Genomic DNA, 122,955 nt, shown 5'->3' with positions numbered 1-122,955 from the left:
GGTTCCTGTGGTCTCTGGTGCACATCCTTCGGTGTCAGGTCAGACGTCTCCTCCTCTCCTCACCTCTTGGCCCCAGCACTCTGCCTTTCAGCACCCGCTCTTTGGCTGTCCTGTGTCCTTATTCACATGTATACCATGGATCCTCTGTAAGCATCTCCTCTCTCCTTCCACCCATGTCCGGCATAAACTAGATGCTCAGGACACATCCGAAAGAACAAATCCTTGTTAAGAGTCTGCGTGTGTGTCTTCCACATCTCTGCCTTCAGTGTTTTGACATAAAGAGCAGCAGGTTGCCTACCCTGTGAGCATCTTCTGGTGCTGCTTTTCCCCTCGGTCACAAGGGGTCCTGAAGGCTGGCTTCCTTCTGATCCTCTTTCACACACACTGATGGGACGTGGCTGCCTGGTTGGCTCACTGCTCCCTGTGCCTGGCATACAGTGGAGGCTTACCCAGCATCTGGAGTGGATGGAAGGCCCTGACTCTGATTTGGAGCCCTTCCTGACGGTCTCAGCACTTGGTGAGTTTTCCCCTCAGAGCTGTGTGATCTTTACCATTGCTACTTGCTTAGGGCTTGGCACCATCTAACTTTTATCAAGGTGCCTCGTGTCTACACTACGAGGATGTAATTGAAACACATCGGTGCCTGCTACAAGCTCATCCTCTGTATGTCTGCAAATCTGGGTGCCCTGCATGACGGACATCCGGTGCTGGCCAAGACTTGTGCGGAGTTTCAGGGAAGCGTGCGTAAGTTTTGCTAACAGCATACGGCACACACTCCAAACACCATGAATACCTTTATCACGGTGAAACTTCTGGAAGCCAGTAGAGGGGTCATGCCCTGAATGTGTGCACTAAAGCACAAGGAAGGCAACAACACACTCCACGGCCACTGTCATCAGCGATTTGGAAACACTCGTTATACTTGACCGTACGCTCGTTCTTCCGTTCGACTCTATTTTGTTACTTACTTTTTACCAGACTTTAAGTAATCTACACCGACTGTGGGGCTCGAACTTACAACCGGGAGGTCAAGAGTCGCGTGCTCTACCAACCAGCCAGCCAGGCACCTTTGCATTTTGCTTTTTAAATACGAGGGGCTCTCCCACTTAGCATTCCCATACCTGTCTCAAGACCACCAGTGCATAAACACTTAACGCGACGTGCTTCTCGGTCTAGGACATTCTGCCAGACTCATGGCTCAAAAAATTCTGTACTAAACCGCGAGCACAGACCGCAAATAAAGCAAGTCAGAGTTCCGTCGTGGTGCGTGGGGTGCCCCGAGGCCTCCCGGGGGCGCTCCGAGCGCCTTCTCGTGCCCAGGTGAGATACGCCCCGCAGCTCCCCGCCCCGGCCTCCCGCGCCCCTCCAGCCCCCGGAACCCCCCGCCTCCCGCAATCCCGGGCTCCGCGTCCCCGGCCTCCGGCGCCCCAGCCCCCGCGTCCCAGCACCGCGGAGCTGACTCGGCCGTCGGCGCTCTCCCGCGGACCTCCCGCAGGGGAAGCAGTTTCCAGCTCTGCCCAAGGCCGTACGGATGCCCGCGCAGCCCACGAGCGCTCCACCCGCCCCCTGGCCCGAGCCGCGGCTCCTCGGGGCAGACGTCACGCGCCCCCCCCGCCCCGCCCGCGACGACCTCGACCCGCCACCGAGTTGCCCCGAAGCTCCGCGCCAGCCACGCTCTACCCCGGGTTTTCCAGGCCGCTGGAAGCCGCGCCTGCGCCGGGCGCCGCGGCCGGACGTGCGGGCGCTCGGCCGCCGTGCCTCGCCATTGGCCGGCCGCCGGTAGCCCCACTGCTGTGCGCCGCCGCCATTGGCCAGGACGGCCGTCAGTCAGCGGCGCCCGCCGGCTCGCAGCGCGCCGCGCGTGTCCCGCCCCTCGCCGCCGCTCGTCGCTCGCCGGCCGGCGGCCTCGCGCGGCCCTCAGCTCCGTGGCGGCGGCGGCGGCGGCGGCGGAAGGCGGCCCGGGCCCTCGCAGGCCCATGGCGGCGGCCGCGGCGCTCTCGGGCGCGGGCGGGCCTCCCGCGGGCGGCGGGGCCGGGGGCGGCGGGGGCGCGGGCGGCGGGTCCCCGCCGGGCGGCTGGGCCGTGGCGCGCCTCGAGGGCCGCGAGTTCGAGTACCTGATGAAGAAGCGCTCGGTGACCATCGGGCGCAACTCGTCGCAGGGCTCGGTGGACGTGAGCATGGGCCACTCGAGCTTCATCTCGCGGCGCCACCTCGAGATCTTCACGCCCCCGGGCGGCGGCGGCCATGGCGGGGCGGCCCCGGAGCCGTCCGCGCAGCCCGGGCCCGACGCCGGCGGCGACTTCTACCTGCGCTGCTTGGGCAAGAACGGCGTGTTCGTGGACGGCGTGTTCCAGAGGCGCGGCGCGCCGCCGCTGCAGCTGCCGCGCGTGTGAGTGGGGTCGGGGGCGCGCGGGCGCGGGCGCGGGCGGGGGCGGCGGCGGCGGCGGCCTGGCCGGCGGGGCCGCCGACCCGCGCGGGCCGCGCGGCCGGGGCCCGGGTCCGGACGCGGAGCCGCAGCCCGGCCCTTGGCCCGGGCCCGGACCCAGCGGCGCACGCCCCGGGCGCGCTCCGGCCTCTGCTGCCCGTCGCCGCAGGCCCGGGCGGCCGTGCACGTGGGCCGCTGCCCCCTCGGGGGCCTCGCGTGCCGCGGTCGCGAGCAGCGCGGGGGTGGTGCTGGAGACGCGCGGCGCAGGCGAGCGGGGCAGCGGGCCGCGCTGAAATCGCTGTTTTCTTGGCTTCGAGGGCGAGCCTCCGCAGGGGTGGGCTGCTCCGTACTTCCCTTTTGTGCTGCGGGTTTTCGGGACTGAAATGCTCCAGGCGCATGCTTTGAGCTGCAGGGACTGCTTTTCCCCGTCGCATTTTTAGTAACCCTAAAAACTACAGACTCTTCAAGCACGATTCGTTTCTAAGTCCGCGCTCTGCACCTTAAAATTGGGGGAAAGCTGGGTACGTCTAAAGGGACCCTGCTTTTCGGTCCGTCGATTGTTTGGGGGCTGTTGCAAGGTCACGTAGGGTGTTCGGTGAGCTTCCCGGGGAGTGGTCAGCCTCCCTGCGGAACGACTCAGCTGGGTTCTCTGGCTTTACGAAGTTACCCTTTACTTTGGAAAACAGACTTGCTGCCTAGGCACTAGTAAGTATTCCTCAGGGACTCCTTTCTAGATCATTGCAAATAAAGCCTTTGTCCACAAACTGAAATTTTTTAACGGCTTTTAGTTGCTGGAAATGCTGATACGAGCTGTTACTTTCCTTGACTCCTTGACTTCTGTGCGTGCGTGCTGTCTTGTTGCGTCGATGGTCTGGAAAGTTGCACCAGCCAGTGTCTGAGTCTTTGATGGGCGTGTTCCGGAGAAGGCTGTTCGTGTGTGCGCGCCGCAGGCTGGGTAGACTCTGTTGCATCCAACAGTTCGCTGTTTACAAACAACCGGGTGTCGCAGCAAGGGAGTTTTTATATCTTTATTCTGAGGGTTTTGAGGTTTTTAAGGAAAACTGTCCTCTTGTCATCAGCCAGAACCGTTTATATTGACATGCTAAACAGAATGAGTTGACCTTTTGGTGAGGGAGCCGAAATCAGACTTTTTGAGGGGTCCAGTGCCACCCAAAGAAGGGCCGAGTGAGAGAGGCGGTGCGGTGGAGGCAGAGCCTCTGACCTTCACCGCCGGCTTGTGCAGGCGGAAGAGTCTCTAGGGCCGCCAAGGCTTCCATGAGCCCTGCGCTTCTTAGGGGCCCAGGGATTTTTTTTCACAGAAGGGTGTTGACATTTTTACAGCGTGAAATAAGTAGATAACTGGTAGGACTTTGTAGCGCCTCTCTTTTTGTAAGGCATCACTCCTACGTGGTTGGTGTAGAGTGGTAACGTATTATTGATGGAATAAACGGTGTAAAGACAGTTGGTACTAGCTCAGTGTAGATAAATTGTTTTAAAAAATCTTTTTCTTGAAATTAAACGTTTTACGAGTTCTTTTTAAGTCAGAAAGTCAGGTTGTGTAAGTTTAGTACATGTGCTGCCGAAGCGAGCACTCAAGTTGTGTAAGTTTAAAAGCATGTGTAATTTAGAGCAGTTATGCAGATTTGTCCACTGAATTGAAAAATCACTGTGCAAGTTGAAAAAACACGACAATCCACGGTTGGTCTCTTATTTGAATGGCAGTGATTTTAGTCTAATTCCAATTTTTGAGTGAATTTGTATTTTGTAGTTAGTGTTAAAAATTTACATACAGAGAACTTGAGAGTACATAAGTAATTTAGGCTGAAAGTATGATTTGTCATTTTATTAAAATAGCAAATAATGTATGTATTTAGGGGGAATAGAGAAAGATGAGGTCCACGATCCTGTGTGTTGGCTGTTGTATTTTAAACAGTTTGGGTAAGATCTGTTACAGATAGTTTCTCCATGATGGTTGGTGAGCAAAACCGGGATCCTCAAGTGTGTGGGGGGGGGGTTGCTGAACATGCCCATGAGTGCCAGGGCATGTGGTTTTCCAGAAAACAGGTGATTTCCACAAATCCTTGATTTTCAGCCAAGTATGTGACGCTGTGTGTATAGATGCATAAACTTCTTCCTCTCCAGGAGCATCTAAGTCACTGGAGGTGCAGGTGTTATTGGTCCTGGGGAGTTCTCTGGGGTGGGCTCAGTGGAAGAACCCTGGGCCACCTGTGTGTGGGGGGGGGGGAGGGTGCTCCTGGAAGTGAGCGGGTGGACGTGGCTTTATCGGTGTCCCTGGGCCAGTAGCCTGGTGCCAAAGAACTTAGAATTTAGGCTGGAAGGGACCTTGGGCCTGGTTGTGGAGTATGAGGTTTGCCCGGGCCTGGTGGGAGCATTTTCAATATGGTCAGTGACAGAATGAAGAATGTCCTCTTTGAGGACAGGGTTCTTATTTGTCTAGGGACCTAGTCTGGTGCCTGAGTGGGCAATAAAGTGTTTTGGGAAGATCTGCTGGGCAGGAATGTCTGGGTGTGTTGTTGCTCTTGCTGTTGCCATGGTAGCAAACTAAGTATAATTTATAAATAAAAATAAGCAACTCTTTAACAGTTGTTCAAGTACTTTGAAATGTCAAGTGAATTTGACATATTTTTGATCAGAAAGGTCCTAGAATATCTAATAGCCAAACATAAATAGAATAGGTTGAATTTGTTGTTGCCCCAAACTTTTTAACATGTGAAACTACAATTGCGTTTATTTAGAAAAGTGACCCTGTTCCTACGCTAAATTAACTGCCCATCAGTTCATGATACAGCACTACTTTCTTGTATGGCATGTTTTAACTTGCAGATTAAGTTTGGTAATGTCACATTTGAAGACTTTCTCATTAAATCAGGGATAGCATCCTCAAAGGTTGGGACTGGAGAGAGGTGAGCAGAGAGTGGCTTCTGGAGCTTTCCAGGCAAAGACTCCAAGAAAAGAACTGAAGGAACTCACAATGACGGGGTCGTGCTTAGAAGTGGGGGTGGGGCCGAACCGGGGTTCCTAGAGAATATACCAGTAACAGAAAGAGGAGAATAAGCAGAGTGCCAGGCGCGGAGATGGCCTCGAAAAGTGACTCAGATGTCACCACTGTCATGTTCCACGGATATCCATGGGCTTGGTGATCAGGACCTCTTGGAGGATGAGGAAGGAGGCTGGGTGTGGGGCTCGAGAGTGAGGGGAGGTGAGGGTGTAAGAAGTTTGTGGGGCAGGGGGCTGTTGTAAGGAGGGTGGAGGTAAGAGTAGGCTTAGGAGGAGTGGAGACCCTGTGGGTCACCAGGGCTCAGTGGGTGAAGGAACCCCCGAGAGATGCGGCCGAGGCCTGGTTGGCCCACAGAGCAGACACAGATGAGGTGTGAAGAACAGGGTTCCTGGTAGGAGAAGATCCAGTGGGGCTGTCTTTGAAGACCAGAGCAGACCCACTAGTGAGGTCTGTTGTGTTTTCTTGTTCCAGGGCTTTGGGGTTGGCTGAGATGCCTTCATTTTATGACCTAAGACTGACCAACTTGTATACAAAGCTGAGAGCAGGGAACCAAGATGGCTGGACTCCGGGACCCAGGAGTGGGTGATGCGTAGTGGCATATACATAGCAGAGGGACAGAGGTGCTTTGCACTTTCAGTGCTCAGCGTATACAAATTAATTGCTCTTTAATAACCACTGTGTGTGCTTTTCTTTAAAAGCTATAATATGCTTTCATTATATTTTATCACTGATATTGGGAACATAGGGCAGCTATTTTTATGTAATTGTTAATTTACTAAGTTAAAAATAACCCAACAAACTGGGTTAATTTCTACTTCACCTAGTATGTAGTAATTCTTCCAGTGGTAAAACTCAGTTTATTTTATTTTATTTTTATTTATTTTTTTTAACTCAGTTTATTTTAATGTTTAATGAGTGGTTTGAGACAGTTTAGATTTAAAATAACTTGAATTCATAACGCATTTTGAGAAACAAGCCTATATGACAGGACCTGTAACCTGCAGTGCTCCTATGTGTCTGACTGCATCAGGAGATGGTGAGGATGGGCTCTGGAGCTGGACACTCTGGGGCTAGATTTCACCCCTGCCACTTAACCTGTTTGAATTTTCATTCTCTCTTGTGTAATATGGGATAACTGTCTGACATTGCATGACACAATTAGCTCTGTGTCTGTGTCCTTCCTCCACCAGGGGCTGCGTGTGTTTTGTCCATCACAGTGTCCTGGTGTGAAGGGGCCCATGAGGACTTAATGTGCCAGAAATGTGACACAAGGGCAGCAGTGTTCCTGAGGGCCAGCATTCTTCATCTTGCTCATAGCTCTATACACATGCACACATGCCTGCAGTAAATTGATCTAGGGCCTCTTGGAGTAGTGAGTGAAGTTTGAAGTTCCTTCAGCTGGGAGAGGTTGCCCCCTCCTTCCTAGCACCAAAGCATAAGAACAGGCGGTGGGATGTGGTCGGTGTTATCCAGCAGGCTGGGCCAGGAGAGGTCCATTGGGGGTACCCTTCCTCTTGAAACTTCTGTTCTGGTTCTGTTCCGATCCAAACTGTAAGCATCACCATAAAACTTCCTGATTCAGGAGAAAAGGAAAAATTCCTTTGCCTTGGGTACAAAGTCAGGGAAGGGAACTGATTGAAAGTTGTGTCCTGTTTGTGGTCTGATTTGAAGGATACTTGTTCATTAATGCCATTGGCTAAACTGTTATTTTGGAAATTAAGGATGGCTTCTCTCCTCAGTTGAAGAACTTTGTAATTTACAATGTACTGTTTTTCTTTTTCTTTTTTTAAAGATTTTATTTATTTATTTGACAGAGAGACAAAGCGAGAGAGGGAACACAAGCAGGGGGAGTGGGAGAGGGAGAAGCAGGCTTCCTGCGGGGGGGGGCTCGATCTCAGGACCCTGGGATATGACCTGAGCTGAAGGCAGACGCTTAACGACTGAGCCACCTGGGCGCCCCTGTTTTTCTTTTTAAAACTGCTTTTTTATTGAAGTGTAAGGAACCATATATACTTTTGAAACTTGGGCTATGGTTTCTTCCTGGGAGTCAGTACAGACCCGAAGCTGGGCTCCTCTGCAGGCCTGTCATGTCACCTGAGTGCTTTCCAGGCTGACAGTGGTGCTCAGGACCCTTAGTAGTAGTAGGTCATGGAGCCTGTTCTCAGGACTAGCAGCCCCCCGCCCCGCCCCTTTGTGCTGTCAGGCTACAGGAGGCAGAGATGTTCCCTCCTCATCATCTTGTGCTGTAACTCACCTTGCTCAAGTTTCTTTCTGCTGGTCTTCCATGGTGTGGGGACCGGGTCCTGTATGTGTTTGTATCCCTCTGGAAACGGCACAGAGCTATCATCACTTGGTTTATATCCAAAATATGTGTACCCACGGAGTGCTGATTTAGGATGTTACTGTTACGTGAACATTCTCAAGGGCTGGTCATCTATCTAGTGATGGGATTCCAGTCAGACCTGATTCCCCCAATTACCAGTTCCTCCCATCTAGATCCACAGTTGGAGAAGCTCAGCAAAGCTTCATGCATAATTGGTGGAAATATTCCAGAAGATGAGGCTATTATAGTAACAACAGATTTTCCATTGTGAAAATGCAACAATTCTTGTTTTGCTGAGGAGAAAGGTGTTTTTGTTTTTTTGTTTTTTTTAAATGAAGAAAAGATGGTTTCTAAAATGAGGACTCTTAATGAAAGCATCAACATCTTGGGTAGTAGTCTTAGCTGTTTAACTTAATTTCTGCATAGCTCATGTTTTCTTTTATGTTTGGGTTTTGGAGCAGTTTACAGTATCTTTAATAATGATAATATAGTTAAGTCAGCTCCCACACTTCTGGTCCCAGTTTTTGATGAGGATTTTTTGAATATGCTAATGAAACAATACACCAGGGCTTAAGGCACACATCACCAATTCTGTGATTTGAAGCAGTTTGAGCACCACGACAAGGTGCTAACTGCTGTCATCCCAGGAAGTGCCCGCATGGGGAGATTAGGAAGCACTTTTTAGAAACCTGCCTTTCCTGGGGTGCCTGGGTGGCTCAGTCAGTTAAGTGTCCCAACTCTTGATTTCAGTTTAGGTCATGATCTTGGGGTCATGAGATCTAGCCCCAGGTCAGGCTCTGTGGTCATCATGGAGTCTGGTTGAGATTCTCTTTCTCCCTCTGTTCCTTCCCTCCCCCAACCCCTTGCGTGCATACTTTCTCTCAAAGAAAGAAAGAAAGAAAGAAAGCTGCCTTTCCTATATGCATCAGTTTCTAGAGTGTATGTGTGGTGCTCTGCTGAGAATTCCATAGGGATTTTAGACATTATTTGGGTTTTTTGTCATTTGGGACAGAATGCTTGTGTGTCTTACCCAGTGAAAGGTATCAGAAGTACAACAGTGGTTCTTACCAGGGCCCCCTCCCCTCCGTGGGACATCTGGCAATATCTGGAGACATGCCAGGTTGGCACAACTGAGAGTGGGGTGCTGTTTCTGGCATCTAGTGGGCCAGGCCAGGGACGTTGCTAAAAATATTATAATGCACAGGATAGTCCCTCCCCCACAACAGATAATGATCCAACCCCAAATGTCAGTAGTGGGAAGACACACTCCCCCCACCCCCAGCACAGTCTTAGGGTAGTTGATAACAGCAGTTGGATATCATTCTTAGCACTATTGTGAGTGAATCTTAGTAATTTTTTACAGATCATACCTACTTAAAACCTTGAAGCTAACCACGCATTTGTTTCAAAATTCAGTGGCAGGCACCTTTCTAAAATGAAGCCTGATGTGGAATCACTCCCTTTGCAGTTTTGGAAGGACACGCACAGAAGAACACCTTCTGTAAATCTTAGCTAGGTTTTAAGATTGGTCTTAGTATTTTAAGGAGTAGCCCAGTGTTCTCCCTCTTGGAATATGTACTCTCAGGCATATCTTATTGGTAAAATTATTCTGAAAACATTTACAGTTAATGGGGGAAAAGAGACACATTGAATTGTTCTGGTGGGTGGGGTTTTTGTGTGTGTGTGTGTTGGTTTTCCTGAAAAATGAACTGATGATATGAGGGAGTATGACATTAGTGTCATACCAAAGACTACTGTCAGATGCCATTTTCTCATGGTATTTTGTTATAATAATTGGCAGTTTGAAATTCATCTTTTGACTTTTACTTGAACAGATGGGATACAAAAAACCCTAAACAAATAAGTTGGACACTTACTGTTATATTTTTTTGGTCTTTTTCAGTATATAGTAGCATTTTGAGTGTGTAGGTGATGTTGAGTGTGTAGGTGGTGCAAAAATACTGCATTTTTCCTGTGTCCTGTATTTTCTCTGCAAACATTTTTGCTACATAACTAATTGACTGTAGGGCAATCTTGCTGTAAAAGATAAAATCGTGAAAAATAAAAAGGACATTTATTAAAAAGGACTCAAAGAAACATGAATAATGAATAACAAAATTAAAAAGACATTATTGCTGAGAAGACCGGTTGAGTGCATGTATCTCAGTGCCTGGTGACCAGTAGGTGCTAGGTCAGTCTTAGGTCCTCTCTCTGTTCTGTGGAGGCAGCTTTCCAGGGTCTTCGCTTAAGAGCCACATCTCCGAGGTTGCTTGTTCTTTCCTCTGTCTTTCCACAAACCTCTCCACATAGGAAAGATTGAGGGTGAGGTAAGAATGAGTAATGCAGGCATTCATTAGTGAACAGTTGCATAGCACTGCTTGGACAAGAGAGGTGAGAGCCTCCTCCCCATGTGATCAGGCTATTTAATCTCTCAGCCTCAGGGTCCTCTTCTGTAAACATGGATATTACTGAATCAACTTCATGGGGTTGTGGTGTGGATTGCCTTTGCCTGATACAGGAGAATAGGCTGAGTAAGCATTAATATTTCTTTAAAGAAAAAAATTTAAATTTCTTGTCTCAAGTATTTTGATTGGAGAGTTTAACCCATTTATGTTTAAAGTAATTACTGTAAGGGAAGACTTCTGCTGTTTTGCTGTTCTTTATGTCTTACAGCTTTGTTGCCCTTCATTTTCTTCCTAACTGCTTGATTCTATGTTTAATTGGCCTGCCTTCCTTCCTTCCTTTTTTCTTTCTCTCTTTGTTTTTCTTTCTTTCTTTTTCTTTCTGTAGTAAACTGTTGTGATTCTCTTCTCATATCCTTTTGTGTATATTTTAAAGATTTTCTTTGTGGTTACCATGGGGATTATATTTAACATCCTAAATTTATTTATTTTATTTTATTTTTTAAGATTTTATTTAGTTATTTGACAGAGAGAGAGACAGCGAGAGAGGGAACACAAGCAGGGAGCCCGATGTGGGACTCGATCCCAGGACCCCGGGATCATGACCTGAGCCGAAGGCAGACGCTCAGCAACTGAGCCTCCCAGGCGCCCTAACGACCTAAATTTAAAGCCATCTATTTTGAAATGATACCAACCTCAAAAACTCTCCTCCTGTATATCTCCTTCCTCCTCCCTTTTATGTTGTCACAGATTACGTCTTTATACATTGTATGCCAAATAACATATTTGTAATTTTTTATGCATTTGTATTTTGAGTCCTGTAGGAAATCAAAAGTGGTATTACAAACCAAAATGACAATAATATTCACTTTTATACTTTCTTATGTATTTACCTTCACTGGAGCTTTTTATTTCTTCATATGGTTTTGAGTAACTGTTTAGTGATCTTTTATTTCCACCTGAGGACTCCCTTTAGCTTTTCTTGTAGGGCAGGTCTAGTGTTAATGAACTCCCTCAATTTTTTTTTTTTTAATTGAGGAATGTCTTAATTTCTCTCTCGTTTTTGAAGGACGGGTTTGCCAGATATAATTCTCAGCTGACAGTTTTAATGTTTTAATTAATTTATTTTTTTTTTAGCACTTTAAATGTCATCTCACTGTCTTCCAGCCTTCATGGCTTCTGATGAGAAACCAGCCATTAACCTTATTGAGAGTCCTTGTATGTGACAGGTTACTTCTCTCTCACTGCTTTCAAGATTCTCTGTCTTTTGGTGGTTAATTATAATGTCTTGATATGGGTCCTTTGAGTTTATCCTACTTGGAGTTTATGGAGTTTCTTGGGTTTGTAGGTTTTTATGTCTTTCATCAGATTTGGGATGTTTTCGGCCTTTATTTTTTCAAATATTTTCCTTCTACCTCTTTTTCTTTTCTTCTTTTGGGACTCCCATAATGTGTATGTTGGTCTACTTATTGATGTCCCATGAGTCCTTTAAGGCTCTTTTCAGTCTTTTTTTTTTCCTTACTGCTCCTCAGACTTGATAATTTCAGTTATCCTATCTTTATGTTTGTGGATTCTTTGTTCTGCCTTCTCAAACGTGCTGCTGGACCACTATGGTAAATTTTTCATTTCATTTACAGTACTTTTCAACTTCAAGATTGCTGTTTTGTCCCTTCTTAATAATTTGTTTTTTTCGTTTCTTTGTAATTTTCCTGACTTCCTTTAGTTCTTTGTGTTTTTGTTTAGTTATTTGAGCACATAACATGATGTGGTTGTTTTTTTGAAACTTTTTTTTTTTTTTTTTTTTTTAGAGTAATCTCTACACCCAACGTGGGGCCCTAATTTACAACCCTGAGATCAGGAGTCGTATGCTCTACCAGCTGATTCAGCCAGGTGCCGGTGACATGGTTGTTTTAAAGTCTTTGTCTAGCAAGGCCTATGTCTCACCTTCTTCAGAGATGGTTTCTGTTCATTTATTTTGTTCTTTTGACTGAGTCATGCTTTCCTGTTCTTTGTGTGCCTTTTGATTTTGTTGTCTTTGAAAACTGGACATTTGGTTATTAGAATGTAATGACTCTGGAAATCAGATTCTCATTCCCTAAGATTTGTTGTTTTTTATCTGTTGAAGGCTGTAGGAGTTCTCTTTGCCTAGTGACTTATCCAGACTGTTATTCCAAAGACTATTTTCCTTGACAGGGTAGTCCCTGAAGTCCTGTTTCATATCTTGTGTTTAACTGGTGTTTCGACAGAGATTTCCTGAACATAAGCAGCTCTCCTATCTCCCATTCTTTGCATATTGGCTCTGTGCCTGGGCCCTCCTTCAGCTCTTGATCAGGCTTGCACTGTGCATAGGGATCAGCCCAAGGTGAAAACCCGGGGTCTTCTCAGGTCTTGTATAAGCATGCATCTTGCCCTGGACATGTGTGCAGTATTCTGAACTTCCTAGTATGACCTGTTACTTTTGAATGTCCTGATTTCCCCGAGAAACTCTCCCTAGGTTTTGCCTTAACAGTGTATTGTATGTTTAGACTGATCTTTTGCCACAGGTTCTGAGGGTTGTTATTCAACTTGCAGTGTTTTCAAGCTTTTTCAGCCTGAGTTTTGATGTAAATGATACACCAGAAGAGTGCCTGTGTCTTTCCTTCAGGTAGTCTGTGACAGGTTAGAATAGACATACACAATAAATAGTGAACAAAGTCTGTTCTGTTCCCTAGAACCAGGAAAACAGCCCCATATTGGCAACCCTGTTACCACTTTAAGACCGTGTTTACTTTAAGACCATTACTTTAAGACCTTTTAGGCTTTAAGGCCATTTGTGCTTCAAGATCAAGGCCTGCTGCTTCCCTGCCAGAGAGAGAGGCAGGGGCAGCAAAATCTAAAACCTGCCTGCCGTTCCGTGGTACCTCTTTCCTGATTCAGCACTTGGTGGTTGCAGACTTCTGACTGCCTTGCAGAGTTTTCACAAATTGGTTCTGACAGTTGCTGCATGTTTTCCAGTGTTTGTGTGTGTGTTTATGTGTGGGGTGAGGGTGAATGAGAACTTGGAGCTTCTTAATGGGCTGTTCCGCTGATGTCATTCCTGATGGTCAGCTGTTTTTTGTTTTTTTTTTTTAAGATTTATTTATTTATTTATTTGACAGACAGAGACATAGCAAGAGAGGGAACACAAGCAGGGGGAGTGAGAGAGGGAGAAGCAGGCTTCCCGCCGAGCAGGGAGCCCGATGCGGGGCTTGATCCCAGGACCCTGGGATCATGACCCGAGCGGAAGGCAGACGCTTAACGACTGAGCCACCCAGGCGCCCCCTGATGGTCAGTTTTTTTGAGTGAAAATTTTAATTCTTTTAATTCTCATTTTTTGTCATTTTGCACTGAGTGTGAAATAGTAGCAGTTCTTTTTCTTGGATTTAGTGATGTGACATTTTAATAAAATCAAATTTATTATCCCATTTTTATTTTTATTTTTTAAAGATTTTATTTATTTATTAGAGAAAGAGAGAGAGCATGAGGGGGGGAGGGTCAGAGGGAGAAGCAGACTCCCCGCTGAGCAGGGAGCCCGATGCGGGACTCGATCCCAGGACTCCAGGATCATGACCTGAGCCTGAGCCGAAGGCAGTCGCTTAACCAACTGAGCCACCCAGGCACCCTATCTCATTTTTAAAAAGTGAAATAGAGTTTGAAAAAATGTCTTAATTACCTCGAGTGCAAAATAACATGAAAGTCAGACTGTCATTCTTAATAAGTCAGTCTTGGCGGGGCGCCTGGGTGGCTCAGTCAGTGAAGCATCTGCCTTCGGCTCAGGTCATGATCTCAGGGTCCTGGGCTCGAGCCCCACATCAGGCTCCTTGCTCAGCAGAGTCTGCTTCTCCCTTTCCCTCTGACCCTCCTTCCCCCTTGGACACCTTCACTCTCTTTCTCTGTGTCTCAGTTAAAATAAATAAAATCTCCTGGGTGGCTCAGTCAGTTAAGCGACTGCCTTTGGCTCAGGTCATGATCCCAGGATCCTGGGATCGAGCCCCGCATCGGGCTCCCTGCTCAGCAGAAAGCCTGCTTCTCCCTTTCCCTCTGCCTGCCCCTCTGCCGACCTTTGCTCTCTGCCTCTCTGTCAAATAAATAAATAAAAAATATCTTTAAAACAAAAATTAAGTCTATCTTGGCTGTTAGTAATTTGAATCAGGAAATATGAAATTCTTCATTGGTCTTATACTGTGGATATGTTGATTTCATTTTCTTTGAAATTGCTCCCCTTCAAGCCAAGACCATAATAGTGATTTTTGTTAAAGAAATGTTTCCAAATACCCGAGTCCTAGGAAGAACATTTTGCTTTAACATAAAGGAAGAAATAATTTTGCATTTAAGTTGTTGTAATGTTTTAAAATGTTACCATGTATGTAGCACGCCAGTGGGGAGGATGGAATTCTTACCTATGCTTGGTGATGAAGATGGGAGAGCAGCTGCCCATGAGGGCACACTGGCTTTCCCAGCACCTGCTCTCAGTTGCTCTATGGATTCTGTTGAATTGACTTTTTTTTTTTTTAAGATTTTATTTATTAGAGAGAGAACGCCCAAGTGTGTGGGGGGGGCGGGGAGGAGCAGAGGGAGAGAGAGAATCCTGAGCAGACTCCAAGCTGAGCGTGGAGCCTGACACAGGGCTGGATCCCATGACCCTGAGACCATGACCTGACCTGAAATCAAGAGTCAGCCGCTCACCTGACAGCCATCCAGGCGCCCCCTCTGTTGAATTGATTCTTGTCCCTATTTTAGGAGAGAATTGAGACTTGGAGGGTGTTAATCCAAAGATGCAAGGCTTAGAAGTGCTGGATTCAAACCCACATCCAGTTTTTTTGCCATTGTTTTTAATTACTAAGCTCTGTTCAAAGCCAAAAAACAGCCATTAATTAGAAGATTGGAAAATCTACAAGACAAACTAAAATAGGTTTTTAAATTGCACTAATTTATCTAATGTTTTTTTGGCATTTAGATTATGTAAGCTACACTATGCTCAAGGAAATACCATATAGCTATTAAAGTGTATTTATCCACATAGAAAGAAGTTCCCATATTTAGCCACAAAACTTCGGGAACAGTATGTGTGGAGTAATTGCATTGGTGGAATTGTATGTAAGTGTTTGTGTGTGGTATACCCAATGCATACCTGGATTTAAAACACCATTAAGGGGTGCCTGGGTGGCTCAGTCAATTAAGCGTCTGCCTTCGGCTCAGGTCATGATCCCAAAGTCCCGGGATTGAGCCCACATCGGGGCTCCCTGCGCTGCAGGGAGTCTGCTTCTCCCTCTGCCCCTCCCCCTGCTCATACTCTTTCTCTCTCTCTCTCAGATAAATAAATAAAATCTTTTATTTTTAAAAAGATTTAATTAATTAATTAATTAATTAATTTATTTATTTATTTGACAGAGAGGGAGAGAACAAGCAGGGGCAGCGTCCTGGGATTGAGCCCCACGTCAGGCTCCCTGCCCAGCCCAGGAGTCTGCTTCTCCCCGTCCCCCTGCTCATGCTCTCTTTCTCACTCACTCTCTTTCAATTAAATATGTAAAATCTTTAAAAATAATCACCAGTTCTCAAAAATCTGAGGTTTGCCCTTCTGCTCTGAAGGAGGAATAAGAAGTAATGTGGAATCAGTTATTGATGTAAATGCTATATGGCCCCCACATGTTGAGGTTTCTGTGTTTTGTTTGAGTTGCTGTCATAGGGCAGTATAATAGGAATTTTAGTCCTTCTCTGGCTTTCTGATTAGCAAAGAAAATCAGATTCATGAAAAGTAAGTTGTTGAGGGGCACCTGGGTGGCTCAGCCATGTCTGCCTTCAGCTCAGGTCATGATCCCAGGGTCCTGGGATCGAGCCCTGCACCGGGATCCCTGCTCAACAGAAGGCCTGCTTCTCCCTTTCCCACTACCCCCTGCTTGCGTTCCCTCTCTTGCTGTCTCTCTCTGTCTGTCAAAAAATAAAAACAAATCTTAAAAAAATAAGTTGTTATTGGGGCTTGTGCTAAAGATTTTTTTTTCTAAGATTTTATTTGACAGAGAGATAGCGAGAGCAGGAACGCGAGCAGGGGGAGTGGGAGAGAGAGAAGCCGGCTTCGCACCAAGCAGGGAGCCCGATGCGGGGCTCGATCCCAGGACCCTGGGATCATGACCTGAGCTGAAGGCACACGCTTAATGGCTGAGCCCACCCAGGCGCTCCCTGCTAAAGATTTTATCTATGGACACAAAGATTTTTCCTTTTCATTTTTGAAAAGGAGGGATTGCTTCTCCTGATTATGTGCCAGACCTTCCTGTCTGTTGTTGGCATCTATTTCTGAGTCACTCTTCTCCTACCCTGTAGTAATGTGTCTTTTTTTTTTTTGGATGTCTGGGCACCTGTCCTTGCTCTGGTTGGGGTGAGCCCAGGGGTCTTGGGTGGCGATTGAGGCAGCACAGGGGCTGCAGGGCACCTCTCTTGTTTAGAGGTAAATACTTTAAACTATAGTACAAACATTGTTCCATTTTGATCTCAGATCTCTCCTTCATAGTGAGCTAGAGTCCATGAGGAAACTGCTTTTTTTGAGTGGAGTGCATAGTTGTTCAGCTCCTTCATGCGGAGCTGTGATGTGAGGGCCAAGGAGACATGGCCCTGCCTTGGCAGAAGGCAGAAATGTTGTTGTAGTCACCGTGGGGGGCAGGGAGGCCCAGGGCAGTTGGCATAAGACAGTCTAGAAAGCTGTGTATATTGACAGATGGGCCGGGGGCCTGGGGCTGGGTAGCACCTTGCCTGTCTGGGATTTTGTCCTTCACCATCCAGGGACCTCTGGTGGTGAGCAGAAGGGCGATCCCATGACCACATAGTGGGCCTGTGCCTGAGGAGAGGGGGCCTGGATGGCAGAGCCAGGCCTGAGTCTGGCCACTGGTGACCAGACACAGAAGCTAGCAGGGGTTTAAACAGGAGGCTGGTCTGCAGAACCTTGGGCAGACCATGGGACAGAGATCTTTTGGGATTCTAGAAGGGTGACCCCGTGGTTATCACTCAGTTCCTGGCGTCCCCCACAAAGGCTGGGCATTGTTGCCCCTCCACACGGATCCTGTTTCTGCAGAGAAACATGCACATTTCTTGCTTTCAGATCAGGTTTTGCAGCCAAACAAATAACACCAAAAGCAGGCTTTGGGGATTTCAGAATTGTAGATGAGTGATTGTGAACCTATAGAGTGTATTTCTCTTTTGTTCTAAAAATGCAAACTCACTGTGGCTCTTGTCTTCATGGTTTCTGATGGCCAGCAGAACCCTAGCCATCACCTCTGCATTCCAGGCAGCAGGATGGGCACTTTCCAAAGTCCCAGGTACTTCTGTGCATTTTCTTGCCTCATGCTGGGATTTATGGCCGTACTTGGCTGCCTGGGAGTAGGGAAGCAGGCACCGGTAGGTGCTCTTGCAATGAGGGAGGAGCAGGGGTGTTGGGCAGCTTGCAGAGGTGAGGGAATTGTGGGTGCCAGGCATACTTCCGGGCTTCAGTTGATGGTTCTTGTTGATGCTGTTGATGGAGTCTGAACACCCGAGGCAGAGCAAGTACTAAGCTCTACTGGGGAGTATAACATGGAGTCTCCTGGCTGGCTTCTGTGCATTTGGGCATTAAGATTCTAATTCTTTGGGTTGGTTTTTGTTTATTTGTTTTTTTCTGGTTTTGCCCTTCATTTTGTGTTTCTTGTCTTGGGCCCCTTATGATCTGTGGAGTGCTAGAATCCAAGCTGGGTGAAGTAGCAGCTCCACCATGGAGATGTATGGGCTGAGGTGGTCTCAGGTGCTTCTCGACTGTGATGTCTCTCTTCCCCTCTGTGGTATTTCTCGGTGGTGGTACCCTTAGTCTCCGCAGACATGAGTTATGAATTCACTCCTGGCTGGAGGGAGAGCAGCCGAGGGAGGGGAAGGACCTACGCTTGTGTTCCCCGGAGTCACCTGTTCGACAGGTGAGAAGTGAGAAGAGGTGGAAGCACACCGCTTGGTTCTGCGTGGGCCTTGAGCCGCAGTGGACGGGGTGTGGAGACCAGCAGCCTCATCAGGACCACGTGGGTGTGGAGTGGCACCAGGTCCTTGTCAGAGGGCAGTGTGTGCCCCATGAGGAGGTCCTGGGAGTAAACCCACACCTCATAGCCACCCTAACCCATGGGAAGTGGTTGGATTTCGTTTGGACCTGTTAAATTGGAGGTGATGAGAAATCCCTCAGGGTTGTACTAAGGCACAGATTACTTTGGCTTTTGCAATTTTGACAGCTGAAAGCACAGCATCTTATGTGGTAAACCCAGTAGGATGTGCTCTCAGACTTGTGGGGCCTGTTGTCGAAGTGTCCCTGCCCAAATTCAGGATTCTTATCCCTTCGTGCCCCATTCTCCCTTTGCTCCCTCCCTCCAGGAAGCATGGAAGGTACAGGATTGTGTCTTGTCTCACACCCCCTTGCTGGCTTCATTACCGTCATCGTGGTGACATGTTGGCCCTGCTTCTTGCTGGTAGAATTAAAAAATATCCATGCTTGACCTCCCTCCCCCTTCAGAGACTGGTTAACTAGGGAAGCGGGGGCCATGGGGTGTGTGTGTGTATTTTGAAAAAAATCTCCAGCAGCTTCTGGCAGGCACTCAAGGTTAGAAAGCACCGTTTAGGAGAAAGAATTTAGAACTTAGCAGTTGGTTGCAGGTTTTTTGTGCTGGAGTGCATCAAGCTAATCTGGCACTTGGTTGAGGGCCAACCACCAGCCTACTGATTGGGACTGTGGGCTAGAGTTTTGGGTACCCATTTAGGAGAGTAAGGTCCAAGGAATTCATATACTTGTTGAATTGATATGATGCTGGTGGTCTTTAAAATGTTCAAGTAAAGTTTATTTTAGAATATTAAAAAGTTTGGGGCACCTGGGTGGCTCAGTTGGTTAAGCGACTGCCTTCGGCTCAGGTCATGATCCTGGAGTCCCGCGATCGAGTCCCGCATCGGGCTCCCTGCTCAGCAGGGCGTCTGCTTCTCCCTCTAACCCTCCCTCCTCTCATGTGCTCTCTCTCTCTCTCTCATTCTCTCTCTCAAATAAATAAATCTTTTTAAAAAATATTAAGTTCTAAGTAATATAAAATAATGCTTGTGATAGAACATTTTGAACTGTAAAAATGGTTAAGAAAAATCACTTATAATCCCCCCACCCAGAGTAGCCATTGTTAATACAAAATGTATGCATTACTCTATGAATAGGTTTGAATTTTTTATTTTTTGAATTTGCTTTTAAATGGTAGCTTTAAATCCTATTATAGGTAGGATTTTTGTCTCCTCTTTTTATTCAGCATGAGTTTTTTCCTATGGTGTTAACTCTTTAAACATCCATTGTAATTGGCTGCAAGAGCTTCTGTATATTTGATACGTATGATTTACTTTACCATCCTCCATTATTCAGCATTTAGATTAATTATTTTTGCTATTGCAAACAATATTGCAACTGAATTTTAAAGTACTAGATTCTTGGTAATGATGTTCCTGTGTTGAATGCATGTTTCCATTTTAAATGTTCCCTGCTTTCTTTTTATTAAAAATATTAAACACGTAGTACCATTAAATTCATTTTGCAAAAGGAAAGATCACCCCGAGTCTACCATTCCCACACTCACCTTCATTATCCAGAATCCTTTTGTTTATCCAGTTTCCTTTTGTTGTCCGTTCTCTGCATGTGGATGCAGTTCGTGGGATGGGTGAAAGGTGGCAAGCTGTTCTGGACTGCTGTGTGGGGGCTCCTCTCTGTAGCATTGGGGTATAAAATGAACAAAGTGTTCTGCACCATGTTTTGTATGGAATAAAAACCCCACCAAATTTAGGGTATTTCTTCCAGCCGGGCCCTCCTGAGCCAGGCTCTGCCATGGACACAGTGAGGATGGGCTCCCGGCCCAACAGTCAGGCTCAGTCCTGGAGAGTCTTCATGTTCTCTGTTTCTTGGTTTATTTTCTGGCGGAGAGAGAAAACCCTTGGGAATTTTTTTAAACTAGGAGGCAGTGAGGTTTCTTTTTGAAGTGGAAAACTTGACATGGGGATAGGAGGAAGAAATGGGGGAGGGTTGAGGCTTTTACAGTTACGAAGCTGGCTTCTGGGTCGGATATTTCTATTTAAATTTGGCTTATTTGAAGTCACTGGTATTTTAAATTTGCAACTGCGGCTTGAATGCTGAATTTTATTTATTTAAAAAAGATTTTAATTTTTATTAAAAATTTTTTTTTTATTTTTAAGTAATCTCTGTGCCCAACATGGGGCTTGAACTCACAACCTTGAGATCAGAAGTTGCATGCTCTACTGACAGAGCCAGCCAGGTGCCCCTAAATGCAAAATTTTACTTATTTGTATTTATTTTTCTTTTAAAGGCGGTGGGGAGTGCACTAAAGAGAGGGAGTGCGTGCATGCGCTTAGGGAGGTGGGGGGAGGCGCAGAGGGAGAGAGAACCTTAGGCAGGCTCCACACCCAGTGTGGTGCCCACCCGGGGCTTGATCTCCCGACCCTGAGATCATGACCTGAGCCAAAATCAAGAGTTGGATCCTTAACTGACTGAGCTACCCAGGTGCCCCAAATGCTAATTTTTTTTTTTTTTTTAAGATTTTATTTATTTATTTGACAGAGAGAGACACAGCGAGAGAGGGAACACAAGCAGGGGAGTGGGAGAGGGAGAAGCAGGCTCCCCACGGAGCATGGAGCCCGATGCGGGGCTCGATCCCAGGACCCCGGCATCACGACCTGAGCCGAAGGCAGACGCTCAACCAGCTGAGCCACCCAGGCGCCCCCCCAAATGCTAAATTTTAAAACTTACTTATGTTGAGATGAACTGCAAAGAATAATGTGTTAAACCTTTTTTTTTTTTGCTTATATGTAGAACCGAAGAAAAGAATAAAATTTCAGTAAAATTATTAATTGTGGACCTAGTGACATTTGCTTCATTGTGTGTGTCATTTGTCATAGTAAGAGGAGGCTTAGAGAAGGAGCAGCACAGATCTCATTGAGTACACCTATAAACACTACTTCTTCAAATCTCATTCCTAGCAGCATTCTTTCTTTTAGTTGTACCTTCTTTTTAACGTAGTCATGGACTGCTAAAAGCTAACTGCTTCAGAGTGAGACATTTTAAAAGTTATCAATAATATCAGATACAGTCCTTCCTCTTCCTTTCCCCCTCTCAGAGAAGAATTAGAAAAAATCAGTGGGAAGGTGAAGACTGTAGAAGAAAGTGCTTGACAGAATCCCCTTCTGGGCCAAACCTCTGAAATGTTTTATACTGTATAATTGTAGAGTAGTTTATCAGTTTCAAATGTAAAAGAAACTAATGTTCATTATAGAAAATTTACAAGGGGCAGAAGAAAAAACTGTACTTTCTAAAACGTAACATTTTATAAGTATTTTTTCAGTATTAAAATTTATTTTAAAATAATTTCAAACTTCTACAAAATTTCAAGAATAATGTAGAGATTTCCTGTATACCCTTCATCCATACGGACCAGTTTTTAATATTACGGTTTTCTGAACCATTTGAGAGTAGGTAGCCTACATGAGGCACTTTTACCACCCTTAATAATACTGAGTGTATTTTCTAAACAAAGAATATTCTCTTACGTAACTACAGTCCAATTACAAAATTCAGGAAGAATGATACTGATATGACATTTGTATTTAGTCCACACTCCATGTCCACTGTTTTCATTTGCCCCAGTACTGCCCCTCCTGGTCCCGAGGCCCTCCATGACAAGACAGTCTGCTTTCACACCCCTTAATCCTTGGGCTCCTTAGACCTCTTAATCAGCTTTTATTTGTCTCTGATGACATTGATAGTTTTGAGAGGTACAGGAGTTGTTTTGGAGACTCTGCTTCCATTTGGGTTTGTGTGAGGTTTCTCTGATCTCTTGACGACAGTGTGGCCTGTGCAGGCCCTTCTCGGGGCCTCAAGTCCCCAGGGGCATGCAGCCCTCAATGTGGTGTTTGGCTGGCTGGTCAGGGAGGTGCCATTCCACCGTGTGATTCCACTTACCCCTGCAGCTGCTCAGCTCTCCCTGCCTCTCCTAGCGAGGCCAGCTGCCATCATGTGGAGATGTGGTTGCCATGAGATATTTCCCTAAGAGTCGTGGGTCCAGAAGGTTCACAGCATCCTCACTAGGCCAAAGGCACAAGGTGTTGGTCCTGAACAGTCTCTTTTGTATGAATAACCCACCATGATATTACTGATTTGACAGGGTGCGGGTCGCATGCCCAGGCTCTAACGCCGGCGGTCTGCAGGACAGAGCATTTGCACCCCTTTGCCTCGGATGTGGGAGATGGGCCCTGACACTACTTATCCTGGGGTATTCCCTCAAATAGGAAAGATGTTTGGATGGTGGGTAGCCCAGGTGACAGGTGTTTACCATATGGAAGCATGAGTGAAGATTCTTTAGAATCTGTTCAGGAACACTAAAGGCGGCACACAGCGGGGAAGGTTGAATCTTGGATCATGACCAACGAAATAATGTTATCTAGTGAATGGTAAAATACAGAACTGAAAGCTGTTGCCTTTTGGAATGGGCTAGAGGGGTTTTGAGAATTGGAAGTAAGATTTCAGTGTGATTGTTTTAACCTCTGTGTCTTCTCTCCATTCCTTCCTCCTATTCATGTTGTTCTGTTGCAGGTGTGTATCCCTCTGCAGCTAATTGAGTTGAAGCCTTCTCGCCCTCACCAGCTTGTCCATACCGGAGGAGTATGGTTATTCCTCTGAGTCCTGTGCCTCTCCCCTGGGGTGGTGTTCTCCAGGCCCAGACCCTCCCCAAGGACCTTAGCTGACTGTATCCTCTCCTCCTTCCTGTGTGCCCAGCCATGCTGTGAGGGCTGCCTCCTCTCAATTGGCATAATCTTTCCTTTGTCTGTTTCTTCATGGCACCATGGCAGGGAGGGAATCCACATTTTCACAAATAATTATCAAGTTGGCACTTCACTCTGTCTTATTTTCTCTTGTTGTTTATGCTCACTAACAAGATTGACAGCAGAAGGCACATAGCAGTAGGTAAGCAGTGAGTGGCTTTGCTGGCACTTGGCCCCTGGGTTTGCAGAGTGGAAAAGCATTCTGTTTGTTAATACTGTGTTGGCTGGAGTACAGTGGCCCCCTGGGATCGTCCAAGGTGGTAGGTGCACACTGGTGTGCCTGTGCAGCTCTGCAGCACCTCTGGCTTCGCTCTCAGTGAAGGTGTGCGGCCAGCCAGCCTGTGGTAGGGAAAGGGCTAGGCGTGTTCTGAAGAGATTGTCAAAGAAAGTACTCCTGAAATAAGCAACTCTATAAAGTTAGGATTTTAAAAAGTAGTAGCAGATTCTAAACATCTAACAGTTAAAAATTTTTGTTTATTAAATTAAATCTAGGGGCGCCTGGGTGGCTCAGTCGGTTAAGCATCTTCCTTTGGTTCAGGTCATGATCCTGGAGTCCTGGAGTCGGGTCCCGCTTCGGGCTTCCCCCCTTGCTGGGGAGTCTGCTCCTTCTGCCCAAACTCGGGCTCTCTCTCTCTCAAATAAATAAATAAAACTTTTTTAAAAAAACTAAACCTGTATGTTACAACTTGACAATTTTGTGACAACCAGATGTGGCACTCGAAGGAAAACTTCTGATAAATGTCTGAAAAGGGCTTTACTGTGCTTAGTGTACTGTCTAAACTGCATTGTATCTTTAAAGCTCATGTTGGCTTGCCGGAGATTAGAAGGGAGAAAAATAGAAAAGGAACCTGCAGGCGGGGGAGGTAAGGGGGCAGAGTGTGGCCAGAGCTGCACTGGCCAGGAGTTGGTCCCCCACTGTGCAGGTTGTGCTTTGCTGTGTTGTTTGTGTTTTTTCTGTTTACTCCTTTTAAAACTGTCTCTGGCTACTCTTAAGGTTGTTTACCTTAGGAAGGAGATGTGAATGAAGTCAGTTAAACTTCTTGAGTGTATTTAAAGACATAATGTTGCCAGTGTGGACACACACCCCCATCATAAGTCAGAGGTCACTTCCCATGTGGGGGTTTCTAAATCTGTTTCCTCCAACTCTTTGGAAATACCAGCTGAATGAAACTGGACATGCTTATTAGAATGATACTTTGAAATGTCTTTTTTGTGGTTTTGGTAATAGACTTTAAAGTAGTTTTAAGTTCATAGCAAAATTGAGCAGGAGATAACAGATTTCCCATGCACGCCCGCTCCACACAGCCTCCACCGCTATCAACATCCTCATCAAAGCAGTGTATTCGTTGCAGGTCATCATCCCCCAGAGTCCATAGGGTACCTTATGGCTCGCTCTCACTGCTGTGTGTTCTACAGGTTTGCACAAATGTATGATGACGCTTGTCCACCCTCGTGTCTCATACAGAGCAGTTTCACTGTCCTAAAATTCCTCTGTGCTCTGTTCATCCTTTCCTGTTTCCAGTTCTATCCTTGGTACCAGCTGATCTTCTTACTGCCTCCACAGTTCTGCCATTTCCAGAATGTCATCGAGTTGGAATCATACATTATGTAGCCTTTTTCAGATTGGCTTCTTTCTCTTGGTAATATGCATTTACGTTTCCTCCACGCCTTTTCATGGTTTGAAAGCTCACTTTTTTTTTTAGTGCTGGATAATATTTGATTGTCTGAATGTCCCACAGTTTATTTATCCATTCACCTACTGAAGGACATCTTGGTTACTCAAGTTTTGGCAGTTATGAATAAAGCTGCTATAAACATCCATGTGCAGGTTTTTGTGTAGACTCGTAGCTCCTTTGGGTAAGTACCAAAGAGCACCGTTGCTGGATCATATGGTAAGAGTATATTTAGTTTTGTAAGAAACTGAGAGACTGTCTTCCGAAGTGGCTGGACTGTTTTTGCATTCCCACCAGCAGTGATAGTTTCTGTGGCTCTGCATCTTTGCCAGCATTTGGTGTTGTCAGTGGTCGAGATTTTAGTCACTCTAATAGGTGTGTGGTGGTTTTTCATTGTTTTTTTTTTTCTTTAAATCAAATTCATTAGGGCATAACTTGTATACAATAAAATACACCAATAGTATACAATTCAATGAGTTTTGACGTATGATATACTTGCATAACCACCACTGTGATCAAATTATAGAACATTTCCATTACCTAAAAAAGTTTTTTTGTCTCCTGACGACCTCTAGCCCCAGGCAGTCACTGATCTGCTTCTGTTACTATAGATTAATTTTGCTTGTTTTAGAATTTCACATAAGTGGAATCAGAGTATATAGTATTTTGTGTCTGACTTCTTTCACTGTGCATAATATGAGATTCATCCATTTTGTTGTATATATTTCAGTTTTAATTTGACTTTCCTTGATGACATATGATGTGAAGCATCTTTTCATATGTTTGTTTGCCATCTGTATATTTTCATTGGCAAGGTATCTGTTCAGATCTTTTGCTCATTTTTAAATTGAGTTGTTTTCTTGTTGAGTTTTAAGAGTTCTTTGTTTTAGGTAACAGCCCTTTATCAGCTATGTCTTTTGCAAGTATTTCCTCTAGTTTGGCTTCCCTTTTCATTCTCCTGATGAAATGTCTTAAAAAAAAAAAAAGGAAAGAAATAATACCTATGAGTTGCTTACTATGTTCCAGACATAATCGTAAGTGCTCATTACAAATTTTTTTAAAATTTGCAGTAAATGGGGCGCCCGGGTGGCTCAGTCGTAAAGCGTCTGCCTTCGGCTCTCGTCATGGTCCCAGGGTCCTGGAATCGAGCCCCGCATCGGGCTCCCTGCTTGGCGGGAAGCCTGCTTCTCCCTCTCCCACTCCCCCTGCTTGTGTTCCCTCTCTCGCTGTGTCTCTCTCTGTCAGATAAATAAATAAAATCTTTAAAAAAATAAAATAAAATAAAATTTGCAGTAAAATACACATTACATAAAATTTACTGTCTTGGGGTGCCTCGGTGGCTTAGTCAGGTAAGTGTGCAACTCTTGATCTCAGCTCAGGTCTCGATCTTGGGGTGGTGAGTTCAAGCCCCATGTTGGTTTCGGCACTAGGCGTGGAGCCTAATTAAAAAAAAAAATTACCATCGTAACCACTTTTCACATGTACAGCTCAGTGGCATTAAGCGCTTTCTCGTTGTGTAACTGTCATCACTATCCGTCTCCAAACTTCTATCTTGTAAAACTGAAACTCTGTCCCTATTAAACAATAAGGCCCATTCCCCTTCTTCCGCCCCCCTCTCCCAGCGCCATCAAACTTCTTTTGTCTGTATGAATTTGACTGCTCTAGGGACCTTGTATGAAATCATACAGTATTCGTCCTTTCGTATCTGGCTTATTTCACATAGCATAATGTCCTGAAGATGCATCTGTGTCGTAGCATGTGTCAGGATTTCCTGATGAAATGTCTTTTTTTTTTTTTTAAGATTTTATTTATTTGTCAGAGCGCACAAGCAGGGAGAGCGGCAGGTAGAGGGAGAAGCAGGGAGCCCAAGGCAGGGCTCAATCACAAGACCCTGGGATCATGACCTGAGCCAAAGGCAGACACTTAACCAACTGAGCCACCCAGGTATCCTGAAATGTCTTTTTTAAAAAAGAGAGGCTGATCAAATTATTGAGGGTCAGATGTGACCCAAAAGTGGGATTCTAGTTGCCAGTGAGGCAGTAGGTGAAAAAGAGCTTGTTGCATATAGACAAACCCTTCTTAAAAGAGGGCTTCATGGGTGCCTCCTCTGGGGGTTCCATGTTGGGGAGGTAGAGAAGTGGTTGAGCAGAGAGGCAGGCACCATTTGTCTGCTTGGAGCCCAGGGCTTGCTTATTTACTTGTTTATTTGAATAGTTTAATAGTTCTGGGGTCTACTTTTGAGAGCTGGCATTAGAAACCAGAGCAGTGGGAATGCTGTAGGAAGGAGGGAATCTTGCTGTTTTTAGTTTCCACTCTTGGGTAGCTTTCAGATTTTATGTATGTGAATTCATTGCCTGTTAATGACAACAGAAATACTAATTGATATTCTGCTCTGGACAATAGCGTAATGGAGTTATTCTTTTTGAAGCAAGCCATCTGATTTCCCCTTAATCGGAATATTTCTGGAAAAGTTTTTAGGAAAATGGCACAATGCCTAGCCAACAGGCAGTATATATATGTGTATATATATATACAGATCCCACCCTCAACCCATGGAGCCAGAGGTGTTTTGAAATCAGAATAGTTTGAATCTTAGAAAAGTAGTACAATGTGTGTACTGTACATTATTTCATACTCCCAGCACCCTGTAACTCAACACATTAGAATTTTTGTCATGAAATACATGAATATTCTAAGCAGGATAATTAAAGGCTATAATTAGCTCCTTCTCAGTTTGGGTCAGAATTGGCTACCAGACGATTTCAGGTCAGGGTTTTTGGAGCTGTTTGTCTCTTGGAATTTGTGAACAAGGGGTTGTGGACTTCTTTAGGGTGTAGGGCTGCTTGACGGCAAGTCACTGTAGTAGGGTTATAAGGAGCAAGATGCTGACAGGTGGCTGTCCTCATTCAGTAGCTTTAAAGCCTCCAGCTGTAAGTCTGCAGTCCTCTTTCTGTCTATTTCAGGTGCCCTCCTTTCCTCCTGTGAGTCGGTGTGGTCCCTCCAGGGTGGTGGACTCACCCTGTCCTTGGTCTGTTCTGCTTCTCTGCATTGGTGGAATTATGTCTCTGTCTCAGTCATTTCACTTGGACATTTCTCACACCTGTCCCTTACCCTTCCTTCTTCTACATAGCTCTTGACTTAGTCATTTCTCACCTGGACCTTGAGAGTAATTTCTTGATTGCCCCCTTCCATAACAGAATTGTTGTTGTTTTAGTGCAATGCACACACAAAAAAGTGCACAGGTCCTAAGTGTAAGGCTTAATGACAACCCGCCATGTAATCTGCCCCCAGTTAAGAAACATGGCATGCATCATCAGCACCCCACAGGGCCCCTCCCAACCCCAGAACCATTGTCCTGAACTCTAAACTAGAGATTGTTTTGTTTGCTTTTGAACTTCATATACATGGACTTAAGAGTACTGTTGGCTTTTCACTGAATAAATGATTGTGAGATTAGCCCATATATTTGTACTTAGCTGTCAATCACTCATTCTCATGGCTGTAAAGTATTCAGTAATGTGAACATACCACAATTTGATGTTCTGCTACAATGAGGTAGTTTTATTTTGGTCTATTTTAATGGACAGTGCTGCCATATTTTCTAGATACTTTTTAAGTTGGAAGACTTTCTGTAATTGAAAGTCTGTGACTCCTGTCGCTGTGTTTGATGAGTACGCACACTTCTCTGGCTCCGTGGCTTGCTGGCTCACAGGATGTGCATATGTTCAGCTTTCGTAGGTGTAACCGCTTTCCATTCTCTGGAAAATGCTTTGTACAGTTTACACCCCGTTGACACTGTGTAAGGGAGCATTCAGGTGGCTTCACAGCCTCATCAGCGTTGGCATTCTTTTCCATTTTAGGTTTTCTACTGGGTGTGTAGTGGTGTTCTGTGGTTGTAATTTGCATTTCTCCTGATGATGAATAATGTTGAGGATCATTTCATGTGCTTATTGGCCATTCAACATAGTATTTTCAGAATGCTTTCCTGCAGGTTCCGCGGATGTACATCTCTTGTGTGCAGCTCACCTGACAAGTGAGAAGTATAAATGTATGTGCACGGGCTCACCATCAAAACACCTCAGTGTGGTGGAGGGTGGCGCCATGTCAGAGCTGCCTGTTCAGAAAGCAAACCTTGCCATTCCCTTCTGGGTTATGTTTTTCTGTTCCTATAAAGTGGAAATTAATCTTTTAATAAAGTGCCCAAAGGATGAAATGCCTTACCCCAATGTCAAACATATGTAAAAACTTACCATTTGATAAGGAACTCAATACAGTGATCTCTCTTACTACTATGTAATTGGCAGCCTTATTAATGATCTGGAAAATAGAATCCTAGGGTGGGAAAGATGGTTGAAGGGGGTCAAAGGGTATGGACTTCCAGTTATAAGATAAGTAAATCCTGAAGACATAATGTACTGCACAGTATCTGTAGTTAATATTCAGTTGTATTTGAAAGTTGCTAGGTGAGTTGATCTTAAACGTTCTCACCACATGCAAACAAAATCGTAACTGTGAAGTTATAGATGTTAACTAATCTTATTTGTGATAATCATTTTGTAATACATACATATCAAATATATACCATATCAGATCATTACATTGTACACTTTAAACTTATTACCATTTTATATTGCAATTATATTTCAGTAAAATTGCGGAAAAACCTCCCACAATCCTAGACACTGTATTCCTTGTGCATGGAACTTCACAGGTAAAACAAAAGTGACATTGTTTCTAGGATATTAGTCTCCAGAGTCGATGTGTTTACCCCAGAAAGAGATCGAGGTGATCTTTTAGAGTTTAGGAAGAAAATATACTTGTTATTTCTTTCATCCTGTTTGCTATTTTCTCTGTTTTAAAGATTTTATTTATTTATTTGAGAGAGAGAGAGAGAAAAACAGCATGAGAGAGGAGAGGGCCAGGGGGAGAAGCAGGCTCCCCGCCGAGCCGGGAGCCCGATGCAGGACTCGATCCCAGGACTCCAGGATCACGACCTGAGCTGAAGGCAGTCGCTTAACCAACTGAGCCACCCAGGCGCCCCTATTTTTTCTGTTTTATAGTGTATAATACGATAGTATAACTTACACACATATGAATGTATTGTTGCCAGATTATCATTTTTTTAGATGACAGTTTTTTGAGGTATATTTTACGTAGGATAAGACAAAGCTATTTTAAGGGTACCTTTCAAAGAGTTTTGACAAATGTATGTACCTATGTAACCAAAACTCCAGTCAAAATAATAGAATGTTTCTTCCCCAAGATCTTTCTCCTGCCTCCTTGCAGTCTTGCCTCCTCATCCCACTGCCAGTGACAAGCCCCAGGCAGTCACTCATATGCCTCCATCACTGTAGACTAGTCAGATCTTTTCTAGGATTTCTATTAATTGAATCATGCAGTGTATACTCTTCAGTTTATCTTTTTCTGATTAACCTTTCTGAGATTGGTCCATGTTGCTTGTTTGGGCAGTTTTTCCTTTGTCATTGTTGAGTGGTATTTGAGAAATATTTTCTTGTATGGACATACCACCATTGGGTGATCCATTCACCAGTTGCTGGTTACCTGGGAAGTCTCCAGTTTGGAGTGTTTTGGATCATGCTTCTGTGAACATTCATGAACAAGTCTTTGTATGGACAGATGCGCTCTCATTTCTCTTGGCCAAATAAGCTGACAAACTTTTCCAAAGCTGTCCCACCATTTTGTACTCCACCACCAGTGTGGGAAAATTCTAGTTGCTCTGTATCCTTGTCAGTGCTTCGTTTTGTCTGTCTTTATATCAGCCATTTGATGTGTAGTTCACATACTTGTTAGCATGATCATCATTATCTTTTTTTTTTTTAAGTAAACTCTAGGCCCACTGTGGGGCTTGAAGTCATGACCCCAAGATCAAGAGTGGCATGCTCTGCTGACTGGGCCAGCCACGCGCCCCTGTATCTTCTTTATTAGAAGTCTGTTTGACCATTTTTAATGGGTTTTTTATGTTCTTATTGTTGAATCTTATATATCCTGAACACAAATCATTTGTGAGATATGTGTATTACAAATATTCCTCTTATTTTGTTCCTTGCTCTTTCATTTTTTTTTAAGAGTGGGAGGGGAGGGGCAAAGGGGGGTGGGAATCTCAAGCAGTCTCCCTGCTGAGCACAGAGCCCAACGCGGGGCTCCATCTCAGGACTCTGAGATCATGACCTGAGCCAAAATCAAGAGTTGGACACTTTCCTCTTAAAGATGGCAGAAGTCTCATGTGTTCCAGAAGAGCAGAGGTTAAGGGCTTAGGAGGGTCGGCCAACTCCCCTTGTTCCCACAGCTCACAGGTTATCATTTAGAAAGCCAATGTCTACCAGTACCCACGAACACCTCAACCTCTTTCAGGTTTCCACCCTTAGTCTCAGAAACACTTGCTCTCTCTATAAGAATTCAAAATGTATGAGTGTTGAACCTAGGCCATTGTTATAAACACATTACAATATAATCAACATCTCAAACTGCTGATTTTTCTTATAAAATCAGAATCAGGGGCACCTGGGTGGCTCAGTCGGTTAAGCATCTGCCTTCAGCTCAGGTCATGATCCCAGGGTCCTGGGATCGAGCCCTGCATCGGGCTCCTTGCTCATCAGGAAGCCTGCTTCTCCCTCTCCCTCTGCCTGCCATTCCCCCGGCTTGTGTGCGCTCTCCCTCTCTCTCAAATAAATAAATAAAATCTTAAAAAAAAAAGTCGGATGCTTCACTGACTGAGCCACCCCACCACCCCCGCCTTTTCATTTCTTGATGGCTTATTACTCATATATTGTACATAATCATTTGTTGACTCCACTTTTCACTTAAAGGTGTACAGTCAAAGCTCTTTGGAGGTTCCTGGTTTTCTCCATGAGCTGAAGGAAGTGCTATAAACTGAGTACAGGGAAGAAGCCCAGGCACTGCACCAGGGTTCTCTTACGAGTGAAATCTGGGCAAGATGTGTGTGTGTTGGAGAACCTGCTCTGGTCTCAACATGAGTGTTTGGGCAAGTTTGGGATAGAGTAATCTCAAGAGCAGTCCCACCTCAGAGGAATATTTCTTCTCATTGAGCACCTACTGTATGCTCCGTGCACTTGTCTGCTGCTGCTGTCAGTGAGACAGAGTCCACCCAACCGTCTGCACCAAGAGCCATGGATGTGGCCTTTCACACGAAAGAGGGCTGATGGGGTTATTTCTCACAACTAATGGAAGTCCTCATTAGTCTGGAGTGAGGCACTTAGAAACTACATAGCTTATGAAATAAAGCTCTTACATGTGGCAAGGGCCGGCTGTGGGGGCACGGCACGTGCCAGATCTTAGGCAGAGGGATACTCTTAAGGGCAAGTGCAGACCCTCTCAGATACCCACGGTGTCCCTTCCAAGCCCTGTCTGGGACAGAGGAGGTTGTTGGTGCAGGAGGGCAAGATGTAGGTGAGCCGGGGCTCCAAGCCCCAGGCCTGTGCTCCATCACGTCACTGGGCTTCACTTACAAAATGTAAATTCAAAAATGAAATTATTGAGGATTTCAAGATGGTGGCAGTAGAGCATTAAACCTCATTTGTGGGCCCTTCTGAGCTTAGCACCTGTGTGACTGAACTGGCACGTGCCCCCACAGCCAGCCCTCTCCATACGTAAGAACTTTATTTCATAAGCTATGTTGTTTCTAAGTCATTTTGAAGCAAAGCGTGGCAGTAAAGTGCCTCGCTCAAAAGAGCAGGCTCAGCAGGTGGTTCCTGAGCCCCAGTTCCAGGTGTCTCATTGAGGCAACAGGCTTTGAGTCTCTGATTAGAAGATTCATGCTGAACCTCATAAAGACTAAAACAGCCTGGCCTGCTTTAATGCACACCATCGCATCACATTTCACAGGTTTTCATAGAAAACTAGTGTTTTAGCAGTTTGCAAGGTAAGAAGTTCAAGCTGAGGTGATAGGTGAGTTGCTTGAATTTCATTGCTGAGGTGTGACAAAAGTAACACTGCTTGGGGTTTCTGATTTTTTTCCCCCGGTATATTTTTCATTGTCCTAAATTGTCTCAAACTTGGTCAAGCACTCTACTTAGAACTTGTGCCCTTTAAATAGCCACTGCTTCCTCTGAGGGGCAACACAGCCCTTCCCTGGGCTGACATTGCTGTCCCTTTGCAACCCCCTTCTGGGGCAGAGGAGTGCTTGCCAGACTCCGGGGCCATCTCGGACTGATGGTGGTGGCAGCTTTGGGCTCCTGACTCAGGGTGGTCTGTCGGCAGGACTGATCATGGGGTGGGTGTATTGTTCCTTAGCTCGTGGCAGAGGCAGCGTGGGGTAGGGGGTGACTGATGAGTCACTGGTGAGTTTGATCAGTTAGGGGCAACAATTCGGGAAAGGTGGCATTATAAGTTTCAGTGTTTCTTTCACACAATGAGGAAACTAGTGAAAGAGAATGGTGCACAGAAGTGTCTCTTTGGCTTCAGTCTTCCTCAGGGCTCAGGATGAGGAATTTTCTTCCATTTTTGCAGAAAAAAAAAGCATGGCTTGCTGTCAGGGCTCAGTTGGGACTGGAACCCGTTTTAAACTCCCATGGTAATGATCCTTCTTGAAAGGAATGCTTGTTTGAGTCCCTAAGGTCGTTCTCTGTCTCGATACCTGCTGGCTGTTTCTCAGGCTCCTTGTCTTCTGTGTCGTGGCACACGTGCCCTCTCTGTGCTGAGGACACCGAGGCGGGTCTCCAGCTGGGCTTCACTAAGGGCTGGGGGGCGTCTCCCTAGGGTGGTGGCTAAGGGACACCTCACACGTCACGTGTCCACATAACCTGTTCCTCGTCCACCCGATCCACCAGCATCTTAGTAATTGGTGCCGATGTCCCCTGAGCCATCCTGCGGTCTTCTTCCCTCGGCCCACACTTAGCCGTGTATCCCCAGGCTGCTTCTTTCTGTCTCTGAACCCAGTCCCCTCTCTGTCCTCCCTGCCGCCGAGGTGCACATGCCGCACACCCTGGGCTCCTCGGGAGCCTCCTCACTGGTTTCCTCATTCCTACTCTTACCTCCCAGTCTGCTCTTCAGCGTAACGGTCTACACGTTTCCTCAAATGTGGAGGATTCTGCTGCCCTCCACCTTCTTGGTGATCATTGCTGCCCACACCAAGTCTTTGATGGCTTCGGAGCACTGTCCACCCCGTATAACACATTTTTATCAACACAGCCTTTTCCTTTGCCAGTTGTGAGATTAAATTACGAGATTTTCTCCCCCTTCACATTAGATTATCTTTGTCACTTGTTAAAGCTGAATGACTTAGAGTAACTGGTCTCTCATTTCTTCCCCTGGAAAACAGGTCAGCAACTCAGCTTAGTGTCTCTGCCTAGTTGCATAGGCAAAAGGATTTGAAACGATTTTCCAGACGCCCCTTTGGTATTGCTGTCGTGGGGGAGGTGATGTTTTATTGGGGAGGTCCTTCCTGTGGGCCCCTTCTGCACAAGTGTGGCTATGGGACTCGGCTCCTACCTTCTGTTTTTCCTCTCTGTCTTGGGACCAGCGGTGTCTTAAATGGGGCCACCACAGTAGCCTGGGTCCCAGAGTGAGGGAAATGTGGAGCAGACCAGCTGCTAGGTAGTGTGCAAATGATAGATGCTAGATCCAAACCTTTGCTGTGAGCCACAGAGATCTGGGGGCCATTTGTTACCACAGCAGGATTCAGCTTTGCTGGCTGGTAGATGTTGTGTGTCAGGACACTCACTGCTGTGCTGAAGGAACATGGCTTGGGAGATACTGCTCTGTGAGACTATTGCTGCATTTAAGATGGGAGACATGTTCTTCCAAGGGGAGAAGAAATCCAGAGTATGGAATGTGGTATCACCACAGACCACACAGCTTCTTAGGTCAAATTTGAAGCCCAGTGATGGGATGGTGTGTATATGTAACAGATGTCACCTGTGCTGGATGAATGAGAGTATGCAGGTGTCAGGGTCACTGTGTGAATGTGGCTGTGGTATTGTCCTGTGTACCCCCAAACTGGGGTTGTAGTGCTTAGCCTGAGGCCCAGGACGGGGATCAGGAGTCAGTGAAAATTACAGTGAGGTGACTTTTTTTTTTTAAGATTTTATTTATTTATTTGAGAGAGAGAGAACAAGCAGGCAGAGGGAGAGGGAGAAGCACGCTCCCTGCTGAGCAAGGAGCCCGATGCGGGACTCGATCCCAGGACCCTGGGATCATGACCTGAGCTGAAGGCAGACACTCAGACTGGGCCACCCAGGCGCCTCAAGGTGACATTTCATTAACTGTGTTAGGTGTCCTACAAAATTGGGCTTGAAAATTGATGGGATTCTACAATATCATAGACTCCCACAGAAGAGAGATGATGATGAGGGTTATGTCCCAGAGCAGGCCTTCAGGTTGTCAGTGGCAAAGGCCAGTCAGGTGTGGACTGGTACTTCTGTGAAACACAAGCAGGTAGCAGCTGGGAGAGTCAGATGGTTTCTGAACATTCTGTGTGTTTGTGTGTGTGTGTGTGTGTGTGTGTGCGCGTGCGCGCGCTCACCTTGTCACAGATGTCAAAGACGTTCTGGACATCGTGCACAGGACGTTTTTAAAGTTTCCAAAATCATTTTCTTTTTGTTTGAAATCACTTCAGGCTTCTAGAAAAGCTGTAAAAATAAAAATAGAACAGAAAATTCCCATTTTCCCAGATTCCCCAAATATTAACGTTTACCACACCTGCTTTATCTCTCTCGTTTTTTTTCTGAAATTTTTTGAGAGTAAGCTGCATGCATGATGGATTTTTACTTCTAAAGTATTTCCACGTGTTTCCTAAAAACATTCTCTTCCATAACCACAGCCCAGGCACGAATGCCAATTAGCGTTGGTACAGTACTGTGGTCTAGCCCACTGACCTTGCTTAGACTTCAGCTGTCATTGTCCCTTCATTGGAAGAGGAAAACCAGACCTGTTTCCGGAATGGGGTCACAGTTGCATTGACCTCTCTTCTCATTTATCACCACCCTTCAGCCTTTCTTTGACTCCTGTAGCATTGACGTTTTTGAAGAGGACAGGCCAGTTCTTATGTAGGATGCCCCTCGATTTGGATTTGTTTGATGTTTTTCCTCCTGGTGAGATCGTGTTAGTTATTTTTAGCAAGAAGCCCAGAGGTGAGGTTGTGTGCACTCCACAGTGGGGACACTGCTGCCACTTTGAGCCATGGCGGGAGGGGGGGGCATCTGCAGGTCTCTGCCCTGCACCACTGCACTTACTCTGGTTCCTTCCAGAGTGGTCTCCTCATCTGCGAGGCACCAGACCGGGTTGGTGCTGTGTGGGTAGATCACTGAATTAGGTAAAATAACAAATTGTGAAGAGTTTTTAAAATTTCTGAAATACTCTTAAAAAACTTGAGTGATTCCAGAGTTAACCTAATAATGACTGATTTGCATCCAGATGTGTGTTTTGAGTAGGCAGAAATGGAGCACACTCGTGAGATTTTTCCAACTCAGGGACTGTGTCTGTCTCAGTGATCTGTGCCACAGCAGAGAAGGATGTCAAGAGGCTCTCTGCAAGTCTCATTATTTAGAGCTCTAGACTGAGGCCACTGGTGTGCAGATCTCACTTGTAAGAGTTCCCATTTCAGTCACCAAGTATAGGAGAGTGAGTACAGGGAGGGAGGGGTACGTGCAAGTCTGAATCCATGTTAAAATGGTTAACATTTGTTCAAGTAAAAGAAACTTAATTTTTTTAAGATTTTAATTATTTATTAGAGAGCACATGAGAGTGGGGAGGGTCAGAGGGAGAAGCAGACTCCCCGCCGAGCAGGGAGCCCGATGCGGGACTCGATCAGGGACTCCAGGATCATGACCTGAGCCGAAGGCAGTCGCTTAACCAACTGAGCCACCCAGGCGCCCAAGGAACTTAATTTTTTGTCGGGGTCCTTTGCATATGTTTGGAACCATCAACTGTTGTGTTGCTGTCAGTTTTGATTTGTGGTTCAAGATGTGAAACTTCTCAGTTCTCAGAGGTGCTCAGTACCCCCAGGCTGCTGTCCTGTGAGCCACACTTTTGGTCATTTTCACTGAGGGATTTGTGATTCTGCTATCTGACTAGCTCGTCTTACTATTCATTTTTTCATCTTTCCCTTTCCTCTATTATTTTGTCATAATTGTCAGGGTCTTATGAACAGATTCATATTCTTATATTGAGCTTCATTACAAAGCTTTCAGGATCAATTATATATAATTTTGTTTTTAAGAGAGTGAGTGTGCAAGCCAAGTGTGCGTGCATGAGGCAGGGGAGAGGGACAGAGAGCATCTTAAGCAGGCTGCACGCCCAGCCCAGCACAGAGCCTGATGCAGGACTTGATCCCGGGACCCTGAGATTATGACCTGAGCCAAAATCAAGAATCAGACGCTTAACCGACTGAGCCACCGAGGAGCCCCTCAATTAAAGTATTTTTAAAGAACACCTCATGTTAGGTATTGTGACAGTAGGTGTGAGACATGGGCGCTCACACCATTGCCACTGCAGGGAAGTGGATCAGGGTGCACAGACAGGATGGGCCTTCCAGCCCTGAAATTTGGGCCGCTTGGTGGTGGTATTGGGAAGGCAGAGGTCTGAGGGGGATCCCCTCACCTGGGTTTATCTTCGCTTTCATGCTACTGTAATGTTTGCCGCTCTTTTTGGTTTTGTGAGGCAACTAATCAAAATTATTCTGCTGTTTTTTAATTCTAGCTTAGGAAAGTCTAGTGGTGGTCATTCACCTACCCTGAAGGGGAGTGAGGATTTCATAGCTAATTGAACTCCATAGAGAACCTGAAAACAGTTGTAGTGTATTTTGCTTTGAACATAGCCTACATAGAAAAATCATTTATACCTGTAATGTGGGTACCAGTGTAATCACAACCCAGGTAAAGAAATAGGCCATTGTTAGCACAGAAGTATGGGAAACAGCCCTTGTCACATTATCAGCATTTTGCTAATTTTTTTTGTTTGTTTTTAAGATTTATCTATTCATTTGAGAGAAAGCGCATGTGAGCAGGGTGGGGGGCAGAGGGAGAGAGAATCTCAAGCAGACTCTGCTGGCACAGGGCACAGTGTGGGGCTCTATCCCATGAACCTGAGATCATGACCTGAGTGAAATTGAGGGTTGGACGCATAACTGGCTGAGCCACCCAGGTGCCCCCCCCCCCCGTTTTTTGTGTTTTTTTTTTTAAGATTTTATTTATTTGAGAGAGAGTGAGTGGGAGGGAGGAGGAGAGAGAATCTGAAGGAGACTCCACGCTGAGCGCAGAGCCCTGTGTGGGGCTCAGTCCCACGACCCCAAAGATCATGAGCTGAGTCGATATCTAAAGTCAGATGCTCAACTGACTGTACCACCTGGCGCCCCGCAGATGGTTTTTTCAAATAATAACTCCTCTCTCTTGAAGTGTACTATTTGTACAGAAAAGCATATGTATCATATAACATGTGTAACTTGATGAATTTTCACAAAAACTCACCCATGTAATCAGAACCCAGATTTAAAAATAAAAAGTTACCAGGATGTCTAGGTGGTTTTTAAGTATGTTTCATGGCTCATACACGTATGAGAAGAAGTTTCCTCTTAGATGAAAGCAGAAAGATTTCATCATTTTCACCTGTCAAGGGGGTGGGGTTGGTGGCAACAGTGCCCAGTGGTGGCCAGGACGGAAGTCTCACATGCTGTTGGTCAAAGGCTATCAGCAGGTGGCCTGACAGCGCCTTGCCTCAATTTAGACGCCCTGTGTGCACTTGGAGTTTGAGGTTCCTGACAGCAGCTGCGCCATGGAGACGGTCAGGACAGTGTCGATCACTACCTTTAATTGGAAGCCTTGGGACTCAGATACAAAGGAAGGAGGTCCTTGATGGGGCAGTATCCCGTCCCTAAGGCAGCACTCAGCTGTTTCTGTGTGCACGGATGCTGTGGGTGACACTCTGGGAGAAGTACAAGCTGAGGACCAGAGTGGAGGGTGTGGTCTTATTTTGTGTAAAGCAGAAATAAAGGCTGGGAGACATGTATGTGCCCCATGGGGGAGGGAAGAGCTCACTTTTCTGGAGTTCCCCTGTTGGAGCTGTGCACAGTGCTCTGTTGCTTCTGCACCACTCGGGGGGCGGCAGGTGTGTGTGCTGTTGCTCTGCGTGAGGCTGGCCTCCTGTAAGTTCTCAGGGTGGCAGTGGGACAGACAGCAGGGTGGACGATACTGTCTGTAGGAGAAGTAAGTGTTGACATCTTGAAGTGGGGCTGAAGGTAGTTTGTTTTTTCATCTTAACAAACATCTGAGCTTTTGCTAAATATTATCTGAATTAATCACCAGGACACTTTAAGAGGAGATGCTGCCATCTCTGTTTTATGGGTGAGAAAGCCACAGAGAGGTAACTGCTCTACCAGATGGAGGCCTGCGTGCTGGATGACGGAGCTTGTTCTAACAGCCTGGCCTTCATGGTGACGTGGGGGGGGAGGGGGTGATTTGTCTGAGGACAGGGGCTCAGGTACTATATATGGGAGAAAAAGGAAGAAAACTTACCTTCCATAGCTGTCATATATATTGTGCTAAAAGTTTAGTGGCCAGTGGGCTCCTAGTCACCTTCTCTAAGCCTAGAGTTGATTCAGATCTCATACCAGCAGTAAAGAGGCAGTTGCAAGGTGTTTAACTCTGGTCTTCTCGTTTGTTTTAGTCATGTGATCTTGTTTTAATATATGAAGCTGGGCATTTTTTAATTCCACAAGTGTAGACTGAGGGTCCGCTTCATATATACCAGGGATTCTTCTAAGCTCTGGGTTATAGCAGTGAACCCAGCAGGGAAGGGCTTTGCTCTCATGGAGATTGCATCCTACCGAGGATGACAAGCGATTGTGGCCATAGTGAAGGGCAGGTCGGTTAGGGAAGGCTCTTGGATAGGGGGGTGAGGTGTAGGAGGGCGCCTCCTGCAGCAAGTGAGAGCAGGAGGGGATGAGAGGCAGGGGACGTGGGGTCTGACTCAGTTGGGTAGGAGCCTCTGGGGAGTTGGAAGTGGAGGAAGGACAAGGGAGGGAAGGGGTAGTACCCAATGGCAGGAGGGAGGAGGCTGACTTTCCCTCTGGCCTTTTTTGTGTCTTTGAACACTGTAAGCAGATTTTTAGAAACTCAGCTGTAGCCACTGGGTGCAGACAGGCTAAGGCAGGAACCTTTGAGAAGGACTGGGCAGGGGAGACCAGTAGCAGGTGAGGGGCATGCCCAAGGCATCTATTCTGTGTGGTGGGACTGTCCATGCACTGCCCAGTGTCCCTGGGAGCTGAGAATCACCACACAGGAGCAGACTGGGGGTGGAGGGGGTGGTATGGTAACTAGTGGTTGAGGCTGTAAAGATATGGGTTTTCCCACTAATGTTTGCATGCATTGATGTTCTGGGGTGTCTTTGTGATTCTGTGACATGTTGTCACCTGTATAGGTTTGTCTTAATGGTATTATGATTGAGATGCAGATGACAGATCCAGCACACAGAGGACCCCTCCTTCCCCCAGCCCCTAGCCACCACTTATCTGTTCTCCAAGTCTGTGATTTTGTCATTTTGAAAGTGTTAGACCTAGGGGCATCTGTGTGGCTCCGTCAGTTAAGCATCTGCCTTGGTCTCAGGTCATGATCCAAGGGTCTTGGGATCAAGCCCCGTGTCGGGCTCTCTGCTCAGTGGAGAGCCTGCTTCTCCCTTTCCCTCTGCCCCCTCCCCCATTGTGTGCACTTGCTCTCGCTCTGTCTCAAATAAATAAATGAAATCTTAAGAAAGAAAAAGAAAGGCAGGAGGGAGGGAGGAAGGGAGGGAGGGAGGGAAGGAAAGGAAGGGAGGGTTACCTAAAAGGGATTAGGGAGGATAAAACTTCTGGGGGCTGGCTCTTTCACTCGGCACTGCACCCTGCGCAGTGGTTGCTGCACCAGTAGCTCATTCCGTTTTGTTGCTGAGTGGTGTTCCATGATGTGATGAACCACAGTTTTTACTTCCATTGGAGGACCTTGGAGTAGTTTCCCGTCTTTGACTGTTCCAAAGAAAGCTGCTGTGAGCATTCCTGTACAGGTTTCTGTGTGAATGTAAGTGTTTGTTTCTCCTGGCCCAGCTTGGTTCTCATCCTCTGATACACATGTGTGACTTCAGGAGAAACTGCCAGGCTGATTTCTCAGAAGGCTGCACTTTTTTACCTTCCTGCCAGCAGTGTAGGTCATCTTCACCGTTACTTGGTGTTGTCAGTCTGGTAAGTTTTACCTATTCCAGTATTGAGTGATATCTCGTGGCAGTTTTAATCTGCCTTGCCCTAATGGCTAGTAAGCTTGAACATCTCTTCATGCTTATTTGCCACCTATATATCTTTGGTGAAGTGTTTTTTGTTTTTGTGTTTGTTTTTTTACTTTTTGCCCATTTTCTAACTGGATTGTTTGTTTTCTTACTGTTACCTTTAGATAGACCTTTATAGTCTGGATATGAGTTCTTTGTTGATATGTGATTTGTAAAAATTTTCTCCTGGAAGGTGAACAAGGCAAAAAGATGGCCTGTCTTTTTAGTGTCTTAACAGGGCTTCTGGTAGAGCAGATGTTTTCAGTTCTAATGATGGGTATGTTCTGAGATGAGAGCTGATGGCTTAGCAGATAGGCTGGGTGAATCCTGTGTTTCTGGCCTGAGCAACTGGGTGATGCCATTCACTGCCAAGGGGAGCTCTGGGAAGGAGCTGGTGTGAGGTCTTATTAGAGATGCCCAGTGTGGGTACAGAGGGCAGCATCAGGAAGGTGGTGAGAGATTAGGTCCAGAGTGTAGGAAATGTGGATTTTGGAGTCGTTCGGGAGTGTGTAGAGGTGAAGGTCACAGGCCTGGCTGAGCTTGCCCAGGCAGTAAATGTGGACAGAGAAGCACAGACGCTGGAGTCTTGGTCTGGGGCATTAGACATGGAGATGTAAAGGAGAGTCCAGTATGGATTCAAAAGGAGCCCCAAGAGGTAGGAACAGGGAAGGGTGTGGGTGCTGGGTGCCAGGAAGGAGGCAGTCACTCAGGTTCTGCTCTGTCTAGTGAGACTGCAGGACTGACTGGTGTGCCTCATGAGGGAAGTAAAGAGGCAGGGAACCTGATGTCAGTGCATTCGAAGGAGGGAGTGTAGGGGGAGCAGACCAGGCAGCAAGTGTCAAAACCTTGCCAGATGGCATCCTTTCTAGCCTTTAACTAGAGCATTGGGAAGAATTACGTTGAAAATATCACCAGAAGTGGGAGGGACCTCTGCTCTCCATGCTGGATCTTTCCGTGGCAGGCGGAGCTGACCACCAAGACGGTGCCCTGCGATGGACATGTAGAGGTCAGCTGGTTGTTTGGCCATTTATATACACACAGATCAGGCGCTGTTTAACTGGATGTGTGATCAGGGAGAGACCAGGAGTCTGTGGAGCTATTTTTAAATTTAATTCTTTAAAGATGTTTGGGTTGCATTACTTTTTTTTTTTAAATAAATATACTTCAGTTATGTCAAGGAAGCTATATTAAAGGTAAACCAGAGTACTGAACTGTAAACCTTTTCCTCTGAAATTTAATATCTCTGGCTCTTGTTTGCTCAGTAAAAAAGGTGATAGGATTCTTCAAAAGGAATGATTTTTCTTTCTTAATTAAGAAACAGCCACAAAATTACATTGCTTTAATGACCCAGATAGACCTGTGTATTTATTTGCAAAGGAATAATGCAGATTAAGTCATGTTTGAGTCTTTTTTCTCCTTATATTTGGCTCGTCTAAAGAACGTATTTATTTACTAGTGTTTTAAAGTCATGAAATGCCTTTTTGTGGTTTCATTCATTAAGCGAATCGTAACACATGCAGGGAGCTTGAAGTGGGCTTCTCGGTGGCTTCTCCACACAAGATGAAGCTCCAGTGGCATTTGGGGACACTTGGGCTCTGTGTCCTGCTGCGGATGGGACGGGACACCCCATCCTCCAGTTTGGCAGACAGGTACTGACAGTTGGCTTTTCTCTTTCAGGTGCACGTTCAGGTTCCCAAGCACAAACATCAAGATCACGTTCACTGCCCTGTCCAGTGAGAAGAGAGAGAAGCAGGAGGCCCCCGAATCCCCGGTGAAACCTGTGCAGGCCCACATCTCGCCCCTGACCATCAACATTCCAGACACCATGGCCCACCTCATCAGTCCCCTTCCCTCCCCCACAGGAACCATCAGGTACAGCAGCTTGTGTGGTGGGTGGGCGTCACCATAGGGTCGGGTTGCGGGGGCGTGCCTGCTCAGCAGTCCATGACCACATCCCAGTTTCGTTCCTCACCTCCTGCCTTGGGACTTGCAGTAGCCGTCATAAGTCACAGTAACGGGCAGGAGCGCATAGCCGTGCCGCTCCCTTCCCAGGGTGGACACAGCGCAGAGAGGGAGGTGTGAGGGCGCTGCACATGCCATTCAGTTTTCAGACACCCTTTGCTCCCAGTTTCCTGCGTGTGAAACACAGTTCCCAAATGTTCTTGGCCTTCACTTATGGACTCTCTGTATTTGAGTGTAAGTTGAAGGGGCAGGTGATTACCATTTTGGTCTAAACTCTGAGATATGTTTTCATTTGTATGTTGAGTTTTTTTAGTTTGGTGCAATTTCCTTTTTTTTTTTTAAGATTTTATTTATTTATTGGACAGAAAGAGTGAGAGCACACAAGCAGGGGAAGCAGTAGAGGGAGAGGGAGAAGCAGGCTCCCCACTGAGCAGGGAGCTCGATGTGGGCCTCGATCCCAGGACCCTGAGATCATGACCTGAGCTGAAGGCAGGCGCTTAACCATCTGAGCCACCCAGGTGCCCCGAGTTGGCTGCAATTTCATGTAAATTCTGATGACTTGTACTTTGGATTGATGAGTTTGATCACAGTGAAGCGACAAACTTGTGTTTGTCATGTCTTAAGAGAGACTGGGTGCTTTACGGAGCAGAGGTGAGCGGCTTCGGGGCACGCTGTCGGTGCAGAAGCCAGAGTACAATGGTCAGGTTGTGCTGAGCTCTCAGAGGACAGTAGCTGAGGGTCAGGTCAAGAACAGCCACGGGATCGTGCTGACGTGTGTGCTTGGAGCAGGTGAGATTGCCGCGTGTGGTTGACGTGGAACTCTGCTGTGAGGCATCAGTCCGCTAGGTTCTCTTGGCTCTCACAGGAGGGGAGGAGTGACCTTGGCTGTGAGCGATGGAGATGGAGGTGCAGAGTGAACACCGTGCTGCTCTCTTGATCAGGCCCCTGCCGTCCAGCTCTGTTCAGGGCACGGCTGGGCAGCAGGGTGGGGTTTGTCTCGTCTGCCCAGGCTGACGCTGCGTGTGGCAGAGGCAGGGAGGGCACACGGAGAACTGGTGGCTCTGGCTTACGCCTTTCAGCTGAACACTTCTATTTCCTGTCTTAAAAACGAGCATCAGCAGTAGGCCTCCTGGGAGGCTGTGTGTGTTGGTTTATTTGTAAGTGGAGGGAGTGGTGAGTGGACTGGCTGTGCTCCTGCGGCCGCGGGCCTGCTGTCTTGCGTGGCAGCGGCCGGCGGCCCCTCCCTCCCCTGCCTCCTCCTGCGGCTCTCTGCTGGCTGCCCCACTTAGCTGCCTGTGTCTGCATGTGACTGGGGACCAAACAGCCACTGTGTCCGTGCAGAGGCAGCCGGCGGCAGCCGTGTGGCCAGATTATTGCTCAGCGCTGTGTGAAAGTACGCTGGTCACAGTGGAAGAGGAGCAAGCCCTGTGTCCCCCAGTGGGAGAGCGGCCCACAGTGGGTGCTGCAGCCATGGAGGCAGCACCCCAACTCACTAGACAAGTGGGCGTGGACACTCGGGGGGCGGGAGGGCGGGAGGGGAAACAGCTCCTGACCCACAGCCTCTCCTCACCTTCTGCTCTGTCTTCCTCTTACTTTCCTTGTCCGTCATCCGTCCTCACGCCCCGGTCCCTCACACTGTGGCCAGCGTTGAGTCATGTAGTGCCCTCACTGGGCAAGACAGCCATGTGGGAGCCTGGCTGTGGACAGCCTATGGTGGAGCCGACTTGACTTTTCCAGACCCGGCGTCCAGCCCCGTAGGGCCACTCACCTCCCCACGTCAGCACTTCTCACACATTAGCTCGTCTTCAAAACGGTGAAGTATAGGTTCCGCTCGGTCCTGCCGCTCCTCTCCCGGTACTTTGAGAGTGGTTCCTGGCCTGAAGTAAACACCCATCCAGTGAGTGCGTGCTCCTGGGGGAGCGGCTGGTACTGCTGTGGAGGGTGCCGGGCCAGGAGCGTGTCGCCCCCTCCCCTTGCCTCTTCTGCTCCACTCTCAGCTCAGATTTTTGGAGGTAACTCCTGTTTCTGAGGTATTTTTTCCAGAAATTTTCTATATATTTGCAACACTTGTCTTCCCCTCCCCCCCAAATACAGCTCCGATCTAACCGCACACACTGTTGTGTAACTTGATGGATTTCTTAAACTGTCTTGTCTCGGTGTCCTTCCGCTTCCGTGGCTCATTCTCTTTTTAAAATCTGGTCCTGGGGCACCTGGGTGGCTCAGTCGTTAAGCGTCTGCCTTCGGCTCAGGTCGTGATCCCAGGGTCCTGGGATCGAGCCCCGCATCGGGCTCCCTGCTCGGTGGGAAGCCTGCTTCTCCCTCTCCCACTCCCCCTGCTGGTGTTCCCTCTCACTGTCTCTCTCTGTCAAATAAATAAATAAAATCTTTAAAAAAAAAAAAAAAAGTCTGGTCCTGCATAGAAAAGGGAACAGGAGCTCAAATGTGCGGTTTGGGGAATTACCACAGATGAGTATTGGATGGCCTTCCGTTATCACCGAGATCAAGAAGCAGCACCCCAGCCCTGCCTGGTGAAAAAAAAGCACATGTGTTTAAAAATGGGTTTCTTGGGTGCTCGGCTGGCTCAGCCGATAGAATGCGCAACTCTTGATCTTGGGAATCGTGTGCTCTAGCCACATGTTGGCGGTAGAGTTTGCTTTAAAAATAAATAAATAAATAAATAAATAATCGGGAAAAGATAGGTTCCTGTTTCTGTGTTTGGGATGTCTTGTGTCCAACTGACCTGACACATCTGCTCCAGGGCCTGATGCCGCCTGGGTCCATGTCCACGGCCTCATCCCCTCTTTGTGTTGCCTGGGCTTGGCCTGGCCGCCTTCCTCTCTCTCCAGACTGTCCCTGACCTTTCTGGTGTAGCTGGAGGCCATGTCCCTTGGTGGGAAGGGAGTCGGCGGAGCGTGTGCTCTGTGTCCCTCTGCCAGGTTGGAGCCCTGGGGCCATCACTTTTGGTTCTGTGTCCTTGGTAAGTTCCAGAAGCATTCTGAGCCTTAGCTTCCTCACTGGTGAAACAGGTGGACCACCTCCCCCTTTGAGAGTTTGTTTTCTGATTATATAAAATAACACGTGGGAAGCAGATACCTGATTTCCATGTGTTTCCTGGAGTGATCCTAACCTTCACAGAGAACTGGTGAGGCCATGTTCCATAGGAAATTCTGATATGCTCCGATTTTGTACTTGAAATCAGAACGGGTCATGGAAGCACAGTGTGACATATGTTCTGTAACAGACTGATAGCAGTGACCTTTTCCCGTCCACAGTGCTGCAAACTCCTGCCCATCCAGCCCCCGGGGAGCAGGGTCTTCGGGGTACAAAATGGGCCGTGTGATACCAGCTGACCTCAATTTAATGGCCGACAACTCACAGCCAGAAAATGAAAAGGAAGCTTCTGGTGGAGACAGCCCAAAGGTAAATGTTTTATAGCCTTGAAACAGAACCCAGGGGCCATCACACAGCCAGCTATCCTCACTTCATTGTCTGCAGGTCTATGAACACCCCCACCAGGGCCTTTGAGAAGTGCACGTCAGAGTAGATGCATGGCTGGTTGTGGGGCCCCTCCCTATTGAGCATGTTCTTGGGGCGGGGGGGGTCTTGAATTCTTTTGGTCATTTAGCACTGGGTGCTCCCCATTGGCAGCTGTGGACCCAGGTGTTGAGAGCTGAGCCGGTGAAAGACAAGAGAAGCCTGTGGTCCTCACAAGGTGATGTGCACTGTGGCCCAGGAAACTGTTCCTGGGGTTTCGTCCTGCTGTCACAGATGCGGAAGGTTGTGTGTGCACTTTGTCTGAATGCACGTGTGCACAGAACACACATTTTTGAGATGGTTCACGCTGTAACCCTGCATGTTTTTATTCTTTGACCCAGGAATGCCCCTTCTAGGACTGTGTCTAAAGGAAATGGCAAAAATCTCAAACACAAGTTTATATAAAATAGAAAATTTAAAGCAGCCTAAATGCCCCATAAGAGAAGAATGATCAAGCAGGGGACTATCATGCAACATAGCTAACGATGTGGAAGTGTCCTTGGCATAATGCTGAGTGAAAAACATAAAGCAATGCATAGTATTATTTTAGTTACTTGTGTATGAAATGTGATGTATTTGCGCAGTAAAACACGGCACAGCCATGGGATGGATGCCCCGTAGCCGGCACTGCCTGTCTGCTGCAGCCAGGAGCCTTGTACACGAGGTGTGCTGGGCAGGGGAGGCAGGTACAGAGAGGCTCCCCTCTGTAGGATTCCACTTTGTCCATTTGCCTATCTAAAATCAGTCAGAACTAAATTGTATTTTTTCAGGATGCATTCTGAGATGATAAAACTTGTAATTAATCACAACAAGACTGTGATTACTGTAAAATGTCATGAATAATGGTAGAGGCTATGGGCTCAGGGGGCATATGGAAGCTTCTGGCATGTGGGCTGTCTCTTCTCTCTTGACCTAGTGTTGGTTGTACTGACATTCACTTTATAAAAATTTGTTTTCAGCTGATAAGGATGTATTATGGGCTTTCCTGCCCATGTTGCATTTTTCAGTAAAAAAAAGTTTTGGGGAACATATAGAAGAAAGGTAACAAGGAAACGCACTGAATGGCAGAAGCGCAGTGAAGAAGGCTTCGTGTTCTCTCCCTGGTCCCTGGGGTGGTCTCCAGTGGTGCCAGTCTGCCTGGCCCTTCCGTGTAACTCAGAGTGTGTCCACTCAGCATAGATGGGGCAGAGCCCAGTGTAAGTGCTCAGGAAATACTAGCTGTTTAAAAGTGGGGTGCTGCGGTTGTAGATGATTCCGTCTTTCTGTGTGGAACATGTCCCCACCGCTGGCCGTCAGGACGGAGCACGGCCTGGGCAGCTGAAGCCCGTGTTCCTCTCCTTAGCAGGTCTGTCCTCCTGCCTTGTCTGTCCGTCAGTCCTCTGCTTGTCTCTTCTTTTACTCCCCTTGTGTTTATCCCTAAGCAGTGTCTAAATTGCTCATTTTTAAACCTCATGTAACAAGTATCATCTTGAATATATTCTTTTGCAGCTTCCTGTTTGCATTCACTATTATGCTTCGTGGTTCATTTAAGTTGATTGGTACATTCTCCAGTTCACAACCAGGGGTGGACCCTCTCCCCAGTGGGCTTATTCACGTGTATGTGGGGTTCTCAGCTGTTACAGTGACAAGGAGCCACTTGTGGCCTGGAGTGCGCTGGAAGCAGGGATGTCCATGTTCTGCGGTGCGCACAGCAGCCCTGCACACTGGAACAGCGCCCACCCGAGTGCCTGAGACCCCAGGGTTGAAGCCCGACGTCTGGCATATGGTGCTTCCCTCTGTGGGGTTTCCTAATGTGAGGAGCTTCTCAGTTGATGGGATGGGGCAGTTCTGAGTGGCTGTCACTTTGGCCCTCGTGTGTGTGAGGACCCACCAGGGCCTGGGAGGGAGTCTCCTCCCCTCACCATCCTGACTCTTCACTCGATTGCTAGATCGATGTGACGTGCCTCTGGCCATGATTTAACATGTGTTGCCCTGGATTCTACGGAGGTCAAGTAGCTTTTTTCTTTTCCTTCTGTTTTTCATATTTGTCGTGTGGAGTTTCTCCTTATGTGGTTTTAATATTCGTTTTTACACTGCTTGTGCATTTTTCCATTTGCTTCCTATAAACTTTCCAAATGCTTTTCAATCAGATTATATTATTTTCATAGTAAGGAATACTAAGCATTTCAGAGGAACACTTAAAAATACCAACAATCCTGAATTTTAGTGAACTTAGTAAAAATTTTGATAACTTCAATAATCTCTTTTTTTTTAACTTAAATACAGGATGATTCAAAGCCTCCTTATTCCTATGCACAATTAATCGTACAAGCAATTACGATGGCTCCTGATAAGCAGCTTACTCTAAATGGAATTTATACTCACATCACTAAAAATTATCCATACTACAGGACAGCGGACAAGGGCTGGCAGGTAAATCTGTTTCGGTTTGTTATGAAATGTTGCTGTGATATGTCAGTAGGTGCTGATTGACAACTGAGAGAACACTTAAGCTGCTTCCCGTACCTTGGGCACAGGGCAAAGGTAGAGGGAGACCCTTCTTTGCTAAGGGAGGAGGAAGTGTCGTAGGCCACCGTCCCTACGCTCTGACCTCCGCGCAGAGCAGAAGGAGGAACAGTGGCTCTAGAAGCAGACCTCAGCCTGTGGTTTTTATGGTCACTGTCCCCACGGATGGGAAAGGCATGGATTATTTGAAAGGTTTCCCTTCAACCATTGCAATTAACTCCCTGTGTCTGAAGTAAAGTTAAAAACCCAGCCCTTCACTTAGGCTTTCTTCTGTCTTCCTTATCTGCATCTGCTGGTGTACCTAGCTTCTTGAAGTCTACACAGATGGTTTTCCGACTGTTTTATCAAGGAACCCTTTCTTCAAAAGACCTTCTCCCATTGGGCCATACAGGAACACAGATAAATGTGGTGCTGCCCTGCGTAAATTAGGGAGCCCTCCTGCTTGTGCACCTGTGCTTTCAGATCATTCCTGGGCTGTCTGGAACCTGGTCCTTCTCAGAGGACTCTTTGAAAAATCAGTGCATATTTCCTTGTTCAGCTTTTTAATTTAGTTTAGTTTTTAAACTTTGTAGTTTTTTTCTTCTTCTGTGTGTCTGTGTTCTGTGTGTCTGCTTACTGGATGTTTAGTAGGACCTCTCTAATTCAGGCAATATGGGAAGGGCAAATCTGAAATACAGAATATTAAAAACATAATAAAAGAAGAAACATAGGTTTGCAGTTCTTGAATTCATTAAGTCATAAGGAATGGCAACAGTCTTCCTTTCAGGCTTAGTGAGTAAATGATCCTCTGAGAAATGTGTTTGCTGAACCATAACCATAACCTAGTGATGGGGGTGGGGGGAACCTTTTTCTGTTTAATGAGGGGCAAAAACTTTCTTCTTCCTCCTGTAGACATGTAAACATGTTATAATAAAAATAGTCCATCAGCCAAATCCTGAACATTGCCTTTGTAAGGGGTCTTTAGTCATGTAAGGGACTTTGATTGTGGAAGGTACAAAGTAAGACCCATCCTCCCCTCCCGGCCTGGGGCATCTGCACCCTGCTTGCCTCCCTGTGCACGGCTAGGTGGCATTTCTTAGTTGGCAGTGAGGAAAATGCTGGATTTGGAGAACACTTTGATATCCAGCTACCTGGCAGGTCTCTCAGCACATTGGACAAGAAATCCCTGTGATACTGACCATATTTTAATCTAGAACAGTGAGGTTGTGCTTCAGAGAAAATGTAAAACAGAGGAAGCAGAACCAGATGATAATCTGTGTCCATGTCTGGTGATTGTACCTGGAACAAAGCTCCTATGTGTGGGCAGGTGAGGTTTCAGAATGCCCTGTCAGGAGTGTGGTAGGGTTTCGTAAGCACATTATGTGCAGAATTCTGGTGATTGGAAACAGCAGTTAGCTGGGCTTAATAGGAGTGAGTATTTCTGAAAAGCCTGGCCAGGCTTTGAATGATCTCTTTCCCTGTGTTTCCTTAACATCCACTTATGCGAGAACTGCCTCCAAGCATCATGTGGTTTTCTGGCCGAGGGGCAAGGGCCAGCTCTCAGGGGTGGCCGCCTCCTGGCTTCAGTCTTGTGGGGAGTTAGTCGGGTCAGGTGCAGTCCCCACGTGCACTGATTGCTCCTGGCCACTGGAGGTGACTTCGTAGCATGCTGAGAGCAGAGAACAGACATAACTGCTGCAAGGCAGGCACCCTCTCTGTTCAATTGTCATTAATGTTTTTATTGAAACATCTTTTCTGTCTAGATCAAGGTCCATAAGGGTGACTCTGCGCCTCTTGCCCATGTCAGGCTGCTCCTGAGACATTTCATACTTCCTGGCTCCAGCATTTTAGCAGGAAAAGGATTTCCTGCTGCACGCCTCCCTTTAATTTATGGACATGCACTCAATTTCTTTCTGTCCTCAGAGGTCCTTGGCTGTCCCCAGTACTGACCCACATGTGTCCTTTTTCTGTCAGAATTCTCTGAGGTGCCCTTCCCAAAGAGACCATGCTTAAAGTCTTTGTATGTATGGAGACCTTATTCCCATTTCCTCACTCTTGGCTTAAAACAAAAAAAGCCTTTTCGTTTTGCAGCCTTGTTTCATAAAAGAGCCCGATCTGTTTTCTTTGCTAGGATTTTCTTTGCATAGAGAGTAGGGGGAAGACTGTCACCTCAAACAGCCCATTTTTAAAATGTGGGTTTCCAGGGGTTCCTGGATGGCTCAGTTGTTTAAGCGTCCAACTCTTGATTGATTTCGGCTCAGGTCATGATTTTGGGCTCGTGGGATCAGGTCCTGTGTTGGACTCCACGCTCAGCGGGGTGTCTGCTTAGGGTTCTCTCTCCCTCTGCCCCTTCCCCCAGCTCGTGCTCTCTCTCTCTCTCTCTCTCTAAAATAAAGAAATATTTTTAAAAATTAAAAATATGTGGGTTTCCAGACTGCCTCCTGCCCTCCCCTGTGGGGTGAGGGAGGTGGCTGTGCAGGGAGAATGGGACCTGGTGGGCTTGAGCCCCGCGCTCTGCATCAGTTCCTAAGAGACATGTGTTGACACTCCTGCCCCTCCTGCTCTGAGTACCCAGTGGAAGTCCACAGCTACTTTTCAGGTTTACTTTTGGCATTTTGCATTGTCGACCCATGGCAAAGCTTTTTGATTGGTCTAGAAGAAACTCTAGAATAAAGCAAGATCTGGACTGTGTCTGGAAAGATGGCATATTTCTTTCCTTTGGTTGCTTGTTTATGCCAGAATGTTTTCTTATTATTTATAATTATAATTTTACCCAGCCCAGAGTTAGAGGTACTTGTTATGATTAGAAGATTTGAATTTTGGGCCTCTGGGCCTCTGAAAGGACCAGAGCTAGTTTCTTGAAATAGAGGGAGTGCTTTGGGTTCACCTCATTCTGCACATTGAACTCGCCTTCTGGAAGGTACTTGACATGTCCTCATCAGTTTCTTTACGAGTCCTTAGTAGAGTGTTCAGTGTGATTTGGACAAACAGAAACTAGAGTCTAGGCAGGAGTGCCAGAGGCGCTCACGAGGACGGTGACCAGCTCTGCACCTTTCCCTTGGGTCTGGGTCAGCTGAGGGGCCAGGAGGGAGGAGGGGCTGTCGTTCAGGGTTCTGGGAAGCAGCCTTGAGTAGGGGAGGGTTTGGGGGGAAGAGAATGTGCTCAGTATTGCAGATCCTTTTCTCTGTAGTTCGTTATAAAGAATAATAAGCTGCCTTTTCTCTGCATATAATAATTCCTGAATCATTAGAGTCTGAGTCGGTGTGATTTTAGTGTATGTAGCTTGACTTGATCAAATTACAAAGGTCTTAAATTACCTTAGAAATACAGTTACTTTATTCCATCTCTGTCTGCATTAGATATCTCTTACTACTTACTCACATTTTCTAGTCTCTTTGGCTAGAAAATCACAGCCTCTTTGTTCTGTAGGCTCATTGTGAGTGGAGAGGAGGTTAGACCCTGTTGTGATGGTGCCTAATAGGTTCTGTCGCATTTTCAGGACAGAAAGTAGCAACTCCTTCCTCTCAGAACTTGCATACAGCTTGTCGGTGGCATGAGGGTCATGGAACCACAGCCCCTGGTCCTGTTCTCCTTTACCAGGGGGAAGAAATACTAGTGCCATAGTCCCCTGGAGTGACACTTCCTGCCTCCAGATGCCCCCTGTGCTCACTTCCCTTTTTCCTCCTAGTAATACCACATTACAGGATTAACAGCCTTCGGCAGGGGCTCCTAAAAAACCTCCCACGTTTTTCACTGCGGCTTGGCGGTCACTTCTGAGGGCCTCTTGACCCTCACTGGGCAGTCGTAAGGATTGTCTTGTTCACGGGGAGAGTGCTCTGTAGTGTCGTGGTCTGGGTCTGCTTTTCTCAACCCACAGTCTTGGAGTCTACCTTCTTTCTCCTCCAAACATAGAATGTCTGTCTGTGTGTATTTGGAGGAGGATTGTCTTCTTTCTCTGGTGGAGGCACCAGTAACAATTTGATTTTCCGGAGGAATTAATAGAAAGGTATTGTTGGTTATTAGCTAAACCCTGTGATGAAACAATAGTAAGTATCTGTGGTTATTAAAATATTCCAAATCTCACAGAATGCATTTATTTGTAAACAATTTCACAAAACACAGACACAGTCTAGCCTGCACCTTCATGTTGCCAGCGAGGTGACTGCCTTCCACAGGCTTACGTGGTGTTCATCACAGCCCATGACTGGTGTGACACTTGAACAGTCCCTGAGTTGGGCTGTAAGGTAGAATTTGATACATTTTGATTTCTGAGCCCACCTCTGGCAAATGCAGTATTTCAGGCTGTGGCTAACAGTTCTGTTAGAAGGTTAATTGGGGGGAATTTAAAAGTGAGTTTTAAATATCCCAGAATTTTACAGTGAGTTACCACCATTTTGAAACTTTAGTAGTTTAATTTTGATTTTAAATTTAAACATTAATGTAAACACATGAAATGATGTGGATGCATGACTTTCCTCCAGCTGTTCCTGACTTTTTGGAGGGCTCAGGATCAGGTGTGCTGCCAAGAGTTATTCAGGTTGCAGTGGGGAGCTTTCCTGAAATCGTCTGTAAACTGTGAGCCAAGCTTTTAGAGTAGGGGTTGAGAGAGAAATTTTCTGTATGTGCCTCACAAGATTATTTTGTGGATCAAATTTAAAAAACATATATGGAAGCATTTTGGAAAGTGCTCTTGTTACCGGAAGATGGTGTCTATAATACTTGCCAACGTTTAGCTCATTTTTCTCCTTTGCTGGTTTACTGAATACTTGATACTGGATTAATTCATTTTAGATGGCTATGACAGATTCCTATAAGCTAATTCTGTGCTCAGAAAGATTTTAAAGGATTGGCTTATTTTGGCTCTGTTCATCCCTAAGAAGGGAGAGGCCCGCAGGAAAGGTCAGATGACAACAGTGATAATCCTTGGTTTCCTACCTGGAAAAAAGATGGAAGTTGACATTTTTCCTGTTGGAAATTGCCTCCTTCCCTTTGGTGCCGATTTCCCACCCTTCCTTGTTCCCCAGGTCCCCTTCTTGCCCCCCTGGTGGCCACCCTGCCACTCTGTTCCCAGAGCCGTGTGTCAGCCTCCGGCGGAGGGGAAACACCCTGAGCCCCTTCTTCACTCAGGGAAGAAGGGCTGGTTCCTTCCAGCACAGTGCTGCTTTTAAAGTTGTCTGCCCTCTGCAAGGGCTGAGTGCTAGGTTTCTGCTTTGCAGGGCACTAAAACTGGGGCACATTTTGATTTCTCAGCAAAGAAATATATGAATTCTACGTATTTTTTTATGTTTCATAGAATTCAATTCGCCACAATCTCTCTCTGAATCGTTATTTCATCAAAGTACCACGTTCCCAGGAAGAACCAGGCAAAGGCTCATTCTGGAGGATAGATCCTGCCTCTGAAAGCAAATTAATAGAGCAGGCTTTTAGGAAAAGACGGCCTAGGGGCGTGCCTTGCTTTAGAACCCCTCTGGGACCGCTCTCCTCTAGGTAAGGAAAAAAGACAAACAAAAAGACCTCACTTACTGGTCAGTGAATTTACCTTCCATGTATTGGTCAATTTTCCTTTTGCAAGTGAAGGAATTGCCAAATGCATTATGATTAAATGTTTGGGGTGGGGATTTGAAAAGAAGTGTTGGATGCTACCCATGGACTTTTTCTTAATAGTGGTCTGAAACAGTTCAGATTGTTGATGAAGTTTTCTTTAAACTGTGTTCCCATGTTGCCGTTGTGGCTTCATCGGACTCCTTACATATGGCGTTTGATGAGCAGTGTGTGTCCCTTTCATTTGGCATGTGAACAGCTCTTTAAAGCCGCATTCAGGGTTGACTTACACAATGTTAATTGCCTGATTTTCAAATTATACATTTTTAGCTTATAGATACTCTGTTTTTAACAAACAAAAGAAATGACCATGACGTAAATCTTAAGCCCCTGCCTCCTTGCACACTGCTGGCTCCTGATGCCGGTGGATAGGAGCTGCTTCGAGAGGGCAGCCAGTCCAGCTCCGCGGCGGTGTAGCCTGTGCTGGGCATGGAGCTGTGGTTGCCCAGCGCTGGCACACTGGCTGTCACAACTGAGTGAGTCTCGCTGGGGATCCATCTCAGGTCATGGGCATTCGCACAGAAAGTAGGACTTACAGAGCTGTAGTCGGTTGGCAGAAGACAGATGACACCCCTTTTTTCGGAATGCACTTTATTGAAACAAGGCAGCTTTATGAGTGCTTTACCTGTAAAAATCCACTGTCTTCTTTTTGGTAATCCAGAAGTGCCCCAGCCTCTCCCAATCACGCTGGAGTGCTCTCTGCTCACTCCAGTGGTGCCCAGACTCCCGAGAGCCTGTCGAGGGAAGGTTCACCAGCCCCCCTGGAACCTGAGCCCAGCGCCTCACAGCCCAAACTGGCCGTCATCCAGGAGGCACGGTTTGCCCAGAGTGCACCAGGTGAGATGTGCAGAGACAGGGCAGGCATGGTGGGCAAGGGGGTGGGTCAGAAAGGCAGGGGCGCCAGGCTCCTCAGAAGGAATGCAGCAGAGGCCTTGGCTCCTTTGTACCTGGTACTTTCTGCACAGTGTACCTGCATGCTGTAAGCTCTGAAAAGCTAATAGCGCTGTGAGTATTTAAAAAATCAATGACCGTTGTTTTATGTAAATAGCTTGTGTAGATGCCTGAAATAATTTAGAATTAATCTGTGTCTTAGTTGCTTCATCATTCAAAAATTATGAAAAAATCCCCCACCCAAAGAAATAACACAAATTAGACAAACTAGATACTGTTTCGCAGCAGAAACTGTTCACTTAATGAATAGGTGAGCATTTCATTACGAAGTCGCAATGCAGAATAAAAATGTGTGTTCTGGAGAATTTAAAAACAAAAAACAAAAAATAATATAGCGTGGAAATGTGTCTGAACTAATTCTGTTATGGTTCCTGTTTGGTTCGCAAGATGTGCATTTTGATAGTGGGATTCCTGACCATGCTGACAACATGTCACCCATGTGTAACCCCTGTCACCCGGGTGTCTTTTCCTTTATTCTGTGCCAAAACCAAAAGGAGCAGAGGTTGGTTGGCAGAGCTTGTAACTGTGTCTGGACTTTGCGGTTCCCTTGCACCCACCATAAGATAAAGACTGATCCTGGGGGAGCATGGCCCCCTTGTTTGGGCCTCCATAGGTAGCTTCTTCCCATATACTGTGTCGACATTTTCTTTTTCGTGAGGAAAGAACTGTGGGAAGAGGTGTTGGAACAGATCTGAATAGAGCAAGAATTGTATTTTTTGCAGTCAGATACATGAATTAGGTATCTCCATTAAAATACCCCATTTCTCCCATCGTGAGTGACTTCACTGTTACAGGGTGAAAGAGGGCACGTCCTCTCATTAGTCTGTGTGTTGTGAGTGGGTGGTTGTACTTGGTCGGCTCTGGGACACAGTTGGAGGAAGATGGGCGACTGCGCCTCACCCCTGCTCCCTTGTCTGCCACAGGCTCGCCTCTGTCTAGTCAGCCCGTTTTAATTGCCGTGCAGCGGCAGCTGCCGCCGACGATCAAGCCCGTCACCTACACAGTCGCTGCTCCCGTGACCACCTCGACCTCCCAGCAGCCTGTCGTGCAGACGGTGCATGTCGTCCACCAGATCCCTGCGGTGTCCGTCACCAGCGTGGCCGGCCTGGCCCCGGCGAGCACATACACTGTCGCCGGCCAGGCCGTGGTCACTCAGGCGGCCGTGCTGGCCCCTCCTAAGGCAGAGCCGCAAGAGAATGGAGATCACAAAGAAGTAAAAGGTGAGCAACAGAAGCAGTTGCTGCAGGTGGTTTCTCAGGCTCTCAGACGCCCAGCAGACTTGTTCGCCCAGACACCTTTTCTAATCATGTCATGTCTTAGGTTTGCTGGCCACCTGGTGAGATTTCTGTAAGCTTTCCAGTAATATCAGTTGGTATCATTTCTTTGCCTTTTTAAATTTCAGTGAAAGTGGAACCTATTCCCGCGATTAGCCATGCCACACTGGGCGCTGCTAGCCGGATCATTCAGACGCCACAGACCACCCCAGTCCAGACGGTTACCATAGTGCAGCAGGCACCTCTGGGTCAGCACCAGCTACCAATAAAAACTGTAACGCAAAATGGGACTCACGTGGTGCCAATCCCTGCCGCCGTCCATGGCCAGGTGAACAATGGTAAGCAGTGTCCTCCGCGGGTAATAGGGTACAAATATCAAGAGTGAAGATCCTTTGCTCTTTTATGAATGGCAGTGTTTCATGTTTTGGTTCCAACTGTTAAAATTTTAATTTTTTGTCTGAGGAGATGTTTGCATTTCTAGGCTATAGGAAACCTTTTTTTTTTTTTTTTTTTTTTAAGATTTTATTTATTTGTCAGAGAGCGCAAGCAAGGGGAGCAACAGAAGGAGAAGCAGGCTCCCTGGTGAACAGGGAGCCCGATGCGGGACTCGATCCCAGGGCCCTGGGATCATGACCTGAGCCAAAGGCAGATGCTTTACCAACTAAACCACCAAGGCGTCCCTAAACTTCTAGGAAACCTGATAGTGCTGTAGGGTACCTGGCAAGTGGTTGTGGGTGTCAGCTCTCATTAGATCCCACTGGAGGAGCCGTTTGGGCAGAGATTAGTGTTTCTGTAAATATTAGAAATACTCCTGCCTTGTCGTGTGTAGATACCTGGGTGTGGTCTAGAGGTAACAGGAGGTTTGGGTGCTGGTACCCACCTGCTGAAATGCCCCCTGGGAGGGGTGCCTCAGCAGATCTGTCCAGTGTCAGTGCCCTCCCCTGGGCGTGTGTGTGGTGTGCCTGTGTGTCTGACAGAAGCCAAGAGTCCTGTGCACATAGCTCTCTGTGAATGTTCTGACATCACCTAGTAGAGAAGACAGGACAGACCAGGGGAGCTTGGATTTTAAAGGCACAGAGAACTTCCTTTCGCCAAGGCTTGTGGAGCACGATGAAGGGTGGGAGTCCAGTGTCCTTACTGCTGCTGCTCTTTGAGCAGTGGCCCCTTGCGAGGCGTGTGGAGCTCCTGCTGCCCGTCAGGACTCAGCAGTGGCCTGCAGAACCCCAGGCCGTAGAGTCAGGCTGCTGGCCAAAAGCAGCTCTATGTGTCCACAGACAGTTCCTTTGAAAGAGAGTGGGGAACAGAAGTCTTGCATTGACCTTCTGCCCCATTCCTGAGCTGTTACGGAACAGAGGAGACCTGCATGTACCTCATGGGATTCAGATTCCCACTCTGCCTCACCCCAAATGCAATGGAAGAATAAGATCTGGAACTTTTTCTGGGGAAGACTAACCACCTGAGAGTTCTTTGTTTTTAAATAATAGCTGACATATGCCAGCCTGTGGACAAACGGAGAAATTTGCAATGTTACCCATTTAAAATGCTTTCTTCTCAGGCTCTGTGTCTCCTAAGTATTAAGAGTTGTTTGGGCCTTGCTCTTTTCTCTTTGAATAAGATTGTCACTGTGGCTGGTGTTGATGCAGCAAACTTGTCGGGTCCTGGGTGCAGCTGGAAGCAGGTGGCATTGGGAGGTGGATGGTCGGTCCTCTCCTGGTTGGAGTCCTGCTCAGTGTGTAGCCATGGTGCAGGCCGGTGACTCCCTCTTAGAGACCCTGCCTGAACAGGTGTGGCCTGGGGGCCCAAGAATGTGCATTTCTAACACATTCCCAGCTTGTCTGAGAACCACTGGTGCAAGTCAGTGGCCTTTTAGGTCCAACTCTCTGCTGGAAGGAGTTGGAAAAACTGTGTATCCCTTTCACATGTGTAAGATGGTATCTAAAATTCTTCTTTACAAATTTAATAAGCAAAGGATTAAGTTGTCCACTATTGACAATACTGATATTTTAAAATAAAAGTTTTACACCGTTCTCCTAAATACGCTGCTGGCTCTGAATACTGCCCTGATTTGATAACCACTCTCAGACCGTATCAACACCCAGACAGGCCCTCCTGCCCTTGTCACTGAGTCCCATGCCCTCACGGATCTTGTACGAATGCCAAATATTTTAATGCTCGAATGTGGTTTATTGAGGACTTTTTTTACTCTGCAACAAGAGAATGCAGAAATGTTAAAGATTTAATTGTGACTATAAGGGTTGATTTATCAATTGTTATTACTGCGGTCGATCAAAACCAAAAACACAGGGGCGCCTGGGTGGCACAGTTGGTTGTTTCCAACTCTTGGTTTCAGCTCAGGTTATGATCTCAGGGTCATGAAACCCGCATTGGGCTCTGCGCTCAGTGTGGAGTCCACCTGAGATTCTCTCTCCACCCCCTCTCTGCCCCTCCTGCTCATGAGTGCTTTTTCTCTAAAATAAATAAATATCAAAAAAACAAACACCAAAAATATAATTCTTATAAATTAAAATTGCATTAAAGATGAATTTCTTAATCTCGGGCTTTAAAGAAAGCCACACAGTTACTGACAATCCCCGCAGGGTCAGCCCTGAGAACTTGTTCCCTCTCAGAAGAAGGAAGGGTGGAAAAAATATTGTAACTTCTTCCAGTTTTAGTCATCTTTTAGCAAAAACCATTTTAATTTATCTGTTTATTGGTTCTTTAATTTGGTTGCAGTCTTTCATTTAGAAATCACTGGCTTGGAAAAGGGTTTTTATCCGGTCAGCAGTGATACCACGTCACAGCACCTGTGTCTTCAGTATCCCTTTGTTTCACGCGCCATCCCGACACGCTCCTCCCCAGCGGCAGCGCCCAGCTGCGTGGGTGAAGGAGGTGCTGTTGAGAAAGGGGAAGGACGTGGCCGATGAGCTTTTAAGACCCCATGGGCAGGGAGGGTGGCCTGGAGGTAGCTCTCCTTAGTGTCAGGTGTCGCTTCGGTGCTGCATAGCCTGTGACTTCTTTACCCGAAAGTCACTCTTGAGAAAGGAAAGCAGTACCTGTTATTAATCAATTGTGAAAGTCAGCAGCTTTGATATTTTTTTTTAAGCTTGTTATTATGGAAAATGTCAAACATTCCGGAAATTAACTCAAAGCCGATCTTGTTCCATTCTCCCCCATCTGTTCCCCACCCAGATCCAGACGTAGTGTTATTTCATCTATTAATATTCCAGCATTGCTAAAAGAACTTCCTTGTACTGTGTAAGCACCATACCATTATTGTCATTTTTTAAAATTAGCAATAATTCTTTTATACGTAGTATCTCTTTAGGATTCAAATCATCTATTTCTTTTTTTTAAAAAGTAGTAAAATATACATAACACAGTCGACCATTTTAAAGTGTACAAGTCAGTGGCATTAAGTACATTCACAGTGTTTTGAAACCATCATCTCTAATGAGTTCAGAAGAAACTGTGTACCCAGTAAGCAGCTACTTCCTGGTTCCCTCTTACTGAGCCCTTGGTGGCAACTAATCTGCTCTCTCTGTGGATATTTACCTACACTGGACATTTCCTGTAAATAAAATATGGGGCTGTTTATATCTGGTCTCTCTCAGGGAGCATCACATTTTGAGGTTCATCGATGTTGTAGCCTAGGTCAGGTCTTCTTTATGGCTGAATAGGTTTCCATTTTTGTTGATTCATTCATCAGCTGATGGACATTTGGGTTGTTTCCACCTTCTGGCTGTTGTGAATAGTACTGCTGTGAACATTTGTGTATATGCATTGAGTCCTTGTTTTCATTTTGGGGGATTGTAAACCTAGGAGTAGAACCGCTTGTTAATATGGCAAGTCTTTGTTTAATTTATTGAGGAACTGCCAAACTGCCACAGTGGCTACAACATTTTGCATTCCCACCAATGATATGTGAGGTTCTGATTTATCCACATGCTGACCATCACTTGGTATTTTCTGTTGGTTCCCCCCCCCCCCCCAAGGCCATCTTCCTGGGTATAAAGTAGTACCGTGAGTGTGATGGGGTGGTTGTTGTTTTCTTTGTTTTTTTAAGAGCAGGAAAGTGGAGGGAGGGGCAGAGGCAGAGGGAGAATCTCCAAGAGATTGCCCCGCCGAGCGTGGAGCCCGGGGTAGGGCTTGATCCCATGACCCTGCGATCGTGACCTGAGCCGAAATCAAGAGTCAAAGGCTCAACCGACTGAGCCACATAGCCACCCCAGGTATCAGTGGTTTTGATTTGCATCTCCCTCATGACTAGTGGTGTTGAGCATCTTTTTATGTGCTTGGTTATTTGTATGTTTTCTTCAGACAGATGCCTATGTAAGTCTTCTGCCCATTTTTTGTTGAGTTATAGGAGTTCTTGATATATTCTGGATACTAGGTTCTAATCAGATATGTGATTTGCAAATATTTTCTCCCATTCGGTGGTTTTATCACTTCACTTTCCTGATGGTGTCTCTGATGTACCAGTTTCAATTGTGGAATCTTGTTTATCTCTTTTCCCTTTTTGTGTCTTGTGCTTTGAGGTGTCCTAGCTAAGAATCCATTGCCACATCCAAGGTCATGACTACCTACCCCTATGTTTTCTTCTACTAAGACCTATATAGTTCTAGCTCTTAAGTTTAGGTCTTTGATCCATTTTGAGTTAATTTTTATATATAATGTGAGGTAAGGGCCTCACTTCATTCTTTGGGATGTGGATGCCTAGTTGTCCCAGCATCATTTGAAGAGACTGTGCTTTCCCCACTGAATGGTTTTGTCACCCTTACTGAAAATCACTTGACTGGAGAGCCTGGGTGGCTTAGTTGGTTAAGCATCTGCCTTTGGCTCGGGTTGTGACCCCGGGGTCCTGGAATTGGGCCCTGTGTTGGGCTCCCTGCTCGGCGGGGAGCCTGCTTCACCCGCTCCCTCTGCCTGCCAACTTTCCCTGCTTGTGCTGTCTGTCAAATAGATAAATGAAATCTAAAAAAATAAAAAATAAAAAAATTTGTTTAAAAAAATAGAAAAATCACTTGACCTCAGATATATGGCTTTGTTTCTCTCAGTTATATTTCATTGATCTTCGTGTCTGCCCTTATGCCAAAGCCACAGTTTTATTATACTTTTGTAGGAAGTTTTGAAATTGGGAAGTATGAGTCCTCCAACTTTGTTCTTTTTTTTTTTCAAGATTGTTTTGACTATACAAATTTTAGGATCAGCTTTTCCATTTCTGCAAAAAACACATTGGGGATTTTGATAGGGACTGCACAGAGCCTGTAGATTGTTCCAGGCGGTAGTGCGGGGTGAATAGCACGTCCTTCAGTCTGTGAGCATGGACGTCTCCATTTGTTTAGGTCTTTAATTTCTTTCAGCAGTGTTCTGTAGTTTTCAGTGTAAAAGTCTTACTTAAATTTCTTCCTAGTTCCTTTGGAATTGTTTTCTTAATTTCCTTTTGAAGTTGTTCATTGCTAAGGTATAGAAATACAGCCAGTGTTTGCCTGTTGATATTGTCCCCTGCAACTTTGCTGAATTCATTTACTAGTTGTAATAGTTTTTGGTTTAGGGGCTTTTCTTGTGTGGATTTGCTAGGGTTTTATACATATGAAGATTATGTCCTCTCCAGGAGAGATGTATTTCTTTTCCATATGGATGCCCTTGACTTCCTTTTGCTCCCTAACTGCCAGGGCTAGAGCTCCGGCGAGCTGCTGGGTCTCAGTGGCAAAAGCATGCATCCTTGTCCTGCCCCTGACCTTAAGGGGAGGGCATCACCTTTTGCCATCGAGGCCAGTGTTAGCTGTGGGTTGTCATCTACAGACTCTATTATGTTGTTTTCCTTCTTTCTGGTTTGCTGAGTAGCTTTATCATGAAAGGGTGTTGAATTCTGTCACATGCTTGTTTTTTTCTTTTTTAAAGAGAGAGTGTGCACACAAGACAAGGGTGGGGGTGGGGGAGAAGGGCAGAGGGAGAAAGAGAATCCCAAGCAGACTCCCCACTGAGCAGGGAGCCCTGCATGGGGCTCAGCCCCACGACCCTGAAATTACGACCGGAGCCGAAAGTTGGACCTTGACCAGCTGAGCCCCCCAGGCGCCCCATCACATGCTTTTTCTGTGTCAAGATGATCATGGGTTTTTTCCTTTATTAATGCAGTGTGTTGCATTGGTTGGGTTTTTTGTATGTGTAGTCACCCTTGCCTCCCTGGGGTAAATCCCACTTGGTCATGGTGTATAAGCCTTTTAATACGCTGTTGAATTTGGTTTGGTCATGTCTTGTTGAGGATATTTGTGTCAGTGTTTGTCAGGGAAGTTGTCTGTAGTTTCCTTGGAGATTTTGTCTGCTTTGGTATCAGGGCATGAATATGGAAGTCAGGCCTGGGCCAGTGCATGATGGACCCCCTTCCTGGCAGCTTCTGGGGCTGTTCGACCTGCTTCCCAGAAAACGTGCTTCTGACCATTCCTCAGGCTCCCTTCCCCCACTGGCCTGTGTTCTGGCGGGAGGTACTCAGTCGGTCTCTGCCGAGACCGCTACCCTAGGCCTCTGGCGGGGGGCACGGGTGTCGAGAGGAAAGGTCGCCTCACTCTGGTGACCGTAAAGGAGAAGTCCCGGACTAACGCTTAACTCGTCGTCCCGAAGAGTCTCCCTCGTGCTCGCGGCCGTCACCCCTTCTTGCAGAAAACAGCCTCCAGGCCTCCAGCTTGTGCTGCTTCGAGGTCCAGCTGCAAGGGGTCTGGCCCTGCCACGTTCTGAGGAGGTGGAAGGTTTCAGGGGCTGCAGGGGCCCGCATGCCGTGCCCCGCTGCGGCACTGTGTCTGGAGCAGCACAGGGTCTGCGTGTCCGGTGTGACCTTTTGCCCTGCGCCTCCCCACGGCTGGTCTGCAGGAGCGGCTGCCCCCACTCCTCTGAGGGGCTTGGGAGGGCGTGGGAGGGCGGAGGCACCCGCTTGAGGGGGCGGTGTTGCTCCCTCACCCCTGCTGTTGTGAGCTGTGGACAGGCTGACTGCGCCTCCAAGCACCTGCTGTGCCACCACGCCTGAGGCTGGTGCTCTGCGGGACTTGCAGAGATGACCATGACCTCATGCGCTTGACCCTCCATACTCGCCCACTCACACTTGTTTGTAATCCGCAGCCTGTACTCACGGGGCACACGTGTTGAGGGTGGCACAGTCCTTGAATCTGGCATGCTGGCTTCCCCTGAGGTCGAACATGACGGGACCCTTCCTCCTGGGCTTGGCTCTCACCATAAACACCTGTTTTTTCACAGCCCGTTAGTGCCCTGTTTTTTCACGTTTTGTGTTTTTTGCTGATGTTCCTGTTTAAAATGAACCCGAAGCACAGTCCTGAGAAGGTCTGGTCTTCTCAGGTTCAGGCACTGCAGGCTGTGATGTGCCTTATGGAGAAAACGTGTCAGAAGAGCTGCTTTCAAGCATGCCCTCAGTGTCCGTGAATCACCACTGTAGGTTAAGTAAGTTGTCTTTAACCAGAAACACATGTAAAACAAGGTGTGTGTTAGTCGGGTGACATAACGGCAGCAAGTGCCTGGTGCACTCTGTGGCTTGTGTTGGGCACTGCTTTCACTGGAGGGCGGGGGGGACAGTGTCCCACTGGAAGGACTTGGGCTGCATGTCAGCACTGCCCCAACAGCCACATCGGCCCTTGTTCCTGAGACAGGCAGGGCACTTAGTCTTGAATGAAGGAACGCACAGTGCACAGGAATCAGAGGCCCCCCATTAGCCATAACCCCCCATTAGTCTAGCTGGCCCCTTTGTCCCCTGAGGGCATGGCCACGTACAAGAGCCCCACCTTGGCCTCCTGTCTAGGTCAGGAGGTATGTTTTCCACAGGGCCAGGGTCTGACAGCTCTCCGGGTGGCCGGCCTCCAAAGCCCCCTTGGGGCCCATCTGCCCCAGAGGATGCTCTCTCTCCAGCCCCATGTGTCACACACAAAGCCAGCTGACAAGCTTGGCAGATGAAGTATATGAGGTCACCCAGGTGGCCGAGATCTGGAATACCTTGGCTGTCCGTAGCTCGTCCAGAAAAAATCAGGTAGGACAGGTGTTGTCTTATGAGTGGGCCACACGGCAGTGATGCCTGAGGCCCCTGTGTGAGGAGGAGGGGTGGAGATTGTCCAAAGGACATTTCCTGAGTCAAGTACAAGAAAGGTAGCTCCAGCCTGCAGAATTGCTCTCTGTGCCCCTGGCTCACCCCGGCGGCCCCTGTGCCAGCCCACTGGTCAAGCAGAGTCTGTGTATCCCCTACACCCTCTCTGCGTCCCAGCTTCTTGCACCCCTGCACCTCCTTGGATGAATCCGTCGCCAGGCACCAGGGGTTGGGGCTGGTCTCCTTGGCCTTGCATTTGAGTTCCTAATTTGCCTTTCTGTAGCCCGAGTCCGTCCTTCCTTCCGAGTTACCAGGGCAACCTTGCGCTCATCTGATAACTTCCACTCCACAACACGTTCCCCCGTCTGTCTTCTTCCCTCTTCATCTCTGCTTCCCCGAGCTGTTTCCGGGGTTTGGTCTGAGGCGGGGCCTGAGGGTAGCGTCAGAACTTAGGTACCTCACGTTGGGACACTGACAAGGCTGGCAGTTCTGCCGCTTCCCAAGGGAGGTCCAGGCCTCCTTCTTCAACCCAGCCTTGTCTTACCACTTTGAGGAAGCGGCACTTTCTTTTCTCATCTCCTGGCGTTGACCTGCTTGCACACAGTGTGGGGGCAGGTGAGGGCCAGAGAAGTCCCATGCTGGCCCGGGATGAAGAGCTGAGAGGAAGTGCTTGGCGGTAGGGGTGGGGACCAAGGAGAAGCCGGGAAGCCAGCCCAGGGGCTTGTAGGCACACGTCTGCTTGTAAACTCCCTAGATTCACGGGGCTCCAAAGGGTATTCCCTGGCACAGACGCGGGGCCGTCCTTGTTGCAGCTGTTAGCCTGAGCCACGTGCCCGCTCCCCTCCTCGTGTGTGGAGTGATCAGGAGTATCCAGTGTGGCGGGGGGCACGAGGGGCCTCGGCCTCCCCCCCAATTCTGTGAAAGGTACACACTACACTATTTCAAGTAATAAAGATGCTGGCTGTCACTGAGAATACCCATTGCTAACTTGCTCTAGGGTTTTTGGTCCCCAGGTGTCCAGTGCAGACTCCTGTGCCCCTGGCCACTGCGGGCCATACCAGTCCCACACAGTAGCCAGCCCTTCAGGCAGAGAGCCTGGACCGTGGGTGCCTGGGGTCCCCTGGGGGCCTGATCGGGGACAAGGGTGCACCCAAGAACATGGGGTCTGACTCACTGTCTCTCTGCAGCAGTGGCGAGTCCTCTGCACATGTTGGCGACACATGCCTCGGCGTCGGCCTCCCTGCCCACAAAGCGCCAGAATGGCGACCAGACGGAGCAGCCGGAGCTGAAGCGGGTCAAGACAGAAGACGGCGAGAGCATCGTCATCGCCCTGAGTGTGGACACGCCGCCGGCAGCCGGCAGGGAGAAAGGGGTCCAAAACTAGCGACTGGACAGCTTTTCTTACTTTAGTATCAACTCTGTGGTGCCAAAAGGAGACACTGCCACTCACCGACGCTCGGAGCGCGTTATCTCGGTGGGTAGAGGGCCCTGCGGTTGGACTTCACCTCAGCACTGAACACACAAAACCCAGGTGGCCTTAAAACTCCTAAAAGACAGAAGTCACACCTGAACAAAACCACATGCAACAAAACCTGGTTCCGGCAGTGTCTCCCCACCCCGAGCTCAGCTTGTCACTCCGGAGCGGAGCTGCTGGGACAGGGCGGGGACTGTCCCCACCGCCCTCCCCAGGACCCTGGGGGCTGGCACTGGTAGATGAGACAGTATTTTGTTGTTCACATGTGGAATTAGAATATTTTGAGGTGTACTTTCTTTACAAAATAACGGGGTCTTTGACATTTCCGATCGCTCCATTTCTACTCTGGAAATTTTGGAATCACACAGGACCTTTCGTGTCGATTTCATTTGGGGAAAAGAAACAATGTAGTTTTGTTTTTGTTGTTTGTTTTCAGCCTATGGAATGATTTCCTTTTGTCTGTCCTGTTAACGTTCAGATGGAGCTACTTGATGACATCTGCAGGTTTTCCGTGTTAGAGCAGGTGCCGGATGCATCTAGGACGGACGGACAGACTGGACAGATGGACGCCCATGCTGGGCCGCATGTTAACCATGACTGAAAGAACTGCTGGATTCGCGGAGCTGCACTTAACTGGGTCTCTTTCCTGCTACTTTTTGTTGTTTGTTCCTTTGTGTTGACTTTGTCCCTGGCATAATTTTCCACTCTAAGTAAAACAAGCCTCCTAAGTGTTGTGTGTGTTTAAAACGACAGAACTGTTCCTGTTTCATTTGGAAAAAAGATTCGGTCTTATACCACACACCCTTTTCAGACAAGTGTCACAGGTCTCTCCGTGGCATGTTCACTAGTCACTGTCACCGGTTCTAGGCACAGAGCCGTCGTCCAACCAGCTGTCCACCTGATGACACTGCGGTTTGCCCGGCTCATGGGGAGCAGGTGCTGGGGTGGCTCAGAAGCTGCATGTTAACACAGGGGTCTTGGAAACATCCATGTCCTTCTCTGGTTTGTAACAGGAAATCCCCCTCAGCCTCTCAGAACTGAAGCAGTCCTAAAGCTGACTTCTCTCCTACAAAAAACAAAAGTGAGACGAAAGGAAACAAAGGTGAGACCGTGACAGTAGGGGCCCCACCTGGCCTCAGTCACACTGCCCCAGAAGAAAACCGCTGGCCTTTCCGGAGTGTTCCAGGGGTGAGGGCTTTGGCCTTGTTGTGAACTTTTAAATGTCATCATCATCATGTTATTTATTTAAATGTAGTTATTTTGGTATTTAATTTTTTTTAAAGAGAGGAAAAAAACCCTGTATTTTCCTGGTGGAATGAAACGGCTCAGAATGGTATATTTAGGCAATTTTAAAACATTTATTATTTACCTACAGACCAAATATGATAAATCTGTTCTAAGTATTGTGTGTCAACCCACAGTATGGAGCTGTCACAATGTTATTGCAGATAATGCATATTAAAAATTATGAAATTACTGCACACTAGCTGGATTTATAACTCAGCCATTTAAAAAATAAAAACAAAACCATCATGTGAATGATACCACGTGTGTGACAGTAGCAGAATCTAAGCTGCAAGCTGAAGCATGGATGGATTGGAGCACCTCAGGGCAGCAGTCTGCATCTTCCAGGCACTTTACAGATAGATACCTTGGAATGTATATTTTTGTCTTTTTACTCAGAAGGTTTGCAATTTGCAAAATAACTCGGATTGCATTGTGTCTTATGTAGGGTCAGGTTGCTCCACTGAGTGGTCCAGACCTGCCAGTCATGGCCACTGTAGGCCCTGCCTGAGCCCTGGGCAGTGGTCGAGACTGCCCCAGCGGGAACACTGGATTGGGCACATGCATCGTATGTCTTCTGGAGATGTGTCTACACAGCTGTGTACCTGTCACCATTCAGAAAGATGGGTAGATTCTCCCTAAGCCCAGTCCACCAATTGGTTATTCCTGAGCCTAAAACACAGACACTTTGTGGGTCTGGAGGGATTTCTGCTGGGATTGTAGATTTAAAAAAAAAAAAAAAACCCAGTTCTCAAATTTTAAAAAAGAAAGGAGGCTAGTTTTTTGGTGTAAGGCAGCTGGTGTGTGCCTTTTTCAGAGAGCTTGGGGCTTTTTCTTTGTTGTTGCCTCGTTCAGTTGGCTGATTGATTGGCACGTGGTATTGTAAGAATATCAAGGAGAGGGTAGAAAAAAAACATATGGATTAACAAACGGCCATGTCCCAGAGGCTCTTAAAAACATTCAGTTTAGCTCTGAATTTCCAAGAGCCCTCGAAACACCCAGGGTCACTGACCTTGTGTCCTTTCTACCCTGCTTGATGGCTGGTGCCCATCCACAGACACGTAGCACTGAACTCTCCGCTATTCACTGGCAGTTCCTAAATGTCTTATTTCAAGAGGTTTCTGCTTTGATCTTTGCCAAACTTCCGAGCCCCCCCCCCAAGGGACTAGAAACTTCCTTTCAACAGCTTTGCCCGGAACCAAACAACTCACATGCGAGACACATGACAGGCATGTTCTGAGGAGTCTGGGCATGACTGCAGATCTATCTTACTCTGGCATCGTTCGTCTTCACGTGAAGAGTTGAGCTCCTTAAAGACACCACCCCCTTCGCCATCCTCCCTAGAACAGCACAGACCCTGAGTCGTGGTCAGAAGGGGCGGGGCAGGGCCAGGACTTGGGATCTCTGTGCTGTGTGACACGAGGTAAGTGACAGTCTTCAAGTCCTAACCTCCACAACCGTAGAAAGTACAGTGGTGATTTGTGTGCAAAGATTTGAAATTTTAAAATTACCAAGTTCCTGAAATTAAATAAAATATTTTTACTAATTTTAATTGAATACAGAGTATCATTGTCATTTTGATAAACTGAGGCAAGCTTTTTTTTTTTTTTTTTTTTTTTTACCTTGTGCTCTGAGCATGCCAAAGGCCTAGAGCACTGGAACAGAAGTACAAAGGAACTGTTTGTGCTGACCATGGTGTCAGCTCTGCCACACTAGGAAGGGGTGATAAGTGTGTGCATGAGGAAGAGGCACGGGGGGGCGGTCACAGGCAGTGGTAATGGAGTCTTGCTGATTTTCATCTGGGACAGTGCAGTTCTAAAACCTATTTGAGGTTGTGGTTGTTGCTGTCATTTCTTCTATAGACCGTGCCTTCAACCTAAGAATCAAGATCACTGCAAACAACTGAGATTTATCCTATGGGATGAAAGTCTCACCTAAAGAGGCTGTGCAAGCTCCACATTCTAACACGGTGACCATCCAGCTACCAGGAAGTCTGTGATGTGGGCTCCGGTGCCCTGGAGCTTGCTGACCCTGGGCAGCAGGGGAACGAGGAGTACCAAGAAGGATGGCGCAAGGCCCTGTGGCAGCTCAGTGAAGCGGCACTTCAGGGCTGGAGGACAGCTCATGGGGGCTTCATTCCTACACTGAGAGACGATTTCTCCTTGCAAAAGGAAGCAATCATATGGGCTTTTTTTAAAAGATCTGTCCACACTGTGTTAATAGATGCTTTAAAATGCGTACAGCCTTAGCCCCCCTTCTCTCAGGCAGTGTTACTCTGGTAATTCGTTAGGTTCACCTTGAAGTTAAACTATGTCAAAACAGAGGTGACAGCTATCCTCGAGGATAAGCTACCTTTGTCCAGGAAAAAGATGAAGAGAAGAGCCTTCAGAGAAAGGAAACAATTCACTAACTGATAGGAGGTCTTCCCTTGTAGCAAAAGCACTGCTAACTAGAAGTAGGCCCCCATTTAGGGCCACGTTTCATCTGCAATGAAGACATCAGGGCACATTGTGAAACCTACCTGCAGTCACCATCTAGTGAGTTCTGGCATAAACAGGGAGGTGTAAGTGCACAGTGACACTGCAGGCCACTGGCCGGCACTCAGGCTTCTAGGAATTGCTGCGCTAAACAGACTTACCACTTACCACTCCCTCCACGTTTCTGTCGACAGCAACACACCAGATGTTAACCAGGGTGTCAGGTGACCTCTGAGGAGATGGGTAAACCTGTGGGCACAAATTTCCTGAGTTTGGAAATGCCCTTCAGAGGTCCCCATGGTGTAAGCACACTCTGCCCTATATCTTCCCAGTGGTTACAACTAACAGCCCTTAACGGAATAAAGCAATTTCCCAGTTCTCTGAAAAACAGGCCGATTGGGGCTGGGGGATTAAAACTCCAGTAACAACTAATATGGTGGTGACTTTCCCATATTTTTCCCTCTTGTATCTCCTGGGGAGCCTGAATACGGGAACTGCACGTTAGAAGCAAACAAGAGGGTACCCGAGGGACACCTCCCTCTCCACCTGGCAGAGCACTGGCTGCGTGCAGTGGCTCTCGACACACAGTACTCAGCCAAGAGGAACTGGAAAAGGGGATGCCCATAAACTCCAAAGAGGGGGTGTGTGGAGGGGAGAATCCCTGTGATGTTTTTCCTTCCTTGGGGCCTCAACTTTGGCCCCAAGCTGGACCCAGTCATAGTGCGCAGCACCACAGGGAGGCAAAACCTGAACTACTTTAGCCAAAGGACCAGGAAAAGGTGTATCTGGAAATACGGGAAGATCCCCTAAAGCCCATATGATACCCTGGGTTCACCCTGAGCTGCATGTGCCTGGAACTGACCTGATGAAGTAGAGACTGTATTAACTGAACTACCATACAGATTGGCCCCTGGTGGTGCACACAGGCATAGACCCAAATAGCTCTTGGAAAACGATACCAGAACCAGAGCCCACCCAGAGCAGATCAGCATGTGCAGTCTGAACATAGATTATTTGCCTGCTTAAAAAAAATCATTCTCTAAAGGATTTTAATAAGACTCAGTGTCTCATAATATTAAAAATGTCCAGAATACAATCCAAAATTACTCACCTACGAAGAGCCAGGAACATTTTTAAAGGGAAAAGAAAGTTAACATACATCAACTTAAATGTGTTGGAATACTCAGGAAAAGGTATTAGAGCTTTTATGTAAATGTTTTATTATAACCATACTCCATGAAAGAAGGGCAAATGCTCTTGAAATAAGCCAAAAGTTATAAACTTTAAAGTGAAAAATACAGTGGCTAAACAGAAAAAAACATTTGGAAACAGAAACAAATGGCGCCTCAGGGACTTGTGGGACAATATAAAAAGATTTAATGTATGTGTTAACTGGATTCCCAGCAAAAGGAGAAAGACATTGGTGTAAAGAAAAATTTTTTTAACAAAATGGTTGAAAATATCCCTAATTTGACAAAAGATAAATGTAAAGATTCACAAAGCTCAGTAAACCCCAAAAAGTTAAACTCAAAGAAAACCATGTCAAAACACCATGGACTAATGAAACTGAAGACTTTTAATCTTGAAACCAGCCAAAGAAAAGTGACTCATATACAGAGCAACAACAATGTGAATAACTACAGATTTCTCATCAGAAACCACAGAGGCCATATGCCTGGATAGTTTTTAAAGGCTGAAAGTAACCATCCATCTAGAATACTATATCCACAGAAAATACCAGGAATACAGATGAAATAGATATTTCTAGATGAAGAAAAACTAAGAGTCCTGAACCAGCAGAGCTCTCAGAAGGCAAAGCTAAAGGAAGTTCTTCAGGCAAAAAGTAAATGGCAGAAAGAAACTTGGAACTTCAGCAATGAAGAAGGAGCTCAGCAGAAATGGAAAGATCTGTGCAAATACACTAATGTTTCCTCTCAGGTTCTTTAAAAGATGTCTGACTTTGCAACGTAACAATTACTGTCTTTCAGGATTTTCGGTGTATGCAAATGTTATATTGACAAAATTACAATATTAAAGAGGAAGGCAAAAGGTTTACTTAAAAGGTCTCTACATTTCACTTGTGGTGAAGTGGTGAAACATTAATTCCGAAGTAGAGTGAAAAGTTACTTTGAATATTGTAATCAGTAGTGCAATCACTAATATCTAACAAAAAGCTAAAAAGTAAATGGAATGCAAATAATGTTCCAAATAATACAGAAGGAGGCAGGGAACATAAAACCAAAAGGAAGAAAAAAATGAACTAAGCAAAAAATATGGCAGAACCATCAATAATTACATTAAATATAAATAGCCTACACATGCCAATTAAAAAGAAATTTTAAAGAACAGTCGCATTTTCAAATGCATCAAAAAGAATAAAATACCAGGGCACCTGCATGGCTCACTCGGCTAAGCGCCTGCCTTCAGCTCAGGTCATGATCTCAGGGTCCTGCGATCAACACCCACGTAGGGCTCCCCACTCAGCAGCGAGTCTGCTTCTCCCTATCCCTCTGCCTCCGCCTGCTTGTGCTCTCTTAAATAAAAATCTTAAAAAATAAAAAACCTAGAAATATTAAATTTAACCAAGGAGGTGAAAGACCTGTACTCTGAAAACTATAAAACACTGATGAAGGAAATTGAAGATGACACAAATAAATGGACAGATACTCCATGCTCATGGATTGGAAGGACCAATATTGTTAAAATGTATACTACTGCCCAAAGCAATCTACAGATTTAGTGCAATCCCTATCAAAATACAGACAGCATTTTTCACAGAACTAGAACAAGGTCCTAAAATTTGTATTGTACTACAAAGGACCACAAATAGCCAAAGCAATCTTCAGAAAGTACAAAGCTGGAGGTATCACGATCCCAGATTTCAAGATCTTCTACAACGCTATAATAAAATAGTATGGTACTGGCACAAAAATAGACACATAGATCATTGGAACAGAACAGAGAGCCCAGAAATGAACCCAGTTAAAGGGGGCAAAAATATACAATGGGGAAAAGACAACAGATGGTGTTGGGAAAACTGGACCACTTTCTTGTACTGTATTTTGTTTATACAAAATAAACTCAAAATGGATTTAAGACCTAAATATGAAATCTGAAACCATAAAACTCCTAGAAGAAAACAGGCAGTAAGTTCTTGGACATCAGCCACAGCAACATATTTATGAATATGTCTCCTCAGGCAAGAAAAACAAAAATAAACTATTGGGACTACAAAATAAAAGTCTGGAAAGCAAAGTAAACCATCAACAACAAAAAAAGTCCACCTACTGAATGGGAGAGGTCATTTGCAAATGATATATCTGATAAAGAGCATCCAAAACAAAGAATTTCTACAACCTAACATCAAAAAATAGTATGATTAAAATATGGGCAGAGGACCTGAATAGACATTTCTCCAAAGAAGACACAGATGGCCAACAGACACATGAAAATGTTACAGGATTTCTTTTCCTTTAGTGCCTGCGGTTCTTGGTCATGCTGCTTCAAAGAATGAAGAGGTTGGGGCACCTGGGTGGCTCAGTCATTAAGCGTCTGCCTTCAGCTCGGGTCATGATCTCAGGGTCCTGGGATCGAGCCCTGCATTGGGCTCCCTGCTTCGCGGGAAGTCTGCCTCTCCCTCTCCCGCTCCCCCTGCTTATGTTCCCTCTCTCGCTGTGTCTCTGTCAAATACATAAATAAAATCTTCAAAAAAAAAAAAAAAAGAATGAAGAATTAGACCAGATGAAGAGTGGAGGGCAGCAAAGCAAAGTTTGAGTGATAGTACAAAGCTCCCAAAGAGGGAGGGACCCGAGACGGGTTGCTACCAGAGTTTCTAAGTCTGAGGGGTTTTATGGGCTTGTTGACAGGGCTGTTTTATTTTTTTTAAAGATTTTTATTTATTTATTTGAGAGAGAGAATGAGATAGAGCATGAGAGGGGGCAGGGTCAGAGGGAGCCCGATGCGGGACCCGATCCCAGGAGCCTGGGATCACGACCCGAGCTGAAGGTAGTCGCTTAACCAACTGAGCCACCCAGGCGCCCGACAGGGCTGTTTTAATCTGATTAACCCTCGATGCGCATCACCCCATCAGGTTTTTGTTCATTCAAGTGGGAAAGGGTGGAGGGCTCCTTCCAGGGTGGTGTAAAATCCTTTTAACAGTGGTTTCCTCTTAGGGTGGGGACCCTTGTCCATGCCTGCATTTCTTCCAACTATCATTAATAACTCTCCTCATCACCAATCATCAGGGAAATGCAAATCAAAACTACAACGAGATCACCTCACACCTGTCAGAATGGCTATTATCAAGAAGACAAGGAATAACAAGTGTTGGTGAGGATGTGGAGAAAAGGGAACTTTCATGTGAGGTTGGTGGGAATGTAAAGTAGTGCAGTCACTGTGGAAAATAGTATGGAGGTTCCTCAAAAAACTAAAAATAGAAAAATTACCAGATGATCCAGTAATTCCACTGCTGGTTATTTACCCAAAGAAAACAAAGATACTAATTTGAGAAGGTATATATACCCTTATGTTTATTGCAGCATTATTACAGTAGCCAAGATTGGAAGCAGCGCAAGTGTCACCATCGATTGATGAATGGATAAAGAAAACACGGTATATATATCTACAGTGGAATACTACTCAGCCATAAAAAAGCCATTTGCAACAACATGGATGGACCTAGAAGGTATTATGTTAAGTGAAATAGGATAAAGAGAAATACCATATGATTTCACTCATATATGGATTCTAAAAAAGAAATGAATAAAGCAGAAACAGACCCATAAATACACAGAACAAACTGGTGGTTGCCAGAGGGGGTGGGGGAATGGGTGAAATAGGTGAAGGGAATTCAGAGGTACAAACTTCCAGTTATAAACTAAGTCATGAAGATGAAAAGTGGAGCAGAGGCAAGGTAGTTGGTAACACTGTAATACTGTACGATGACAGATGGTAACTGCACTTACTGTGGTGAGTGTTGAGTAATGTATACAACTGCTGAGTCGCTGTGTTGTACACCTGAAACTAATTTAACATTGTGTGTCCACTATACTTCAATGATAAATTTTTTCATTAAAAAAGAGATTGTCAGACTGGATCAAAAATAAGGCCCAACTTACCTTAAATGATATGGATAGCTTAAAAGTAAAAGGATGGGAAAGATATATTATGCAAACACATAAAAAAAAAAGTTGGAGTGCCTGTATTAATGTCAAACAAAGCAGACCTCATTATAAGGAAAATTACCAGGTATAAACAAAGACATAATGCTATAGGGTCAACTCACCAAGACACGTTTAACATCCCTAAGGGTCTAAGCACCTAACAAGCGCCTCAAAATAAAGGAAGCAAGGACTTTGGTTTTACTTTCCATATGTATGTAAGGAGCTTGGAAGTTGCCCTCTGTCCTAACAAGTAAACAGCTGAACACTGAAAATGCAAGAGCCTTTCTTGGATCTGCAGGAGAGGGGAGGCCCCGGGGCAAACAGCTTCCCCAAGACCAGAGAGGCGGGGGGGCCAATGCAGGGAGTGGCTTCCCTGAGCACAGCCCCTGTGCAGAAACGGTCACAGGGAGCCAGTGCCAGTCTAGGCAAACCTCACCTCGGGCTAACGGACTGCAGGAGGCTCTGTGTGGACAGGGGTGTGTGAGTTGCAGGAGCTCAACCAGGTTCTCACAGGAAATACCGTAGAAGCAGAGGGAGAGAGAAAAGCTATTCCGAGACCCACCAAAGCAGCTTCTCAGGGAAAACCCACTAACAGGGCCTAACCTGCTAGACTGTTATCAGGCCTGACTGCCCTGGGGGGAGGGAAACACCCAACTCCAGCCTACCGGAGCCTTCAGCCCCACCTGAGCTGGGGCGAAGGCTGAGAAATACAAGAGAAGTTGACAGTGCAGAGCCACAGGCTCACTGAAGACTGAGCCCTGGCCCCGGGGGTACAGACCACCCTCCCCCACTTGCATCACTAAAGGCCTCCTTACAGCAGCTCCAGCCGTGAAGAAAAAACTACAAGTCATAACTAGAGGGAAAAACACAATTTGAAGAGAGAGCTGCCTCAGAACCAACAGGGCAGGGATGTTGGTGTTATCAGGCTGGGGACACAAGACAAGCGTGATTGTTACTATGCCAGGGGCCCTGACGGATCAAGGAGACAGCATGCAAGAGTAGATGGGCAATGTATGGAGAGGCGGGAACCCTAACAAAGAACTAAAAAGAAAGTTTGGTGATCAGAAACACAACACTGTAACACAAATGTCTTTGATGGGCTTATCAGTGGACTGGACACAGCTACGGAAAGAGTCTCTCTACTTCAGGAAATATCAGTAGAAACTTCCAAAACTGAAAAGAGAACAAAGACTGAAAAGAAAACCAGAGGAGACTATCCAAGGACTGCGGGACGAGTACATAACATGTACGCACTTGTAAGGGGAACACCAGAAGGAATTCTTCGAAGGAACAGAGGAAATATTTGAAACGATGATGGAGAATTTCCCCCAAATTCATGTCACACATGAAACCACAGGTCCAGAAGTTCAGGAACAAGCAGGATAAATGCCAAAAACAAACAAACAAACAAACACACAACCTATACTTAGGCATATCATTTTCAAAGAAGGAGGGCAACACAGAGAAAACAGTAACAACTATGGTGGCTATTAATCCAACTATGTCAGTAATCACTGTGAACGTCAGTGGTTTAAATGTAAAGTAAAAGACTGTCAGAGTGAATCAAAAAACAAGACCCTACTGTATGTTGTTTATAAGAAACCCACTTAAAATATAAAGACACACGGGCGCCTGGGTGGCTCAGATGGTTAAGCATCTGCCTTCGGCTCAGGTCATGATCCCAGGGTCCTGGGATCGAGTCCCGCATCGGGCCTCCTGCTCCTTGGGAGCCTGCTTCTCTCTCTCTCTCTCCCTCTCTCTCTCATGAATAAATAAAGAAAATCTTTAAAAAAAAAAAAAAAATATAAAGACACACACAGATTAAGTGGTTAGAGAAAAAGATACCCTGCTAACACTGATCAAAAGAAAATAAGAGTAGTTACATTCTTTCCAGACAGAGCGGACTTGAAACCAGGAAAGTTAGCACAGATAAAGAAGGGTGCTGAGTAATGATAAACGGGCCAGTTTTCCAAGACAACACGATAAATGAAGCAAAATCCAAGAGAACCAAAAAAAAAAAAAAAAAAAAGATAAATCCATATTACATTTAGATATATCAACACTGGGGGTGCCCACCTGGCTCCATCAGTACAGCGTACAATTCTTGATCACAGGGTTGTGAGTTCAAGCCCCACGCTGGGTGTAGAGATTGCTTAAAAAATAGAACTAAAAAGGGGAGCCTGGGTGCGTCCGTTGGTGAAGCATCTGACTCTTGATAGCTTAGGTCATGTCAGGGTCATGAGATTGAATCCTGAGTCAGGTTCTGCAATGAGTGTGGAGCCTGCTTAAGATTCTCTCTCGGGGCGCCTGGGTGGCTCAGATGCTTGGGCATCTGCCTTTGGCTCAGGTCATGATCTCCAGGTCCTGGGATCAAGCCCCACTTCAGGCTCCCAGCTCAGCAGGGAGTCTGCTTCTCCCTCTCCCCCTGCTTCTCCCCCTGCTTGTGCTCTCTCTTTCTCTCTCGCTCTCAAATGAATAAATAAAATCTTAAAAAAAAAAAAAATTTTCTCTCTCTCCCTCTCCCTAACATCCCCATACCACTCATGCACTCTCTCTAGAAAAAAAAAAGATACACCAACATTTATCTCTAGGCAATTGATAAAACAAGGAGAAAGTCAGCAAGGATGCAGAATCTCTGAGCAGCATCAACCAGCTTGGTCTCATGGTCACTAACAGTGCTCTGCCTTGCAGCAGGACACTTTCTTTCCAAGTGTGCATGGAACATTCACCAGTTCAGACCAAATCCTGGGTTGCAGAGCAAACACTACTGTGACCTTGAAAGAATTAAAATCATGTACAATATGTTCTCTGACAGGTAAATAAACTGGAAATCAATAGCAAATGCAAGTTTTAAAACCTCAAATGTTTGGAAATTAGAAAACATATTTTGGAATAACCCATGATGCAAAGAGGAAGTCTCAAGGGGAACTAGAAAATTAAAAAATTTAAAAAGAACTTGTAACAATGGAAATGAAAATACATCCAATTGGTGAAATGCAGCTGAAATAGTGTGCTTTGTTTTTCAAGTAGGCTCACGACCAGCGTGGAGCCCAACACAGGGCTTGAATTCATCATCCTGAGATCAAGACCAAGCCACGCAGGCACCTCTGAAATAGTATTAGGTCATGATCTCAGGGGCGTGAGCTCGAACTCTACATCAGGCTCCGTGCTCAGCGTGGACTCTGCTTGAGACTCTTTCTCTGCCCTGCCCACTGTGCGTGCTCTGTCTCTAAAATAAATTAATTAAAAAGTCTCATTGGATCCAGGAATTTAAAGAAATCTCTGACAAAACATCAGCTGGACACAAGCTAAAGGAACAGACTTCAGTGACCACACGAGACTAGGAATATAGTCTTTGCAAAAAACAGTTTGGAAAATTGATCAAGCAAATGGACAACTACAGCCTTCATCAAGCAATAGCAGTCCTTGGGGAGTGGACAGAATCTGATTTCCAGGGTTACCATGCTGTAATATTCAAGAAGTGCAGCTGTCAACAAAAAATTAAAAAGCACAGAAATGAAAAGGAAACTGTGGGCCATTCACCGGGGGGGGGGAGGGGGGGGCGGGTAATAACTGACAGACCATCTGTGAGGAAGCCCAGAAACTGGACTTACTAGACAAAAGACTTTATTTATTTATTTGACAGAGAAAGCAAGAGAGCACAAGCAGGGGGAGTGGCAGGCAGAGGGAGAGGGAGAAGCAGGGAGCCTGATGCGGGGCTCGATCCCAGGACCCTGAGATCATGACCCGAGCCAAAGGCGGACGCTTAACCATGTGAGCAACCCAGGCGCCCCTAAACAGAAGACTTTAAATTGTCTTAAATATGCTCAAAGAGATGATGGAAACCATGGACAAAGAACTAAAAGAAATCAGAACAGTGTATGAACAAGTAGGGAAACCAAAAAAGAGAAATTATAAAAAGGAACCAAATAGAAATTCTGGAGCTGAAGAGTAGAGTAGCGGAAATAAAAATTTTGTTAGGTGTCCAAAAGCGGATTTGGGCAGGCAGCACAAAGAATTAGTGAACTCGAAGATAGGTAGTTAAAACAACCTAATCTAATCTGCTGGGGGTGGGGGCGGGGAGGGGAGAAGAAAGAAAAGAAAAAGAAAAGAAAGGAAGAAAGAAAGAGAAAGGAAGGAAAGGAGGGGAGGGAAGGGGAGTGGGGGAAGGAAGGAATGGATCCATGGGATACCATCCAGGACACAGCTATACACACTGTTAGAATCCCGGAGGGAGAACAGAGAGGAAAGGGCAGGAAAATGTAAGAAGAAATTGAGGTTGAAAACTCCCTAAGTTTGGGCGCCTGGGTGGCTCAGTTGGTTGGGCGACTGCCTTCGGCTCAGGTCATGATCCTGGAGTCCCGGGATCGAGTCCCGCATCGGGCTCCCTGCTCAGCGGGGAGTCTGCTTCTCCCTCTGACCCTCTTCCCTCTCGTGCTCTCTATCTCTCATTCTCTCTCTCTCAAATAAATAAAATAAAATCTTTAAAAAAAAAAAAAAAACTCCCTAAGTTTGATGTGCAATGGCCAAGAAGCTCAACAAAATTCAAGCAGGAAAAACTCAGAGGTCCACAGCCTTCATCATACTAAATGGTAACAGACTGAAAGTTTTTCCTACAAGATCAAGAAAGAGACAAGAATATCTGCTCTCACCACTGCTGTTCAACAGTGCTCTGGAGGTCCTAGCCAGAGCAATTAAGCAAGAAAAAGAAAAGGCATCTAAATTGGAAAGGAAGAAATGACACTATCTCTATTTGCAGATGACATGATTATACAGACAGAAAATTCCACAGAATCCACACACACAAAAACTACTACAGCAAAGCAATAAATTCAGGAGGGATGCAGTGTACAAGGCTCAGACACAGAGGTCAGCTGTATTTCTATGTACCAGCAATGAACAATCCAAAAGAAAATTAAGAAAACAATTCCATTTATCAGAGCATTAAAAGAATAAAATACCTAGGAGTAAATCTTTTTTAAAGATTTTATTTATTCACGAGAGACAGAGAGAGAGAGAGAAGCAGGCTCCCAAGGAGCAGGGAGCCCGATGTGGGACTTGATCCCAGGACCCTGGGATCACGACCTGAGCTGAAGGCAGACGCTTAACGACTGAGCCACCCAGGCGCCCCTACGTAGGAGTAAATTTAAACAAGGAGGTAGAAGATTTGTAGATTCAAAACTACAAACCACTGTTGAAAGAAATTACAAATACCCGAAAAAATGGAAAGTGCTCCTGTGTTCCCAGGTAGGAATTTATATTGTTAAGATGGCAATACTCCCGGGCGCCTGGGTGGCTCGGTTGGGTGACTGCCTTCGGCTCAGGTCATGATCCTGGAGTCCTGGGATCGAGTCCCACGTCGGGCTCCCTGCTGAGCAGGGCGTCTGCTTCTCCCTCTGACCCTCCCCCCTCTCATGTGCTCTCTCTCTCTCTCATTCTCGCTCTCTCAAATAAATAAATAAAATCTTAAAAAAAAAAAAAAGATGGCACTACTCCCTGAAGCAATGCACAGACTCAATACAGTCCCTATCATAAGTCCAGTGGCTTTTTGTAGAAAGAGAAAAACCAATCCTCAAATTCCTAAGGATATAAGGGGCCCTAAATAGCTATGGCAATGTTGAAAAAGAACAAGAAAAAAGCTGGAGAACTGATACTTCCTAATTTCAAAACTTCCTACAAAGCTACAAAGCAGTGTGGTTTTAGCATAAGGGTAGACACATGGGCCAATGGAATAGAACAGAGTCCAGAAATCAACCCAAGCAACTACGGCAAATGGGTTTTCAACAAGAGTGCCAAGAACATTCAAGAAAAGAGAATAGCATCTTCAACAAATGAATAATCAGGGCGCCTGGGTGGCTCAGTCGGTTAAGCATCTGCCTTTGGCTCAGGTCATGGTCCCAGGGTCCTGGGATCAAGTCCCGCATCGGGCTCCCTGCTCAGTGGGGAGCCTGCTTCTCCCTCTCCCTCTGCTGCTCCCCCCTACTTGTGCTCTCTCTCTCAAATAAATAAATCTTTAAAAAACCAAACAAATGAGGGCGCCTGGGTGGCTCAGTTGGTTAAGCGACTGCCTTCGGCTCAGGTCATGATCCTGGAGTCCCGGGATCGAGTCCCGCATCGGGCTCCCTGCTCAGCGGGGAGTCTGCTTCTCCCTCTAACCCTCCCTCCTCTCATGTGCTCTCTCTCTCATTCTCACTCTTGCAAAATCAATGGATAAATCTTTAAAAAATAAAGAGGAAACATCAAAAAAAAAAAAAAAAACAAACGAATAACCACATGCAAAAGAATGAAGCTGGAACCTTACCCCATTTCATATACAAAAAATAATTCAAAATGGATCAATGACCTAACTACCAGAGCTAAAACTCTAAAACTATTAGAAGAGAAAATACAGGGATAAACATTCATGACCTCAGATATGGCAACAGATTCTTAGGTTTGACACCTGAAGTATGAGCAACAAAAGAAAAAAATCAATTAAGCTTCATAAAAAATAAAATAAAACTTTTATACATCAAAGAATATCATCAAGAGTGTGAAAAGATAGCCTACAGAATGGATATTTACAAATCACGTATCTGATAAAGGTCTAGAATCCAGGATGTATTTAAGCTCGCTTACAACCCCACAGAAGGTCGACCCAACTTAAAAGTGCACAAATGCAGTCCTGACACCTGCTACAGCAGAGACCGACCTTGGGGACGTGCTGAGGAAATGGACGCGAAAGGACAAGTGCTGTGTGGCTCCTCACGAGTCCTGGCAGCCGACGCCCGAGACAGCAGGTGAGGTGGGCCACCAAGGGCTGAGGGGCCGGAGAAATGGGAGCTTTGTGCTTAACGGGCACAGTTCTGGCTTGCGGCAATGAGGAGCTCTGGAGGGGGATGGTGGTGGTGGCCGGAGCGCGAATTGTGAACGTACTTGATGCCACTGAACAGTACACAAAAAATGGTTAAAATGATAAATTTTGTTATGTATATTTTACCACTATAAAAAAAATTGTGCAAAGAACGACAGACATTTCTTCAAAGAAACGAGCACAAGCACGTGGGAAGATGCTCCACCGCTGATCATTAAGGAAATGCGAACCACTTCACACCCACTAGGACGGCTTTCATGTAAAAAATGGAAAACATCAAGTGTCGGCGAGTCCGTGGAGAAACGGGAACCCCACGCCCGGCCGCTGGGGGTGTGAGGTAGTGCAGCTGCCGCGGAAAAGGCCGGCAGCTCCTCAGAAGGGGAAGCACAGAATCCCCCTGGGACCCAGCAATGCCACGCTGGGGTCTGAAGCCAAGAAAAATGAGAACTCGCGTCCGCACAGAAACTCGCACGGGAGTGCTCACGGCGGCACGGTCGTAGGAGCCGAGAGGCGCGAACAGGGGGCGGTCGGCAAGCGAGCGTGGTCTGTCGCGCACAGGCTGCAGCCCGTAAACCGAGAAGCTAGACACACGGCGTCCGATGATACGGTTTTACAGGGTCCGTCCAGAAGGGCTGGCCGGGGCTTCCCAAGAGCCGGGGAGCTGGGGGCTGGCAGTGGGTTCTGTGTGGGGTGGTATTTCGGGGGTAAAGCAGTCCTGAAAGCAGAGGCAGTTGGCTGCGGCCTTGTCCACCCTGCGGTGGGGGTCTCGCTTTGGTAACAATACAGACGACGTGTGGCCCGCGCGACGTCACTAACGAGTTCCACCAAACATGGAAGAACAAAGCTGCTCTGAGGCCTTGGAAGAGCCACCGCCAGCGGGCGCGCCGAGCAGCCCTGCACTCTGGAAACGGGGCGGAGCCTTGCGACCCCAGCCGGTGCCTGACCCTAAAGAAATGGAAACTATGTTCACCCAGAGCCTCCCCTCGGACCTTCACAGCAGCGCCATTTATGATCCAGAGACAGATGTTCTTTAGCGGGGGTCGGGGTCACGGACCGCTGCTTTCACAAGCACAGGGACCAGCTATCGGGCCGCACAGGAAGGGGGGCCGCCCCGGGGGGCTGTGTGCACTGCGTCCCCCCAGACACGCTGGAGCCCTGCCCTCGTTCCCGTGAACGTGGCCTCACCTGGAGGCCGGGTCTCCGCAGCCGGGCCGCGGGGGGCGGGCAGCGAGTGACCACAGCGGCCCCAGCCCCTCCCAGCCAACAGCTGCCGGCCCTGCTGACACGATCCGGACTTGAATAACCTCCTTTTAAGGTGCTCTAGTCGTGGCCACTTGTCCCGGCAGCCCCAGGAGACTCCCGTCCTGTAGGGTTGCCGGGACTCAGTCAGTGGCTGCTGGGCGCGGGGGCGGGGGCGGCCGCGCGCAGCAGGGCCTCTGCGGGGTAAGGGGCCGTCTGTGTCCCGACTGTGGGGGTGGCATCTGTCAAAACACAAAACTGGGTGCAGCCCCGCACGTGCGGTGTAGCCACATTTCTGTATGAATGAAAAAGCTAACCCCACGAGTTGCTGGGTCAGTGAAGAGGTGTGTGTCCGGGTGGCGGCGCTGGCCTGGACCCGAGGCTGCGGCTGGGGCTTCGGACACCACGGTCGCTCTGGAAGCTGGAGACCAAGTGCTTCGCCCACGGCAGGAGCCAGCGTGGCTCTTCCCGCCCTCCTCTCCCTGGAGACCCTGCGGTAAGAGCAGAGTGTTTACAACGTGGATGGACTGGAAACACTCCGCTGAGAGAGAGCAGCAGACACCAAGGCCACACATGGCGATTCCCTTTCTCAGAAACATCCAGAACAGGCGAGCCCACAGGGCCGGGCGAGGACGGCTCCGAGGCTCCGTCCTGGGGGGAGAAAGACGCTCTGGATCGAGGTAGAGGTGACGGCCGCACTAGTGTGAATGCACTTAAGGCCACGGATTGTACTCTCTAAAATGGTTAAAATTTTATGTGTACTTTACCAAAATTAAAAAAGAAACAGAACGGTTTCCCCTGGAAGAAGGTGGAGTACGGTAGGATTTACATATTGAGCTAGGGGCCTGTAGGGGCAAGTCCCAGCAGCCGCTGCTCCGGCTTCCGCTCCGGCAGTGCTCCCCAAGGGCCCCTGGGGACTCCGGTGAGCGATGGAGACACATGCACCCCACCCTCCAGCTTCCAGGGTTGACACACACCCGGGGGGGGGGAACCTCCTCCCTTCACCTCCTCTGCCAGGTGTGTCCCCTGAGCTCCAGGCACCCGTGGCAGTGGCTGTGGGCTCAGACACACCCAGAACTGTGACACTGTCATGCAGTAGTGACCCTCCGTGGGGCATCTGTGCCTCAGCTCCATCCCAGCCACAGCCGCGACTCCAGAACCCTGTTCTGTGGACACCAAGGACAATGTTATATTCAAACGCCAGATTTGAATATGGTTGCAATTTCGTTGGAGCTTCCCCACCCCTCCCCACCCCCGAAAGCAGACTCGGGGGGCTGCTTGACGTCCTCTTGAATCACGGTGTCGACTGTTTTGGGGGTGTGACGACATGGTCTCTGTGAGGCTACAGGGCTGCCGGCGGGCGGGCTTCAGCCTCCAGGTGCCTGAGTCCTTGAGGGCTGTCCTCTGGGATACATGCACTGACCTTCAAAAGACAGCACGATGTTTAACAGGAAACAGTGATTTTTTTTTTTTTTAAAGATTTATTTATTCGACAGGGAGAGAGCGAGAGCACAAGCAGGGGGAGCAGCAGACTCCGCCGAGCAGGGAGCCCAATGTGGGGCTCAATCCCACAACTCTTGAGATCATGACCTGAGTCAAAGGCAGACGCTTCACTGACAGCCACCCAGGCGGCCCAGAAACAGTGATTTTAACAGGGAGTAAGGGCAGACAATTCTATTCTTAGACAAGTAACTCATTTTTGGTCTCAATTTTGAGAACAGAAATCTTGTACATTCTTATATTCAAATAAAGGAGTTAGTCTCATCGGCAGCTCTTATTTCTGCTTACAGCATAAGATGACCTAGAGGATCCTGGAATGGTAGTGAGCTCGTCCGCTGGGACGGAGCAATCTTAAAGGGCGTATCCAGTGGGTACTGAGGGCACAGGGCATGGTCAGCACCAAAGCTGACAGCTAGACATGTCAGCCCCTCTTCTGTTTAAACAGGTAGGAAATACTGCGATCTTCTGGAGTCACACGTCTGCTTTGAAGGTCACCGGAGACACCATCTTCCATGGTATCTGGCCAAAGCCTGGACTGTCACTACCTCCACCTGCCCACGAGAGGCTCTGAGATCATGTCTCATCAGCTCACATGACCCAGAAGCCTGAAATTCACCACCATTAAAGATCCTGCTGGTGCCAGAACTTCAGCCCACGTGAAGACGGTGTGGCAGGTGTCTGGGAGGCCCAGTCAGAGCCATGGCTGGGCTGAAATGGCAGGCCTTCTCTTGGGCAGAGCTGTAAGAACATCTCATCTCACCAGCTGTTGCCCCCTGCCCCTCGGGCACACTTTTGCTTTGGTTAGAATCCAGTGTACATTTATGTTTTGGTGGCTGTTGCATAAAGCAAATGGTTTTAAAATTAATGCCCAAACCACAAAATTACTAACCTGAAATCCACAATACCAAATTGTGGCAAGGACAATGTAAAAAAAATTAAGTTACATGCAAGTGTTATCTTGTACACATAATACATCTTTAAATATGAGCAAACTGAATTCAGTAGTAACCGAATAATAACGGGGATAACACACCATGACCAAGTCAAGTGGGGTTTATCTCAGGATTGCAAGCTTGGTCAAACCATCGAAAATCAATGTGATTCACATAAGCAGAGTAAAAGATAAACAACATGATCACCTGAATAGATGCAGAAAGACCATCTGACAAAATTGCACACCCACTCCCAGTGGTGTGAACCTGGGTGAGTGCCTCAGGGCTCCCCACTCCCCTCCGCCCTGCCACCTGCCGATGGGGGCTGAGCATGCAGTATGGTTTCAGCAAGATTAAATGCTTCAAACAAGAAAAAAAAAATCTGTATTCCTCAGAGAAACATAACAATACAAAGTATCTACCGCGTACCATTTGTGATGCCTAGGACGCAACTGAAAAGTGCTGGACGCACAAGGCATGAATGGGACTCCTACTCAGAATAGAAGAAAAACATACCAACATCTGCACTATAAATCGTACAAGGGTGTAAGAAAAAACGCTCAAATGAGCAAATAAGGTTTGCTAAGAATCAGAAACTCATTTTAGAACGGACGAATACATCTGAAATAAAAAAACATGGTTACAGGCTTTAAAGCAGAATGGGCAGTGATAGGTCATTAGTTGTGAGAGTCAATGATAGATAACAATTACCCTATTAAAAAAAAAAAGGAAGAACTACTTTAAAAATATATGAACAGGCCTAATGACCAGCGAGTGAGACAACAGAAGAGGTGTTACAGATGTGTACCTGATTCCCAAAAGGAGAGACACCAATAGCAGAATTATGTGAGGAAATAATGGCTGAAATTTTCACAAATTTGATGAAAGCCATAATTTTACAGATTCAAGAAGTTCAACAGGCCCCATGCATGATAAATGTAAAAACCACATTTTAGTAATACCCATTTCCCAAGTTGTAAAATAGTTACCATTTTGAAACCAAACAGAACACAGGAAGGACACAAGACTCAAGAGCTTCTTCCCCTGGGCGCCCGGGTGGCTCAGTTGGTTGGGCGACTGCCTTCGGCTCAGGTCATGGTCCTGGAGTCCCGGGATCGAGTCCCACATCGGGCTCCCTGCTCAGCGGGGAGTCTGCATCTCCCTCTGACCCTCCCCCCTCTCGTGTGCTCTCTCTGTCTCTGTCTCTCTCTCATTCTCACTCTCAAAATAAATAAATAAATCTTTAAAAAAAAAGTCATCTTTAAAAAAAACAAAAAGAGCTTCTTCCCCTCCAAGCTGGACCGCGCGCTGTCATTTACAAATAACCAAGTATGGACATGAGCGCATTCACGTGCCACCGTATGAAGAGATGATGGAGAGAAAATACTGATTAAATCCTGACACACTCTGTCCCGCAGCACTTGAGAATCATTGTTTTTTTTATTTTTAAAGATTTTATTTATTTATTAATGAGAGAGAGAGAGAGAGAGAGAGAGAGAGAGAGAGGCAGAGGGAGAAGCAGGCTCCCGCTGAGCAGGGAGCCCGATGCGGGACTCGATCCCAGGACCCTGGGATCATGACCTGAGCCAAATGCCACCAAAATGCTTTTATTTTAGGCTATTATTCCAGATGCTTTAAAGTCCATTTGGAAGAAAAAATGCTTCATATTAGCAAAGCCACATAACCAGAACTTTGTTCTTCATTAAGAAGTATTCCAAGTCAGTGGATCAATTGATAAATGGCATTACAATAGGCCAACTGCATAGTTTTTCTTCCAAACTGGAACACTTTGAAGAGTGCTAAAATGCTAAGCCACAGGACACCAGATCAGGGCTGCCTGAGGTGTGAGCAGTGCCTGAGTCTGTGCTGCAGGAAGGCAAGACCCTTGCCTCGTTACACGCTTGGGAATCGCTTTCAATGAGTGAGCTGTGAAAACAAAGCCCATGAACAGTGCCCAACGAAACGTGCGGCTCTTCGTAATCATGAGCCAATACCAGAAACAATAAACACTCAAGATACAGACACAGCTGAGCAGAAACCCTCGAACTGAAATAAACACCGAGTAGACAAAAGGACGGGGTAATTATTGAAAAAGTCCTTACAAACAGACAAAACACCAACAGAGAAACGGGGAAAGACCTGAATAAGCCGTTGACAGGCTAAATGCAGATGGCCAGCAAAGGTGTTCCAAAATGTTCCACCGGCCCAGACTGGAGACCTTTTTTCTCCATTGAAGATTACAGCGCCTGTGCTTGGAACCCAGTCCTGGTGAGGCTGTGAGGGGGCCAATGCATCTGACAGGTGTGCAGATGTGTGCACGAGGGTTAGTTTCCTAAAGGTTTATAATAGCAAAAAATACAAATTAGTATCTTTGGGCAACTGAGGTATGTCCCAACATGTTCATGAGTTTTAAAAAGCTGAACAGTCACTATAATGCTGCTGAAAATGAACCACCTCATCCCAGAAGGCAGAGGCTTTCCAGGAGTGGCCTTCTCCGGAAGGGGCAGCTCAGGGCAATTCTGCTTCCGACTTTTGATTCTCTCTGTTCTTTCCTACTTTACGACTCTGTGAACTTTGTAAGCATTCTCTGATCCATTTCGAGGATCAGAATTTCAGTACAAGTTCCCCAAGTGTTGTCGTCGATCCAATGCCTGTTCCAGAAAGAACGGAAGGGAGGTCAGGGGCCCACCTCACGAAACCATCTCTGGTACCTACAAGTTTGGTGAGGAGGTCTGGCCGCAGGAGCCGCGGAGGGCCGGTGACTGGTGGCAGAGCGGGCAGTGGGCTCCGGGTACTCTGGCATCACCTGCGGGCCCAGAGGGGCGGAGGGCTCCCGAGAAGGCTGCACCCTAACGGCACAGCTGAACCTGGAGGGTGAAGAGGCTTCGGCGTGCTGAGGCGACTCTGTCTCCCCGTGGCGTGAAGGAAGGGCTGGTATGGAGGGCTGAGGACGGCTCCCCGTCTGTCAGAGAACTGACAGAACAGCCCAGTGAGCAGTGCCGTCCCAGGCAGTAACTGCACGTTGACACTGACACCTGGTGCCCAGCTCAGCTGCCGAGTGGGGGCCCCTGGAGGGAGAACTTGTGTCTGCGTCCCCCTGATGCCCCGCTCAGGGCCAGCAGGACTCAGCCATGCGAGGAGACGGAGATGGCGGTCCCGGCTTCCAGGAAGCCCCTCTCAGAGCTTCGAATCAATGGTTATGTTCGGAGAACGGTGTTTGGCTCTGCTCTCCACGAGCCCTCGGAAGGTTCGCCGGACAGTGCGCCCATGCCGGGGACACGGCTCCCTCCGCCACCTCCCTAGAGGGGCGAATCGAGATCACAGGCACGGGCCTGGGTGGGTGCACGGTGTCTGACTGCCTCAGCCTTCCAGGCCCTCGACTCGCTGCACCAGATGGCGAGTGGGGCCTTCTCCATCCCAAGGGGGAAACTGCAGGGCGCACACCAGAGCCCCTTGCAGGACTACGTGGCTCTGCAGCTGCCAAGTCCAGTGCCCCTGGGCAAGGGCTCCCACCCTCCATGTTTTGTCACTTTACGGAGGCGGCGAGGTCGCACCCGGCGCGGCGGAGCCAGGACCATGCTCTCACCCTGGACTCTAACAGGGCATGCCGGGACACTGCTGGGTTTCCGGGTACCGCCTCTCTGCGCCTTCCCCGCCAGCCCTACCAGCAGTTTCCGCGCATGGCGGCAGCCGTGCTTTCTTACACAACTTCTCTCCTGGTTTGATGTAGAGCTGGATACACTAAGAGGGACTGTATTTGGGGAAAACAAACTAGTAATGGTACGAATGTGAAGGGTCCCCCCAGGCCCCGATGCACGGTGAGCGCTCACATGTTAGATGACCACAACACTGGCCAGGCACGGGGCAGGACACAGGCGCCACCACGCCAGCACAGCGTGCCCAACGGAGATACACAGCGCTAGCGAACCGCACGCCCTTCGGCCCTGCTCGCAGGCGGACGCCAACCCCGGGCCCCCACCCCCACACAGGCAGCCCGAAATCTGGCAGATTCCAAAACTAGGGTTTGGTTTTGTAACACACAATTCTTTTCCCTTGACGGATACAGAGTACAACAAAATTAGTCACTTTTATTTAAAAGAAACATTACAAATAAGTGCAAAATTAAATTTCATGATTAAATACACACAAAAGTAACATGCATACTTTATACTGAAATCCACATACAAAGTTAGTTGATTACATGACAGTGAGAGAGAACTGGCAGAACCGGGAGGGGCCGCCGCAGACTTTCAATGTTTACAACCTGAAATCAAAACCATACAATTAGGCTTCTGTAAAGGGAATTTAAGAAAACTGAATACGTACCTCTGGGAGTACTAACAACATAGAGCCCATAACCTGTTTTAGTCACCGATGCTAGAAAACGTTATCATGTGCCTTCCCTTCTCAGAATGCTAGTGAGAGCGGCTCTGAGCAACGACGGGGCACGGTGGGCTGAGGCTTCCCGCTCCTGCCTGGACGTCGGGCCCGGCCGCTGCGGTGCCCAACCCTTCCCTCCACATCCTCTAAATTAAGTGACCATCTCCATGTTACTCCGGCTTCCTACACACAAGGGGGAAACTGAGGAGACCCACGGGGCACACGAAGCGCTCTGCTCGCCGCAGGTGATGCCAACAGCTCCGACAGACAGACGGGGACAGCTGTGCCACAGGCCCGCCACAGGCCCAGGGAGACCAGGACGCCGGCTCGCAGGGAGATGCCCACGCTAGGCTCTCTGACACGCTGTCTCTTTGCGTCATGTTCAGAGGGGAGAAGGAATTCCTTTCTCCTTTTCTAAGGCAAGCTGCTGGTATTCTTGTTCTATTTAAAAATCTGGTGTAATGTAAGAACTCACATTGACACGTTTATTCATTTCCCCATTACAGACTCAGCAAAAATGATGGAATCTATTGCCAAAACAAATTTCAGTTTGTCCATCCTTTTGTCAACCCAGTCCCTACGTGTGTACGGAGCCCCCAGGTGCACGGGCGGGGCGCAGGTGGGAGGGCAGAAGCTAGCGTCAAAGCTGAACTAAAGATCGCAGGCCAGCAGTCGGGCCTGGGTGGCTCAGAGCCACTGAGCGTCTACACTGCCTTGATGATGATTTGTCCTTTAATACTGGAAATGGGAAGCCCTGCTCAAGAAAACAGACAACCATAGAATGGCTTCAGGACCAAGGTCCCTGGGCAGTCCTCCAGCTGCTGACCCGCGAGGCCCAAGGGCACCGGCACCCGCCCCAGGAGTCTGAAGGGCACACGCAGCGCTTCGGGGGTGGCCGGCTGTGGGTGCTGGTTGCACTCCCGGTGGAGTCACAGCTTGTCATCGGTCATTTCTAGAAACTGTGCGTAGACATCCCGGATGCACTCCCCCTTGGGGTTGAATAGGAATTTGTAGTAGCTGCCGTCTGCACAAATCGCTGAGACAGAAGGAGACCATTTTACTCACGTTGTTTCTCCCCTCAACGTCAACAGCAAGCAGACCTCACTGAGCTGAACTGTAAATGGCCTCACTCCGGGCAGTGACCCAGAGTGAACATGGGTGACAAGGGACCGCCCCCCATTCCTAACTGAGCGCACGCATGGCCAGGAACCCCGACTGCTCTGGGGTGGTGCATGTATTCAACTTATGTGTGGAGGGGAAAAACCCTGTCTGGTCACCAGTTCGAACACCAAATGACATGCCCCCACAACTTCCTGGGAAACCCCGGAGGGCAGGGGGCTGACGTCACCCCACATGGCTGTGCAGACCCCCGAGTGGATCCCATGGGCCCCCAGGAGAGCGAGCACAGGGCCGCCAGCTCAAGGACCACTTACCAATGACGGCATTTGGCTCTGTTCCAAAGGCACAGATGCACGGAGAGCCTGAGGGAACCTGAAACTTGGAAAAACTCCACTTGGAACTGAAGTACTTTGGAAGAAAACTAGCTGAGGCCAGACTGGGGGGGGAGGGGAGGGGAGAAAAGGCAGTTACGTCTCCATAACAAAGGTGAAATAACACAGCTCTCTTTCATTTGGCCTGAGCCCAGATGCTTCAAATTCTGTATTTCCTTTTAATTTTATTTCTCACATGAAAAAAACAAAGTGCTTAAAATGGCTTTATGGTAACCCCAGAAACCACCAGCACAAGAGGCACAGGTTTCTACTGTGACTAAATTATTTTGCTAAACACGGCAAACATGAGGACAGGCACTGGGGTTCAGGTCGGAGTCCTAAATCACAGGAAAGGTGACTGGATCCTAATCAGACTCTGTCTAAGGAGCTAAAGACGAGGCCAATAATGATGCCCGTTTTCGCATCAGATCTGTGGACCCTTGAGCAATGAACAGGTGAGGGACACCAACCCCCTGCAGTCGAAATTCCGTGTGTAACTACTGACACCCCAAAAATTTAACTCAGGGCCTGTTAACCAATAACAAATGATCAATTCACACCTATTCTGTACATTTTATGTACCACACATCCCATATTCTTACAAGAAAGCTAGAGAAAAGAAAATTCTAAGGAAGAGAAAAATATATTCACGGCACTACAATGTACCACGTGTCCGTGGCCTGTGGATGTCACTCCTGTGCCGTGTGAGGGTCAGCCGTGCCTTGTCACACAATCCAATGAGTGACTGTGACTTTACACCGAATGTGCCTGAAGGAGGGGCTTAGTCCTCTTAACTCTGGGAAACCTACCTAGACTGTTTATTCCTTTTTGGATCTTCGGCAGCAAAAATGTGCACTGTGCCGTGGTCACTGGACACGCAGATGAGGGAAGCGTCCGGATTGAAGTTAATGCTGCAGAGAAATCAGATGAAGGTCTGGTTTCCTGTGGATGCAGAGGAGCCCGGCCCCCAACAGTAGCACCACGCCGCTATGTGAGCTGCCGCCTCAAACCTTGGCCTTCTCGAATTCCAGACAGCAATTGTTAGCACCACCACCCTCCATTAATCAGCCTGCAGTGCTCTCCATGGAATCTGAGGGTCCACACTGGGGAACAACCCAGGTGCCACAGCAGGGCCCCTCCCTGGGTACAATGATAAGGCTGGGTACCAGGGAGGGGAAGGAACTTCCTGTGGCCCCACCCTGAAGCTCTGGGGGCCCTGAGGCCACCTCTACATGCCAAACTCCTCCCCTCCAATGCCCTTGGCCCCTGGAGGTGCAGGCTGCCCTTTGGAGGTGGGCATCACTGGGGCTGGGCAGGCCCCCACTCTGGCTGGAGGGGCCCTGAGAGTAGACACAGAGGAGAGCCCCCACGGGGCTCCACAAGCACATTCACTAAACGCATATGTTAATTACATGTTTATCACACAGATCCAAATGCTGCTTGGCACCTGGAAAGGCCACAAATGCCAAGAATGAAACCCCGCCCAAGCAGGGGGTCCACCACGGCAGGGCTGCGGACCCCGAGTGATTACAGATGAGCTAACAAGGTCTCTGGTGTTTGCCTTAAAATACCACAGAAAAATCAGCTGGAGGAACAGTGGAGAAGAAATAAAACTGGCAAAAGTACTAACAAACATGGAGGCAGGGTCAATGGTAGTTAATTACATTCTCTTTAACTTTTGTATGTGTTCCCGTAATAACGATCTAAAGTTAGTCATAATAAAACAAGCTGACACCTGGCTCTCTACAGCTGGTAGGGGCCCTGATTCTCCCTCAGTCACACAAGCCCCGTTTGACTCAGTCACTCGGGGCACATGGCGGGGGTGCTTCTTACCAATAAATATTGGCTGCTTGAGATCCTCTTCGTAGTTCCTGGATTAAATGCCCTGATGAAGTATCAAATATTCTTATAAGGGTCCCCTTTGAAAAACAGTGAAGTGTTTTATTATCATTCACAACTTTTTAGTTTTTTGAAATGAGTATTATAGTCACAAACCCAACAGTCCATACAACCCCTTCCCAACTCACCCACATCATCTAAAACTCAACTTTTCCCTCCGTTGTAGCCGAGAGTTAAGGTGGTGGCTCTCTGGCCCAACAGCACTGGGTAGGAGCCAAACCCCTGGGTGCCAGCCCTCCACTAACCCCCTGCACCTACTGCCCCAGCGGATGCCTGAGAGAACCCACAGCCTGTATGGATGTGTTCCTGGGGGCTTGTCAGTTCTCTGTCCAGAGCAATGACATCTTCATTGTAACTCCCATGGCCGGTTAGAAAAAAGCACAGTGATTCTATTCTGCTGCCAAAAAGATGAGGCTTCACCAAGTAAAATGACTTTTCAACAGTCTATGTCAACTATGACGTGATTGCCAAGAGAAGGTGGCCAAGAACCCGTGAGGAGTCAGAACCCACAGGGAAGGGCTGGTTTTCCGCGGGGCCCGCACGCTAAGTCCTCGGGAGTGCAAGGGCCCTTGCGAGGGCGGCCGGGGCAGGTGTGCAGCTGTCACGGGAGGACACGCACTTACTTTCTCAGATGCGGTTGCAATTCTTGTTCCCTGCAGGTTGAGAGCAATGCAGCTCAGGACGCCCTCGTGGGCTGGAATGTCCACGGGCGGCTTCTCGGTGCTGGCCAGGTCCACGAGCTGCACGTGGCCTGTGTGTGTGCCCGGGAAGGCCAGGAGGGAGTTGTTACTGTTGGGGCACAGGACGCAGAGGCCTGATCGGAGATGGAGAGAACCCATCAAGCACTCACGACTGTCTAAAAGCCTCTGCCTTACCCAAACAAAACCTATTCTCTGTCTTCCAGCTCACGAGAAAAAAAAATAACTTACTCATGTGTTTTCATTTTTTTTAAGATTTTATTTATCTTAGAGACAGAGAGGGAGAGAGAGATCGTGCAGGGCGGGGGGCAGAGGGAGGTGGACTCCATGCTGAGCCCAAAGCCCAACGTGGGGCTCAATCCCATGAGTCTGAGCTCACGACCTGAGCCGAAACCAAGAGCTGGATGCTGAACTAACTGAGCCACCCAGGTGCCCCTAGGGTTTTCATTTATATCAGAATCACAACATCTTTTCATTATAAAAGGTATTAGAAGGCCAGACAAGACTAAGTCCTGGGAGACTGAGCCTGCCTCACAATTGGAAACATCCACTGTCACATATCCGCCTTCCATGGTGCCAGCCACTAAGAATACAAAATTGTGAAATACAAACACTCCATTAACAACTGCACACAAAACCCCAAATACTTAGGAATAAATTTGACAGTGCCTGCATAAGACAGTGGACCACAGTGTAGAAGGAAACCAAAGTTCTGATGGATGGAGAGCTGATCTGCGCTGACCTACTGTGGTCACAGCTGGAGTGTACTTTGCCTGCAGGTCAGTGTGGTCACGATCCAAGTCTTTCTGCAGGCTTTATGAAATAGCAGACAAGCTGACACTAGACATCCTAAGGAAAGGCAAGGTCCTAGAATAGCCAAAAATTTTTTGTAAAGTAAGAACATTAGAGAACTTACACTACCTAATTTTAAGAATTATTTTAAAGCTCTTGATACCAAAGCAGTACGGTATTGATATAAGGACATATCACTGGAACAGAACAAAGAGTCCAGAAAAATCTTACACTTACTTGATTAAAAAAAAAAAAAAAAAGGTACCAAGATAATTCATTGCAGAAAAAAATAGTCAGATATTCATAAAGAAAAATACAAATCTGGCCCTTTGTCTCACGCCATACACAAAAAAATAGATTAAAGACCTAACTTAAGATCTAAAGCTTCTAGAAGAACACATAAAAGAAAATCTTTGTTTTGCAAAAAACCACAGACCAACTGAAAATATCTGCAAAAGTGATAGACAAAGGGCCTTATCTAGAATATACAAAGAATTCTTACAAGTCAGTGAGAAGATAAAGTTAAAGGAGGAAAAGACGTGAAGACACCTCATAAAAGATGTTTGAATGGCAACAAGCACATGACAAGATGCTCAACACCACCAGTCCTCAGAGAAATGCAAACGAAACCCCAGGGACATACTAGTCCCAAGGCAACGCCCCACGTTCAGAAGAGTGACAATACCAAGTGCTGGGGCAGGAATGTGCTGCCATCCAGCTCTCCTAGGTCACCCACTGATGGGGGTGCAAGAAGACACCGCCATTTTAGAAAACATTTGTGAGTATTTTATAAACATGGATACATCACGACAATATGATCCAGCAGATGTGCTCCTCAGTATTCACCCAAGAGAAATAAAATAATTCCTCCAGGCAAAGATGTGTCTGTGAACATTCATAGCAGCTTCTGTTCATAACGGTCCAAATACTGGAGTGCATAAACAATTTGGTATATCCATACTATACAGTATTACTTAGCAATAAAAACGAGAAAAGAATATATACATAACACATGGAGGAACCTAAGAAATATTAAGCTAAGAGAAAGACCGCAAAACTTGAAGGCCAGGTGGGGAAAGGGGCCACCTGGAACTCTTTTCCACTGTGGGGGTAGTTTTCACGGCTGTTTACAATGACTAAATATACCAAATATAGTTAAAATGAGTGAGTTTTATGTATATTACAGCTCAATAAAGCTAGAAGAAAAACACTAAAACTTTTAAAAAGAAATTAAGATGCTATAATGAGGAACAAAGTCACATGCAATCCTTGCTCCGAAGAAAAAGAGAATGAAAGCCCTCAGAACTCAGTGAACACACACAATTCCAACGTCACCCAAGGAGCTCCTGAATGGCTGACGACGACAGGGGGAAAGTTCCCTCATTTCGCCCTCCCCCACCGAGATGGGTGGGGGGGTCTCAGCCACTCCCTGGCAGACCAGGTGCTGGCGTGAGCAATGCGGCCTGGAGAGCTCGCCCAGGAGCAGGTGGAGAGCAGCTAGGGAAAAGGGCATAGGAGGAAGAACGAGAAGGTTGTCTCCATCAGAGTGCCCCCAGTGAGTCTCAGGACCCATCTGACCACGGCAGTGCCACTCAGACAGAGACCTGCCACAGAGGAGGGCACCCGGCACTGGTCTCCACCTGGACGGAACGTCAAAGAGCCAACTTCCAACGTTACTCCTCTGCAGCTTACCTTTAGGATTATAGCAGGTTTCAAAGACATGCAACTGATGGGGATTATGTGTGAACGTAAACACCTTAATCATTGAGTCCAAAACAACCACAATTCTGCAAAGAAAAAAAACACAATCAGAACTCCTATTCCCAAAAGCAAAACTCAAGCATTTTGTGATTTTTGTTCTTATTATTTTGAAACTTAGAAACAGTCCAAACAGCACAGGCAGAAGGATCATTCTTGAATCAGAGCCCCACAAAGGCAAGGTCTCTGGAGGTCACCCATGAGCCCCTGGGGGTGTGGCAGGCACTGATGGACAAGCAACTCTCACCTGCACACCTGGGTACAGGCTGACTAATGGACCTTCCTGGGGTTTAAGAACACTTTCATCTAGAATAAGAACCGAGTACATGGAGCAGAAAATAAAGAAATTTTCTTTATATACCACTTTTAGGTATGTCTGGATAATTTAGAAATGTTGGAAACTGGAAAGTCCTTGGATCTGGCTCCAGGATTTGATTAGGGGCCCCTAAACAATCAACATTGCCGAAGTCACAAACCTAAGAATGCAGGTATGAGTCCCCTATTCACACCCACCTTGTTCAGCATCTTTGCCCCTTCCACAGCTGAGTATAAGATGTAAATCACACCAAATTAAGATCCAAATTAACAAAACTCTATCTTGCTGAATGTACTAGTAAAAACTTGTTCTCCTAAACACCACGCTAGCAACGGCCGAGAGAAGCCTGCTACGTTCAAGAGGTAACAGCAATGCCACCTTCTCACTAAGGAGTCTCCATATCTTCCTTTATCCTCCAGCTGGTAACATTTACTGAGGCAGCGCGTGGCAAAGCTGGACTGAGAGTGAGGGAGGCTCACCCCTTGTGTCCTCAGCGGGAACCTGCTGGTTGGGGACCATCCTCTGAAGGACTGAGGACCACCGGGCGCTGCTGCCAGAAACATCCACTGACGAACTGCTTCTAAACGGTCCGTGAAAGCCCATAAAACTCACACCTTCTTTGCAGCAATACAGAGAATCCCATGTCCTTTGGGTCATAAACTACAATCATCACATCTGAAGATGATTTTCCCAAACATGTTTCTTCCTTCAATATGAAAGTATTTCAGCCGTCTTCAGACAAACTTAGATAGCAAACCTACCGATCTCGCCGCAGCTTGACTGCTTTGACTTCTGTAGAAAATTCTATTTCAATAACAGTCTTCTTCTTCAGGTCATCCCAGATCATCACTGAAATTTCAGAGAGAGCTTATGGGCACAACAATACACAGCCTGTGGGGCCTCGCAGAAGGGTCCTGACCAGGTGGAGCTATTGCTCTCGCACTGCCCAGTCTCAGACCCAAGGGACACGTGCAGCCCACCACTCGCAACGCTGTCTCTGAGAGCAGAGCACTCACCTGCTCCCTCCCCACTCTTCCCTTCCAGTACCCCAGCCCAGTCTCCCCACACACACCTCCTTTCTGCCAACCTGGCCACACACACACACACACACACACACACACACCCTCTTTCTGCCAATCTTGCCTAGTTGTCTTACACACACACACACACCCTCTTTCTGCCAACCTTGCTAGTTGACACACACACACACACACACACACACACACACACCCTCTTTCTGCCAATCTTGCCTAGTTGTCTCACACACACACACACCCTCTTTCTGCCAACCTTGCTAGTTGACACACACACACACACACACACACCCTCTTTCTGCCAACCTTGCTAGTTGACACACACACACACACACACACACACACACACACCCTCTTTCTGCCAACCTTGCTAGTTGACACACACACACACACACACACACACACACACACACACACACACACACACACACACACACACACACACACACACACACACACACCCCTCTTTCTGCCAACCTTGCCGCTGTCAGGCAAACTCTCCCCACCCCTCTTTCCTTGGTTTCACCTGCCTGAGCCAAGCCTAACCACAACTACTGCTGGAGTGTTACAGACACACCTGGATCAAGAAAAGAGAGGCTTCAGTTTTAATGGATTAGAAAACCAGGGCTAGGGATTACTCTCAACCCCAGCCCGAATGTTCTTGCTCTTCTTCGGTCTCACTTTGCTGCTCACACTGCAGTACTTTATGAAGCATTAACAGTCTGCATCCCAAGGGCTGAGAAAATTGACAGATAACCTTTGAGGATGAGGGGACAGCAAGCAGCACTGAGCTGGGGAGAGGCGTGGGGGCGTGTGGTACCCAAGTATTTTCTATCTTCTGCATCTTTCTCTTACAAAGCTGTCTAGGAAGAGTGTGAGGTGAGGGAAAATAAGCTTCCTCAGCAGGTCATGGGCCAGGTGACCAAGATGGAAGGCAATGAATGTCTCCCCTAAAGGTCCTGACCAAGATGGAAGGCAATGAATGTCTCCCCTAAAGGTCCACCATGAGTCCTGGAGGTGAGATTTAGGGGTAAGTTTTGCCAGAATGGACTCAGTGACCTCAATTTCAAATCAAAAGATAACAACACCTAAGAGAACTACCAAACTTTTACTTTTATAAAATTATTTACTATTGAAGAGATTAAAATTTATAACCATTCAAAAATGAAGCAGAGAATTCTGTTGTTATGCCTTTAAAATGCCATCTGTTTGATAAATCTCTTCATTCCCAAGTCCCCAAAGCGGTCTAGCATGTTGGTAAGTGCGACAGAACCTCAGTCCACAGTCACCTCACTGAAATAATAACCTTCTGGGCAAAGGACACGTACACTCTTGAACTCGTAAAGCAGTTCAAAAGTAAACTTTCTCTGGTTCTGCAACCTAACACCAAAAAATCTGCAATTCAAAACAAATGTAAACTGGCCCAATCCAGACAGAATCCCAAAGATGAGCCATGTCAAGGGTGTCACAAATCCAAGTGAACTCTATTTTCAGAAATTTCTGGAAACAGCCTGGTGGAGCCCCAGAGCCAGCAGCTCGAACTCTCACTCACAAAAGCAAAGTGACCAGACACAATGCCCCGGACAGAGAGAAAAATCCACGGACCTGGGGTGACCTTCAGCTCCCTGTGATCTCCATGGGCTGCGAGCCACTGTCCTGGTGTGCTGGAAATTCTACATGTATACCCAGGATTTGGCATGTCTGTCTTTTAATACAGTTCCTGATAGCAAAAGGTACATTCACTAATTCTGGAATTCTCCTTCTTTTGTCCTGACTCAGTAAGAAAAGGCCTTTTGGCTCTGCCTGAACAGCTTGTGCAGCCTCGGCTGGGACCTGCCTTGTTGCACTGGGATGACCGGTCTCCTCTAATCTCATTTTACTGGTTTTCACAAACTGAAGACACTAGCTTTTTCACATTTCAACACCGTGTATCTTAACTTATAACTATTAAAATATTAAAGACTAAATTCAAGCAGCAATTTTGACATTACTGAAAAGCCACAGTGCTACAGGAGGGGCCAGCCTCTGGACTCTCTTTCCTCTTCAGTGATCAGTAACATGCTTCAAGGCAAAGGGTAACCCAGCAGCAGGACGTGTGCCGCCCCCAAGCAGCCCAGGGAAAGGAATTTTTTTTTTTTTTTTTTTTTTTTTTTAAGATTCTATTTATTGGGTGCCAGAGTGGCTCAGTTGGTGAAGCGTCTGCCTTTAGCTCGGGTCATGATCCTAGAGTCCTGGGATCGAGTCCCACATCGGGCTCCCTGCTCAGCGGAGAGCCTGCTTCTCCCCCTGACCCTCCCCCTCCTCATGCTCTCTCTCTCAAATAAATAAAAGATTTTATTTCTTTATTGGGGGGAGCACGAGTGAAGGGAGTGGCAGAGGGAGACGGAGCAGACTCCCCGCTGAGCAGGGAGCCCCACATGGGGCTTGATCCCAGGAACCTGAGATCATGACCTGAGCCGAAGGCAGACGCTTGACTGAGCCACCCAGGCGCCCCAGGAAAGGAATTCTAAGCAGGCTCCATGCCCAGCATGGAACTCAGTGTGGGTCTCGAACCCACAACTCTGAGATCAAGACTCAGATGCCCAACCGAGCCCCACTCCCCAGGTGCCCCCATCCCTGCACTCTGAGCATGGTGGCCTCTATGTCGCTTCTGGATGGCCTCTTTCAGAACTTATAAGCCACAGGCTCTGCTCACCCGGGCTATGCTGGCAACGATCCAGACAGCAACCCAGGCTTTCTGCCCGTTAGCCCTGGTCGTGACAAGCTGGAGGGGTCCAGCTGCCCACACCACTGTGGGCAGTTCTGCTCCCCATCCCCACTCACACTGTCCACCAAGCTCCTCTGAGAGCTGCAAGCCGGGGCCCCAGAGCCTGCCAAGGATCATCCAGGGCTCTGCACCTTTCTGTGCTCACCTGACTCCCCTCTTTCTTTGCCCCCTTATCAGGCCTGGGCTACTCCCTGCCACAGGGTCTCAAGCAGACCTCCAGCTCATCCGCACACACAAAGGCACCTCCTGGAACCTTCCCTTCCTGCCCAACCTGGAAAGAGAGCTGTCCACCTCCTCCCCACTCACTCAGGAACCTATCACCAGTGGGTCCCAACCCCACAGTCCTCCAGGGCCGCCAGGCTCACCAGCACTTGACGCAGATAATCCCACTTACTTCTCTCTCCCTACCCCTCCCTGTGAATAAGGGCACCCATCTCTGCCATCCCCGGTCTCACACGCTGCTTTTAGACTAGAACGTTCCTAAGCTAGGACCGGACTGCCTCACCTGGTATTCAAAGTCCCTGGATCTGTCCTCACCCATCTCTGCAATCCACCTCCACCTCCTCTGGTGTTCTACCTGCTTTCACAGATACCTGGGTTTACAGGTGTGACGTGTATACACACTGTGGTTGGTAAAGTTTTTGTTTCTCCCTTTAAAAGCCAGACGTTTTACACCACAATCTCTCTGAACACAGACTTAACACACACATACCAAAAACAGTATTCTTAAACCTAGAGCTGACATGGTTTTTTGTTCTATGTGGCAACCAAATCAATGCTTCTGTGAGTCAATGACTCTTTGTAGAAAAATAATCTTCCTATACCTTGCCTTAAAATGAACACATAACATTTATGATACCAACCCACAGTTGAATACTCAGAACAAAATGGGGTCCAGAGGCATGGCACGCCCCGTTTAGCCAACATTAATTGAAAAGCACGTGCTTTATGTTGATGGGAACAGGTGACCCTTGCCGCACACTTTTTCTCCTGGGAATAGCAGGGACAAGATGTCAGTGACTGGTCCTTCATACTCCACAGGGCCACCAGGGAAGAGCGAATGTAGCCGCAAACACCAAGACACTCTAGAAAGTTCCAGACATTATAATATGGAAGGCATGATCATTAAGCCCACCATCACTTTACCTTTGTTGGGGGGGTATTTCGGCTTTTTCCCACCACCGACTAAAGCTAAATAGTTGCAGCGAAATAACATTTCAACATGGCCAACTCCTCCTTCCAGAAATTCTGAAATGATATTGAAAAAAAGTTAGTATGTATGTTTTGCAATTTAAATACAGAAAAAAAGGGAAAGGTAACACTCAGCATTTGACTTTTATCGGCGATCTATACCTGACTACCATCAGCAATGAGACTGCCAGCTGGCTAGGAAAGAGAAAGAGCCGAGGGCTTTGGACCACCCTCAGCAGCCCGTCCTCATGAGCTGTGTTCCCAGGTATAAATGCTGAGCAGCCAGCACCCTAAGAAGCCAACGTACCAAAATGTATGAAAACTCCTATTTTAAGGGGTAGCAAAATCACCAAGCTCTAAGAAAGCATGCTAAATGCTTTAATATAAAAGCAGAGTTCATCACTTTAAATACCTCTTCCACTGGCCTGAAACGCTCAAAAATGTTGGTGAACTACGTTAAGCACCTGGGTGGCTCAGCTGGTGAAGGATCTGCCTTCGGCTCAGGTCGTGATCCCAGGGTCCTGGGATCGAGCCCCTACATGGGGCTCCCTGCTTGGCGGGGAGCCTGCTTCTCCCTCTGCTTCTCTCTCTGCCCCTCCCCTGCTTGTGTTCTCCCTCACTCTCAAATCTAAAAAAGAAGTCACACATGGATTTTCAACTGCGGGGGTGGGTGTGTGTGTGTGCGCGCTCCGTTCAGGGTCAAAAGCAATGTATTTATACAAGCATCTGGGGTCTTCCAATTTTTTTCTTTCAGATAAAATCCCTTAGGGTGCCTGGGGGGCTCAGTCGTTGGGCATCGGCCTTTGGCTCAGGTCGTGATCCCAGGGTCCTGGGATCAAGCCCCGTATCGGGCTCCCCGCTCGGTGGGAAGCCTGCTTCTCCCTCTCCCACTTGCCCTGCTTGTGTTCCCTCTCTCACTGTCTCTCTCTCTGTTGAAAAATGAATAAAATCTTTTAAAAAAATGATAAAACCCATTAGGTATAATCGATGAATCAAACAGTATGTGTGTCTGCATAAAATGAACACATTTTGCCAAATTACCCTATAAAAAGATTCTACCAACCTAAACTGTACCACCGAGGTTAAGAAACAGGCCTTGAAATGGTCTCCTTCTCCACAGCGAAACCAAAGCTACATGCGAACGTGGTACCACCCCTCATGACAATCTGCTCACTCCCTTCCACCTCACACGCTTCCCCGTTCTCTCTAGTCCCTTCACCTTGGACATGCTGGGGTGCGCACGGGAGCATGAAGCCTGTTACACAAAACGAGGATCAAGGCCCCCAACATACCGTTATGACAGGTAGGCTGCTGGACTGGGTAACATCAGGAATTGTGCACGACAGGTCACCTCTTTTTTTCCAGATACTTGGTGTGTCCCACGAAGGACCCTGCCTGTCTTATTCATGACTGTATCCCCAGCCCCAGCACAGCACCAGACGCTGGAGGCACCGACCACTACCCAGTGGGCTCAGGAACACACAGCCCTCACCTGCGCTCCACCTCAGTCATGTGCTGTTCTTTCTCGGTCTCTGTGTCCTCTCTACTTCCCCACATATGGCTGCCAATGTCACATGTGTGAGCGCTGGTCATGTGGAGGGAAACACGGGTGACACGGAAGACAGGGGAACACCTGCGAACCCCTCTGCCCGCCTTGCAGGCTAGGCTAGCTGACTGAGCAGGGGCTGTACAAGTTCTAATCACCTCTGCACTGCGGAAGAGTTTGTTTCTAAATGAAAAGGGAAATTAACTTTTTAATGAGTATTCCTTGTTTCTATAATCACTGGATATCATATTTTATTTAAACGTATCATTCTTGAAACTTCTTCCTAGCACACGCTCAGATGTGAACCCAAGTCCTACACGTGGACCCCACAGGCTGCCATTGCAGGCAGTCCTCCCTGGAGCCTCACAGCTTTCTGGGAGTGGAGCAGAGCTGCATGCCCACTTCAGGTGTAAGTAAGATGGAGGACCCTCAACGCCTGGGAGGGAGTTGGGAGAACGCTGCCTCCAACGGCTCCCAGTCCTTGCCGGCAGTGGGCACACCTGGGAGAGGCAGCTCATGGCCAATCCCACCTACTCAGTGCCACAGTCACACTGGAGGTAACAGGGCTGACAGCCCAGATCTGGGGGTGACCACGGAAATGCAGGCACACTTCCTTCCTCCTCATTTAGGAAAGCAAACCGCCAAAATAAAATAGGAACAAGATCCAGCCCGTTTTCTGTCAAGTTATAAGTTGCCAGAAATTAACAGCAGACCAACCTACAAGTGCACAGGGGCGGATTGCTTAAAATACACCATCAAAAAGCACAGCACGGCCCCACCATGATCCTTTTCAAATTCACTCCAAGCTAAGCTTAGGGACAGACTGCCCCAGACCCAGTTAGGCTGAGCAGCAAGAGGAAACAATACTTGCTCTCAGCATGACAATGGCAAACCCTACTGGAACTTAGACTTTTAAAGGCTTCTTGTCTAACGTATTTTTTTTTTTTTTTTAGATTATTTATGAGAGAGAGCGAGAGAGCGAGAGAGAGCGCACAAGCAAGGAGGGAGGGGCTCGGGCAGAGGGAGAAGCAGACTCCTGGCCGAGCAGGGAGCCCGACGCGGGGCTGAATCCCAGGACCCCGAGACCATGACCTAAGCTGAAGGCAGACGCTCAACCGACGAGCCACCCAGGCGTCCTAACGTATTTTTTGAAAAAATCCTGAATTTGTTATAAACGTATCATTAATTAGGAAATCGCTGTCAATATATTGCTAATGATTCAACCGGAAACTAAGCCTGTTAACTCCTAAATTTCTAGGTCACTTTATTTTATTTATTTATTTAAAGATTTTATTTATTTATTTGACACAGAGACATAGCAAGAGAGGGAACACAAGCAGGGGGGGCGGGAAGGAGAAGCAGGCTTCCCGCTGAGCAGGGAGCCCGATGCGGGGCTCGATCCCAGGACTCTGGGATCATGACCTGAGCCGAAGGCAGACGCTTAACCACTGAGCCACCCAGGCGCCCCGACCCTATTTTATTTATTTGTCAGAGAGAAGGAGAGCACAGCAGGGGCAGCGGCAGGCAGAGGGAGAAGCAGGCTCCCCACTGAGCGAGGAGCCCCATGTGGGACTCGATCCCAGGACTCTGGGATTATGACCCGAGTCGAAGGCAGACACTTAACCAACTGAGCCAACCAGGCATCCCTCTAGGTCACTTTAAATAAAAAGTATTTGCAAGTCAAATTGTTTCAAAGTATTTTGTCACTATTTATCCATATAAAACAGAGTTGTCTTAATTCACTAAGCAACCAAAAAACAAATAAAACGCAGATTCTCAGAAGACTGATAGGAGACTCCCATCATGGCCTGAACCACTCACTGACCCACTCTCTAAGAGCACACGGCTGCTGGACTGATAGATTATGAAGGCACAAGCTTACACAGCACTTAATATGTGTGCCAGGCACTAATCTATGTGTTTTAAGCATTCTAATTCACTGATCTTCATGATAATCTTAGGAGGTAGACAGTTATCACCTCCCTTTTACACAAAAAGTGAGGCCAAGAGAAGGTGAGGAACTTCCCCAAGGTCACATAAGCAGCCTGGTAAGGGGCAGAGTCAGATTCCACCCAAACAATGTAGGCCAAGAATCTGAGCCCTTAACTGCCAGCTACACCGTCTCTAATAAATGCAAGTTATACACCTCAATTTACAAAGTCAACTCCTAGATGTAAAGCATCACTTCCTGTTTTATACACCAGGGCTGTTGTACAAAGACTGCACTTGACAAAGGGGTTTCATTGTCAAAACATTTCTTAAAGTCCCTGATGCTGGGTTATTAGTTGTGACAACGGAAGGGGGCTGTTCAGTGGAGCACCAGGATGCAGCAACTCCCTCTTACAGAAGGAAACAGTTCCAGTATCAGAAAATACAACTGTGCACTGAATAAAAACCAAAACCACAACTGCAGGAAGAAAAAGGATGTTTCTCATTTTCTATGATTTATCTGAGATTTGTTCATCTGTTGGCAGTGCTTGATTCTCCCAGCAAGTAAAGAGAGCAGGAGACACCAAAAGTGTAAGAAAAATACCTTGGGGGAAAAGTAAATTGAAAACAATTTTACCTGTAAAATTTACCAATTTTTCCTGTCAAATGGCAAAAGGATCACCATTATTTTAGTATTATCAATAGAAGTCCTGATTCCACTTAAGAAGCTTTTGAAAACTTGCATTGCCCGAAAACGTAACTTAAGACACTGAAATATGTAAACAGAACTACAATTTATTGCTACAGATAATATTTTCTAAGTGGTCATTTGTCAAGAGTCCCATATACTGAATTAAACCCATCACTTGAGTTCTCTACAACTTCACATTCAGCAGGGAGAGAGAGAATGGCCTGCACCACTGCCCCGTGTTCTCCCATGGCAGCTAGCGAGAACTGAAGAGACGGCAGAGACACATGACGCTTCAAAGTTCACATCCACCGGAGAAATCAGACCCGGGCCACGCCCACTGGATCACCCCTGCTCCCCGTCTAGGCCAGCAGAGGGCCATGAACCTATTTACTTCTCAAAACCAGGACCCCGCCCCCCACAACTGTGAGATAAAATGTAGATTCTTTGAAGTCTGGAAAAAGGGAGAAACTATGAAATGTCAACTACTCTTACCTTGTTTCTCTTTTTCTTTTAGTGGATCGGTGTTATAGACTCGGAATCCGTTTTCCATCCCACAGGCAAAGCATCCTTAAGTGTGAAAGCGAGAGAGAGAGAGACACACACACATTAATCCACAGTGGGATCTCAGCTAAGGGCCTCAGGGCCCAGAACAGCCAAAACAAGGGGTCTGGAGAAAGCAGTCTTTCCTAAGAGCTCTTGCAGATGCTTGGACAACACGGGTGTGGTCTGCTCAGCCACAACCACCCTCCTCAGGGCTGCTATTAAATGAGGTGCATATCCCCGCACAATGTTTTTGGTCATCTAACGTGGAAAAGAGCCTTTGGAGCCACTCCTACTTCCTCCTGCAGGGCCTTTCTCTGGCATTCCTGAAGACCAGCTGTGCCTGAACTTCATTCCACGAGAGGGGTTCACCAGCTACCTCCACAAGCCATTCTGCCACTGCACATTTCCCTCAACATCTGCCTTTTGCTAACACTCACCACTGGCTCCCCAATTCCTAACACATCTCTCGAGTGCTGTCTGTCAGACACCAAGATCTGGAGAGGCAATGACAGAACAAGAAAGTCCATGCCTTCTGGAGGACGGCTGTGAGCCAGCAATCTCAGCAAGTGTGGACACAGCAGACCGGGGTGGGAAGGGGCGGGGAAGGGCTGCTGCAGGATGGCCTTCCAGAAAGTGGCCTGAGGTCTCCCATGACCTCCTCCCACTGTAAACAAGCCTAACCTTGAAACCTCTGTCACAGTCACACACCAGGTTGTTAATGGTCCAATTAACATCCACCAGAACAGCCAAAATGGTGGAAAGCACCAAGCGTAAAGCAGGTTTGGAGGCATGGGAACTCTGAACCTGCTGGTGGATGGTGAACCGGTGCCACGACGCTGGAGCTCTGTTTGCTTCATCTACTACAGCTGCAGCTCTAGCCCTCAGTGCATAGGCCTCACAGAGATGCTCGCCACGACACGCATTACGATGGTCACGGCAGCGCTCTTACACCCTAACAGCCAGAAACTGGGAACCCACCCAAATGCCCCCCAATGGCAGACTGAATTAATTTTGATATAGTCACACAGAAAACCACTGTGCATCAATGAGAATAATCTACAACAATATTCAGCAATATGGAGAATGTCCCACAAACGTGATGTTGAATAAAAAAGCCAGGAACAAAAACTACAGACACAGGCAAAACGAATTCACACAATGGAAGTTAGACCGGACTGTGGCCACAACCTGAAGGAGCACCGCGCGGCCAGGTGTGCTGTTTCTTCACCTGGCTGCTGCTGGAAGGTGTGTTCAGGTTGGAAAACTCATCAAGCTGAACACTTAGGGCTTGTGCGCTTTTCTGTAAGTACAGCATACTTCAATAAAAAGAAGGAAACGTATTACAAACACCAAAGGTTGGCAACCACTCTCCAAGAAGTCTAGGCATCATCCTTGCTATGTTCACACAACTTTTTCCCACAGAGGAAGCCCCAGCCCAACAGCTGGGGACCCCACAGGGCCCTGGGCTGGCTGGTGGGGCGGCAACGGGGCCCTGGACTCACTGAGGGGGCTCTCTCCTATACACAAGCACACCTTATTCCATGTTGCTTCACAGGCCCCATGCTTCGTCCAATCGAAGGTCTGTGGCAGCCCTGCCTCCACCAAGTCTATCAGCACCATTCTTCACAGCATTTGCTCACTCATGTCTCTGTGTTACATTCCGGTAATTCTAGCAAGATTTCCAACTTTTCCATTAGTATATTTGTTACAGTGATCTGTGATTAGTGATTATAACTCACTGAAAACTCAGATGGTAGCTAACATTTTTTAGCAATGAACTATTTCTTAATTAAGGTATGTACAGGGGCGCCTGGGTGGCTCAGTCGGTTGGGCATCTGCCTTTGACTCAGGTCATGATCCCAGGGTCCTGGGATCAAGTCCTGTGTCGGGCTCCTCACTCAACGGGGAGCCTGCTTCTCCCTCTCCCTCTGCCTGCCACTCCCCCTGCTTGTGCGCTCTCTCAGAAATAAAGAAAATCTTTTTTTTTTTTTTAAGATTTTATTTATTTGAGAGAAAGAGGGAGAGTGCGTGTGTGCACATACATGAGCAGGGGGAAGGGGAAAAGGAGGGGCAGAGGGAGAAGGAGATGGACAAGCAGACTACCTGCTGAGTGTGGAGTCTGATGCAGGGCTTGATCCCAGAACCCTGAGATCATGACCTGAGCGGAAGTCAGACGCTTAACCGGCTGAGCCAGCCAGGTGCCCCAGAATCTTAAAAAAAAAAAATTAAAGTACGTACATTTTTCTTTAGACATAATGCCATTACACCCTTAACACACTGCAGTATAGTATAAACATAACTTTTATATGCACTGAGAAATAAAAACATTCATTTGACTCACTTTATTGTGATAGTCTCTAGTACAGTGGTCTGGAACCAAACCGGCAGTGTCTCTGAGGTGTGTGTGTAGAGACTACTCACATACAGCCCACGTGCAAATACTACCACCCCGCACCCCCTTTCCCCGTAGCTACAGTGAAGTGGGCCAAGGACAGGTGTCTGTGGCCTCAGGTCTTGGTCCAGGCAGGATAAGCAAGTATATAGAGAAAGGGTACATACTCAAAAATTTGAGTTTCCTGAGGGAATAGGAAAAAAAAATAGGCAGCTAAATTATAGTAATGTACATCTCAACACTTAAGAGTCTTGAAGACCATCATGTAAATTATTTTTAGAAGATAAAAGTTTGAACATGTGAGATGTCCTTTTAAAAATGATTTCTTGTACATCTGAAACAAATGTAACATTATGTGTCAACTAATTTCAACTAAAAAATTTTATTTTTTTTAAGATTTTATTTATTTATTTATTTATTTGAGAGAGAGAGAGAGAGAGAGAGAGAAACAGCATAAGAGGGGAGAGGGTCAGAGGGAGAAGCAGGTTCCCCACTGAGCTGGGAGCCCGATGTGGGACTCGATCCCAGGATTCCGGGATCATGACCTGAGCTGAAGGCAGTCGCTTAACCAACTGAGCCACCCGGGCACCCTCAACTAAAAAATTTTAAAAATAAAGAATGATTCTTAGGGGCACCTGGGTGGCTCAGTCAGTTAAGTGTCTGCCTTCAGCTCAGGTCATGATCTCAGGGTCCTGAGATGGAGCCCTGTACTGGGCTCCCTGCTCAGCGGGAAGTCTGCTTCTCCTTCTCCCTCTGCCTGCCACCCCCCTCTGCTTATGCCCTCTCTCTCTCAAATAAATAAAATCTTAAAAACAAACAAACAATGATTTCTAAGCAAAAGTTGCAATGAGTGTTAAAAATACCGAAGAGGGGCGCCTGGGTGGCTCAATCAGTTGAGTGTCCAACTCTTGGTTTCAGCTCAGGTCATGATCTCAGGGTCACGAGTGTCCACAGGGCTCCCCACTCAGCAGGAAGTCAGCTTGGGGTTCTCCCTTTCCCTCTGCACCCCCAGCCCTGGCTTGTGCGCACATGCGCACTCTCTCTCAAATTTAAAAAACGCTGAGTAGAAATTAAAAATCAGTATAAGTAAAAACAAAATGTAATAAATTCAATCATCTAGCATAAATTTATAGAGAATTTAACCTAAGGGTAATCAGAAGTTTAAGTATAAAAGCATATTTTTTTCCTTCAAAAACACTTTACCTACAATTTGTTAAAACAAAACGAGCTGGGCTTACAGAAGGGTATTTTTCAGACAATGGAAATATGGCCTTTTAAGAGCCACAGCTGTATTTTATTTTATTTATTTCTTGAGAGAGGGAGAAGATCCCAAGCAGGCTCTGCTGGATCTCATGACCCCGAGACCACCACCCAAGCCAAAACCAAGAGTCGCATGCCCAACCGACCGAACCACCCAGGTGCCCCACAGAGCTGTATTTTAAAAACAATCTTTGATAAAATCTTTATAAAAATATAATAATCTCCACTGGTTTCTTAAATAATCAGCATCATTATGAGCCCTGAATACTGTACTGAAACTTAATTCAAAGATTCCTCACTCAGCATCAAGGCAGGTATCATAAGAACAAATCTCTTGCATTAAGTGACTTCGAGTCACTTGCGTTTGTAAACACAAAAGGTATCACAAGTTTTTATAGTTACTTCTCCCCTCCCTTACTACCAGCTAGCCATCTCTTTCCACTGAAAACATATATTTTTTTAAAGATTTTATTTATTTATTTATTTATGGGCGGGGGGACAACAGAGGCAGAAGCAGACTCCCCACCAAGCAGGGAGCTCAACTCAGGACTCCATCCCAGGACCCCGGGATCATGACCTGAGACAAAGGCAGATACTTAACCGACTGAGCCACCCAGGCGTCCCTGAAAACATATTTCTTAAGGAGTTGTTATATCACTGTTAATTCCTTAAAGAGCTTTCAATTATTATCAAACCCATTAAAAAACCTACTGCCGTCCTCTGGTAATCAAACCCCAAAACGTTCAGCCACATAATTGCCCAATGTCCAACATCTGGCCCCAAACTCATACCTCACTCATAAATACGTCTCCCAACCCCCGCAGTCCGGCCCAACCAAAACCACCTTCCGTGGCTCAGCCCACGGCACTCCCCGCGGCTGCCACCTCCTCCGAGAACCCGTCCCTGACCTCAAAGTGCCTCTTTCCACCTGCCACCTCGTTCTCCCTCCGACGATCAACACCTGTGGGCAGCTTTAACCCTTCAGAGCCCAGCACAAAGTAAACACGCCAACCACAGCGAGGCAACCGCTGCACTGTCTAGTTAAAACTACCTTCACAAACGCGCGACCCACAGCACTACTCGGATTCTCTTCAAAAACAAAACTTCCAAAGCGACCACGTAAGAGCTCTTCAAGTCTGTCCCCGAACAGCAGCTGTCACCCCCTTCCTCCGCAGTGGGGAGGCAGCTCTGCGCCCCGGTCCTCCCCACCCCTCCCGCCCCTCCCCTCCCGCATCCTGCTGGCTTTCCCGGACGTGGCTCCACGAGCCGTTTAAATCACCCAGGGACCTCAGCTGGATTCCAAAACGGGAAAATAAAATGCCATTTCCCCCAATGGCATACTCAATAGTCAAGTCCTTAGAGCTCCTTTGATTTCACCAAACAAGAAGAAAAAACGCTAAGGGAGTCCAGTGACACTTTCTCACTAAGACCAACGCAACAGGCGAGGACCTACACCCAACTAGGTCAGTAGGCCTGCAGGACTCGTCAATAAAAAGTCGAAGTACGCGGCTGAAAAGAAACTCGTGTTTTCCAACTCAACTAGAGCTTATCCGCCGAAGATCCTAAACGGGTACAGGAAAAAAAGTGGAGTTTCGAAGCTGACCCCAGTATAAGCCGTGGGGAAAAATCCGATTATCGTCGAATCCGGTGGGAGCCCGCGGAGGAGGGCGGACCGAGCGGGTGCAGCCGTCGGCCCGGAGCTCCAGAAAAGTCCGGAGGCGAGGGACCCGCCCCGACCTCGGCGCACGCCCCCCGCCCGGAGTGCGAGCGGCGCCGGCAGGGCCGGGGCGCGAGGCCAGGACAAAACTGGGGGTGGCACGGTCAAGGGCCGCCTCGGGGGGAGGGTGGGGTGGAAGGTGTCGGGGGGCGTCCGGGGAGGGACCAGGCCGGGTCGGGGGGCGCCGGGGGAGAGACCAGGCCGGGTCGGGGGGCGCCGGGGGAGGGACCAGGCCGGGTCGGGGGGCGCCGGGGGAGGGACCAGGCCGGGTCGGGGGGCGACCGGGGAGGGACCAGGCCGGGTCGGGGGGCGTCGGGGGGAGGGGCCGGGTCGGGGGGCGTCGGCCGAGGGCCGGCCCGGTCGGGGGGCGTCCGGGGAGGGACCAGGCCGGGTCGGGGGGCGTCGGGGGAGGGACCAGGCCGGGTCGGGGGGCGCCGGGGGAGGGACCAGGCCGGGTCGGGGGGCGTCGGGGGAGGGACCAGGCCGGGTCGGGGGGAGGGGCCGGGTCGGGGGGCGTCGGCCGAGGGCCGGCCCGGTCGGGGGGCGTCCGGGGAGGGACCAGGCCGGGTCGGGGGGCGCCGGGGGAGGGACCAGGCCGGGTCGGGGGGCGTCGGGGGAGGGACCAGGCCGGGTCGGGGGGTGTCGGGGGGAGGGGCCGGGTCGGGGGGCGTCGGCCGAGGGCCGGCCCGGTCGGGGGGCTCCGGAAGAGGCCGGGTCGGGGCCCGGGCGCGCGCAGGGGCGCCCTCACCGTGGTCCTGGTTGAAGCCGGCATACAGCAGCCCGTTGCCGTGGGGGTTACACGGCAGGAGGTTCATGGCGCCGCCGCGAAGGTCCACCGCTCCTCAGCGCCGCATGCCCTCTGGGAGGCCGGGCACCGGGGTCCCGTCTGTCCGGCGGAGGCCGCCGCCGCGCCGGAAGCGAGGGGCGGACGTGCGTGCGCGCGCAGCCAGGGAGCCGCGGAGCGCCGAGCGCATCCACCTGGGCCCGGCCAGGGTGGTGAGGGAGCGCCGAGAACGTCACGTGCGCAGGGGCGGGGCCGTGTCGGAGGCGGGGCCTGTGCGGAGGGAGGCGGGCTTGGGGAAGAGGGGAGGGGCCTGGCGGCAGGGTGGCGGGGCGGGTCTGGGGGCGGAGAACCACCTACGGGTCCGAGGAGACTGGAGGGCAACCTCCCCGGGACCCGGGGCGATTCAAAGAAGCAACCGCGCCCCACCCCGGCCCCTCGCGAGCAGGCAGGGCCCACAGCCCCATATATAACTAGAGCTCCCCCAGGAATCATATAAATTGAGAGACTTTTTCTTATTTTTAATTGATTGAAAAGATCAGCATTTAAAATAGTAACAATGTATTATAGGGTTTTTATGATATACAGAAGTAAAAGGTACACAAAAATAGAAAAATGGATGGAAGTGAGGAAGTATATAGAAGTATAGACCCACCCCATACCTCCACAGGACACAGTTCCCCCAGGACACACAGCCCCCCCAGGACATACAGCCCCCCTCCCTGGACACACAGCCCCCACCAGGACACATAGACCCCCCAGGACACACAGCCCCCCTCCCAGGACACACAGGACACACACCCCCAGGACACCTCCCCCAGGACACACAGCCCCCCCCAGGACACACACCCCCAGGACACACAGCCCCCAGGACACACACCCCCAGGACACACAGCCCCCAGGACACACAGCCCCCAGGACACACCCCCCCAGGACGCACACACCCCCAGGACACCCCCCCCAGGACACACAGCCCCCCTCCCTGGACACACAGGACACACAGCCCCCCAGGACACCCCCCAGGACACACAGCCCCCCTCCCTGGACACACAGGACACACACGCCCCAGGACACACAGCCCCCAGGACACACAGCCCCCCTCCCTGGACCCACAGACCATCCCCTCGAGGGACGAAGTCTGGCCTTTCTGGCACAGGGCAGCTGGGCTGTGGTCCTCCAACATGAGTGGCCCCGGAGACAAGATGGATGGCCTAGGGTCTCCTGCTCAGACAACCCTCTGGTCTCTCTCACTGCCCCCTGTGTCCTGTTTTCCCCTTGCACCCAGACACCCACAGTCCAGGCAGCACCCCTTCCTGCCCCTCCCATCCTCTCCTCCCATCTGCACCCTTGGGCTGCTGACCCACCCTACAAGGCGGCACCCTTTCTGCCCTGGGGCCCTGGGATCCGAATTTGCCCATGCATGCCCTGCTGGTAGAGTCGGAGTAACTCAGTTTCCGTATGTGGGGGGATCTCAGCCTGGTGGCCCGTGGTTTGGGACAGGGGCCAGGATCTAATCACAGACTCACAGACCTGGGGCTGTTCATTGCAGCCCACAGACTCAGAAAGAACCCTGCTGCTGGAGAGCCTCGCCCCAGCAGTCCGGTTGTTACCTCTGCACACGGGCACCTGTGGTCACCAAAGCGGGCACTCAGGGAAGTGAGAGCCTCAGCCCTTCCTTTGATCTGGGGCCTCCCGCAGTTCCTATGTCACTCCAGGTCCTTCTGTGACAGACAGTAGTAGGCTGGGGGTGCTGCTGAGGGCGCTCCTCGCCACTGTATCTTAACTCCAGAAACTCAAAGCTGTACCACCCCCTGGAATGGGTCCAATGGTGACCCCCAGAGACATGCCCACGCAGAACTGCGACTGTGACCCTATTTGGAGAACCTTTGCAGGTGCAATTAAGGACCCTAAGATGAGATCACCCTGGATCTAGAGTGGACCTTGAATCCATGACGAGTGTCGTCCTTAGTGGAGAAGGGGAGGGGAGAAGACAGAGGGATGGCCACCTGATGGGAAGGCTGAAATTGGCGCCACGTAGCTGCGAGCCAACACGTGCTGACAACTGCAGTCACACCCAGGTGCCGGAAGAGGCCTGGGAGGGCCCCCCCCCCAGCCCCCAGACGGTGAGGACGTGGGTGTCCCTTGCTGGAGCCATCTATTTCTGGCAGCCCTAGGAAACCAGCACAGCCCGTCGGTAGCTCACATGTCTTTAGGCAGAGGATGGGAGAAGTGGCTCGAAACGAGTGCCAGGCTCCTCACTGACTCCCTCTCCTAGGTGGGAGGGGGCACGTTCTCACCTCCGGGGCGCAGACTGGGGTTTGAGCCAGGGATGGAGGGCATAGGCATTACGTGTGTTCCCTACTAAAGCCCAACTTCCTGTCTGTAAGAGGAAAATTACATCTAGTGTGTTAACAACACAGGCCACAGAGAGAAATGCTTCACGGGGTCTCAGAATACCTTGTGTGTCTCCACTGGGGACGGGGTACTCTGCAAGGTGTCTGTGTCTGTTATGGGTTCTTACTGCCAGCCCAGGACAGAGCTCAGCCTCTGCTCAGGGAGTGCCAGATCCTCATGCCAGGGTAGGGAACTTCGTCTGGCACCTGCCAGCCTGCTTACATGAAGCCAGCCCATTACCACTGACTCGCCTGTGCACTGCCTGGCAGACGTGTCCGGCAGCCATCCTGCACTGAGACTCTCCTCAGCCTCATCCAGTTCCTCTGTTTGGCCAACAGCATGAGAACACTCCCAGAAGAGGCCGGGGCCCTGGGGGGGAAGGAAGACCTGAGAACATGCTGATCGCTGGGAGTGAACAGGGTGAGCACCGGCTGTCTCCCGCCTCGCCCCCCCAGCTGGGCGCCAGCCCTCCTGGCTGGGACCTCCCGCATCTGGCCCAATCCGATCCGCAACAGCTGGGACGACTGCCCTGTTCTCCAAGCACTTGCTTTAAAGAGGTGGTTCTCCAGCAAAGGGCAGCCGCTCCCACCTCCGACTCCTTGGCAGACCAATGTTATGGAGCCCTGTAATTGATACGTTTTTCCAGATTTAATATTTGCCTAGATAGTTCCTATCAAAGCTGTGAGTTCTCTGTCCAGGAGATTATTCTGCATTGCAGTAATTTTCACAGGGCAACTGAAGACGTAATTGTACGTAATGTATTTTGAATCTAGATGCTTACGAAGAGAATTACAAACATCTGGGGCATAATCTGGCATTCCTGTTTACACTTTAGGTGGGTTTTGCCAGTGGGGAGGGCCATGGAAGAGACAGACAACGTGTGAGAGCAGTTTTTCTAGCGTTCAGTTTACATTTGATTATATTTTCAGTATATTTACCACCCAAACATGCATGCTTTACTTCATAATACATTCCATATTCCGGTTTATTTGTTTCTCTTTCCTAGGAATGCCACTTGGATTTGCTAAAGCACTTTCTACTGTGAAGTATAACTTCTTGTTGTGGAGTGTCCTGGGGCCCGCACAACACTGGGGGTACTCAGCACGGCGGAGATTTGCCCTCTCACAGCTCTGGGGGCTCTGGGGCCGGAGTCTGAGGTCCAGGTGCAGATCTAGGGGCTCCTTCCCGCCTCCGCCAGCTTCTGGGGGCTCCAGGCGTCCTTTGTCCCCCAGGAAGAACTCCAGGTCACAGAGGCTATATTCCTTCTAGAACATTAGTGGCAGTCTTAAGGAGTCCTTTAGCTGAAGATAGAACTGAATGGAAGGGAGGAGAGCCCTGTTTGGTCTGGTGTGACCTTGCCACCAGGGGACATGTTCCAGTGCCCCCCTGCCGTCCTTGACCTAGGGACCTGCAGCTTTGGTTCTCCAGAAGTCTGTTCTTCACAGGGGAGAAGAGGTGCCACAGGGGCTCCCTTCAACTTGGGCCTCTCCTCACATCCCTCCTGGTCACCCACGTGGGAAAGAGATGCCCCACCTGGGCCGGCCCCGCATCGGTCACAGCAGGTCAGATGACACCCATCCTGGGCACCCTGGCTGTCCCCGCACTCGTGGTCAGTGGGTTGACCCTTTCTCCATCCACTGCCGGGTGGAGAGAAGGTGCTGTGGCCCCAGCAGGACATCCTCCCAGGCCGGCAGCCCCTGCAGAGGCACTGTCCCCTCAGGGTTTACCTGCTGTCCCCTCGCCTGCGCCCCTGTGGACATTTGTCCCCATCGTGCTCAGGGGGCTGCGCGGCCTCAAGCCTCGCCCTAGGCCTTCAGCGGCCAGGGGTGGCCAGCCTCATTTCTCCTCTGGCCTTCCGAATAGAGGTGTTGCTTCCGATTCTCGAGTCCCTTAAATTTCTAAAAATCTGTAAATAGTTAATAGAAACTGAGAACTGGGCGTTTTCTCATTGCTACTTACTTTTTAAAGATTCCTCATTGTAACCGCCAACTGCTGCCGAGAGATGTCAGAGAGCTACAGCCAGGAAGGTGAGACCCTGCCCCAGGCCTCTTACGCAGCTCTTGTGATCCGCGATAAGGGTCTGTCTGTCTGTCTGTCCGGGGTGCCTGACGCATCTGTGAGTGCCCCAGGGGGAGTCAAGAGCCCCCTCTGCTGTTTTCCCGGATGGGCACACGTTCCAGGGTCTCTCCTTCATACTTCCACTTTCTGTCTCTGTGTTTCTTTCCAGGGAAGGGAGTCTCTTATCAGCAGACGCCACGTTCAGGACACAGGTGATGAAGCAAATGAAATAAAGGGCTATGTGAACATACGGAATCAGAAAGAACCAGCCAACAGTCCTACCAAGAAACAAGTATACGTTTTATTGTCGAGAAACATTCTCTTAAATAACAGCGTCCACTTCTTTCCTTACCGAAACGGCTCCGGATGATAATTTCCTCGCCCATCTGGATCTGACGTAACTATGTTGTGGCCGTTCGACAACTAGAGATATCTTTGGCATTTTCTTCCCTTTGCTTCGTAACTTGTGGGACATCGTGTACAAAAAAAATGTAGATTTACAGAAAAATATGCATATAAATCACTTATTGATCCCCAAATAGGATAAATAACATAGCAAAAACTTGATCAAATCCGTGTCAGACCCGCCCTGCATAATCTCCCCATCTCCCCCGTGCTCGTAAACTAGCACTTCGATGTGAAGAGGAGGTTTACAGGCCTTACAAAAGGCCCTCTTGTGAGGTCGAGGACATTTCTCTGTCCCGCTGCTCTCTCCAGAGTCCCCGGGACTCACACTCATCAGGCACGTGTTGCGCTCTCATGAAAGCAGCTGTGGCAGGGAAAGGCCGAGCCGCCGTCATCTGGAATCTCGCGTCATCCGGAGCTGAGCAGACGGCCATTCCCCCTGGACAAACACACGTTGAAAACAAGAGCTTCATGCACATCCACGGAGAAACGTCAGTCAGGCTGGGTTTTCACTGCACGGAGAGGCTCGGGCACCGTGAGAGATCTCAGCGTGAGAGACCGACAGGTGCTTTCCTGGGCCTGGAATGGGCTCCCGCGTCTGTCCCGCGTCCGCCCCGCGTCCGCCCCGCGTGGGACTGCTTGGCATCTCTCCCGGAGGGGCCGGCGTCTGGGCTCGGGCGCCTTCTTCAGGAGACTTTGCAGCTGTTCCTGGGGCAGCGCCTGGGCGGGCTCTGGGGTGGGCGGGTGGCCTTCACCTTGCGGAGGCCGCTCCTCTTGTGGGTGGAGCTGGTGGTGAGGGAGTAGGAGCGGCCATGCATCATCCTGGCGTTCAGGCCCGTGGCCATGGAGAAGGATTTGAGGTGGCTCCTCAAGGCCATGGGCAGCGGGAGCTTGTCCACCAGGTGCACGGGCGTGCAGGACACCACCGCGCGGCAGCACAGGTCCTGCAGGCTCAGCACTTGGGAAGGAGAGGAAACCGGGCTTAGTTCACATTGTCCTGGACACACCCCGACCGCAGGGCAGCCCGCTCGCCCCCCCACCTTCCTTCCCCAGGACTTGGGCTGAGCACTCCACCCACCGTGCCCTGGCATGGCCCTGGGAAGGGCCGGAGGTGGGCCACCCTGCTTTATTTTTTTTTTTATTTATTTTTATTTATTTTTATTTATTTTTATTATGGGGCCACCCTGCTTTAGTCGCCTTGGACTAGACACCCCTACCCCTGGGGCAGACCTGGAGGGGAGACGGTGGCTGGTGAGGTCCTCCTGCAGGCCTCCCCTGACTGCGGTTTGGGGTGAGAGACCGAGGGTGTCAGGGATGACCTTCCCAACCACACCGCTGACATCAGAAGCACGTGTGACCAGCTCTATGGGGACACGCCTGAGAAGCAAGTGCTTCAGTCTCATCTACACTATTCCTCATGTGAGTCAGGCTCCCCGGGATGGGGCCCTGTGGGACCTGATGAGGGCGGCACTCGTGGGGCAGCCCCTGAGGGGTCAGGCCCGGGGGTCTCAGTAGAGAGCTCTCTCCATGCAGTGGCCCTCAGCTGGGGGTGGTTTTGACCCCCCGGGACACTTGTGGTTTCCACTGCTGGGGGGCAGGGGGCAGAGGGCAGAGCACACTGAATGTCCCCCCAGAGCAAACAGCCGTGTCGAAGCCAGCAGCACTGCTGAGTTGGAGAATCCCTAACTGAGAAGAATCCAGTTTGGCTCCCTATGCCGCCCAGTTCAATGACTATAGGTTTTGTCCTTTTGTCTTGTAACAGTCATATGAGGCCAGGTTGCGAGGAAATCCGTGACAGGGACTGTCACCGTAAAGGCCCCACAAAGTAGATGGCATCAGAGGACACGGGTCTTTGGACAGATTAACACCGAGGGATCTGAACAGTATTCCAACCTCAGGTTATAGGGTGCCCCCTATGCTCGAGGCGCTTCTGTTTCTCAGGTTCCCCTCTTTGCAAAGAAAAAATAAAAAGAGTTGGAAGTGAATCACTCCTGACACGATATGTGCTTCCCAAAACCATGGGGTGAAACCTGGCCAGCCGGCCCTCAGGGGGTCCTGCTCTGTGTGGGGAGGTGCTGCCCCCTTCCCACTGCACAAGCCTGTTTGCACATGCCTCCACCTCTGCCCACACACAGACCTCAGAAATGCCTCTCGTGAACTTTCTGACAAAACTATAAATAGTGATCCCTCTCAGATTAAATGCATTTACTCTGAGGATGGACATGGTGGCTTAAGGCGGATCCTGGGAGGCAGACCAGGGTCTGGGGGCTGTAGGACGGCCTGATTGGTGCCTACCCTTGCTCGGCCTCCAGAGCCGGTCCATCCCGTGTCTCAGCAGCACGGTCCTGGCCAGCTCCGTGAAGGACTCGGTGATGTTGAAGTTGCACAGAGGACTGACCTCGAAGAAGGTGACTCCCAGGCGCTCCGCATAGGCCTGTGCCTGCTCCGTGGGGACCTGCCGCTTGAAGGCCAGATGCAGGCGGTTTCCCACCAGGATTTTAGGGACACCAGGGGCGTGCTGAAGGGTTAGAGAAAGGCAAGGGGGTTACTTGGTGAGCTTTTGTGGCTGCTCGCACCTTGGGTGTACAGGGTAAATCCTCCCCCGTTCATGCCCACCCAGAACCTCAGAATGTGTCCTTATTGGAAATAGGACCTTTCCAGAATGTAATTAGTTAAGATGAGGTCACTGGGGTGGGCCCTCAATCCAGTCACTGGTGTCCTTGTAAGAAGAGGAGAGGACACAGAAGTCACAGTGGAAGAGTCACGTGCGGGCAGAGGCAGACACTGGATGGGTCTGTAGGCCAAGGACTGCCGGCAGCCCCCCCAAAGCTGGAGAAGGCAGGAAGGATCCTCCTCTAGAGCCTTTGGAGGGAGCGGACCCTGCTGACGCTACATTTTGGACTTCTGGCCTCCAAACGGTGAGAGCGTACATTCTTGCTGTTTACGGCCACGTGTTTCAGCAGGCTGCAGGAAACTGACACCGTGCGTGTGGTTCTGACCACTTCGTGTCCACAGTGGCAGTCGGGCGGCTGCGGGTGCCGGGGGGGCAGCAGCCCAAACGCCACCCGCCAACCCACTCCACACAGCAGGTGGTATGCGGCCCCGACCCCCGGGGCTGGGTGGGTCTCCAAGTTAGGGCCCAGTCCTGTTCTGGGAGGCGACACAGCCTCGTGCTGCGGAAGGCTTGTGTCCTGGCCCACATGCCTGACACCCCCACACACCCATGTGGACGGTGCCTGGCACACCATGTCGTACCTCGTCTATCTCCTTAATCCACCGGTCGATGCCATCAAAGGACCAGCGGTTTGCGATGTCATAGACCAGGATCACACCCTGGGGGGAGAGGCACCAGGCTTACCTTACGGGACAGAGGCGGACACAGCCCTGGACCGTGCTGGCCAGTGTGCAGGATACTTCGTCACGGACTCACAACCAGCTAAATGACCATTTTACTTATTTTAACAGAAAACATATTATTTTTGTTTATCTACCAAATGTCATAGTTAAATAAGTATTTCTAATGATATTTCATGAGCTCATTAATCAACCCTCAAATGTCAAGGTGCGTTGGGGACTCAATCCCCCACATCCACAAGCTGCTCTAGAGACACGGCATGTGGAGAGCCTGCAGGGATCACCTCCTTCCTAAGAGCAGGGCCCGCTCACCTGGACAGAGTGCTCTCCTGAACATGCACGGCACACACACACAATCACGTGAACGACGGTGCACACACAGCCCTGCTGCATGCAGATGTATGCGCAGACACACACAGACACACGCGTGCACGCAGGCCCACGTGCATGCAGACATAACACATGCATCCACACGCACACAGGTGCTCATCCCTGATGCTGAAGGCTTGTGAGCCACCAGACATTCCTTGGCACACTTTCAGCCTCTTGCATCAATTCATATATGAGCTTAATTGCCTTCTCCTCCAGGTATCCATTTAAGAACATTCCAAATGTTATTATTCAGTCAGTTAACTTCCTGGCTCAGGGCATGTTACCTGTGCGCCCCGAGAGTAGGAGCGGAATATGGTACAAAATCTTCCCTGCCCGGATGTATCCCTGGAAAAGATGATGGAGGCCATTGAGAAGAAATCACTGCTTCTTCCTGACAACAGGGTTTGGAACTTGGGAGCCGTAGCAAACACATTTTACAGCTGTCAGTCAGTGGGCATCCCACTACAGATACATCCCTAAGTTTATCAAAACAAAGAACTGACCCAGAGGGTGCGGACACCTGGAATGACCGGAATGGAGCTCCAAGCGCCATAAATCAGGATAAAGAAAAACAACATTCCCGTGGGATGGATTCCAGCAGCCTGTTCTCACGGCAGCGGCTCTGAGGACCCGCGGGTGCTGACCCCTGGCATCTCTTGTAAGGTCAACACACATCCGCGTGTGTGATGAACACGCCCACGTCCACAGGGGAGCCCCCACAGGGATGAGGGTGGGACTGCAGGTCCAGCCACATCCTCATTACAAACAGCGCAACTTCTCTCTCTTCTCCTCGTCACCTGCAGGTGGTGACCTGCCCCTGCTTTCTGAGTCCTAGATGAGCCACCATGAGGGAGGGCAGGGCCTGGGGCTCAGGAGAGCCAGAGGTGCTGACCATGGCCCAAGACGGGAGGAGGAGCTCCTCAGTGTCGAGGAGCAAATCGATGGAGAACTCGCAGCTCAGCCGCTACAGAGTTTCCGCTTTGCCTGCAGATGGAAGTGGCTAGGAAGTTTGTGGGCAAGGAGGCACAGGAGGAGAGCAGCCCTGGGGCATGAATCACTAGCTTTCATGGGAGACTGGTGGCTATCATGAAGTGGGAACGTCCCTGGACGTGGGGTGTTGTGGATAACCCCAGGGTGCGGCAGGAGCAACGGAGGGGGTGGGCACGTGACGGCATTCACAAGGTGAAACACGCAATCAGGAGACTTGTCGCTGCCCAGGGGAGATGTGGGGCAGCCTTCGGAGGCCGGGGCAAGCATGGGCTGAGAGGGGGGCCCCCGGACGGTCTCAGGGAGGGAGGGAGTCAGGACGAGATAAGCCCTGGGCCCTGCAGGCCTCAGGGCTGCGCAGAGGTTGCCGGGCAGAGCACGCAGGAATCTGAGGACAGCTGGTGAGAACAGAATGCCCC

At 48.2% G+C, this 122,955-nt stretch overlaps 3 protein-coding genes across 3 annotated transcripts in view; 1 reads left to right on the top strand and 2 right to left on the bottom strand.

Moving 5' to 3' along the window:
- The first annotated feature begins 1,976 nt into the window (after nt 1-1,976).
- FOXK2 (forkhead box K2) lies at nt 1,977-67,812 on the top strand. The gene is made up of 9 exons (XM_088028080.1): nt 1,977-2,389; nt 42,653-42,847; nt 46,210-46,357; nt 48,737-48,883; nt 54,249-54,442; nt 55,218-55,393; nt 56,431-56,727; nt 56,910-57,119; nt 66,049-67,812. The coding sequence occupies exons 1-9, from the start codon at nt 1,977-1,979 to the stop codon at nt 66,243-66,245; spliced, it is 1,977 nt and encodes a 658-aa protein (XP_087884206.1). The 3' UTR covers nt 66,246-67,812.
- A 22,038-nt stretch (nt 67,813-89,850) lies between these two features.
- Nucleotides 89,851-113,107, bottom strand: WDR45B (WD repeat domain 45B). Its single transcript, XM_028112558.2, has 10 exons — nt 112,934-113,107; nt 106,766-106,840; nt 102,063-102,164; nt 97,877-97,964; nt 96,734-96,828; nt 94,175-94,365; nt 93,486-93,571; nt 92,462-92,563; nt 91,596-91,717; nt 89,851-91,198 (listed from the first exon to the last, which is right to left on the bottom strand). The coding sequence occupies exons 1-10, from the start codon at nt 112,998-113,000 to the stop codon at nt 91,092-91,094; spliced, it is 1,035 nt and encodes a 344-aa protein (XP_027968359.1). The 5' UTR covers nt 113,001-113,107; the 3' UTR covers nt 89,851-91,091.
- A 5,335-nt stretch (nt 113,108-118,442) lies between these two features.
- Nucleotides 118,443-122,955, bottom strand: part of RAB40B (RAB40B, member RAS oncogene family) — a 25,530-nt gene continuing 21,017 nt past the window's right edge. Inside the window, exons 3-6 of the mRNA XM_028112309.2 lie at nt 121,834-121,894; nt 121,079-121,156; nt 120,119-120,341; nt 118,443-118,781 (exon numbers count right to left, since the gene is read on the bottom strand). Of these exons, the coding sequence (XP_027968110.1) occupies nt 118,510-118,781; nt 120,119-120,341; nt 121,079-121,156; nt 121,834-121,894 (634 nt within the window). The 3' untranslated portion in view covers nt 118,443-118,509. The remainder of the gene's footprint in view (nt 118,782-120,118; nt 120,342-121,078; nt 121,157-121,833; nt 121,895-122,955) is intronic.

The sequence above is a fragment of the Eumetopias jubatus genome, unplaced genomic scaffold, assembly GCF_037043125.1.
Source record: "Eumetopias jubatus isolate StellerSeaLion01/CBP00866 unplaced genomic scaffold, mEumJub1_p1.0 scaffold_10, whole genome shotgun sequence".
Lineage (NCBI taxonomy): Eukaryota > Metazoa > Chordata > Mammalia > Carnivora > Otariidae > Eumetopias > Eumetopias jubatus.
This window is presented reverse-complemented; position numbering and strand designations above follow the sequence as displayed.

What these genes read in the sequence shown, in the direction of transcription:
- FOXK2 (XM_088028080.1), top strand. Translation starts at nt 1,977, where the DNA reads ATGGCGGCGGCCGCGGCGCTCTCGGGCGCGGGCGGGCCTCCCGCGGGC. An exon ending in TCCCCCACAGGAACCATCAG is followed by an intron (nt 42,848 to 46,209) that starts GTACAGCAGCTT and finishes TCCCGTCCACAG; the next exon opens with TGCTGCAAACTCCTGCCCAT. An exon ending in AGATCACAAAGAAGTAAAAG is followed by an intron (nt 56,728 to 56,909) that starts GTGAGCAACAGA and finishes TTTAAATTTCAG; the next exon opens with TGAAAGTGGAACCTATTCCC.
- WDR45B (XM_028112558.2), bottom strand. Translation starts at nt 113,000, where the DNA reads ATGAACCTCCTGCCGTGTAACCCCCACGGCAACGGGCTGCTGTATGCC. An exon ending in CGGCTTCAACCAGGACCACG is followed by an intron (nt 106,841 to 112,933) that starts GTGAGGGCGCCC and finishes TTCACACTTAAG; the next exon opens with GATGCTTTGCCTGTGGGATG. An exon ending in TTGCAACCGCATCTGAGAAA is followed by an intron (nt 93,572 to 94,174) that starts GTAAGTGCGTGT and finishes TGTTTTTCAAAG; the next exon opens with GGGACCCTTATAAGAATATT.